We start from the raw sequence: 138390 nt of genomic DNA, 5'->3' as shown, positions 1-138390 counted from the left end.
TGTCCCACACCAGGAGGACCCAGGGGTGGGCAGGGAGAGGCGTAACGGGGGTCCCGAGGGGTCTGGGGAGGGGGTGTTTGCAGGACATCAAGATGGGTGGGGCTGGCCCTGCTGCGGGTCCCAGCACCCCCGCAGGGCCCCCTGAGCACCGCCCGCTGCGCCCCAGAGTGATGGGCAGAGCCAGAGGCGGGGCGGGGGCAAAGGTGAAACAGCGGAGAGCCAAGTATTGACGAGTGAGGGGCCTGCCGCGGGGAGGAGATAAGGACGGCTCAGGGGACCCCCGGCAGGCCGAAGGCAAGGGCTCAGCCCGAGGTGTCCGTGCGGATGCTTAAGAAGATCGGCCAGAGTGAAAACGACTCCAGAGAAAATCCGATCACTTGAGAGAGGGGCCTTGGATGTGGCTCAGTGGTTACAGCCATGCTTGCCGCGGGTGGGGCTCTGGGCCGAGTGCTCCGTCCTTATTCTTCTCTGAGCACTCCTCCCACAATGCTCACCCTGAGAATGGTAGCAGATGTTCACCTGGGGAGAAAGTGACCTTTCGGGACCCGCCAAGAGCATCATGCCTTGTTAAGGCGATACACTGAGGTGAATCCTTTGACTGACGCTTCAGGCTTAACTCGCATGCGGCCAGCCCGAGTTTGTGCCCCAGCACCACCTACAATGCCCTGAGCACAGAGCGAGGAGTAAATCCTGGGCGCCACTGGGTGTAGCCCAAGCCAAGCAAATAAAAATTGAGAGATCCTGGGGCTGGAGCGATAGCACAGCGGGGAGGGCGTTTGCCTTGCATCCCATGTTCGATTCCCAGCATCCCATATGGTCCCCTGAGCACTGCCAGGAGTCATTCCTGAGTGCAGAGCCAGGAATAACCCCTGTGCATCGCCTGGTGTGACCCAAAAAGAAGAAAAAATCAAAAATAAAGCAAAAAAAGCTGAGATGTTCATGAATTCCTGAAACCAAGGCTGCTGGGCCGTGTGGATGACTCCGGTGTGTTTGCATTTAACTTGTATTTTACTTAGAATTTTCATCTGTGTCTTCATGAGGTGTGTCAATCATCTTATTTGGAGGTTAACTCCGGTGGATTACTTCGGGTCACAGGATTATTTTTAACATACAGGACTCTGGGGAGCTCCGAGAGTTTCCTACCTGCTCATGGAGTTGTCTCTCCCGTTTCTGAGTGAGTTGCCTGTGAGATCAGCCAGCCCGTGAGCTTCTTCTGAAAAGATTGAAACAGAACTTTCTTTTTTGTTTATTTTTTTGTCTGTTTGGGGGCCACCGCCCGCGGTGCTCAGGGCTCAGTCCTGGCTCTGTGCTCAGGGATCACTCCCGATGGTGCTGGGGGGTTGTGCGGAGTCCCAGAGACTGCACCTGGGTCAGCTGTGTGGGAGCCGTGCCGCTGTCCCGTCGCTCCAGTCCGTGTTTGCAGAACTCCCGATGTGTTTGGTGGTGACGGGAATTGGTGACACCGTCTGAAACTACTTAGTAGTCTGGGGCGGAGTCGCTTGCCTTGATGCAGCTGCAGGGGGTGGATCCTGGTTCAAATCCTGGCACCGTGATTGGTCCCTGAGCACCACCCAAAGCGAGTGCTGAGCTGGCAGCGCCTGTGAACAGCCCCCCCCCCCCCGTGGGACTCAACGAATCCCCCCAAAAAAGACTCTCAGACACTTGTCTGTTTCCATCAAGATTTTCAAAGCGGAAAACATCTGTGCGACCCTGGATGGGATTGCTTATAAACTGTGGTACGTCTACAAACTGGAATACTACACAACTGTTAGGAAATCTGAAGCCGTGAAGCGTGCTTACACACGGATGGACGTGGAGAGCGGCACGCTGAGTGACGTGCGTCAGAGGGAGAGGGACACGTACAGAGCAACTGCATTCATTTGTGGGATGTTTCAAAGAACACAGCGTGAGATTAATATCCAAGGACAGTAGAAACAAGGGCCAGGATCGTGGGTCCATTGGTCCGTACCTGCCTCGGGCGCTGGGGAGAGGCCAGGTGGGAGAGAGAGGGGACCACTGTGCAATGATGGATGGAAATGGTCCCTCTGGACAGGAGCTGAGTGCTGAGAGGAGGTGAAGGAACAAGCATGATGACCTCTCAGTGTTGCAAACCATAATGCCCAAAAGGGGAGAGACAGAGACAGAGAGACAGAGACAGAGAGACAGATTAAGAGAAAGAAGCAAGGTGTCTGCCATAGAGGCAGACTGGGGAGAGGGGGTGGGGACAGGGGGTAGTGGACGTTGGTGATGGGGAACGTACACGGGTGAAGGGACAGTGTTGGAACATTGTATGACCGAACTCCAATTGCGAACAACTTTATCTCTCGATGATCCAATAAAAGTAAATAAAATACAACAGAGCGGGTCTGTGTGCCGCCTTGTCTCTGCCAGGCTACCCGAACGCTTTCTCTTTCTCAGCTGGAATCACCGAGGGAGGGTTTTGTTCCCCCTGGCCCTGTTTCCCGGCTCGGCTTTTCCCTGGTCTGGGTTTGGGTTCATTCTTATCTCCCAGCATCCCCCACCCCCACTCAGGGTGGCTACATTTTCCTCCTCTCCTAACTTCCTAAGGTGAGAACTTCGGTTTCACCCGTTAGCAGCCCCCCTTGATAGATAGTGCACGCAGGGGCCGGGGAAGATCACAGGCCTCGTCCATAGGGTCATGAGTTCAAACCCCCAGCATCCCACATGGGATCCCCGGTGCCACGAGAGGTATCGGGCCACACCCCAGCCAGGTGTGTGTGAGTTCAAAGGGTGCGACCCCCATGAGGCACCCCGCGAAAAAGACGTGTGCGATACCTGGAGGCCATAGCTGCAAGCACTAAGCCCAGGACTCAGTAAGCACTATGCAAGCTCAAGTCAATGAGCGCAAACCTGTGACTGTGTGTGTGCGCGCACATGCTTGTGTATGTGTGTGTGAGCGTGCCCTGCCTGGTCATCACTGTCACTGTATCACTGTCATCCCGTCGTTCGTCAATTTACTCGAGCGGGCACCAGTAACGTCTCTATTACATTCAGCCCTGAGGTTTTAGCAGCTTCTCTTTACTCGTCTTTCCAACGACTGGAGGCTCTTTCAGGGTCAGGGGAATGAGACCTATTGTTACTGGTTTCGGCATATCGAATACGCCACGGGGAGCTTGCCAGGCTCTGCCATGTGGGCGGGATACTCTCGGTAGCTTGCCGGGCTCTCCGAGAGGTGTGTGTGTATATATATATATATGTATGTATATGCATATATATAATGTGTATATCACTCTCTATGACTTGTTGCCTACTGCCTGAACTCCATCAAACATGGTGTGGTAATTATGGAAAACGGGTAGGAAGTGTCTTATAATGTGTCGTGCGGTCTGGAAAGCGGCCTGGAGCATGGCGGTTGGTTGGGTAGTGGAGGTCGGCTGCCAGGCAGGGCTGGGTCCCTTGGGGCGGGGAGGGCTCTTACCCGCCCCCCTCTGGGGCGCCCCGAGAGAAAACAGCCTGGCACGGAGTCCCAGCCCTGGTCATAACAGGGACAAAATCAACAGCATCGACAAGAACAACTTCGGAAAGGGTGAGGGGGTCTGGGACGGGGTAAAGGAGAGGAACTCCAACAAGTCAGCGCCAAACTGAATTTCCCACCTTTAAATCTGTGGGGTCTTGGGGCTGGAGATATAGCACAGCGGGTAGGGCGTTTGCCTTGCACGCGGTCGACCCAGGTTCGATTCCCAGCATCCCATATGGTCCCCTGAGCACCGCCAGGAGTGATTCCTGAGTGCAGAGCCAGGAGTAACCTTGAGCATCGCCGGGTGTGACCCAAAAACCAAAATAAATAAATAAATAAATCTGTGGGGTCTGCTTGGACAACCCCCGGTTCCCTTGGGCGAGGGGAGGGTTCCGCCGCCCGTCCCAGGATGCTGTGAATGCTGCTGTTCCCTCCTTCCTGCGGGACTGAGACCTTCGCAAGTGAAAGCCGCTGGGCCGGAGAGACAGGACCGCGGCAGGGCGCTGGCCCGGGTTTGGTCTTCAGCAGCCCACATGGTCCCCCGAGCACAGAGCCAGGAGTCAGCCCTGAGCACGCTGGGAGTCCTGCTGCCCAGAAACAAGATGAAAGTGACTGGGGTGGGTTTATTTCCAGCAGGAAAAGCGAGCTGTCCTTTCTACGGCTGGGAACAGGGGGACGCACAGGCCCGGCCTGGCCCTGGTCCACTCCAGGGGCGCCCGGGAGCAAGGGGACCGCGCGTGGGCAGACCCTCCACTGTTCTTGCGCTCTGCCCTCCCTCCGACCCGCCTCTGACCCTCCCTCTGACCCTCCCCCCACCCTACCTCCAACCCTCCCCCCACCCTCCCTTCAGCCCTCCCTCCAACCCTCCCTCCAACCCTCCCTCCGACCCTCCCTCTGACGCTCCCTCCAACCCTCCTTCCAACCCTCCCTCTGACCCTCCCTCCGACCCGCCCCCTGACCCTCCCCCCACCCTCCCTCCAACCCTCCTTCCAACCCTCCCTCCAACCCTCCCCCCACTCTCCCTCAAACCCTCCCTCCGACCCTCCCTCTGACCCTCCCTCCAACCCTCCCCCCACTCTCCCTCAAACCCTCCCTCCGACCCTCCCTCTGACCCTCCCTCCAACCCTCCCCCCACTCTCCCTCAAACCCTCCCTCCGACCCTCCCTCTGACCCTCCCTCCAACCCTCCCTCCGACCCTCCCTCTGACCCTCCCTCCAACCCTCCCCCCACTCTCCCTCAGACCCTCCCTCCGACCTCCCTCTGACCCTCCCTCTGACCCTCCCTCCGACCCTCCCTTTGACCCTCCCTCCAACCCGCCCCCCACCCTCCCTCCAACCCTCCCCCCACCCTCCCTCTGACCCTCCCTCCAACCCTCCCTCCGACCCGCCCCCTGACCCTCCCTCCAATCCTCCCCCCACCCTCCCTCCAGCTTTCCCTCCAACCCTCCCCCAACCCTCCCTCCAGCCCTCCCTCCAACCCTCCCCCCACTCTCCCTCAAACCCTCCCTCCGACCCTCCCTCTGACCCTCCCTCCAACCCTCCCTCCGACCCGCCCCCTGACCCTCCCTCCAATCCTCCCCCAACCCTCCCTCCAGCCCTCCCTCCAACCCTCCCCCCACTCTCCCTCAAACCCTCCCTCCAACCCGCCCCCTGACCCTCCCTCCAACCCTCCCTCCTGCCCTTCCTCTGACCCTCCCTCCGACCGGCCCCCTGACCCTCCCTCCAACCCTCCCCCCCACCCTCCCTCCGACCCTCCCTCCTGCTCTTCCTCTGACCCTCCCTCCGACCGGCCCCCTGACCCTCCCTCCAACCCTCCCCCCACCGTCCCTCCAGCCCTCCCTCCGACCCTCCCCCCCACCCTCCCTCTGTCCTCGCTCTGGCTCTTGCTCTTCCCCAGGGTGGGGGACAAGGGGGACCAGCGGGGTGCTCAGGGCTGGGTTTGCCCACAGTGCTGAGGGCGGGGGTGGGCGCTGCTCCCTTGGCGACTCCCGGGCTGACAGGTGCCAGCCCTCCCTGGCGGCAGCGCCCTGGTGCTGTGACAGATTTCCAGCTCTGTTGGTCCCGGCCTTGGAGACGCCAGATGCTCCTTCAAGCCTCCGTGTCTGGATTTGCCAAAGTCAGAATCTAGAACTGAGCCTTGCTAATGTCCTCTCACCCGCCTCCTCCTCCTCCTCCTCCTCCTCCTCAACTTCCTCCCCCTCCTCCTCTTCCTCCTCAACTTCCTCCCCCTCCTCCTCCTCTTCCTCCTCAACTTCCTCCTCCCCCTCCTCCTCCCCTCCTCCTGCTCCTTGTTCTCGTCCTCAACTTCCTCCTCCTCCTCCTTCTCTCCTTCTCCCTGTCCTCTTCCATTTCTTATTCCTCCTCCTCTTCCTCCTCCTCCTTTATTTCCTCCTCCTCCTCTCCCTCTCGCTCTCTTCTCTCTCCCTCTCCCTCCCCTCTCCTTCTCCTCCTCCTCCTCCTTCTCCTCCTCCTCCTCCTTCTCCTCCTCCTCCTCCTTCTCCTCCTCCTCCTCCGTCTTCTTCTCCTTCTCCTTCTTCTTCTTGCTCTTCTTCTCCTTCTTCTTCCTCCTCCTCTTCTTCTTCCTCCCACTCTTCTCCCTCCTCTCCTCTATCTTCCATCTATTCCACTCTCCTCTTCCACCTCTTCCTGTCTTCCTCCTCTGTCCTCCTCCTTCAACCTCCTGCTGAATTTGCCAACGCCAAGAACAGCAAATAGGGACCAGAGCAGTAGCACAGCGGGTGGGGCCAGCCGGGTTCAACCCCCAGCACACCATTTAATCTCCAAAGCCCTGCCAGGAGTGATCCCTGAGCACCACTGGGTGTGGCCAAAAACAAACAAACATCCTTTTTAAACCCGCCTGCCCCGTGCCGAGAGAAGCACCCTCTCCCCAGCCAAGTCCAGCCAAGGCCCCGGGGTTGCCTTCCCCTTCTCTGACACACTCAGGCTGGGCCCAAAGGTCGTGTGGGAGCAGGAACTGTGCGATCAGAGTCGAGGTTAGGTTCCGCCCAACTTTCCCAGCTATTTCGGAAGGGAACTTGCAAGTGGAGCTATTTCTGGAGACAGCTTTTTATTAGCAAACCTCACTTTCTCCCTGAGCTCATAAAATTAAGCTTAGCGAATATTTTTAAAAATACAGGGGCCAGACCGATGGTACAGTGGGTTTGCCTTGCACGCGGCTGGCTTTGATCATGAGCATCGCATAGGGTCCCCTAAGCACCTCCAGGAGTGAGTCCCGAGTGCAGGGTCAGGGGTGAGCCCTGAGCACCATTGGGTGTGCCTTCCTGAAATAATATAATAGTAATGATAATGATGATGATGATGATGATGATGATGATGATGATGATGATGATGCCTAGGAGGGTCCCGGGAGATGCTCCGTGGCCGAGGTTTCTCCCATGTCCAGACCCCCCTATTGCCGTGTGTGAGGGGCTCGGGCCAGCCCTGCAGACGGGCGCTGTGGAGAGAAGCTTGGGAGACGGGTGGGGCCTCAGGCAGCACCGCCAGGGGCACGGGAGACCCGGGGCTGAGTCCCCAGTGCTGGGCCAGGGGGCCCTGGCCACGCCCTGACCACTCGCGGTCAGTCGGGGCTCCTTGCGTGGAGATCGCCCAGGGGGCCGGCACCCCTTGATGACGGGCCCTGTGGGGTCGACCCCTTCTCCCTCTCCACGGGCTCCACCGCCTGAGGCCAGGGTGCACCCCCCACCAGCCGCATCCCATCGGGGGTCCCGGGCCCTCCACCTCCTCTCCCTCCGGCCTTCCCTTGTCGAGGTCACCCTGTCTCGTCCGTTGGCCCCTCGCATGCCCCCAGACACCCCTCAGCTCCCACTGCTCCACCCAAAGCCCCTGGGTCTTAGCAGCCCATGGTTCCGGCCTCTTCCAGAACATTCTTACCTGGGCCGGAGTGACAGCACGGTGGGCCCGGCGTTTGCCTTGCACGTGGCTGACCAGAATGTTCTTGCCTTCCCCAGCCACCCCTCCTCTGTGGTGTCACCACTGCGTCCCCATTTACTGCCTCTGCCCCGGTCAGTCTTGTTCTACTCCCTGAGCAAAACTCGCCTCCTCCAAGAAGGCAGCTCTGACTACCTCTGAGGTCCCCCCACTGTTCCCGCCCGCCTCGGTGCCCTCTGAGGGTGACTTTAGGTGACCTCAGGGAGCTTTTTCCTTCCCAGTGTGTTCTCCGAACCCAGACTTGGTGTGTGCCATCTTTCTGGTAAACATCGCAGGATGAACCGAGAACTTTTCCAGTAATCTGGAGTTTTCTAGATTGTTCTTCCTCTGCTGGGAGAAATGGTACCAGAGAGCCAGGCAGAGTCTCTGCTGACCCGTCCACTCAGGCCCCCGCCCGGAGAACGGGGTGATGTGCTCCGCTCAGGGGTGGGGCAGGAGGGAGGCCGGCCGTGGGCTCACAGGGGGTGAAATGGGCTCCGAAGGAGGCAGAATCCGCTGGCACCCAAGGGACCCCGTGGTGCCCTGCCTGTCCCCGAGGGCCCCGCCACGGAAGACGCGGGACTCAGGGTGTCAGTGCCCCACCAGCCGTCTCGCCCTTTGTGGGAGCCAGATGGCACGAACAGACGGAGACTGTCGTCTCTTCCTTCAGCGAGGTACACAGGACCTCTGTGTGCCCAGGAAGGCGGCCTCCCCCTGACGCCGCCCCAGGGGACATGTGAGGCCCACGCCCGCCTGCAGGGCCCTCGCTCCTCAGAGTTCAGCCTGCTGGTCGAAGTCAGGGTGGTGTCCCGCCACCTGGGACCAAAACCCCAAACAGCCAGCACTCAGCCACGCAGAACGTGCATCTCTCTTCCACGGGAAATGAGCCCGGAAGTGGGCACTGTGGGGCTGCTGTTAGGGGGGGGCGGGGGGTCATTGAGCACCTGGCACTTTCAGCACATGGCTTCCCTGGGCAGGAAGGGGTGACCGTCACGGTCTCAAGGGGCTGCTAGACTCGGCACAGTAGCCAGACTCTGGAAACAACCCAAGTGCCCGAGAACAGACGACCCGGTAAAGAAACTATGGTACATCTACGCAGTGGAATACTACGCAGCCGTCAGGGAAAATGAAGTCATGAAAATTGCTCATACATGGATGGACGTGGGGAGTATCACGTGGAGTGAGATGAGTCGGAGGGAGAGGGACGGACAGAGAACGGTCACATTCATTTGTGGGGTAAAGAAAAAACAAAACATAGTACGAGACTAACACCCAGAGACAGTAGAAATGAGGGGGGCCAGGAGGACAGGTCCATGGCTGGAATCTTGTCACAAGGGCAGGGGGAGGGCAGTTAGGACGGAGAAGGGACCACTGTGACAGCGGTGGTTGAAAATGATCACTCTGGACAAGAGCTGGTGCTGAAAGGAGGTGAAGAGATACGCATGATATCCATGAAAACCTTTCGGTAACAGTGTTGCAAACTGTAATGCCTTAAAGGAGAGAGAGAGAGAGAGAGGGAGAGAGAGAGGGAGAGAGAGGGAGGGAGGGAGAGGGAGGGAGAGAGAGGGAGAGAGAGAGGGAGAGAGAGAGGGAGAGAGAGAGAGGGAGAGAGAGAGGAAGAGGGAGAGAGAGAGAGGGAGAGAGGAAGAGAGAGGGAGAGAGAGAGAGAGGGAGAGGGAGAGAGGGAGAGAGAGAGAGAGAAGAAAAGCGCCTGTCCTAGAGGCAGGCTGCAGAGGGGAGGCGGCAGTGGGCACTGGTGGTGGGAGACGTACCCTGGTGAAGGGAGAGTGTTGGGACACTGGACGACTGGAACCCAACCATGGGCAACTGTGTGACTGTATCTCACAGTGATACCAGTTTGTTGTTGTTGTTATTGTTTTCCAATTTCCACCTGAAAATAAAGTGGCTGCTAGAGCTCCAGCCATCACATCTGTGTTCCGGGCGGCAGGACAGAGAGGAGGATGAAAGAGGGGCTCTCCCTAATGTTGGAGGAGGGGCGCTTGCAGTGCTACCGGACACATCTACCTGGACCTCACTGGCCGTAAGCGACTGATTGGTTCTGATACGAAAGAACATAGAAACAGTCTTTGGCGTGAGCATCAACCTTGGCGCCAACTCTCAGGTGTGAGACGGCCCCGGCTCTCATCACGGGAGGCTCCAGGGAGCACTGGAAGGGGAAGCATGGGGAGGAGCAGATCTTGCCAGGCGCCCCCGGGTTTCTGCAGGTGGGTTAGGGGCTGCTCAGGGGTCACTGATCCAGACCCTGAGTCTGTGCCTCTATAAAGGCTCTGGCCTCCAGGGGGCGCATCTGAGTCTCTCCGGTGGCAACAGGGGCCCCAAGTCCCTGGTCTGTAACCAGAGCTGCCTTTCGGCAGGGTCAAAGGAAAAGGCCCCCCCCCCCCCCCGCCGCCCCCATCCTCATGGCAGGAGCAGGAAGGTGGGCGGGGCCCACACGTGCACACGCCACGGGCACAGCTCCATCCTGCAAACCAGGTCAGAGGCATGACCTGGCATACAAGCACACACATGTGGGCACACAGGGTCTGTACATGTGTGCACTCCAGCGCATGTGCATGTGCGTGTGTGTGTGTGTGTGTGTGTGTGCACCGCCACATGTGCAGAAGCAGGCCCACACCGGCACACCTGCGTGCACACACTGGCACATGCATGACGCACAAGCACACATGCGTGCACACGGGCACGCACGTCCCTGCTCACACAGACACGCACAGCTCATGGGAACGCCTTGTGCACACACGGGTACACACAGCCTTCCTTTACCAGGCGGAGACCCAAGACAGCCCCACGGTGAGCGAGAGCTTCAACTGCAGCCCCGGAGAGCGGAGGCTGGTGGAACCTTCCAGAACACACAGAGACCAGCCCAGGGGGGGGCCCCAGCAGAAACCCCCTGGGGACCGCCATCCGGGCGGCTCGGGCCTGAGCCCAGCTCCCCGGGAGAAGCAAACCAGCCCCCGGCCGGACACAGGACCCTGGGCCCAGAGGCGCTGACCTGTGGGGCCCGAGGCAGAGCTGGACTCTCGGAGTGCGGTCAGGGTGGGCCCGGGAAGTGGGTCGCGCGCCCCCGGGGCTCTGGGCTCTGGGATGAGGGCCGGCCCCCCGCTGATGCCAAAGTGCTCAGGGCTCTGAGGACGGAGGCTGGGGGGGAGGGCCGGGCCCCCCGTGTGCCTCCCTCCGACCTGAGTCTCCGGGAAGGGCCTCCCAGCGTCTCCTGCAGGAGGGGGCAGGAGCGCGGTGGGCGCCGAGCATTCTGCAGTGCCAACTGCCGGCGCGCCCAGGTGGGCAGCTCTATTTTTAGTTAATTGGAGAATCCGGGGCTGCAGCTGGGGCCTGGGGGGCGGCGGGGGGGCTTCCCGAGGAAGCGCCCGCTGGTGCTCCCAGCTGGTGCTCCCGGCTGGCAGGGCCGGTGCCCGAGGCCGGCGTGGCTGTCCCTGGAGCCAGGCCGTGGGCCAGCCAGGCGGGTGTCCGGAAAGAGGGTCCGGGAGGCCCAGGACAGAGCCCATGGCTGAGCCCCTGGAGTCAGCAGAGGGAAGGCTGCTCGGGCAAAGGCAAGGGAGCGGGCAGGCCCTGCTGGCCGCGGGCACGGGGGGGCACAGGGGGCATGTGGAGACCCCCGCAGCTGCAGGCCCGGCCCCAGGACGCCCTCGGGAGCTCCTGGAGAGGAGAGAGGGGCCTGTGGGCTGGGAGGCCACTGAGGGCCTCCAGGGCCTGGGGAGGACCACGGTCTCCTCCCTGCCTCCCTGCCTCCCTGCCTCCCCGCCTCCCCCCCTGCCTTCCTCCCTCCCTCCCTGCCCCCTCCCTGCCTCCCTCCCTCCCTCCCTCCCTCTGTCCCTCCCTACCTCCCTCCCTCCCTCACTCCCTCCCTCCCTGCCTCACTCCCTCACTCGATTCCTCCCTCCCTCCCTGCCCCCTCCCTGCCCCCTGCCTCCCTGCCTCCCTCCCTCCTTGCCCCCTCCCTGCCCCCTCCCTCCCTCCCTGCCTCCCTGCCTCCCTGCCTCCCTCACTGCCTCCCTCCCTTCCTCCCTCCCTCCCTCCCTTCCTCCCTCCCTCCCTCCCTGCCTGCCTCCCTGCCTCCCTGCCTCCCTCCCTTCCTCCCTCCCTGCCTCCCTCCCTTCCTCCCTCCCTCCCTCCCTCCCTCCCTCTCTCCCTCCCTCTCTCTCTCCCTCCCTTCCTCCCTCCCTCCCTGCCTCCCTCCCTGCCTCCCATCCTTCCTTCCTCTCTTTCTCTTTATTTCTATCTTCCTCTTTCTCTTGTCTCTTTCTCATCCTTTCTCTCATTCTTTCTTTTTCTTTCTTTCTCTTTTTTCTTTTCTCTGCTCTTTTTATTTCTTTCTCTCTTCCTCTTTCTCTCTTCCTCTTCCTCTTTCTCTTTCTTCCTGTTTTCTTTCTCTCGTTTTTCTTTCTTTCTCATTCTTTCTTTTTATTTCTCTCATTTTCTTTTTCTCTTTCTCATTTTCTTTCTATCTCTTTCTCTCCCTTCTCTTCTTCTCTCTCTCTTTTCCTTTGCTTTTCTATCACTCTCTTTTCCTTTATTTCTTTCTATTCCTTTTTAATTCCCTCTCATTCTTGGACTTTGGGGTTACACACAGCAGTGTTTGGGGGACGGGGCTCCCAAAACCAAAGCACACACCCCCAAAATAGCACATGCACGTGTGCATGTGTGTATGTGTGTGTGCACGTGTGCATGTGTGTGTGTGCACGTGTGCATGTGTGTATGTATGTGCATGTGTGTATGTGTGTGCATGTGTGGGTATGTGTGTGCATACGTGTATGTGTGTATGTGTGCATGCACGTGTGCATGTGTGTGTGCCTGCATGTGTATGTGGCTGTGCATGTATGCATACGTGTGTGCATGCACACACACTAGAGATCAAGCCTGTGTCCAGCTGCTGACCTGCTGACCCCCGGGGCTGAGGGGCGGGGAGGCAGCCTCCCCAGGCACCTACAGGAAGAGGCTTCTCGGTCATTCTCCGGGTGCTGCCAGGCTCGGGGGGCTGCAGGCTGGGGGGGGTGCCCTGAGAGATCGGGAGGCCGGGAGAGGTGGGTCTGGGCACAGTGGGGGTGTCTGGGGACATTCTGAGTTGCCAGTGCAGGGGGCAGGAGGGGGAGGGGATGCATCTCCCGGGGCTGGGCCCAGAGACCCCGAAACCCTTTCCCGGCCGCTGTCTGGGGGCGAGGTCACGTCCCAGCTGGCAGTGGCGAACCCTGACTTCCAGCAGGTGGACCCCGGGAGCCGCCTTGACCCGTCTCCAGGGCTGGGGACTCAGCAAGATGCCGCCCTGCCATGACGCCACAGGGGCACCCGTGAGGCCGCCCTGGCGGGGCAGGATGTGGCCTCTGTCGCCAACCCGTGTCCAGTGCAGACTGTCTCAGGCCCCTAGAGGCCTGCCTGGATCCAGAGGGCCCCAAACTGGGCCTGGGTGGCCCGGACACTCCACACACCCCTTCTTTGGACACCCACGGCCGGAGAAGCCAGTGGCGGGGCCGATGGGCCCTCTGGGGACCCCCCTCTGCGGGGCAGGCCCGGGCCAGCAGGCTCAGGGCCTGTGGGGAGGGGCCGGGCTCTGCGAGGACAGCCCTGCCCAGCCTGGCCCGGCCCACACGATGGCTGATAGGACTGTGGGGACAGGGGAGGGGAACAGGCTCTTTCTCTATAGTGCTCAGGGCGCCTGGAGCGACAGCACAGCAGGGAGGGCGTTTGCCTTGCACACAGCCAACCCGGGTTCAATCCCCACATCCCATATGGTCCCCTGAGCACTGCCAGGAGTAAGTCCTGAGTGCAGAGCCCGGAGTGACCCCTGAGCATCGCTGTGTGTGACCAATAAAGCAAATAAATAAAATAAAGTGCTCAAGGACTGGAGCGATAGCACAGGGGTAGGGCATTTGCCTTGCATGTGACCGACCCGGGTTCAATTCCTCCATCCCTCTCGGAGAGCCCGACGTTGAGAGTATCCCACCCCGCACGGCAGAGCCTGGCAAGCCCCCCGTGGCATATTCGATATGCCAAAAACAGAAACAACAAGTCTCACCATGGAGACATTACTGGCGCCCGCTCAAGCAAATCGATGAACAATGGGACAAGAGTGCTCCAGGGCTACAGACAGTGCTAAAGTGCTCAAGGGGGTTGGAGTCACAGCAATCCCAGAGGCGGGAGGCCCAGAGAGACACTCCAGTGGGGGGGAGGCACTTGCTTTACACCCCCAGGTCTGGTCCCCTAAGTCTCGCCAGGAGAAACTCCTGAGCACAGAGCCGGGAGTGAGCCTTGAGCACTGCTGGATGTGCTCCCCCAATAGCAAAATTGATTAAAATAAACAAACCCAGGGGCTGGAGTGATAGCACAGCGGGTAGGGCGTTTGCCTTGCACGCGGCTGACCCAGGTTCGAATCCCAGCATCCCATATGGTCCCCTGAGCACCGCCAGGGGTAATTCCTGAGTGCATGAGCCAGGAATGACCCCTGTGCATTGCCGGGTGTGACCCAAAAAGCAAAAAAAAAAAAAAAAAATAAAATAAAATAAAATAAACAAACCCAGCTGGGAGCCCCAGGAGAGAGCCCGGGGGCTGCGGCACGGGCCTGGCACACATGACCCCCAGCCCCAGCCCCAGTCTCACCCCTGGCACTGCCCGCCCCACTCCGTGCTCTCTCTGCCTGCTGCGGCCTGACCTGCAGCGACGCTGCCCTTGCAGGCGGCCACCTCAGCCGGGCGGCCGAGGGTCACTGGGCCGGGGGCCCGGGTCCCCTGGGCATTGGCGAGGACCCGCCCCCACCCCAGGGAACAGCTCCCAGACTCGCGCCCAGGGCCGGGCGGGCGCGCGTCGCTCTGACGCACACAGCGCAGGTCGGCACTTCCTGCGGAGGGTGACGGGGACGAGCGTCCGTCCCTGTGAAGTCAGGAGCGCCCCACAGGTGGGGCCTGGTCCAGACAGGACGCTCAGGACGGCTCAGAACGCACGACGACGGATTCCGGAGGGCGGCAGCGGCCCCAGACCGGGCAGCGTCTCGGCCGCACACGGAGGCTCGGACACTGGGGCGCTTACGGGCCGCTCGCCTGGTCAGGGCATGTTCCGACACACGCGTGTTCCGACCACAGAGCACACTCTGGGATGGAAGACTAACACCCGGCAGCACCCGAGAGGGGGGAGAGGCACCCGACAAACCCAGCGCTCCCCCGGGACAAACCCTCAGCCCAGCGGGCGTGCAGGCGCCCGGCCCGCGGAACAGGGGCTGCCCGGCCAGGACAGGCCAAGACCGGGGAGCCAGAGGGACACCCGGAGCTCAGCGAGTGCCTCCCGCCCCCTTCCCCACGCACCGTGGCACCGGGAGCCTCCTGCGGGCACGGCACGGAGGCGTCCCAGGGAGCAGGGACCACGCGCTGCTGCAGGTGACCCCAGGCCCAGACGCCGGCCAGCTCTGTCGTGGGAGACGCTCGAGCGCCCGGAGCACCGGCTTCTCTGCTTCTCTGGGCTAACACGGAAGCATCTGGAAGGGCCATGAGGAGGGTCCCGATCCCCAAAGCCTCTCCGGCCGCTAGATCCCTGGCTCGGCGTGAGGGGCGCCCTGGAGGCAGACTAAAGAGATGGAACGTCCTCCCCGTCCCGCCCACGGCTCCTCCGGCCTCTGCGCGGCCGTGATCCCAGAGGCACACGAGCCAGTCTCGGAGCCCAGCGGCTCTGGCAGAAACCCCTCCAGGCTTAGTTACTGAAATATCAGAAATCCAAACCTGCGCGGCCGCAAATGCAGCCACGCGACGTCACGGACTCTTCATAACCAGCAACAGAAAACAAGTGACCTAACGACGCCTTTTCGGCAGGTCTGATTGTTGGGGAAACTCCAAATAATAATGGTGGGTCTCGTCGAAATAGTGAATGTGATCAAAGTAAAGAGAGAGTAAAGTGGAAATCACCTGCCACGCTGGCAGGGCGGGGGCGGGAGGGGGGTGTGCTGGGGTTCTTGGTGGAGGAACATGTGCACTGGTCAGGGGACGGGTGTTGGATCGGTTTAAGACCAAGACAAACTGGAAGGCTTTGTGACTGCTCTCACGGTGAGTCAATAAATAAAAAATAAAAAAGAGAGGGAAAAAAAGAGAGATGGCATAGCGGACAGGAGTGCGTGTCCGGGTCCGAGGACAGTCTTGTCAGCGGGCCACCCCAGGCCGCTGCCGCCTGGCCACTCGGCCTGCTCCTGCTCCTGCTCCTGTCTGTGGCTGTCGTTGCTGGGGTGCGGGTCACCCGGGTGGTGCTCAGGGCTTACTCCTGGCTCTGTGCTCCAGGGTCACTCCCGGTGCTGCCTGAACCCGGGTCGGCCTGTGCAAGGCTCTTGCCCTACCCCCGTCTCCCCCGCCCCCAAACAGCTCTCGAGAAAGCTCTCGATGCTGGGGCCCACCCGGCCCGCCTGAGTGGCAGGGAAGCCGTGTGTTCTGGGGGACAGTCTCGGGAGCCAGCGACACAGACACGTCGGGGGTCCCACGCGCCCCCATAGCAATAGCCTGGGAGAGGGACGGGCGGACTGTATCCATGGGGCGGAAGGCTCTTGAGGGGAGTGGCCTGCTGGGGCAGGAGCACTTAGGGCACAGGCAGGAAGGAGCACTGGGGCAGGAGAACTGGGTATGAACCATTCTCCTGTTCATACTCCTGTTCACTAGGGCACAGGCAGGAGGAGCACTGGGCAGGAGCAGTAGGGTGCAGGCGGGAGGAGCACTGGAGCAGGAGCACTAGGGCACAAATGGAAAGGAGAACTGGGGCAGGAGCACTAGGGCACAGGCAGGAAGGAGCACTGGGCAGGAGCAGTAGGGCACAGGCGGGAAGAAGCACTGGGCAGGAGCACTAGGGCGCAGGCAGGAGGAGCACTGGGGCAGGAGCACTAGGCCACAGGCAGGAAGGAGTCCATACCACGCTGCCCCTGACTCCTCGGGCCCTCAGAGGAGCAGCCCTCCCTGGGCCCCTTGGCCTCAGCTCCCTGGCTGGGGTCCTGTTCTGGCCCGTTCCTGAGTCCCCGGCCAGGCTGGGCCACTGCAGGCTGGCACAGGGGTGCGGGCGGCGTGTGACCTTTACAGACAGGGGCGGGAGGGGCGGGGGAGGGGCTCCCCGAGTGAGGAGCCGCCAGCAGGCACCCGTGGGCGCGCTCCGGGCCGGGCCCCACTTGCTCACTCTGGGGCTCGGAGCCTCACGTGGACCCTGCCTGGGGGCGGGGCTGAGGGTCTTTTGTGGTGGGGGGGCTGTGGGGGTTTCCAAGCCCAGGGGTCCCAGCTCCACTGCAGGGACGACTCCCCACCCCGTGCTCAGGACGCACCAGCCCTCGGGCTCCCCGCCGGCCTGCGCCCCCACAGGCCCCGCTCTCAGCCCAGGGAGGAGGGGGGGGCGCGCAGACAGCCCACGTGCTGCCCTCGGGGGCTCAGCTGTGCCGCCCGGCCGGGAGAAGGTTCTAGAGGTTCTCTGTTTGTTTGTGGGGGAGTGTTGGGTCACACCCAGTGACGCTCAGGGGTCCTCCTGGCGCTGCAGGAGCAACTACACCTGGCGGCTGGGGGACCCTGCGGGTGCCGGGGATTGAGCCTGGGCTGGCAAACGCCCTCCCCGCTGCACTGTCGCTCCCAGACCCTAGAGGCAGGGATGAGCACTGTCCCAGGGATTCGGAGCAGGCCTGTCCCCACCACTGTCTTTTGTGGCCTCCAGGACGTCCCCACGTGGGCAAAGAGCCGTTGGCTGGAGCCTGCGAGCAAGAGGGATGACAGTGCCACCTTCCTCACCAAGCCCTGAGCACCGGGTGAGTGAGCAGGCGAGTGAATGAATGAATGAATGAATGAGCAGGTGAGTGATTAATGAATGAGCAGGTGAGTGAATTAGAGGATGAATGTGTAAATGACTTAACAAAGGAACAAGTGAATGAATAAATGAATGAAGAATGAGTGAATGGGTGAATGACAAAATGGTGAATGAATGAGTGGATGAACAAGTGAATAAATGGGTGAGTGAATGAGTGAACAGACAATCAGTGAGTGAATGAGTGAGTGAGTGGGTGAATGAGTGAATGTCTGAGTGACTGACTGACTGAGTGAATGAGTGAATGAATGAGTGAGTGAATGAATGAGTGAGTGGACAATGAGTGAGTGAATGAGTAAGTGAGTGACTGAGTGAGTGAGTGAGTGAATGAGTGAGTGAGTGAATGAGTGAGTGAAGGAGTGAATGAGTGAGTGAATGAGTGAGTGAGTGAGTGAATGAGTGAGTGAGTGGGTGGCTGAGTGAATGAATGAATGAGTGAGTGAATGAATGAATGAGTGAGTGAGTGAATGAGTGAGTGACTAACTGAGTGAGTGGATGAATGAGTGAGTGAATGAATGAGTGAGTGGACAATGAGTGAGTGAATGAATGAGTGAGTGAGTGAATGAGTGAGTGAGTGAGTGAATGAGTGAGTGAGTGAATGAGTGAATGAGTGAGTGAATGAGTGAGTGAGTGAGTGAATGAGTGAATGAGTGAGTGAGTGAGTGAGTGAGTGAGTGAAGGAGTGAGTGAGTGAAGGAGTGAGTGAGTGAAGGAGTGAATGAGTGAGTGAATGAGTGAGTGAGTGAGTGAGTGAGTGAATGAGTGAGTGAGTGAATGAGTGAATGAGTGAGTGAATAAGTGAGTGAGTGAAGGAGTGAGTGAGTGAAGGAGTGAGTGAGTGAAGGAGTGAGTGAGTGAAGGAGTGAATGAGTGAGTGAATGAGTGAGTGAGTGAGTGAATGAGTGAGTGGACGATGAGCGAGCGAATGGGTGCATGTGTGAGTGGGTGGAGGTGAATGGTGGAGGGTTCGAGGCAGGACTGGATTTGGGCAATGCAGCCCCTGGTGCCTGAGCCGCTTGGGACTCAGTTTCCCCTCTGGCCGCCCGCAGGAGCAGGAGGGTCTCCCAGGAGGGTTCGAGCAGCCCGAGGCGCCTGTCTCCCTGGCGGGCGGGGGCGCGTGGCCCCGCCGGGACAGACCAGCCCCGGCCGGGCGGGGGCGGCGGCCACGTGCCCCGGCGGCCACAGGCAGCCCACGTGACCGGGCGGCGGGCTGATGAAATTAAGCACAGATGGCTACTTTGTTGTTGTTCTTTGAACTGACAGCTGCTGGTATAAAAATAAATTAAATTAAATTTCACATAAGTCAGACTTTTGGTGATTTTTTCAAACGATCTAAGTTTTGTGTGTGTGTGTGTGTGTGTGTGTGTGTGTGTGTGTTGTTGTCGTTAAATTGTTTTCTTTCTTTTTAACATACGGAGGCAGAGAAAACTCCAGGCAGAGGAATCAAGAATGACAAGGCGGCCCGAGGCCCCGGGAGTGGGGAGAGGACCCCGGCCCAGGCTGGCCCCTTTGACTCGCGAGCACTGGGCGGGCGGGTGCCAGGGCTGGCCCTCGGCCTCTCTGGTCTCGCACCCGGCAGGCTGGGCCTGGTCGCAGCTGCCCTCACCCGGACAGACGATGCTCAGGGTGGAGCCCGGGGCCATGGGAGAATCCCGGCGCCCCTCCCACTGGCAGGTTCCCAACCCCTGGGCCCTGGGTGGCCGTGGGGAAGGGGCGTGGGGAGGGGGGGCTGCCTCGGGCAGGGCCATATCCAGGCCCCGCCCCCGTGGCCACTGTCCTGATGCCGCCTCCTGCCACAGCTGACGGGGTCAGGGTGAGAGTCTGGGCCAAGCCCATAGAGCCTGTCCTGGAGAGACAGACAGAGACAGAGAGGGGAGAAGGAGAGAGGGAGGGAGGGAGAGACACACAGACAGAGAGAGAGGGAGGGAGAGAGGGGAAGAGAGGGAGGGAGGGAGGGAGGGAGGGAGGGAGGGAGGGAGGGAGGGAGGGAGGGGGAGAGAGGGAGGGAGGGAGAGAGAGGGAGGGGGAGAGAGGGAGGGAGGCTGCGGGCACCGGCAAAGGTGGTCAGTGAGAGGACGCGGCCCTGGCAGAGAGCCCGGAGCCCTTCAGCCCTGCAGTCCAGGCCCCTTGCACCCGCGCACCTCTCCACACGTGTGCTGTGCCCGTCCCCCAGCTGGCTCAGACAGGAGCAGCTTTCGTCTGTGTTGTTGTCCCTCAGTGGAGTGGTGGGGGCCTCCCCCCCCCCCCGCACCCCCTCCCCCCAGGTCGGAAGAGCCTCCGTGGTGGGCTGCACTGAGGGAAAGGCTGATCTCAGCAGGAGGGCTTCCTGTAGGAGGTGGCACTACAGCAGGCCCGAGGAACAGGATGGGCTGGATTGGCTGGGGGGAAGGAGCAGAGCACCCAGGCGGGTCACGGAGGGCTGGAGGGAGCAGGGTCGGCCCACACCCCTGCCCATGGGAAGCCTGTCCAGACACAGAGGGGCCACAGGCCACACACCCACACCACACAGCTCAGCCACACTCCGTACCACACACACTCACAGACTGCCCACCAACACAGCACACAGATACCACACACACCCCAACACAGCCACACAGCGTAACACACACACACTAATGCAGCCACAGACCATGCACACATCTACAACACACATCAATACAGCCACATGCCACACACACACACACACACACATACACCAGACAGGACTCGGGCTCCGGGGGTGGAAGCTTTGGAGCTGGGCCCTGGGCACGGTCAATGCATCCTCGGCCTCTCCCCGCCCAGCACTGAAGCCCGGTTACACCCAGGGTGCTGGCAACCTGGTGCGCACAGTTGTCCTGCCCAGAGCGGGCCACGGCAGGGCATGGGGCACAGCCTCCAGCCTGGGTGCCGCTGCCCGGGAGCCCACAAGCCACTCCTGGCCGTCTGCGCTGGGGCGGGGAGGAGCAGGCGGGAGCAGGGGCGCGGGCTGGGGGATCGGCAGCTAGGGGACGATCGTCTCGAGGAAAGGAGCCTCAGTGGGCAGACACGGGCCACCCGGCTTCCGGGAGCAAGCTGGGACCTCGCGGCTGCCTCCCCCACGTCCCCGCGGCCCGGCCGACTCGGGGAAGTGTCTCCCAGACACCCAGAGAGGGAGAGCTCAGGGGCCCTCCCTGCTGTCCTGGGGACCCCTCCCCGCTCTGGGCTCCCCCAGCCCAGCCGCAGTCCCCGGGGCCGCCCGTCCTCTCCACAGCCGGCGGCCTGGGCGGCCAGAGGTCCTCGGGGAGGCCAGGGGCCACACGGGCAGCTGCCACACGAGGAACCACTCACACCCCCCCGACTCCCGTGTTCTCTCACCAGGGCTGACAGGGCTGACGGTCACTCTCCTTGTCCCAGACGAGGGGACAGCGGCGAGGGAGGCCAGGGCTGGTGGCCACCTTGTTTTCTGGATCCATCCGGCCCGGGTCACTGTCCACGTCTAAGGGAGTCCAGCTCCCTGGATTGTCAGCCAACACTGGTGGTGGGAGGCATGCTGGCTGGGACCCCCACGGGCGAGGGACGGAGACAGACAAACGAGCTCGGTGACTTGGCAGAGAAGCCGCCTCTGGAGCTGAAGAGGGAGACGGAGGGGCGGGGAACAACGGGCGGGCGCGACCTTGCTCGAACCCAGGCTCGATCCCCGACATCGCCTAGGTCCCCAGCTCCTGGCGGGAGGAAGTCCTGAACGCAGAGCCGGGAGTCAGCCCTGCGCACCCGCCGAGTGTAGCCGCACCCCAAAGGAAGGAGGAGGAGGACGGGGAGACAGCGGCAGGGAGCGGCCACGCGGGGACAGCGGCCAGGCAGGCCTCAGAGCGGCTCTGGTAGAGCGGCTCTGGTCTGGGGCCCGGCTGCCCTCCAGGTCCTTCCTCCCGTGAGGCCGAGATCCCGGCAGGTCTCTGCTGCCCCCTGGCCTGTCCCCCCGCAGGTCACCCCACAGCCTCCCTCCCCGGAGGGGCTCAGAGAGGGTTTCCATGAAGTGTCCGGCGGTGCCCAGGGGCCAGCCACCTGGTGGAGGGCTCCGGTCACAGGCCTGCTATCCTGCCCGGGGGACCCCGAGTTTGGGCTTCTGAGCCCTCTCGCCCCCCACTGGCCCTGGCCCCGGGCGTGGACGAGTGACCGGAAGGTCCTGCAGACAGGCAGGACGGAAGCAGCCGCCTCAGGTACAGACCCTGACGCTGACCAACACATCCAAGAAGTGGACACTGGAACTGACCAGCAGGGACATGAGCAAAGCCCGGTGACCCCAAGGAGGCCTCGTCCCCACCCCCCGGCTCCCGATTGCCTCCACCACGCAGGCCCAGCCGGACCCCAGGCCCTGCCTCGGTGACGGCGGCCCTGGGCTGCTCTGTCCTGCTGCAGGGGGCCCCGGGTAAGGGCCACTGGTCTACGGGGCCAGCAGGGGCCCGAGACAAGCCAGCGGAGAGGAAGGGGCACCGAGGGAGGGGGGGTGCATGGGCAGGGGCTTCCCAAGGCCTCCCACCGTCCCAGGGTCTCCCCCCTTCTCGTCTGTCCCCTCGGATCCTCGAGGCTGCCCCGGGCAGGGCTGCGGATCGGCCGTGGTGGCGGGAAGCTCAGCCCAGCCTGTCGGGGTCAGCGCGTCCACTCGGCCAGCAGAGGACGGGCCGTGGGCACCCTCTCATGGCCTTCTGCCCTGATGCCCGGAGCGCACGTGCTCATCCCTGTCCACCCCCAGAGGACTCTGGGCTCCCGTGGCCGGGATCCTGGTCCCTGTGGGGTCAGCTCTTCACAGAGCAGAGGCAGCGGCCTGGCCCAGGACACAGTCTCCTAAGCCGGGGGGCGCCTGTGCCCTGGGGCCCACAGAGACAGCGTCACTTGGCACCCTAACGTCACCCTAATGTCACCCTAACAACACCCTAATGTCACCCTAACAACACCCTAACGTCACCCTAACATCACCCTAACATCACCCCATCACCGTACCATCACCCTAACGTCACTCTAATGTCACCCTAACATCACCCTAACATCACCCCATCACCCTAACATCACCCTAACATCACCCCATCACCCTAACATCACCCTAACATCACCCGTCACCCTACTATCACCCCGTCACCCTAACATCACCCCGTCACCCTAACATCACCCTAACGCCACCCTGACATCACCCCATCACCCTAACATCACGCTGTCACCCTAACATCACTCTAACATCACCCTGTCACCCTAACATCACCCTAACATCACCCTAATGCCACCCTAATGCCACCCTATCGTCACAGTGCCATGTGGCCCCTGAAATGAGGGTGACTGTTATTTCCCGGGGTCTCTGGGGCAGCTTCCGCCTGCAGAGGGCCATGCCCGGAGAGGGGCCGAGTATGTGCCCCCTTGGCCCGGCTCCTTCCCTGCTGAGGGGTCCAGGAGCGGGCGGGGTGCAGGAAACACCAGGAGGGCATCAGATACCCCCCCAGACAAGGTGATCCCTGCACAGGGGGCTCCCGGCGGGCCAGGGCCCCCAGGGAAGGCCTTCAGAGGCGTGTACGGCCCCCGGGGTAGGACGGGGGGCTCCCCTCAACCCTCGTGGGTGGCTGGACCTCTCGGCCATCGCGGGAAGAAGGTGCCAGTGTCCCTTCCCTAGCCCTGCCCGGCCTCAGGCTCTAGAAGGACAGGCCAGCAGAGGACAGGTCTGTGCCAGGAGCTGCCCACTCTGAGGCCCAGGCCCGGAACTGCCCGTCAGGCTCTGGGGTCCCTGCTCCGGGTCTCCAGAACAGCCCACCAAGGCACTGAGGCTCTCCAGAGTGCCGAGGGGCCGAAGGGCAGCTGGGCACTGGACACTGGGGCTCAGGCCTGGCCATCTGGCCTTGGGAGCCACGTCTGGGGACCCCCTCCCGCCTGCTCGCACTGTCGGGGGAACCACATTCTGGGTCAGACTCAGGCTGGCTCTCTGCCAGGACCCCCGGGGTCCGTCCCAGCCCGGCGCTCCCCAGAAGGGGTTGGGGCCCCCAGCAGAGCACAGCCGAGCCATTCTGTCCTGGTGGCCCTGTGTCCACACCCCACCCCCAAATGAGAATGCCCGTCAGGTGACACAGGCGCTCCCGCCTCTGGCCCGGCACGAGCCCAGACCCTCCCGAAGCCCCCCGGGACGTCAGGCCCACAAGGGCCCCCGCAGAGAAGGAGTCTGAGCCGGGCCCTGCAGGCCAGCGCCTCTGCCCAGGGGACGGCCCAGGGCCTTGGCGAGGGCAGCCCCGGCCTGCGGGGGCCACAGGGCCCGCGTGTCCACAAGGGGGCGCTCTGCGCCTGAGGCTCTCGCACCGGGAGGGGTGCGGCCTTGCAGCGGGCAGGAAGAGCTGTGCGCAGGTGACTGGCCCGCACCCAGCCCAGCAGCCGGGGGTCCCCGTGCTGACCTGGCTGAGCTGGAGACGTGGCCCCGGGGCCAGGCAGGGACAGCAGGAGAGAGTCCCTGACTCTCCCCCTGCAGTGCTCATGGACGTGGCTCAGTCACGTGCCCAAGACCCCGGCACACCCAGGGTCTCTGGTTTCTTCTGCTGAAAAGACGTGCTGATCACAATAATTCATTCAAACAGTAAAAGCTTGTCTGAAATCTCCGCTGCCTCCCACCCATGAGGCAATCACCAATGCCCTGTGTGTGTCCTGTGTGTTCTGTGTGTGTCCTGTGTGTGTCCTGTGTGTTCTGTGTGTGTCCTATGTGTGTTCTGTGTGTGTCCTGTGTGTTCTCTGTGTGTCCTGTGTGTGTCCTGTGTGTTCTGTGTGTGTCCTGTGTGTTCTGTGTGTCCTGTGTGTGTCCTGTGTGTGTCCTGTGTGTTCTGTGTGTGTCCTGTGTGTTCTGTGTGTTCTGTGTGTGTCCTGTGTGTGTCCTGTGTGTTCTGTGTGTGTCCTGTGTGTGTCCTATGTGTTCTGTGTGTGTCCTGTGTGTTCTGTGTGTTCTGTGTGTGTCCTGTGTGTCCTGTGTGTGTCCTGTGTGTTCTGTGTGTGTCCTGTGTGTGTCCTGTGTGTTCTGTGTGTGTCCTGTGTGTGTTCTGTGTGTTCTGTGTGTGCCCTGTGTGTGTTCTGTGTGTCCTGTGTGTGTCCTGTGTGTTCTGTGTGTGTCCTGTGTGTTCTCTGTGTGTCCTGTGTGTGTTCTATGTGTTCTGTGTGTGCCCTGTGTGTGTTCTGTGTGTCCTGTGTGTTTGCGTGTTTGCTCTGAACGTGCAGGAATGAGCTTTTAGGGGCCAGGGAGAGAGCTCAGGGGTCAAGGCGCTTGCCTTGTACGTGGCCAAGCCCAGTCCGGTCCCTGTCACCCCTGAGCATCCCTGGGTACTGTCTTGGGAACCACCCAAGTAGTTCTGGGGGTCTCCCCAGGGACCTCCCGCACCCCAGGGTCCAAACAGCAGGACATCCTTCGCCTTAAACGCCCCGCCTGACTGGCGATCACCAGGGGTGACCCTGGTCTCTCTGAGCACCCTTTGGGAACCCTCCCCTAAATGGGGGAACCCCAAATGACCTTCTATTCCGGGGGGCTGTTTGGAAGGGGGGCCCGTGGGTGGTGCTCAGGACCTGCTCCTGGCCTGCGTGCAGGGCTCACTCCTGGCAGGGCCTGGAGACCACTCGGGGTGCCAAGGACCAGAGCTGGGTCGCCGCGCCAAGGCAGAGGCCCTCCCCACTGCCCTCCCCGCTGCCCTCCCCACTGCCCTCCCCACTGCCCTCCCCGCTGCCCTCCCCACTGCCCTCCCAGCCCCAAGCATTTCTCCTCCTTCCAGGGTTGCTCTGTGCCTGTTTACTCAAACGAGCCCCACCAGTCACATGGTACAAACCACAGAATTCGTTGCTCTGGGGTCTGGGAGGGCCGGACGCCCCCCGAAGGGCCCTGCAGGGCTACTTCCAGCCTCTGCTAACTGGCGATGGTTGTGTGTGTGTGTGTGTGTCTGTGTCTGTGTGTCTGTGTCTGTGTGTGGGGGTGTGGGTGTGGGTGTGGGTGTGTCCAAATTTCCCCTCCCTCTCAGGAGCCAGTGACTGCGTTTAGGTGCCCGCCCTGCTTCACTGGCACCTCACAGTCATTTTGGGCTTCGTCCCCTCAGAAGGACCCCCCACGGGGAGTTCCTCCTGCCACCCGCCCCCGCCCGCCTTCCCTTATCTCACACCACACTCACACACCCTGCGTCTACTTCGCAGAATATGTATCTCCCCACTCCAGGCGCTGCACAGAGATGGAACGAAACAGTAAGTGGCAGGGCCGGAGCGATAGCACAGCGGGGAGGGCGTTTGCCTTGCATGCAGCCAACCCGGGTTCGATTCCCAGCATCCCATAGGGTCCCCTGAGTACCACCAGGAGTAATTACTGAGTGCAGAGCCAGGAGTGACCCCTGTGCATCAATGGGTGTGACCCAAAAAGAAAAAAAAAAAACAACAGTGAGTGGCTTGGTGCCAGGCAGAGCACAGCACGGAGGGCACTTGTCTTGTAAGCAGCTGACCAGGATTTAATCCCTGGCACCCCCCCCTCGGGTGCCCCTGCCCCACCGCTGAGCCCTGAGCAGCCCCCAGTGTGAGCCCAAAACAAAAGAAAGCAGGAAGTGGCTCTCTTGGCTGCCACCTTTCACTTGATTGTTCAGATTCCCCCACGTGGCGGCCCGGGGGTGGGGTGGGGGGACGTGTCCTCCTCGGCGGGCTGGGCGCTGTCCCTGCGGACAGACCACGGTTGTCACCGTCCACGTGTCAGCACAGACACTTGAGCCTCTCCACCCTTGGGCCGTTCTGTGCAATGATGTGACAACATGGTATAAGTAAACACTTGCGCCAAAGTGTTTGTGTTTGATGAGAACAACTGCTCTCATTCCTCTTGGGCACTGCCCTAGAGCAGGGTCGGGGGGACCAGCAGCTCTGTGTTTGTCTGCAGACGGGGGGCCTGGGCCTGGGGGTGTCCGCACCAGCCCGTGGGGCCGGTTCCCGTTTCTCTGTCTTCTCACCGTCACTTGGGTTTCCTCCCTGACTTGATGGAAACCCGATGGCTTACAGAGCTGCCCACTGGCACCGTTTTGGGGACACTCCCTGCCCCAGCACCACCCCACCACCCGTGGGACCTGCCCTCCACTACGGCCTCCCGTTTCCCGCCGTGGCAAGCATGAACCAATTTGTTCCCTTTGCTTTGTTATGACAAAATGGTGAGAGGAAGGATGGGAAAAGGAAATGCAGTGCAAGGAGCTTCGCGAGAACTGTCCCGTGGCTCAGGGGATCAGTCGTACCCGACACTCCAGGGCGTCTCCGCTTCCTTCCCACCCAAGTCGCTGTGTGCCTGCCCGGCTGTCACCGCTGTGGGATTCGGAGGTGTCCGCAGCCAGAGCCGAGAGCCGGGAGGAACCGCGGGCTTGTGGCCTCTGCGCCTAGCCGTGGAGGGGGGAGGCTGGCGTGTCCCTGCAGGACGCCGCGGGGCGTGGGCTTGGCCGCCGGGCTCCTGGCCGTGCAGCAGGGGCGGGGGGCTGCGGCCCCCACTCTGAGAGGGTCCCAGAGCTTCGGCCGGAAGGCCCTGGGAGCGCACTGGCGTCTCTGTGGAGATTAGCTGTGGAACTGTGAGGCTGGGACGTTTGCACGCCGGAGGTCGAGGGTGGGGGGTGCAGCTTTGGGGGTGTCAGCAGGCCGGGGGGCTCACCCCCACCCCACTCCCGCCAAGGAGGCCCCAGAGTTTTCAGCCCAAAGACGGGTGTACCCAGGAGTTTCGCGGGTCTGGCGTCTCTTCCGAGATTCCCTCAGCTGACTCGATGGGGTCCTTTGCACGCCCCCCCAACCCCAACATTTTAATCTGGCCGTCGAGGGGGGTGGGGTAGCTTCGCGTGGTAATTTGATAAGGCCGTGATGTCTCCTCAGCTGATTATCGTCACTTGTGTGTTATTTTTTGGTTTCCTTGGGGGCTACGCCCGGCGGTGCTTAGGGCTTACTCCTGGCTCTGCACTCAGGAATCACTCCTGACTGGGGCCCCTGACATGGGGTGCCGGGGATCGAACCCAGGCTGGCCACGTGCAAGGCAAGTGTCCTCCCTGCTGTGCTACCTCCTACCCCCGGTTCATACACCTTCCTCAGAGACGTGTCTATTCGAGTCCTCGCTTCCTTTCGAGCCTTGCCCGGTTGTGTTATCACTGAATTATATAAATCCTTTATTCTTGCCCTAAGTCCCATCTCCGCTTTATGATTCACAAATATTTTCTTCCATTCTGTGGATTGTCTTTTTTTTTATTTTATTGAAAGTATCCCCCCCTTGGGGCGGGAGCGATAGCATAGCGGGGAGGGCATTTGCCTTGCACACAGCCGACCTGGGTTCGATTCCCAGAATCCCATATGGTCCCCTGAGCACCACCAGGGGTAATTCCTGAGTGCAGCGCCAGGAGTAACCCCTGTGTATCGCCGGGTGTGACCCAAAAACCAAAAAAAAAAAAAAAAAAAAGAGAGAGAAAGAAAGTATCCCCCCCCCTTTTTTTTTTTTTTTGCTTTTTGGGTCACACCTGGTGATGCACAGGGGTTACTCCTGGCTCTGCACTCAGGAATTACCCCTGGTGGTGCTCAGGGGACCATATGGGATGCTGGGATTCGAACCCGGGTCGACCGTGTGCAAGGCAAACGCCCTCCCCGCTGTGCTATGGCTCCAGCCCCGAAAGTATCCCCCCCTTGATGGTTCGCCGCCTCAGAGTGGCGAGGGGGTGGCAGCAGTGCCAACCGACGTGAGCGAACCAACGGGTGCTGCCCAGAGACGCGGGCAGGGGCAGGGCTGGACTCCTGGCATCGACTGTGTCGATCTGGCCAGCACTTTCTGTACGTGAGCAGCACGTCCATGCACAAGGTTTGTGACATGTTTGTTAGCGTGCAGATCATTACAACATGCCACCCACACGGCAGAGCCTGGCAAGCTACCCGTGGCATATTCGATATGCCAAAAACAGTAACAAAAATGAGCCTCATTCCCCTGACCCTGGAAGAGCCCCCAATACAGCAGCATTGAGAAGGATGAGCAGAGAGAGGCTGATAAAATCTCAGGGCTGCCGAAACGAAGAAGGACTGAAATGACTGTCTGCACTATTAATGCACGTATGCTGGCATCGGAAGCATCCATCAAGGACCTGATGGTGCAAGCGCAGAAGATCAAGTACAATGTCATTGGATTGACCGAGACGAGAAGGCATCGATCACATCACGCCGTTTTCGACACTGGAGAAGAACTGTTCCTCGGAACATGTGACAGTAGAGGTATCAGTGGTGTCAGTGTCCTTGTCAACTTGGCATGAGCATTGATTCGTTCGAATGCCTAACACCCGAATCAAACGCTTACATTTGAATAGATGTGGCTCCTTACTGGCAGTTCCTTTTTTTTCTTTTTAATTTTTTATTGAATCACTATGTGAAGAGTTACAAAGCTTTCAGGCGTAAGTCTCAGTCATACAATGATCAAACACCCGTCCCTTCACCAGTGCACACGTTCCAGCACCAAGAACCCAGCATAGGCACTGGTGGAGGGATGGGTTCTCAAACTTTGCATGGGGGAAACATGAGCACAAAAATGTATAAATCTGTAACTGTACCCTCACGTTGACTCTCTAATTAAAAACAAACTAATAAAATAAATTTAAAAAATTTAAAAAAGAACCCCAGTATACCTCCCCTCCCACCCCCACTCCCCGCCTGTGTGGCAGATGATTTTCACTTTACTTTCTCTTTACTTTGATTACATTCAATATTTCAACAGGAAACTCACTATTATTATTTGGAATTTCCCCAACAATCAGTCCTGCCGGAAAGGCGTCATTTGATAATTTGTTTTCCATTGCTGAGAATGAAGAGCATATAAGGTTTTGGATTTTTGGTATTTTAGTAATTAAGTCCAGAGAAATTTCTGCCAGAAATCACATCGTTGCAAGCTCATACCTCTGTTTAGTGGGCCTTATAAGATGGCGGCTGCCACACCACCACCAGGGAAAGGAAAGGCCTAGAGAGAGAAACCTTCCCCCTCCCCGGGCAGCATGGGGCCGTAGCTTAGTTCATAGTCTAGAGGCATTTCTGCAAGAAGCCGCTGGGTGCCGAAAGTAGTTAGTTGGCCTCCAGGATCATGGGCGTTCAGGAACAGAGGGGCCACTCGTGTGCCGCTGCTCAGGATCACATCTGGGCAGAGAGCAGCTACCGGCAGTTTCTATCTTCATCGTCTACACACCAACATCCAACTACGACGAAGAAGAAATTGAGAAGTTCTACATGGAGCGGGAGCAGTTCTATAAAGAAGACCTCACCTTCTACAAGGTCATTGTCGGTGACTTTAACACAGATAAGACCGAGCAGGTCTCCCAAAGAACTCCACATCGGGACCCATAGCTTAGAATGGAACGAAAAGGGTGAGGGACTGTCTGAGTTCGTCATGTCAACCAAGACCATCCATGGTAACTCACATTTCCAGAAGGCCGAATCTAAATGTTGGACATGGGAGTCTCCCGGTGGACAGTTCCACAACAAAATTGACCACATCATATTCAATCGACGGTTTTGCCTGACCAATGTCACTGTCGTCCCAAAATTCCAAATGGGATCAGACCACCGTCTCCTTCATGCGAAATTCTACTTCACTGAGCAGGGAGAAAGCGTTGCAAAGTTTAAGAAGAGAACTCCCAGGATGACCACCAACTGGGAGCTCTTTGGCACTATTACAGCAATGTGGGAAGATGCCGTCATTGACAACATCGATGAGGAATACGATCAACTTGTTCAGCACCTCCATGACTGTGCGAGGAACACCAAGAGAGAAAGCCACAAAAAGACACCTGTCTTCGGAAACTCTCAAGCTCATTCACCAACACGGTTTGGCGCAAGCCTACGGCAATCACAAGCTAATATCCAAACTCGAAAAGCTGTGCAGAGAAGTGATAAAGGAAGACCTCAAAGAGAGAAGAGTTGGCCGATGCGACAGAAGCCGGGAAAAGTATTCACAATGCCCACCTGTCCTTCGCCAACTGTAAGACCAAGACGACTGCCCTCCGACGTCCTGATGGATCTATCACATCTTCCAGAAGGGCAATGGAAAAGGTTATCCATGACTTCTACTCTGATCTCTTAGATAGCCACGTCCACCTGCCCACATACCAAATTCCGAAGGACGGATATGTCGTTCCCAGCATTCTCTCTTCCGAAATCCGACACGCCATTTTGTCGATAAAGAAGCGTATAGCACCTGGTCCAGACAAGGTCAGACCCGAACACCTGAAGAATCTGCCGCCAGTACTCATCAATACAGTGGCTCGGCTCTTCACACACTACCTGTCTGAATGCAAGGTTCTGTCCCAATGGAAAACCAGCAGAACCGTTCTATTGTACAAGAAGGGAGACATCTATGACATCGGCAACTACCGACCAATCTACCTGTTGTCCGTCGTCTACAAGTTACTCACTCGAATCATCCTGAATAGGATTGGCAGAACACTAGATGAAGGATAACCATGCGAGCAAGCCAAGTTCTGAAAAGGATTCAGCACAATCAACCATATCCACACAGTGACCAAGCTCATTGAGGTTTTGCGAGAGTTCAAGATGCCGCTCTGTCTAACGTTCATCTATTTAAAAAAGGCCTTTGATTCCGTTGAGACTGAAGCCGTCATCGAAGCCCTAGCCAAACAGGGTGTTCAAACCCATTACATCAGGATCCTCCATGAGCTGTTTTATGGATTCACCACCAGGATCTCACCATTCTACAAGGAAGTGATCATTGATGTAAAACAGGGGTTCAGCAGGATGATACCATTTCACCGAAACTCTTCAGTGCCACCCTCCAGAACGTCATGTGATGGAATGGGAAGGAATGGGAGTGAAGATAGATGGTCGGCAATTACACCACCTCTGATTCGCTGATGACATCATTCAAATAACACCAAACATTAGCCAAGCTGCACGAATGCTGGCCAATTTCAACCGTGAGTGTGGAAAGGTCGGACTGCAGCTGAATCTCACAAAGACGATGTTTATGAGAAACGGACTAGTTTCTGACATTCCATTTGCTCTCAACCAAACAAACACCTCCAAATGCAGCAGCTATGTGTACCTAGGTTGAGAACTCAGCATGACGAACGACCTGGCACCTGAGCTGCGCAGGAGGAAGAGAGCAGTGTGGATCGGTTTCAAGAGCATCAAAGAAGTTGTTAAGAGGACAAAGAACCTCCAGCTCCAGGCACATCTTTTCAACTCCACCTTTCTTCCTGCACTAACATACGCCTCAAAGATCTGGGCCCTACGAAAACAGGATGAGAATGCTATTCAGGTCTCCCAAAGAGGAATCGAAAGCTATGCTTGGAGTATCACGTTTCACTCAAGTGAGAGAAGGAATGTGGAGTTCCGACCTTTGTCGATGAGAATTAGGGATGCTGTCTTGTTTGCAGAGGCATCGAAATTCAGATGGGCCGAACACATAATACATTTGGAGATGACCACTGGACTAGAGCTGTTACCAACTGGATTCCACAGGACGTCAAAAGAACGCGTGGCCGCCCACCTATGAGATGGTCAGACTTCTTCGTCAAGACCCTAAAGGAATGGTTTGAGGCTCTTCGTGTTCCTGGAGTGAGCAAACGCCATTGGGCTACACTAGCACAAGGCAGGGACAAGTGGAGACATTACTGGTGCCCGCTCAAGCAAATTGATGAGCAACGAGATGACAAGTGATACAAGTGATTGAAAGTATCTTGTGAAGCCCAAAAGATTTTCATATTTTTCATTGTGATGAAACCCATTTTATTTCCTACTTTTCTGTTTTCATTTTTGGTTTCACACCCAGCTGGGCTCAGGGATCACTTCTGGGGGTGATGCCAGGGGTCCCAGCAGACCAGCTGAAAGCAAGGCAGAAGCCCTCACCCCGGACCACCTCTCCAGCCCCAAGTCGGATTCATTTATTCTCTCTGGTTGTTCCTGCCTCGGTTGTCATCTCTAAGAATTCATCGCCGGAGTCATGAAGATTTTGCCTCGTGTTTACTCCTAAGTTGAGGATCTTTGCTCTGTTCTTTGATCCACTTTGAGTTAATTCAGTATCTGGGTTGGGATCAGGTGCACTGCACGTACTACCCAGCTGTTAAAGCCCATTTAGTGCAAAGACCTTCCTACCCCGCCACTGAGTGGTCTTGGCACTCGGTCAAACATCAGTTCCCCGGGGCCAGAGTGAGAGCACAGCGGGGAGGGCGTTTGCCTTGCATGAGGCTCACCTGGGTTCGATCCCCAGCATCCCATATGGTCCCTGAGCACTGCCAAGAGTCATTCCTGAGTTCAGACCAGGAGTAACCCCTGAGCATCACTGGGTGTGACCCAAAAAAAAAAAAGAAAAAAAATAGTTCCCCTTTGTCTGGAGGGTTTGTTCCTGGATTCTCTGCTCCATGGGACCGTCTGCCAACCCTGTCACCCAGGCTACAGTCTTTACTTCCACTTCTGGTTTTGTTTTGGTCCTGGGAATGGAACTCAGGCCCTCACATATGCAAGGCACGTGCTCAAACCTAGGGCCACATACAATTTTATTTTTTTTGGGGGGGGGTTGTTGCCACACTCGGCGATGCTCAGGGGTTACGCCTGGCTCTGCGCTCAGGAATCACTCCTGGTGGTGCTCAGGGGACCATATGGGATGCCGGGGATCGAACCCGGGTCAGCTGAGAACACGGCAAATGTCCTACCCACTGTGCTATCTCTCTGGCCCCCACATCCCTTTCTTAAAATAACTTTGGGAACCATGAACGTGTGTCCCCCTACTTGGCTCCCCTTTCTCGAGGTTGTTTCAGCCATCCTGAAACATAACTTTGTATGAATTTTGGAATCATCTTGGTAATTTCTCTGCCATCGCTTGGGATTCTGATGAAAACTATATAGACTACAGAAAATTTAGGGAGCATTGCCATTTTAGTAGCATAAAGTTTTACTACCTAGGGGCGTGGGGTACTGTACTATTATGTAGATCTTCTTGACATTCGTGCTTTTGTTAAATTTGAACTTCAGCATTTCCTTCTTTACAATAATGCTATTGTAAATTGAGCGTTTCCCTTGGCGTAATTTTTTTAATGTTCTAAATCTGCACAGTATTAACTCCAAATCCTACTGGAGATCCTTTACAAGGGACTCGCTGCTTTCAAATTGTCACTATTCTTCTTGGTTTTTAAGCGTTTTTGCCAGGATCTGCCTGTGACCTACTTTTTAATCTCTCGACCTGGAGTTGGTCAACGCCTGGACTTGTCAATCAGGTAAATTCTGGGAGTCCCAGTCCTACTTTTTTTGAACGTCGCTTGTGCTCTTTGTGTTAAGGTTGGTCCTTCCCGGCCCCCACGGCCAGGACCCCTGGAGGTGGGGACACGGAATCATGCCTCCCCTGATCCTGAGACTCAGTTCACTTCTCGGCAAGAACTTTCCCTGTCCTTGAATCTCTCCGTCTCTCGCAATCTGTCTCTTCCAACTCTGCCTCCCCAGATTTCTCTTCCGGTCACAGTCAACTGTTCAAGTCCTCCCATGAAATTTTTGTTTCTGTTATTTTGCTTTTCAACTCCCGAATCGATTTTTTTCCCCCTTTCTTTGCATAGTGTGTCCACTATCTATACCTGGTGTCACCCTTGGCTACGATTGATCTTAGGCTTTTGACCATCTGATGAGTCACTATGGGAACTCATGAAAGTGGTACAGCATCTGATTCCCGGGGGGCTCCCTCACCCGGCTGGAGTTCCTGGGACACATCTTCTCTTTGTCAGCTCATGTTTGGGCGGGGGAGGGGCTGTCAGCTGACTGAGGACCCGGGAACCACTTCTGGTGCGTCTCATACTCAGCCCTGCAGTTCAAGCCTTCTGGTCCAGCGCTGGGGCCCTGCCAGTGGTTCCATCCAGACCCAACAGTGCTGGGGGCTCTGAGGGCCACTCTCGCCGTGTTCAGGGGCCCCAGACCCACACTCAGCAGGGCCCAGACAGGGGGTTGGGAGTTGGCACATGGCTCCAGTTATTTTTTAAATTTTCCTTTCAGGCCAGAGTACTAGACCAGTGAGGCTCTTCCCTTGCTTGTGGTCATCTCTGGTTTAATGTTCAGTCCCCGCTATGGTCCCCTAAACACCAGGACTGACCCCTGAGCACTGAGTCCTGAGCTCCGCCAAGGGCCGCTCCCCTCCCCCACCAAGACAAATAAAAAATGAATTGTCCATTCTCATTTTGGAGATGTCCCTATGGTGACGTTTTCTTCCTCTTTTGGCAAATATCTTCAAACTATTTTCTCTTGTCTAGCCTCGTGTTCTGAGTCTACGTGTGGGGTTCCTTGTCCCGACCTGCTTCTCAGGCAGATGAGAGTGTGGGTCATCCTTTAGATTCTGCTTCCGGCCTTGCTTCCTGGACCCCCTCCGGAACGCACTGACCCCTCTGGGCCACTGCCGGAAGGGTCAGCCTTAACTCGGATTACCACTGAGTGGAAACAGGGTTTTATAGGAGAGAAGGTAAAGATCTGCATTCTTCTGGCCAACAATCAACTGTGTTCGGTCACTGTCCCTGACATCCCGTTGCTCATCGATTTGCTCGAGCGGGCACCAGTAACGTCTCTCATTGAGAGACTCATAGTTACTGTTTTTGGCATATCCAATACGCACGGGGAGCTTGCCAGGTTCTGCCGTGCGGGCTCGATACTCTCGGTAGCTTGCCGGGCTCTCCGAGAGGGGCGGAGGAATCGAACATGGGTCGGCTGCGTGAAAGGCGAACGCCCAACCGCTGTGCTATTGCTCCAACCCACTGTGTTCAGTACTATGGGTTAAATGGCCTGTTCTTTCTCCTCTGATGAAAATTCCATTTTCATCAGTGCTGGGAGCCTATTTCTGAGTAATGTCACCCTGTGATCTGAGGGTCAGTATCGCCCCAGGGATCCACTCCCTGCTGGATCCACATTGGCCAGCACCTCGGTGGTCACCCTGCTGGCCAGCGCCGTGGTGGTCACCTGTTGGCCCACCCTGTTGGCCAGTACCTCGCCGGTCACCCTGTTGGCCAGCACCTCGGCCAGCGCCATCATTTCTGTGAGTAGCACAGACTTAGCATCACCCGGCACTTTCCAGAACTTTCCTCCCCTGGCCCCGTGCCTGGCGTGATCCTGGCAAGTCTGCGTGCAGGAGAAGGCCGTTGGCCCTGCGGCACGCAGGGTTCCCGCCAGGTCCCCACCCTGGGGACACGCCTGAGTCCTCCTCCCTCCAGCCCCCACCGCCTTCCACCTCTCAGCCGCCCCCCAGGCTCGCCCAATGTGCCCCCTGCTCGCAACGCTGCCCCGTCCAGCCCACCCGACCTAGGGGGCCTCACCTCAGCTCAGCTCCCACACAGACCACCCCCCCAGTTCCTGGGAAACCTGGCCCCCCTGCAGGGCTGCCCCCTCCGGAGACCCCAGCCCACCTCTTCAGCAGGCGCTCCGTGCCCCCCGACCCCCAGCGGGGGCTCAGGGAGAGTTTGATGAGGGCAGCGGGAGGACTCCAGCACCCCCGGGGACCCTGCCTGACCGGAACCCCCTAAAGCCGGGCCGTCTCCCTACCCAGGGCAAGGTCGAGTGGGCGCCCTCCAAACGCTGGGAATTAATATTTTGGTCCAGTTGCATCCCCCAATAAATCTATAAATTCAACACAATCCCAATCAAAACTGGATCAAGAGTTTAATGGGATTTGACAAGCTGATTGTAATCCTCAGACGGACGGGGAGCTGTTCGGAGTAGCCAAGACAGCTTGAAAAAGGAAAAACAAAGAGAGGAATTCTGCCCGACAAGATGTCAAAGCATATTATAAAGTAATTTTAATAAATATAATGTGATATTAGCACATGAATAGATAAATAGATCCTGGGGGGGGTGCGGGGGAAATAGAAGATCCCTAAAACGCAGAATGGTGGCTAGACTGGGAGTCTCTGAACCAAAGCGGGGAGGGGGGCAAGGCGGAGCTGCAATGAACACGGAAACTGTTTGCTACCCAGGAAAAATCTAAACTCTCGCTTCATCCCACCAGCCAGAATGAAGAAAATAGAGGCACATACGGCTTTTTAAACAAAGAATAATGAAATAGACGATATACATCTATGTATGTATGTATATACATGGAGCTGGAGCGATAGCACAGTGGGTAGGGCGTTTGCCTTGCACATGACCAACCCGGGTTCGATTCCTCCGTCCCTCTAGGAGAGCCCAGCAAGCTACCGAGAGTATCCTGCCTGCATGGCAGAGCCTGGCAAGCTATCCATGGCGTATTTGATATGCCAAAAACAGTAACAAGTCTCACAATAAAGACGTTACTGGTGCCCGCTCAAGCAAATCTATGAGCAACGGGATGACAGTGATACAGTGATGTATATGTGTGTGTGTGTGCATATATATGTATTTATGTTGCTGTTGTTTTGGGCCACACCCACTAGTGCTCAGGGCTTACTCCTGGCTCTGCGCTCAGGGGTCACTCCTGGCAGTGCTTGAGGGACCCTAAGGGGTGCCGGGGACCAAACTCGAGTCAGTTATGTGCAAGGGAAGTGCCCTCCGCACTCTTCTCTCACTCCTAGTCCCCAAATAAGGCTGTTCTTATGAACTCAGTGACCATCACTAAGATTAGAGGCAAAGGCCAGTCCAAAGACTGGGGGAACGGAGCAATGCCCACCGACTCTCCGACCCCCAGGGACTGTCCCCGATGTGTAAAGAACTCCTCCCGTCAGAAGACGAAGGGCACAGGCAGAAGGAAGCCCGTGCCCTTCTTGGGTGACCCCCTGTGAGAATGTGCCCGCTTAGTCGAGGGAAGAGCAGATTCACGGCACGAGCTTTCCCCGCCCGGTTGGCAGGACTGCAACGTGCCAGTCCCTGTATCTGGAGCTGGAAGGGCCCGGGGGGAGGATGCCGGCGCCCCCTTCTTACCAATGAGTCTGAGGGGGCGGGTGCCCCCACTAAGGGTGGCATCCCTCGCCACCAAGAGTCCCAAACAGTGGGCCTGAAAGGTGCCTCAGGGTCGATGTGGAGGTGAGGTGAGAGGACTCTAAGGCTCACAGTCTGCAGGAAGAGGCAGGTCCCAGCTGGGGAAACTGAGGCAGCCAGTGCTGAAGGGTGGGAAGTGGTGAGAGAAGGTGGGTGGGCCCGTGTGCTTGGCTCTGACGAGCCTGGGAGACCCCAAGAGAAAAGGGGCCATGGTCCAGGTATGAGGGTTCATACTCTGAACCCCCTTGGGTGGACTCGGGGCTCCTGGACAGACGCTGCCCGCAGAGCGGTGACAGAGATGCACAGAGACTGGGGCCTGGCCTGGGATGGGCAAGGAGGGGTAAATGAGCCACACGGGGGAGCAGGTGAGACCCGGTCATGTAGGGAGCCCCCAACATACATGGTCAGGCACCCCAACACATGAAGTCAGGCATCCCAACACACGTGGTCAGTCACCCCCACCCAACTACACAGTAGGGAGCTCCTAACGCCCACCCCCCATGACATATACAATGAAGGCACCCCGCCCGCCCGCCCCACACACAGTGGGGACACCCCCCCTCCACCCCCCCCCCCCGCCCGCACACACAGCGTAAGGGCACCAGCGGGGAGATGCAGCCTGCGCCGCCTGGAGGGCAAGGAGGGTATTGCAGCCCACTCCCTACAGGTGCCAGTAGGGGGCGCAAGCACAGCCGTGAGCCCCAAGTCACAAAGCCTGGGACAGGCCTTCAGTGGAAGGTGCCCAAGCAAGGCAGGGCAAACGGGGAGAGGGGCCACCTCCCTTGGGTGACATCCCCAGCCGCTCCTGGGCCCTGGGGTTACGGGCGACGGACGCCCCTTCCCTGCCTTTGCACGTGTGCAGGGAGCTGAGGTGACAGAGGGAATGTTCCAGCGTGGGGACACCCCACTCCGGCGGGCCCCAGGGCTGGCAGGAAGCTGGCGCCACGCGCTGGCCCGCGCCCACGCCCGCCACCCGGAGACCCTCACCAGGACGGAGCCGGCACGCGCGCGCAGAGGCACCTGCGGCCCGGCCAAAGGAACTGGACGGCTGGTCCGTCACCGCGGTGGGGAGGGACCCCCAGCCCCCTTCTGTCCGGGGACACCCCCCCGCCCCCAGGACCCCCGGAGCCCACCGTCCTGCTGGACAAGGGCAGCTGCAGACGGTGCTGCCTTGGGGGAGGGGCTGGTCCCACCAGTCACAGGAAACGGGGCCCACAGAGGAGGGCCCACAGAGGACAGAGGGGTCAGCCCTGGGGGCCCAGGAGTGGACGGCAAGGAGCGAGGGGTTGTCCCTGCTGTCGGCTGGTGCACCAGCCGCGGGGCCAGGGTGGGCTGGACGAGCCGCCCCCACCCGGAGCGGGAGCACCGGGCGCCCGTGAGCCCGTGCTGGCTCACATGCAGCCCCTGCCCCTCTCGTCTGTGCTTTCACTTCTGTTCGGGGGGCACAGCTGGCTGTGCTCGGGGGTCGCTCCCGGTGGGGCTCCCGGGACCCGCGGAAAAAGCAAGCACCTGACCCCTTGGATTATTTCTCTGGCCCGTCCCGAGCCTGTGTCGGGGGGCAGGTGGGGGAGTTGAGGCACAGGAGCCAAACTCAGCAGCGGGCAGCTCTGGCGGGAGTGTCTCTGCTGTCCCCTGGCTCCGGACGGGTGACGAGCAGGGCGGCGGGGGGGGGGGGGGCCGCGTGCCCGTTCCCCAGGGCGGGGCCGCTCTATTAAAGCCCGTTTTATTAAGGAATGTCACAGCGAGCGCGAGGTGCTGCCAGGCAGGCGCCGTCGGATCTTAATTAGCGCCGGAGATGACAGGCCGGGGAGGCACCGTCTCCCGACACGCGGCCCTGTAGGGCGGGTGTGCCCGGAGCCCCTTCACTGGGCAGGGCCGAGGCCTGGGGACCCTCACCGCCCCAGGGCAGGGCTCCGGGAAGCAGCAGGCCCCGCCCCCCGTGTCCCACACTCCCCTCATGTCCCACGGTCCCCTCGGCCCCACTCCCACCGCTCCGGGGCCCAGAAGACCCCAGGTGAGGGGCTGGGGGGACAGTCCAGCAGGGCGGACTCTAGCATCCCATCTGGTCCCAGGCCCACCAGGAGTGATGGCTGAACACAGCCGGGCGTGACCCCCAAGCCCCTCTGTCCAGCTCTTCGCTCCCCCCCAGGGCGCCCACCTGAGCCGGCCTCACACTCGCCCCCCGGGGAGCAGCGGAGCAGGGGGCGGTGTCTGCAGTGGGGGGCCAGCCAGGGCGCCTCGTGCCAGGGTGCTCCAGGCAGGACCCCCGTCCCTCTGTTTCCCGACAGGTCCCCTCTCACTGTCCCTGTCCAACGCCCCTCCCCAACACTGTTCTCAGATGACCACCCCCTGGGCCACCCGAGGCTGAACCCAGGAGCCTCTGGCCGCCCTGGGCACGCGCCTCATCCGCGCCCAGAGAGGCACAGCCCAGGCCTGGGGCCCCCGGGGAAGGTCTCTTCTGGGAGCTGTGGGACGATGGGTGAGGAGTTTGTATACCTGGGGCCTCCGCCGGGCCAGTAAGAGCCCAGGGAAATGCAGCTGGAAGCTTCTGGAAGCTTCCGGAAGCTTCAGGCTGACACTCACCACTCAGCCCGGGATGGACAGGCTGCCCTTGGGCCCTGGATGTTGACAGCCCCCCCCCCCCCCAATTTCCACTCAGCTCCCCTTGCCGGTTACCACCCTGCCGGTGCTCTTCTCTCCTAGTGGGCCGGTGAAGGGGGTGCCGAGGGGTGGCGGCACCCCGGGTGTGAGGCCCCAACCGGGCACGCTTGTCCGGAGCTCTTGGGCATAGCTGCGAGGCCCCTCCTGACTTGCTGAGGGCTGGCGGGAAGGAAGAGGAGCAGGGGGCAGGGAGGGAGGGAGGGCGGGAGGGCAGGCGGGATGGTGGATGGAGGGAGGGAGGATGGGTGGATGGAGGGAGGGAAGGTGGGCTGACCGACGGGTGGTGGACGGTGGTTAGATGGATGGTAGGCGGATAGGGATGAGTGATGGACGGGTGTGTTGGTAGGTAGATGGATGAATGGACGATGGACGGATATAGGTACATTGAGAGGTGAAAGGATGGATGGGTGGGGTCATGGGTGGGTGCAGGGGTGAGGGCGGGGGTGGTGGGATGGGCGGGGGCAGGGGTGGGGGCATGTATCCAGATGGACGGTGGAGAGAGGGCGGGACCCTGTAAGGAAGGGTGGTCTCTCTCCCACTAGGGTCGGCCTGCGTGGGAGCGGACCCCCGGGTCCCGGAGGACCCTGCCAGGCGGGCCAGCACCAGCTCTGCCCTCGGGGGCCGTGTGCCCTGAGGCCAGGGGTCCCCTCTGTGTTTGGGTCCCACGTTCTCGCCCCAGTTCCCAGTCCTCTGATTTCTGCTTGGGGGTCTTGCAGCTGTACTTGTGCCTGACGTGGGGGCTCCCCTGACGGTGCCCAGGGGTCACGCCTGGCAGTGCTGAGGGGATCTGAGCGGGGCAGCGGGGGCAGGGCAAGCAGCTCCCCTGTGGCGCTCCCTCCCGAGCCCCCCCCCAGCACCCCCCCCCCGCCTGTTCCGCTGCCGTGGGCGTATTCATCGGGGTCTTCCTGCCCCCCCTCCTCTGTCGCTGCTGCTCTGCCGTCTCCGGGGGCCGCCCGCTTGATGTGGGCCCGGGGGTGGCACGTGTGCGCGCGGGTACGCAGGGGCCTGGGGCGGGGCCGGGCTCCAAGTCACGTGTCAGGCCCGCCGGGAGATGCCCCAGCCCTGCCGCCCCCCTTCAGGAAGACGCTGGTTTCAGTGGGGGTCTCTCGTGCCCTCGGACGGAGGGCGGGTAGGCGGGACTCGGCCCCCACGCCGGGAAAGGCGGGAGCTGAGCGGGAGCAGCAGGGGTGCGGGGGGGAGCAGGGGACCGCCTGGTGCCCCATGGGGGGGGCACTCGGCCCAAAGGGAGGCTCTGCACCCCCAACCCCCACCAAGGGCCAGCCCCTGGGAAGGCCGCCGGGCCCAGCTCCCCCCACCGCCTTGGGGAGCCCCGGGGTCCCGTCATTCGGGCTCCAGAGCTGCAGAACCCTAGACTGGGCAGGTGGCCGGCACAGAGGCGGAGGTGAGGGGGGCGGAGCCAGGAGGGCGCAGGGCTGCGGCGGGAGGGAGGGGCCGGCAGGCCAGGGGACTTTCTGGAACCTTCTCTCATCTTCCAGCTAAGTGGCAGCCCAGGGCCACAGGATGACCGACCCCCGGCAGAGTTCCTGTGCCTCCGGAGCCAGGGTCACGGCCCCGAGCAAGGGCCCAGGGGCCCCCAGGTCTGCAGCCACGGGGTTTCGGTTTTGTTTTGTTTGGGGGCCACACCTGGCGATGCTCAGGGGTAGCTCCTGGCTCAGTGCTCAGGGATCTCCTGGGGGTGCGCGGGGCACCGGCCGGGGTGCTGAGGATGGAATCCAGCCAGCCCTCCCCACGGGGTTTCTGGGAGGCGAGGCGCGTTCTCACCTCCCGTCTGGAAGGGGCCCAGTGGGGCCGCTTCGGGGAGCATCTGCGCTCCCGCCCCCCCGGCCCCTCCCCTGCACCTGGGCGGGGCGCTCCGGGCACCTGTGGGGGACCCAGGCTGCAGCTCCCCGACAATTCCCAGCTCGGCACCTCCCGACCCACAGCCCTGTCCGGGGGTCCCACTGCGCTGGGCGCGGCCGTGGGCCCGGGGCAGGGCTGGGCGGGATGCCGGGCCAGCTGTGTAGGTGGGGGGTCCTCAGCACTGGGCCGGGCTGTGCTCAGCAGCTGGTGCTCATAAAGCCCGGCCGCGGCCAGACGCCCAAACACCAGTGCAGACACAGACCCCTTCTCCCCCCAGGTCTGCCGGGGGCGGGGACAGGTCTGGGGGCGGAGTCATGCCGGGTGGGCGGGGCCAGTGCTGTGGGCGGGGCCGCGTCTGAGCGAGGGCAGGACGGGGGCGGGGCTCGGTGGGTCCCGCCCTCTCCCTGCCCGCTGACCCCGCCCTCTTCCTCAACCGTGGTCCTGCCTGGGGGGCCGTGGTGCCCTTCAGTTCCGCCCGGGCTGCTGGGGGTCTCCGGTCCCTGCGCGGTGGCGGTGCCCGCGGCCCACCCTCCCCGCCCTGCAGGGCCCTGGGCCGTCCGCTCCTCCGGGGTGGCCGCCCGCGACCACCGTGACAGCCCAGCTGCGTCCCGGCTCGCTTAATAGCTATTTATCATCCTCCATCTCCCCGTTTTCAAAAAGGAAGAAGTTAAGTGCTCCAGAAATTGGAAAAAATTGAAATTTGACCTTTATTAACTGGGTTAATTGTCAAAATCTCTGCTTGTAAAAAAAAAATTAATGACCAAAAAAGTAGAACTTTCAGAGTTTCGGAGATTAGGTTAATGTCCAAGGAAGTATAAACTTTGACCTTCTTGACACATGTCAGAAGTAACATCCAGCTTAATAAATTGCGCCTGAGAGCAATTATAATATTTCTCCGTTTCCAATCATGCCACTTAATTGCTGCTGGAATCCCAGCTAGAGAACATGGCCGGGGGAGCTCAGGGCCTGCGGCTGCAGGAAGTCGACAGGGTTTCTGGGCTCCGCCATTCCTGGCCGAGGAAACAGTGCCCGGGCCGGGGCACCCTCGCTCAGGTCCATTTCAGTCTGAAGCTGGACACGTCCCCGTTCCTGGGGTGAATGGACATGTCTTTGGAGACCTTTTGGGCCATGTGACGCCAGCACCCTCGCATGTGGGGTCCGCTCTCCGCTGTTGCTCAGGGGCTCGCCCCAAAACGTGCATCTCAGCAGCCGACTCCGGGACAGCTGGCTCGTGGCCCGTCCCCCCAAACTGTCCCCCACTCATGGCTCAGTGGAAGGGAGGGCTGAGCGGCCCCGCAGCCTTTCAGTCCCGACTGGAGCCAGAGGAAGGCCCTGAGGATGATCCTTTCCATTTTAGGGGGGCAGGGGGGCGGATGTTGGGCCACACCCGGCAGTCCTCAGGGGTCACTCCTGACAGGGCTCAGGGACCCTGTGGTGTGCCAGGGTGGGACCAAGCACCCTGCCCACGTCCTCTCTGGCCCCAGGAGAGATGCTTTTACCTCACCCCGCCCGAGCATGCCAGCAGCGATTCCAGAGCTGGGTTCTGGTGCCCCTGATCCCGGCTGAGTCTGCTGACCGCAGGCCCCTCCCCTGGGAGCCTCGTCGGCATGGAGGGGGAGACGCCGGCCCATGGGCAGTGTGTGGACACCGGCAGCGTCCTGACCACTTGTACACAAGACAGAGTCCTGCTGGCACAGCCCAAGAAGTAAACTGGGGAAGGGTTCAAGAGCATTTAGGACGGACGGCCACGAGCTGCTTCTGTCGGATTCCATCACTTCTCCCTTCGAAAAAGCTCAGGTTTGGGGAGGTCCGAGTCCATGTCCTGTGGTCATGAGGACACAATGCGAGAACAGGGAGATCCGACCCGTGAGGACACAGGGACAGTCCGACATGTGAGAACACAGGGACAGTCCGACATGTGAGAACACAGGGACAGTCCGACATGTGAGAACACAGGGACAGTCCAACCCATGAGAACACAGGACAATCTGACATGTGAGAACACGGGACAGTCCGACCCGTGAAAACACAGGGACAGTCCGACCCGTGAGAACACGGGACAGTCCAACATATGAGGACAGGGACAGTCCGACCTGTGAGAACACAAGGACAGTGCAGCCCGTGAGAACACGGGACAGTCCGACATGTGAGGACAGGGACAGTCCAACCCATGAGAACACGGGACAGTCCGACCCGTGAGAACACGGGACAGTCCGACCCGTGAGAACAAGAGACAGTCCGACCCGTGAGGACAGGGACAGTCCGACATGTGAGAACACAGGACAGTCCGGCCCGTGAGAACACAGGACAGTCTGACATGTGAGAACACGGGACAGTCCGACCCGTGAGGACACAGGGACAGTCCGACATGTGAGGACAGGGACAGTCCGGCCTGTGAGGACAGGGACAGTCCGACCCGTGAGGACAGGGACAGTCTGTAACACTGAGTGACCCCAACAGATGCAGGAACGGTCAGGCCTTAAAAAGAGCCATGGGACCAAGTGCAGGGCGCAAGGGGTTGGGGGGAAATGAGGGACCGGGCACCACAGGAGGGGACGAGGAGCCCAGTGTCACGGGAGGGGAGGAGGGACACAGTACCATGGGGGGTGGGGGGAGGGACCCGGCCACAGGGAGCGGAGCAGGACCATCCATCAGCCCCTAAACTGCAGCTTCCTGGCCCCCCCTCCCCAAGCCTTTCCAGGCCTCCTAACACCGTGATGTCTCCTGGGGCCCCGGGCCGGTCCCTGTCCTGAGTCCCAGTCACCCTAGGGCGGCAATTCTGCCTGTGCGGCTGGTGACCTGGTTTCACAGGAGCTCCATCCAAAGGGCCGCGGAAGGGCCTGGCCCGCTGCGGAGCAAAGGAACAGACAGACGCGTTGGTCACGTTTTCCTTTTAATAAAGCTTTTTCCTCAAAAGTGTAGCTTTGAAAAGGTCTAGCTTGTGAAAACCAGGAAAGCTGGGGGCCCCCTTGCCGTGAGCTCAGCCACAGGGCGGGGGCAGGGCACACGGGGGCCGCCGGGGGGGTAGAGGGCGCCGCCTGTCCCCTACCCCGCCGGAACCAACGGCCTCACCTTGCCGTCAGGGCCAGCACCGGGGGGTGCTCGGCCCACTCGGACTCCGGGGGAAGGGAGAGTTCTTAATACAGTGGAACAGAACGCAAAAGCTAAACAGGTCTTTAGAAATCGCGAGAGAAGCGAGTGCTCAGAGTCTGGGGTGTCAACGTTGAAACTAGGAACCATAAGGCCGCCCGCCACCTTACCTTCTTTGGGTACTGGGGTGAGTTTCTTGTTTTTTTGGCGGTGGGGCGCTGGGGGGGGATTTTGACAGACTCCCGCATCCGGCCTCACGCAGGCCTGCCGGGTGCCCCCTCCGGCCCCGCCCGGCCCGCGGCCCCGTGGCTGGGGGCTGGGGGGAGTGGCTGGCAGTGGTGGGCACGGGGGAACCGCGCCCGCCCGCCCGCCTCCCGCGCCAGCTCCCCGGCGCGAGATGGCAATCTCAATCAGAAAGGGAAGCCAGGTATCTTAAATAACTTAAAAAAAATCATTTCGTAGAAAGCAGCAAAAAACGTATTTTCCTCTCTGCAGAAAGCAGCCGGCACGTGCCCGGACGCCCGCCAGCCGCGCCGCCCGAGCTACCCCCGGAGCCCGCCGGCGCCGTCGGAAGCGCCTTCTCTGGCGCCCGCGGGGGAGTCCTCCTGGTCGGGCCGGGTCCCGTTGGGGATGGCACTGTCCCCGTTGACGAGCCGGTGCGTCAGGGCCTCCTGCCCCCCCGCCGCCCCGTCCAGGTTCCGCAGGCCCGAGGGCAGCCGTGAGTCAGCCCCGCCGGCCTCCAGCAGCCCCAGGCCGCTCTCCTCGTACTTGGGCAGCGGGGCCGCCGCCTCCATCTGCCTGCGGAAGTGCTCCCGGCTGGCGGCCGCGCTCCTCACGGCCTTCTCCAGGATCTCCTTCTCGCCCAGGCGCAGCTTCACGGCCATGGCGGCGCGCGGGGACAGCCCGGGGCTCTGCAGAAAGGCCTTGTCCTCCTGGGGCAGAGAGAGCAGACGCGGGGCTGCGGGCGCCGCCACCCGCAACACCGGCACGGCAGGGACGGGGGGGGGGGGCGGGGGTGCGGACACAGAAGGCTCTAGAACCTGACCGTGAGGGCGGCTGCGTGACCGTACACACTGACATCTGAAACACAACACTTGGGGGCCGCTTTACCCTCTATGAGTCACACCAAACACAAAAACCAGAACCAAAAAAAAAAAAAAAGTCAACTGAGAAGACCCTCGAGCCAACAGTGCTCGCTCGAAAGCCACCCTGGGGCGGGGGTGGTGACGGGCTCAACAGGAACAATAGAAAAATCCTTCCTAGAGCTCGGGAAGGAGTGCGCGGTTCCGACAAAGATACCACAGAAGCAAGCGGAACCTGTCAAACACAACACTGCTAAACCCTTAGGAGAAACGTACCCAAAATGTCGCTTAAAGGAGAAACCGGGGCCCGGGGAGCTCAGAGCGGGGGAGGCGCACGCCGGGCGCGGCCGGGAGTGACCCCCGAGCACAGGGCCAGGCCGGCCCCTCGGGGCGAGGGAGCTCGGGTCCCGGGGAGCCCCTGGCCTCACCTCGATGGTGGTCTTGTAGGTCTTGAGGAGCAGCGAGGCGCGGTCCTCCAGGAAGGTCCAGAGCCGGACCTCGTTGTCCCAGCTGACGGGGTACTCGGAGTTGCCCAGCGTGAAGATCCTGTCGATGGCGTTCTCGCCCAGCAGGTGCTCCCGCAGCTCCTCTGCAACACACACGCGTGCGGCGGCCGTGAGGGGTCCGACTGGACACGGCCTGGGCTTTGCGGGGTCACTCAGTCCCACGCGCTGCGCGGAGAACCCCGCCGTGTGCGGCCACACCCGCCACCCGCACACCCGCGCGGACACGGCTCCCGGGCAGCGGGCGTACCACAGCACCCGGCTCCCCTTGGCACACGGGGCCGAGGCAGCAGGGCCGATCAGGACGGTGGGCGCCGCGGCCTCTGCCCGACAGGCTCAGGAGGAAGGAGACGCACACGCGCGCGTCGACCCTTCACACGGGCGCTGGGTGAGGAAGCTCAGCAACGCGCAAGCTCCGGGGTCCCCGGCGGGCCCCACACTGGCCAACGCTGCCCTGAGAGCTGCCCCCCCACCCCCACCCCCCGTGCCCTCTCGGTACCCGGGAGCTGCCACCAAAGCAGCCCCTGCCGGCAGCCAAAGCCCCGACAGCGCCGGGAGAGCCGAGGCGCCGTGGGGGTCCCGGCAGGACTGAGGAGGAGCACGTCGGGCCCCGAGGACCCCACTTCGGTGGGGTTTTATTTTTTGAAAAGAAAATAGAAGCTAGTCTTGTTTCCCTTCTTATGTATTAATAAACACTCACAATACGCCTCAGAAAACCAAGCTTTTAGCTTTCGACCTTTTTTAAATTTCGACAGGTCTGAAGCGTAGCGGGGCGGTGAGGGGCCCTGGCAGTGCTGGGGACGCTCCCCCCAGAGCCCAGCGCCGAGGAGCCCGGGGCAGGAACCACGCACCGAGTACAAAGTGGAGGGGCCCAGGCCAGCTGTGGACAGAGTCAAAGGCCCAGGAGGCCGCCCCGGGCTCACGGGAGGGGGCGCAGGCCGGTGCTCGGACCCCAGGAGGCGCGTCTGCCCTGCAGTCCAGTGTGTGCCCGCGCGGGCCTGGGCAGTACTGCTCCACGGACCCGGGTTCCTGCCGTTTGGCGCTGGAGAGCGCACTGCGGAGCAGCTGCTGGCAGGCCAGGAGGGGGCAGCGGCCCCTGCGTGCCGACTCGATGCCCACAGCCATCCTGGGGCGCGGCTCCCTCCCACCCAACAACTCACACGCGCTTTCTCAGGCCATGCTGCTGGGCTCGTGTGCATGGACACATGTGGACACACAGCCCCGGGGACAGTGGGTCGGAGCAGCACAGGACAGAACAGCACACACGTATGGGTACAAACATGCTCTGACACATGCACCTGTGCACACAGGGCCCCGGGGCCCATGGGTCGGGAAGAGCAGAGGGTAGCAATGAACAGACACACACACGTACACACTTGCACACACACACACACATAGGTACACATGCATGCATACATAGATATGTGCACACGCACTCACATGCACACTCACACATCTACACACTCACACATGCATACACATACTCACACATGCACACTCACACATACGTACACACACGCACTCACACAAGTACACCCAGAACCCAGGTGTCTGCCGGCCGGGACGAGCACAGGCTGCCTTGCCCAGGAGCAGGCCCGACGGTGCTGTGCCAGCGTCACAGGAGACCTGGGGCCACACCGGGGAACTGCTCCTGACGCGCCAAGGGGAGGGGCCTCGGGCCCGAGCCCAACTCTGGCCTGAGCAAAGGGCAGGTGGCCGGGCACTGTGAGGCTCGGGGAGGGAAATCCGTGGGCGGGGTGTCCCTGGGGGTGCCGTGCCTCTGCTCCGGCCCAGGGCACCGGGCACTCGAAAGCCGTCCACGGAGCCGCCCCGCCTCCCTCTCGGCAGGCAAAGCCAACGGGGGCTCCCCTGCCCCGGAAGCAATTACCTTCGGTCATGCAGAAGACGCGGAGGAAGGCCAGCAGCTGGGCAGAGATGGGCAGCTCAGTGACGTGCAGGGCGAAGACGCTGGAGCTGCCAGGGAGGAGGAGGGTGAGCGGGCAGGGCCCTCGCGGCTCCCCAGGCCCCCGGGGCAGGGCCCTCGTGGCTCCAACAGGGGCTGGGACGGGGCGGGGGCTCTCGGGGGCGCAGACCAGCCCTGGGCTACAAGGCCCGCTGGAGCGCGGGACAAGAGTCCACTCCGGCTGCACCAGGAGCGCCCGCAGGACGAAGCCGGTCACTACAACAGCCCCGGCCACTGAGAACGGTCGGATCCATGACCGGGTCCCCTTCTAATCATTCATCAAATATTGACACGTTCAATTAAAAAAGGTCGGGATAATCCATTATCATTAAGAATGGTTCCTCCACTCCCCGGGGAGCTAATAAATCATCATTCGCTGTTAATTCGCTGTTTATCATTCTGCACCCAAACGCAGCCAAATCTCGGAGAATTCAGCCCAAAATCCCTGGACTCCCTGCGGAGGAGGCACCATCCGAGACTGAGGCGGGAGGGACGGGGCAGGGGGTCACGCTGGGGGCCCGCTGTGGCGCCCCCTACTCACGTGGGGATGCCGGCGCGGGCCAGGACCTCGGCCTTCATGGCGTACAGCCGGTCACTCTTGCTCACGCCGAGTTTGATTTTCACTCTGTCGTGTGAATTATTGTCAAAGAAAAAGCCACTGTGGACCACAAACTCTGCGTTTGACCGAGTGCCATAGAAAATGTAAATCTGAGATGCAGCAAAGGGGAGATAAAGGGACAGGAGAGACACTTAACATCCGTTCTCAGGAGCCCGCCGGGCAGCCCACCTCGCGGGTACACCCCCCCCAGCGCCACACCCCTCCCCCGAGGCCGCCTCGGGGCCACCCACAGCCTGCGACTGAGCCGGACGCAGACGGTCTGTCCCCGACACGGTCCCTGCCCACGCACGCTGACACAGAGCTCATGGTCACCCGACGTCCACGTCCCCCGGGGCCTCCTGCTGACCCACCCTCGGCTGGGCCTCCCCCCGTCCAGTCTCAGAAACTGAAGCAGTCCGCGGGCACTGCCTGCCGCCCCCGCAACACGGCCGGGCCCACACACAGGGAAACAAACTGCCGAGTCCCGGCCCCGACTTCCCCGCCCGGCCCCACTCACCGCACGCGGACCCCCACCTGCTCTCCGGCCCGGAAGTCCTGCAGCGCCACGCACTCGCAGCGGTCATCCTCCAGGTTGTAGCCGGTGGTGATCTGGGGAGGGGGCGGCAGCTGGAGCCCGAGGAGGCGGCAGCCCCCGAGGGGGACAGTGGCCAGAGGGACCCAAGGATGCCACTGTGCACCCCAGAAAGTGCCAGGGAGACCCTACATCTGACCGGAAGAGCTTCCTCTGCACACACACAGATATGTACACACATGGACACATGCATGGCCACACTTGTGAACATGCACACGAATGGACACATGCATGGACATACACGTATGGTCACAGAAACACATGGATACATGTATGGATATGCACAGACACACATGGCACATGCAAGGACACACACGGACACATGTATGGACATGTATACAGACACAAGCATGGGTGCATATATGGACATGCACACAAATGCACACATGGGCACACATGCATGAATACACACATGAACAGACACGTGTGGACACGCACACACGAACACAAGCCTGAGTACACACATGGACACATGCATGGATCCGTGCCCCATGGGAGCAGGGTCTCTGGAGGACCATCACCCTCCACTGGATCCGTGGGCCACAAACACGCGTGTGCGCACACGGTGCAGACCCAGAGCAGGGGCCCCGGAGGACCTGCATCATTTACTCTCTGGCCACCGGGAAACTGAGGCTCTGGGAAAGGCTGTTTCTGAACCCGACACTTGACCCTGGCGCTGAGGCCACCCCCTGCCCCTGTCCTCCAGCCGGGCCCACAGGGCAAGGCCCACTGTCGGCTCCTGTCTCCACGCTGGGGCAGGGGTGAGGCCGGGTGCCCACACTGGACGAGGGCTCCACTCGGGCACGGGCTGCTCAGCACCGCCTCGGGGTGGGCCGGCCACCTGCTGGAACCTCTCGGAAACCCTGGCCAGCCCCGCGGGAGGAGGGACGCAGGCCGGCCCATGGGTGGGGGTCACGGGGCAGTCCCCCAGCACCCCAGGGCAACAGCACCATCAGCTGCAGGGGTGGCCCGAGCCTCGTCCTGGGCAGAGGAGAGCGGGCAGGTCTGGGCTGCACGGGGCCGTCTGCCTCAGCAGAGAAAGTGCTTCTGACTGCACAAACGTGAAACAAGCTCCAGGGCCAGTCTGGGGACCAAGGACCCACCCCTGAAGGGGAAACATTTCAAACTGCTCTCAGGCTTGGCCAGCACCAGGCTAAAATAGCGCTGAGAGGGTGAAAGAAACAACGCACAATCTGATTGCTAAGGAAATCCCGGCCACCTCCGCCCTGAGGGCTGCGAGGACGGCAGGTCGGCCCCCCTGCCCGGCCCCCACTCGGCATCACGCCTGGGGCTTCGTGGGACCCAAGCACAAGCCCACTCCCAGCCCTCCAGGCCAGCCACAAAGCGTCAGCGGGAGCAGAGAGAGCCTGTGCGGAGGGGGACGGGGAAGGAACCCCGAGGCAGACCGGGACGGCACTGGGCCCCGGCCCCTCCACTCACCCAGCTGCTCCTCCTCCTCGGCCCCCACCCGTCCCTCCCCCCACGCCAGGGACCCAGGCTGCTGACCCCCGGGGACACGGGACGGGAAAGCACAGGGACACGTGGCAGCTGCAGGGAAGGGGAGGGCAGGGGTGGGGTGTGGCGGTGTCCAGTGCTCCTCCAGCGGGGGCCGAGTCCTCACCAGGCCGTTGGTGTGGTTGCACATGTCCCACAGCGGGATGAGCGCCAGGGTCACCCGCGAGCCGTCCTCCGTGGGGATCTGGTTCTGCCGGGTCATGACGGACGAGACGGCCCACCTGGGAGGGGGAGCAGAGGCGGGTGACGGGGCCAGTCGCCGGGACCTGCCCACCGCAGCCTCCTACTCACAGGTGCCGCCAGCGTTTCCCGAGCACCAGGGAAGGGGGTGGGGGAGGCAGGGAGAGCAGATCGCGAGGGGTGGGGGGGCTCACTCCCCTCCCCGGGGACCCCCCCCAGCCCGCTCTCCAGCAAGCTGAAGGCTCCGTGAAGAGCAACGCCCCCCACCCATCTGACGGGAGCCCGGGGAAGACTTAAGAATGAGGGCTGCTATTTTTAACGAGCGAGCAGGGGAACTGCAGCTCTTTGTTCCGGAATGTCCCCACTTGACACTGATATCACCTACTGGCGAGGGAGGTGGCCCTGCACAGCGGCCTCACGCGCCCGAGCCCGGGCATCACCGCAGAGCGTGGACACGCGTCCCCTGACCCTCCGTCTGTTCCGGAGCTCTAAACTGTCCCACGGAAAGTCAAAGTCCCAGGGATGGACACCACTTGCCCACTTCCAAGACTGCAGACCCACTGGACCCCCCCCTCCCAACACACATGCACACACACGTACACACGCACACATGCACCAACACACGTGTACCCACACACAGCGCACGCTCACACGTGTGCACGCACACACATGCACCCACGCCCACATGGGTCCACCCCACACCAACCAACCTGTAGTCCTCGTATGTGAAGGACTCCTTCAGGGGCAGCTTGTTGGCGTGAGGGTGGGTCTGGGCGTCGGAGGGTCCGGAGAGCACGGTGAGGAGAGGAACCGAGAACAGGGATCAGTCAGCACAATTTCATCACGGGCCGCCGAGGCGAGCCAGCGAGGGCCCGAGGAAGCGGGCGCGGCGGGGACGGCATCGCGAGGACGCGCCCATACATCACTGTCAACTTAATTTGTTGTGCCCAGCAGCCGCCATAAATCTGCTGCTTCCTATTTCAGTGCAAGAACCCGGACGCCGCCCCAACATTGCAATTTAAGGTGGGCCCGTCCCCCTGAGATGCTCCCGGCCAGGAGCGGAGATCGCACAGCCCAGATGCAGAGCAGCACGTTTAACCGGTGCTTTCTTTCTGTTTTTTATCTCCCGGACACCCCCTCCCCATTCCCCGCCCCACCCCGCTGCGTGGTGGGGGTCGGGGAGGTGGAAACTCTTGGTAGAAATATCAAAAAACTTCAGGCTCCGGAGAAAACTGTTGGTGGCTCAGCGTCTCTCCAAGACTCGCCCCGCCCCCACCCCGGCCTTCCCGGCGCTGAGAAACTTCTGGGGACGGCAGGAATCTGTGCCCGCGGTGCAGGCCGCCCGCCCGCCCGTCTGCCGGACAGATTTCTGCGGAGGGAGCAAAGACCCGAGGTGGGCTCAAGGCGCCCACGGGCCTCTGCTGTCCAGCGCGGGCTGACTGATAGCCAGGCACCGGGGTCTGGACGGGAGGAGGGAGAAGTGGAGGCGCAAACCGCAGATCAATTAGGAAACAAAAGCTCGGGCTGGGGAGCGCAGGATTTTAGGCAAATTCTACACCACAAAGGGCTGGAGCGGCTAGGCCCTTCCTAAGCCTTAGCCTGGTTTTAACCCTTCGGAAGGAAAAAAAAAATTCAAAACTATGAAAACAGGCGATTTTTAAATGTCATGCTAATCACAGTGAAATGAAAGATGATATATTTTAAGTCAATATGTAAAATAACACAGTGCCCCGGGGCATTCTCAAGCTGCTACAGGAAATGCAGAAAATCCTGTGTTGGGGGGAAAATAATAATAACAATATCGGAGGAGTGGGTGAAACTCAGCTCCCGGGCCTGGAGCCACTCACCCTTGCAGCCCTCCGCAAAGGCCAGCAAGCGGGTGGCTCGGGACGTCTCGGGAAAGTAAGAACGGACACGCCCACGGTCCCCGGCCAGAGGGAACTGGGCAGGACAGGAGACCAGGGCGGCCAGAGCCTTTGGAGAGCAAAGCCAAGGAAGCACTGGCGTGCTCAAGTGCATTTTCTTTCTCTCCTGATAAATGAACTTGTCACCGCAGGGGTCTCTGGGGGCAGGGGGGGGCCTTTCCATGGCTGGCTCTGTTACTTCACACTGGCATCGTCACTCTGCAGAAGGCCCCGGAAGCTGAAGTCCCAGGCTAAATCCTGCCACTGCCACAAACCAGCCCCACCGGGCTGGACCCCCTGAGTCGGGAGGGGAAAGGGGCACCTGTCAAAACTGGTCCGGGAGATCCAGAAGCACTTCTAAACTCAGAGATCCTGGACCCACCGCGTAGCGAGGCAGCTCCGCGGCCGGGGGCCGGGAAGCCAGCGCCAGCCCGCAGCCCCCCGAGTCCGTCTAATCTCTCACCGGAGGCCCCGGCGTCCAGCCCCGGCGAAGCCCCAGGGAGAGCTGGGGAATGAAAATGTGCAAACGCTTTCCCCCCATTAACGGGAGATTGTTTTAGCTACTGGGTTATGTAATATTTTCAAGAGTCTGTTAGAAATCGTTGTTCTTATCTGCCTGAAAAAAAAAAATAGGGTGTGCCGACTGCACATAATTCTGGTATAAAAAGCTGTTCTGCGGAAGACACAGGCACTTAGCGTCGACACCGAAGCGGGCTCTGACAGCCGGAGCGCGGGGGCCACTTCCTCCGCCAGGCCTCGCCGCCGTGGCACTACCGCCACCTACTGGCCGTGGCCGGACACGCTCCGTCTCCCCAGGGCTCTCGGCTGCAGCCACCGGGCCGAGGACCCCACGGGGACCGGACGGAGGACGGCCGCCGTTGGAGCTTCTCCCGTGCGACGCGTGGCCTCTGGGAAAACAAGCCCCCACCTCTTAGGAGCCCCTCGGGGCACTGCACAAGGACCTGGAAACTGCGTGTGTCGAAAATGATTTGCACGTGGGCCTCGACTTCCGAAATATTTCCACAAATCCTGGGGAAATGGACAAGAACCCCGACACCTCGCCTGCATTCCGGGCCGCTCAGGGGGACTCAGGGTGGACACAGCTGGGGACGGACAGCACAGGTGGCACCTCGCAGGCACACAGGCCCAGGAGGAGCCGCCCCGGGCCTCCCCGCCTCTGGCCGCCCCCCAAGAAGACAAGACCGGAGACTCCCCAAAAGGCTCCGCCGATTTTTCAGGGCTGCCCTTTTGAGTGGATCATAAACGCCTGAGGGCAGAGGAAGGAGCTTTGCAAAGAGGATTCTTGTTTTCTTAAGGCGAGCGGGCGGGCAGCCCGGCCCGCCCCGCCCCTCCCTGAAGGCGGTCTTCAGAAGGAGACTCAGTAATATCGTACCTGGTACAAAATAATCACTCTGTTTGGGGAAGATTAATATCTAAAATCATTTGTTTGGCTTCAATAAAAAGAAGTAATATTGTTAAATATGTAAGTATGACATTTTGAAGAATTTACCATATTGCATGGGCCTGGGAGCTCTGCTTAAGGAAATTAAAAACCACGACAGTCAGTATACTTGATCCTTATTAAAGTTCTATCACTCAAATAAAACAAAAATAAACCGAGGAGAAATTTAAATAAAACCTATGGATTACAAGCATTTGAAGAGGAGAAAAATGAACAGTATTCTGGCTTTAAAAAATTGATTTAGCATGCAGCTTCTCTTTATAGTCCCTTGATAAAAGTGAAATCTCCCTAACAAACACTTAATAAAACCTGTCAATATCTCGGGAAAGAAAAATGACACAAATGCATTAAGTATTAAATACCCTTGGAAAAAGTCACATATTCCATGAATTTTTGATGTACTATCTTGACATTAATGTAAAACCTTGATATTTATAATTGACAGATATTTAATAAAGTATAAAAGGTGGCGGCGGCTACGGCAGAGCATGCAAATGTGCTCGGTGGATCAGAACGGGGGTACAGGCGTGCCCGCGCGTGCCGAGGGGACCACACACCTCGAGCCTGCAGCCGGTCCACGACCAGAGCGGGCCGGACTCATGTCACGTGAGTCCTGCTGTGGAGACATTTGCTTGGGGAGAGGGGTAGGGGGGGAGAGAGATCTTTGAGGCAAGGCATGTTATTTTTTCCCCCTTCTTTTTGCTTTTTTTTTTTTTTTTTTACAAAATCACATTAAAAAAAATAATCAGCATTTGAAAAATCAAGACAGACAGCAATAAACACTTCCATAAACAGAAGACGAGAAATTCCCTGAACTGATTCTCAAAAGAAGCACATCTGACACAAAGGAAAATCAAGACCCCCTGAGGGAACAGGAAGGAGGAAGCGGAGCACGGGGGCTGGGCCTGATCTCCCCAGGTCCGGGGAGGCAGCTGAGGGGGGCAGCACCCACGAGGGCCTGCAGGAATGTGAGCGCCAACACTGCACCACAGGTTCGACCACTGCCCCAGGGCAGAAGCGACCGTCCCTCCAGACACACGCGCCCAGGGCTGCAAGTGCTGGCCCCTCGAACCCTGATTCACAGGCTCCTCCTGGTCTGCGCCCGTCAAACCCACAGCTCTGTGGGCTAAACTTCTTCTCCCAAATAAACCCGGTTGCATCTTACCCGCCTGCCTGAGCTGGCTCTCGAGGGGCAGTGGGGTGAAGGCGAGGCCCCTCGAGAAAGCCCCGAGGGCTTCAGGACCACCTTCCCGCACGATGCAAGCGGAAACGTGGGAGCCGGGAGCCCAGCTCAGCATGGAGCAGCCCGGACACGTCCTAGCCAGGCCAGGGCTGGGCAGCCCCCTCCACCCCGCCCCCGGGAAGCCCTCGGCCAACTGCAGAGAAAGCAGACGGGGAGCTCTGCGCGGCCGCGCTGAAGGCTGACCCCCAACCCTGCACCCAGCCCAGGGGCTGCAAGGGGCGGGAAGAAGCGAGCCAGTAGGAAGCGGGGGTCCTCAGGGTCGGGAGGAGGAAAGGGGGGCAGAGGGGACACTCCCGCGGGTCCTGCAGGGCCCTGTCCTGGGAACAGCGGCTCTCACAGGCTGCTGGGCCCCTGCACGACGCGGACAGGCTCCCCGGGACCTGGCCCACCGCCCTCTTCTCAGATGAAAACAAGGGGGTGCGGGGCTGGAGCGATAGCACAGCAGGGAGGGCGTTTGCCTTGCACATGGTTGACCTGGGTTCGACTCCCAGCATCCCATATGGTCCCCCAAGCACCACCAGGAGTAAATCCTGAGTGCAGAGTCAGGAGTAACCCCTGAGCATCGCCGGGTGTGACCCAAACAGAAAAAAAAGGGGAGGGGATAGAGGGCGGAGCTACAGACCTTGAGATTGGCCTTACAAACATTCGACCCAGGTTGGACCAGGGTTCAGTCCCCAGCATCCCATATGATCTTCCGCGCCTCCAGGAGTGACTCCTGTGTGCAGAGCCAGGGGTGAGCCCTGAGCATCGCTGGGTGAGGCCCCTCACCTCACTCTGAGGCTGGAGAGCCAGGACCGGGCACGGCCCTTCCGATTTACAGGGAACAGAAAGTGCCCCCCCTGCCTGCACCCAGGCCACCCACAGCGCCCCGTCAGTTCCGGGCTCCGCCCCCAGGGGGCGCTACCATCCACCCTGGGAAACTGTTCTAGATGCAAAACAGTTACTAAACCCAGAATTCCACTCTGATGAACATGAACCGGAATCAAGCATGGTTCGTGTCTTTGGCTCTTAGAGGGAAGACTTCAATATTTAAGACTGGCCTATTTAACTCTATTAATTTGGGACTGGAGCGATAGCACAACAGAACAGGTAGGACGTTTGCCTTGCACACGGCCGACCTGGATTCGATTCCTCCATCCTTCTCAGAGAGCCCGGCAAGCTACAGAGAGTATCCCACCCACATGGCAGAGCTGGCAAGCTCCCCCTGGCGTATTCGATAAACCAAAAACAGTAACAAGAAGTCTCACAATGGAGACGTTACTGATGCCCACTCAAGCAAATCGATGAACAACGGGATGACGGTGACAGTGCTACATGCTACAATTTGGGGGGTCAGGTTTGGACCACGGGGTGCTGGGCAGTGCACTCAGACCTTCATGTGTGCAGCTGCACCCCCATCCTTCCGACCATCTCTCCAGCCAAGATTTTAGTTTTGTTTTATTTTGGGGCCACACTTGGTGATGCTTAGGGGTGGGACCCATTGCGGTCGGCCCTGTGCAAAGCAAGCATCCCACATGCTGTCCTACCACTCCGGACCCCCAACCCTTTATTTTTAAACACAGATTACATTCGCCCTTCACTGAATTCTTCATCATAGAAGGTCTTTGAATTCACTCAACATAATCCATCAATACACATTAAATCTAGATTGTTTTCATCTATACATGTTTAATTTCCTAACAAAATGTATATTACTACGTAATACACATTTTAATCAAGGAAACAAGATTAGTGGGGGATTCGCACTGCTGTTCAGTAAATTTACAAAGTCACTCCAAGGTGAAGTAATGGCGGGGGCCGGGGGGGCGCTTAAGGGCTGGAGCCCTGGGTTCAGCCCTGGCATCCCCCGTGTCCCACTGGGAGCGACCCCTGGGTACTGCTGGGTGTGACCCCCACGCAAAACCAAGATGAAATGTTTCACGGGAGACGCTGAAATCCGTACGCCCAGGTTTACGCTGACTTGAAAGCTGCTGAGACGCAGAGAAGACGCAGGTCTGACGCAGTCTCTAACGGGCGGCCTCGGGCCGGGCCATGGTCGCTCGCTGAGCCCTTCGTGGCTCTGCTGTCCTGCGCCTGGTGCCACCACCAGGACAGGCCCGTGGCCCCACGCTACGCCCACGCGTGCGCCCAGTGTGCAGGCCACGCCGCACGTGAACAACCCCCATCACCCAGCACAGGGCAGGGAAGGAGGGGCAGGGAGAAATCAACAAACTTCATTTTTAGATTTTAAAATTGACTGAGGGGCTGGAGCGATAGCGCGGCAGGTAGGGCGTTTGCCTTGCACGCGGCCGACCCGGGTTCGATTCCCAGCATCCCATATGGTCCCCTGAGCACCGCCCGGGGTAATTCCTGCAAAGCCAGGAGTGACCTCTGAGCACTGCTGGGTGTGACCCAAAAGAGAAAAAAAAAATTGACTGAGGTACCACGATTCACAACAGTGTTTAAGGGTCCTGTCATGTCATGGCCACCGGGAAAAACGAAGTCATGAAATGTGTTGACACATGGATGGCCACGGCAGGTGAAATGAGAGTGAAATGAGTCAGAGGGAGAGGGACAGGCCCAGAATGACTGGACGAGTTTGTGGAAGACAGAAACACAGAGTATGGGACGAACGGCCAAGGCCAGTAGGAGCAAGGCCGGGAGGGCTGGGCCACAGCTGGCAGCCTGCCTGCAGGGACGGCGGGGGACCACGAGGACAAAGAAAGATGGAAACGGTCACCCCGGACAAGAACTGCGTGCAGAAAGCAGGACAAGGGACTGACAGGGTAACCTTTCAGTGCCGGGACGCAACTCATAATGCCCAAAAGGGGGTGGGGGAGAGAGAGAGAGAGAGGGAGGGCGAGAGAAGCGTCTGCCAGAGGCAGGAAGGGGACGGCGGGAGGGACACTGGGGACACTGGTGCTGGGAGATCACCAAGGGACGAGTGTCGGACACTGCATGGCCGAAACCCCATCGCGACCAACTCTGTGACTGTGTATCTCGGGCGGTCCAATAAAGAGGGGGAAAGGGTCTGTTACACCCCCGGCCACAGTGCCCCTCCCATTCAACCCCACCGCACACTCGCACACCCCCCTCCCCACTGGGACACACACCCTCCAGTGAGCACCACTGGGCCACGTGAGGAACACCCTGGGAACGTCGGTCACAGGCCACCAGCCCGCAGGGCAAGCACCAGCTCCTCGACAAGCTTCGCGGCCTGAACACAGTCTCCCATTTTGCTCGCTCCACAGTGCTGACTGCTTGGGGTCCAGGAGGGGCCAGAGGAGGGGCCAGGGAGGACAGCAGGAAGGACGCTTGCCCCGCACGAGGCCGACCGGGTTCTACCCCTGACAGCCCACATGGTCCAGCAGTGATTTCTGAGCACAGAGCCAGGAGTCAGCCTCAGTGCCCCTGGGTGTGGCCCAAAGCCCAGGGAAAGAAAAGAAAAACCAGGAAGGGCCGGAGGAGAAGCGGCGCAGCGGCCGTGGGAGGTGACTCTAAACACGGCAGGGAGCAGCGTGTTTCCTCCCCTGCTCCCCCGGGACGGGGGCTGCTTTCCCAGCGTGACCAAGCATAGGTGCACACGCGTGCATCCTGTGTGCGCACACGTGGGAGTCAAAATCCACCCGCGAGCAAGATACAGTAGAACTGAAGTGCAAACACGGAAACTGGGGAGAGACGGAAGCAGGAGTGCCGGCCCAGAGACCGAGACTCGGCCACGCAGAGCCGGGAGGGAGCCGGCCCGCGGCACGGAAGCAGGGAGTGCCGGCCCGGAGGCCGAGACGCGGCCACGCAGAGCCGGGAGGGAGCTGGCCCGCAGCACAGCTGCCCGCTGGGGCCACGCAGGAGGCCGGGAGCTGCCCTGCCCCCCGCGGGAATCCCGCTCCTTTCTCCGAGGGGAAGGAGCCCGGGCGCGGGCTGTGGCAGGGGGGGAGCGACAGGGTCCCAGCCCCACATTTGCTGGCAGCTTCCCGACACGCCCCTTCTGTTCGGGGCATCCTAAGGTCTATCTCTAAGTTCCAAACTGAACAGTTAGGGGCCAGGGCGACAGCACAGCGGGGAGGGCGTCTGCCTTGCACACGGCCAACCCGGGTTCGATCCCCGGTATCCCATCGGGTCCCCAAAGCATCGCTGGGAGTGAGCCCTGGGTGCAGAGCCAGGAGCCAGCCCTGGGCAATGCTGCTGTGGCCCAAAAAGCAAAAGTACAGACTAAGTAACTAAGTAGACAGGTGAGTCCGGCTGTCGGGCCCGCACCCTACCGCGGCCTGCGCCCTCCCCCGGGCAGGCGGGGCAGCTGCCCCAGCCTCTCAGCACAGCACTGGGCCCGCCTGAGGGCCGCGTCCCAATTCTTCTCTCACTGAATTCTGGGCTATCCCCCGATGCTGGCCAGCGTCTGCCTGCTCCCAGAGGCCGGCTCCTGGGCGCCCACTGCAAAGTCAGCCGCTGGGGCAGAGGCCGGAAGCACCCAGGGACAGCCAGGGCCTCGCATCCCCACAACTTCCTCCACCCTCTGAGGGCGGCCCCAGGACCTTTGCTTTCACCTCTGCACTGCTTTTTCAAACGCTCCTGAGCTGAGGTTTCAGCTGGCATCTCGGCCCCTCGAGCCAGCCGTGTCCTGCTCCTGGGCCCGCCCTGAGCGCTCTCGTCCCGTCTGTCCGCACGGCTGCACACGCCGGGACTCCAGGCCGTGCTCCTGTGCCGCGGAGCTGCAGGGCACGCGGCGTCCAGAGCAGCTCAGGGCCGGGCCCGGGCTGGCGACTGCTGCCCGCGCCTGCCTGTGGCCCCTGGGACGGGCACTGCAGGTCTCTGAGGGTCTCTGGGGGTCTCTGCGGGTCTCTGTGGGGTCTCTGCAGGTCTCTGAGGGTCTCTGAGGGTCTCTGCGGGTCTCTGAGGGTCTCTGGGGGTCTCTGCGGGTCTCTGTGGGGTCTCTGCAGGTCTCTGAGGGTCTCTGAGGGTCTCTGTGGGTCTCTGCGGGTCTCTGCGGGTCTCTGAGGGTCTCTGCGGGTCTCTGCGGGTCTCTGAGGGTCTCTGCGGGTCTCTGTGGGTCTCTACGGGGTCTCTGCGGGGTCTCTGAGGGTCTCTGAGGGTCTCTGCGGGTCTCTGTGGGTCTCTGCGGGTCTCTGCGAGTCTCTGCGGGTCTCTGCGGGGGTCTCTGTGGGTCTTTGTGGGTCTCTGCGGGTCTCTGCGGGTCTCTGCAAGTCTCTGCGGGGTCTCTGAGGGTCTCTGCGGGTCTCTGAGGGTCTCTGCGGGTCTCTGTGGGTCTTTGTGGGTCTCTGCGGGTCTCTGCGGGTCTCTGCAAGTCTCTGCGGGGTCTCTGAGGGTCTCTGCGGGGTCTCTGCGGGGTCTCTGCGGGTCTCTATGGGTCTCTGCGGGGTCTCTGCGGGGTCTCTGCGGGTCTCTGCGGGGTCTCTGCGAGTCTCTGCGGGTCTCTATGGGTCTCTGCGGGTCTCTGCAGGGTCTCTGCGGGTCTCTATGGGTCTCTGCGGGGTCTCTGCAGGGTCTCTGCAGGGTCTCTGCGGGTCTCTGCGGATCTCTGCGGGTCTCTGCGGGGTCTCTGAGGGTCTCTGCGGGTCTCTGTGGGTCTCTGCGGGGTCTCTGCGGGGTCTCTGAGGGTCTCTGAGGGTCTCTGCGGGTCTCTGTGGGTCTCTGCGGGTCTCTGCGAGTCTCTGCGGGTCTCTGCGGGGGTCTCTGTGGGTCTTTGTGGGTCTCTGCGGGTCTCTGCAAGTCTCTGCGGGGTCTCTGAGGGTCTCTGCGGGGTCTCTGCGGGGTCTCTGCGGGTCTCTATGGGTCTCTGCGGGTCTCTGCGGGTCTCTATGGGTCTCTGCGGGGTCTCTGCGGGGTCTCTGCGGGTCTCTGCGGGGTCTCTGCGGGGTCTCTGCGGGTCTCTGCGGGTCTCTGTGGGTCTCTGCGGGTCTCTGCAGGGTCTCTGAGGGTCTCTGAGGGTCCCTGCGGGTCTCTGAGGGTCTCTGCAGGGTCTCTGAGGGTCTCTGCAGGGTCTCTGCAGGGTCTCTGTGGGTCTCTGCAGGGTCTCTGCAGGGTCTCTGTGGGTCTCTGAGGGTCTCTGCGGGTCTCTGCAGGGTCTCTGAGGGTCTCTGCAGGGTCTCTGCAGGGTCTCTGCGGGTCTCTGCGGGTCTCTGCGGGTCTCTGTGGGTCTCTGCGGCTGGAGGAAGCTCTGAGCCCCCCTCAGCCGTGTCTCCTGATCCCCGAGTCTGGTCGTGCCCGGGGCCAGACGTGGTGCTGGCGATCCAAGTCGGGCCAGCTGCTGGCCAGGCCAGCGCCCGACCTGCTGCTGAGTCACCCGGCCCGCCGGGCTCCGTCTACCTGGGCGTTCCTGTGCATCGCTGCTGCGTAACTCAATCAGGCTTCAGAACACCCAGTTCGGGTGGAAAGACACACAGAATCAGTCTCCTAACTCAGGGACTTCGATGCCAGGGTCTCAGAACTGACCTATCTGAAGAGCCCCCCGAGGGGCCGGAAACTCCCGGGACTCGCGGCCGTGGAGCACCGTCCTGCAGTCTGACACCTGGACACTGTCCTCTCTTTGTTGTGCAGAAACACTGAGCTTAGGAATGACTGCACTCAACATCGCTAAGGTCAGACACTCGCAAGTGGGTCACAGACACCGCTGTGGAAACGGAAAGAGCGAGGCCAGAGACACGGCACAGGAGGGAAGGGTCTGCCATGTACTCCGTCCCCGGCACCACACAGGGTCCGTCAAGCACTGCCAGGAGTGACACGCGCCCCCACCACGCACAGAGCCAGGAGAAAACCAGCGCATGCCTGGGTGTGGCTCCAAACACAGAAAGAAAGGGAAGGAGGGAGGGAGGGAGGGAGGGGAGGGGGGAGGAGAAAAGAAGGGAGGGAGGGAGGGTCATGCCTTTCATTTCAGAAGCACAATGTGATGACCATGTCGCCGGACCCCGTACCACACTGTTTCACTCTGGGCACCCCGAGCAGGGGGTGGGAGCCCACCCCGCCCCAAGGGACCCAGTCCCGGCAGCTGGAACCTCCCAGAACTCAGCGGCTGCCACGCTCACGGCCACTCTCCACACTCGGGCCGAGCCTCACCCACCAGTGAACCTATCACTGGGCCGCGCGGCTACATTTGCAGCCACGTGACTCCCTGCCACACACGCTACCCACACTCCAGGAGCAGCACCACATCTGGTGGAGCTCAGGGTAGGAGGCAACCGGTCATGGAGGGAGAATTCTTTTACAGATGCATAAAAGCACACAAGGCCCGACGTCTAACAACATGTCCGAGATCTCTTACAGAAGGGCTTAGTGGCCCCTGGTGGAATACAGCAATCCTCACCCTCTTTCCTCTAAGGAGACTTTTTTGTAGCATTTTCAGCGGTTTTTCAGAACAAACGATATAAAATATATTCCTTCGGTTCTGCTTTGGGGCAGGGGTCGGGGTCGGTATGGAAACACCCGAAATATGGTGGTGGGAAGGTGTCGTGGTGCTGGGATTGGTGTTCGAATAGTAAATGTAACCAAATGAACTACTTTATAAAAGAAAAAAAAAATCACGAAAAATAAACCAATCAATCAAAGCCCGGCGCCAGCGTGCACGCGGCTCACCTGGATGACCCTGTAGAAGTAGGCGTACTGCCGGGCCGTGTTCTTGTACTGGCTGAGGACGTCGTGCAGGGCCTGGGTGCACTGCAGGTAGCGGACTTCCTCTTCCTCAAAGTAGAGCGGGGTGTCGTACTCGCTGGGGAGGGTCTGGATGTAGGGCTGCCAGAAAGAGTTGGGGTTGGCGCGCTCACACAGCAGGTGGAAGGCCAGGGCAATGTTCCCCATGGCCTGAAGGATCCGGTCTTGCGAATACAAGGGCCCTGGGGAACGCAGAAGGGAGACGGTGAGTCCCGCACGCGCCGCGAGAGGCATCCGCGCAGCCGAGAAAAGCAAGTTCCGGACGTCACAAAGATGACGCGGAAAATCTAAAGTCACAGGCACAAAGGTCTGGCGACCCTCGACCACGTCCGACCCCAAGCACGGAAAGCAAGGGCCGGCTGGAAGGACGTTTCCCTCGTGAAGGAAAACGACCGACCCGCGCCACCAACGGGAATTTACAAAGTGCCGCCATCTGAGCTTTGCCTTCGACAAAGAGCCAGAAATTATTCTCACCCAACACTGAATTTTTAGCAGATTCAACAGTCATTAGCAATTTTCGTGGAACCCATAAAAATAATTCTTCTGCCTGGAGGAGGGGGGGGGTAGAAATAAGAAAATATTAGAATCATCAAAACAATTTACAATCTTCAAGTACATCTGTGGCCAGATACCCAATATACATTAAAAAAATTCTCAAGGCTGCATCTTACACACTTTGTTTCTAATTTTCAACGTATTTCAAATATAAGCACGCGTGCTCTCGCCAGGAGCAGGAACCTAGCTTAAAGTCTCGTTACAATAGAAATACTGGGTATGTTAACTGAGAAAACAGAGTCAATATAAAAATTTGAGGGGGCCGAGCATGACAGTACAGCGGCCAACCCAGGTTAGGTCCCTGGCGCCCCACCGGGCCCCCTGAGCCCCGCCAGGAGTGATCCCCAAGAGCAGAGCCTGGAGTAAGCCCCGAGCACCACTAACTGGGGCCCCAAACCAACGAAATAAATTTAAAAAAAATAAAATTTGAGATAGGGGCCAGAGCAATAGACGGGGGGAAGGGTTTGCCTTGCATGTGGCTGACCCAGGTTCAGCCCCCAGCATCCCATGCGGCCCCCCGAGCTCTGCCAGGAGTGATCCCTGAGCACAGAGCCAGGAGTAAACCCTGCACACTGCCGGGTACTGACCAAAAAAAAAAAACCTCCAGAAAAACAAAAAACCCAATCTTCTGGGGTAGCGCACTAAGCTGCCTGTCTGCCTGCCTAGACTTCTGTATTTTTAGGTTCTAGAACACAAAACGGAACCCAGACTCCCAGCACGAGTCCCCTCTGCCGGGGTGCGCTGCCCCGGGACTGGCCTCTCACGCTTTACAAACCATCAGAGCCTGGAGCGCGCGGGGCCACCAGACGCTCTGCGGGCGCTCCGGGTCCCAGACTACCACCAGGGCCACAAGCTCACGGGAGCACTTCGGGCACTGCCAGGCAGCCGTGCTGGGGAAGGGCCCCGTGGGGACAGAGCACAGCGGGGAGGGCACCGGCAGTGACCCCCGGGCCAGCCTCCTCTGGGAACTCCCTCCCAGCCCAGCCGCCGGCGGTGGGACAGCCGCCAACATCCCTCCCCCCAACAGCTGCCCCGACGTGACCCAAACCAGGAGGGGCTACATGCCAACTGACAGGAACACACTGCGAGAGACGCCCCCAAGACAGCCGTCCACACACGCGTGGGCTGCCCACGCAGGGAGGCGCTGGGCTCGCGGCTCCCTTCAGGAACGGCGGCCCATTTCCTCCACCCGCTGGAGGGAAGGGCACGCGGGGAGCTGCCGCCCTCAGCCCCCTCAGCAGCCCTCAGAGGTGCCGCCCTCAGTCTCTCTCAGCCGTGCTCAGCCACCCTAGCTGCCCTCAGCCACCCTCAACCACCCTCAGTCACCCTCAGTCACCCTCGACCACCCTCAGAGGCCCTCAGCCACCCTCAGAGGTTCCACCCTCCGTCTCTCTCAGCCGTCCACAGCCACCCGAAGCCACCCTCAGAGGCCCTCAGCCACCCTCAGCCACCCTCAGCCACCCTCAGCCACCCTCAGAGGCCCTCAGCCACCCTCAGAGGCCCTCAGCCACCCTCAGTCACCCTCAGCCGCCCTCAGCCACCCTCAGAGGCCCTCAGCCACCCTCAGCCACCCTCAGCTACCCTCAGTCACCCTCAGTCACCCTCAGCCACCCTCAGCTACCCTCAGTCACCCTCAGTCACCCTCAGTCACCCTCAGAGGCCCTCAGCCACCCTCAGAGGTTCCACTTCCGTCTCTCTCAGCCGTCCACAGCCACCCTCAGCCGCCCTCAGCCACCCTCAGCCACCCACAGTGACTCTCAGTCACCCTCAGCCACCCTCAGAGGCCCTCAGCCACCCTCAATCACCCTCAGCCACCCTAGCCACCCTCAGCCACCCTCAGCTATCCTCAGAGGCCACCAGCCACCCTCAGCCACCCTCAGTCAGCCTCAGTCACCCTCAGAGGTTCCACCTTCTGTCTCTCTCAGCCGTCCACAGCCACCCGCAGCCACTCTCAGCCACCCTCAGAGGCCACCAGCCACCCTCAGCCACCCTCAGCCACCAACAGTCGCCCTCAGCCACCCTCAGAGGCCCTCAGCCACCCTCAGTCACCCTCAGAGGCCCTCAGCCACCCTCAGTCACCCTCAGCCACCCTCAGCCACCCTCAGCCGCCCTCAACCACCCTCACCACCCTCAGAGGCCCTCAGTCACCCTCAGCCACCCTCAGAGGCCCTCAGTCACCCTCAGCTACCCTCAGAGGCCCTCAGTCACCCTCAGCCACCCTCAGAGGCCCTCAGTCACCCTCAGCCACCCTCAGTCACCCTCAGTCACCCTCAGCCGCCCTCAGCCACCCTCAGAGGCCCTCAGCCACCCTCAGCCACCCTCAGAGGCCCTCAGCCACCCTCAGCCACCCTCAGAGGCCCTCAGCCACCCTCAGAGGCCCTCAGTCACCCTCAGCCACCCTCAGAGGCCCTCAGTCACCCTCAGTCGCCCTCAGTCGCCCTCAGCCACCCTCAGAGGCCCTCAGTCACCCTCAGTCGCCCTCAGTCGCCCTCAGTCACCCTCAGTCACCCTCAGTCACCCTCAGTCGCCCTCAGCCACCCTCAGCCACCCTCAGTCACCCTCAGCCACCCTCAGTCACCCTCAGCCACCCTCAGTCACCCTCAGCCACCCTCAGTCACCCTCAGCCACCCTCAGCCACCCTCACCGCCCTCACCGCCCTCAGCCACCCTCAGCTACCCTTGGCGGCCCCGGCCGCCCTCTGCCCATCATGTCTGTGCCCACCACGGCAGCCCGGCGCGGCCGCTTCTCCTCCCACTGACAGCCCTGCCTGTCAGGGCCGCAGCTCACCTTGATGTCCCGCGTGGCTCGCAGGCCGAAGCCCTCCTCTTTGAAGTTGCCCATCTCAAAGCCCTCCACGGAGGCCCCGTTGTCGGAGGCCCATTTCAGGAGCTCGGGGAAGTAATCTTCTCTCTTCCCCTCGTAGGTGACCGACAGGCCTGCCGGGGCCGCGGGAGACGGTTACTCGGGCGCGCGACGAGAGAACGCGGGGCAGCCGGGCCCCGAGGGTTCCTGGGGTACTCCAGGTGCCCCTGCTCCCACAGCCCCCAGAGCCAGGCTCAGCACCCCACGGCCTGGCCCCAGAGCCAAGGCCTGTGACCCGGGCTGACACCGTCGCCACAGGGGACAGCCTCCAACCCCCCACGGGCAGCAGCTCTCTGCAGAAGCTCTGATTTCTGAAAGGAACACAGGGATGAAGGGCACAGTGCTGTGACGGGGAGCCCAGGGGAGGGAGGGAGCAGGGGACGGAGCCACCAGACTGGCCGCGGGCACGCGGGGCTCTCAGCAAGGGTCTGAAACGGTCAGGAGAACACACACAGACACACAGAGACGCACAGACACACACACACACCGATGCACAGGCACATAAACACACACAGACACACAGAGACACACAGACACACACACACACAGACACAGATGCACATGCACATAAACACACACAGACACACACACACACACAGACACAGATGCACATGCACATAAACACACACAGAGACACACACAGACACACACAGATGCACACAGACACACACAGATGCACACAGACACACAGCACATGCACCCAAACACAGACACACACTCTGTGGCTTGCAGGATTCTTAGCAAGAGCCTGAAAGGGTCGGTAGCATGAGAACAGGCACACACATGCACATAAACACACATGCGCACAGACACACAAACACAGATGCACACAGGCAGACATAGACACACAAGGAACACAGACACACACACAACACAGATACACACACACAGACACACACCCTGTGGCCCGCAGGGTTCTCAGCGCGCGCCTGAAACGGTGAGATGCTGAGGGTCCTCCCGCCCCTCCTCTCCCCTGCGGGACACGGCACGTGGTCGCCGTGGGAAGCCAAGCAGGTGCGCCTGGCCCAGAGGCGGCACCCTTGTCCCCAGCAAGTAGTAAGGGCCCGAGAGGCAGGGGACTCGCAGGGACTGGGGAGACAGCCCAGAAACGCTGTCACACACGGCCTGACCGCGGGGCGGGGGCGCGCGGGGCAGTTACCAGCCCCTCGACAGCAAGGCTGCGAAGGGGTGGCGAGGGCAGGCCCTGCACACCCCGCCTCACCCCTGTGCTCCCGGGACAGGCGGCCTCGGTGCCCACCCTCTCCCCGCGCGGCTGACCCTGCCCCGTCTCCGGGGCCCCCGTGCCCGGGCGCGCAGGGCGGGCACTGACCTTTCTGCTTCTTCCGGATCTTCTCCACCAGGGCGCGGATCTGCACGTACTCCTCCCACTCCTTGCCGGGGCCCGGCGCGGGGCTGCTGCACTCTGCAACGCAAAGCAGGCCGTGTCCAGGGGCGCGGGGGCGCGGGGAGGGCGCGGGGGGGGCGCAGGGAGGGCCGAGGGAGACTCACTCTGCAGGAGCTCCGTGGTCAGGCTCAGGGTCTCCTTCGGCGACACGCTCGCTGCAGCGCCGGTGCCCGATTTCTGCGTTTTCACGCGACTCTTCTTACCCATTTTCTGACTAGGGAAGGGGAGGCAGAGGGCGGGCGTCACCTTTCCCCGGCGCAGCCTCGAGGACGGGGCCCAGAGGAAACACAAGTGCCCCGCTCTGGCGCTCGGAGACCCTCGGGGAAGAACCCCCGGCACTGTGTAGTGACCGGCTCACCGTCCACACGAGAGGCCGCGCAGCTGCCGGCCCTGAGCAGCCCCCGGGACAGGGTCCGCAGGCGTGAGGCCGGCTCATCCCGGGCACCACGGCACCAGCCTGCCCCTGCCCAGACCCTCTGGAAGCCACAAGGACTCGCTGGGGCCAAATGGGGAGGCTGGGGTGGGGCCCCCTCCGCACCCCTGCCCCGCACCCCCAGGGGACTAAACCTGACCCTTGCCACCCCTGCAGGGAGAGCCTCTGAGCCGCGCGGGGCGTGGCCAGGCGAGACCCCCTTCTCAGGGAGGGGCCCTGCTTCCCACCCGCCCTCACCTCCAGGCACCCGAGACCTCCCAAGACCCCCAATCTGCAGGGTCCCCGGGCCAGAAGCTGCTGCTCCCAGATCAGAGGGGGCAGCGGCCCCAAGCCTGCAGGTGGCTCTGTGGGACCCCCGAAGGGGAGCCGCACCTCGGGGAGAGAGAAGGTCGACACTGGACTCCACGCCCCGTGCTCAGCCCCATCCGCTGACCCGGCCAAGGCGTCAGAAACACCCAGGCCAGCCTGGCCCACAGCCCACAGGGCGGCTGCCGCCGGGCCTCAGGGCCTCGCCCCCCGAACCTCAGAAACCCACCTCGCCGGGACACACAGCCAGGCCCCCACTCCGGCCCTAGAACTCATGCTCCAGCCCCAAAGCCCCCTACACACACACACACACACACACACACACACACACACACTCTACTCACACACACTCATACACACACACGCCACTCACTCATGCACACTCCACTCACACACACATTCCACTCACACACACATATACACTCTACTCACTCCACTCACACACCTGCTCACACATGCACACATACACTCACACACACTCCACTCATAAACTCCACTCATTCACACACTCTCCACTTACAAACACATCCTCACACATCCAAACTCACACACTCATTCACACATACACTCTCACACACGCACACGCACTCTCTCTCTCTCTCTCTCTTTCTCTACACATGCCCTAAGCCAGCTCCAAGGGTTCTCTAGATCTTATAGATCTTATTTCCATTTTGGGGGCCCCCCTCTGCCACTCCAGATCTCAGCGCACAGCCAGGCCCCTCGCAGGTGGCCTGAGCTGGCTGGGACCTCAGGGGATCATGTGACGCTTTTCCTGAAGCCTCTGCTCAAGGACCCACGTTCCCGTCCAGACAAGCACAGTGGGAAGATCCTGCCCCGGACAGCCGGGAGCAGAGCGCGCCAGGACCCAGGAGCCATTCCTTCCCGAGCCAGACTCACTGTCACCCTTTGTCCCCAAGCCAGGAAACAGCTGGCTTTTAGACCCGAGACACAGTGCAGAGGTCTCAGGGGCCGGCCCCCCCCAGACAGCAGAGAGCGCCTGCGCCCCGCCTGCGTGGTCTGTTTCGAGGCGTCCAGCGGCCACCAGCACAAAGGGGCGAGGAACGGTCCCAAGCGGCCCCTGCTTTCCCAAGCAGCCTGGCGCGCAGGGTCAGCTCCCTGGACAAGGCCCCCAGTTCGTGGACAGTGGGGCAGGGACAGGAGCCCACGGGGCCACGCCCATAGGGCTGTGAGCACAGAAGCCATGTGACAGCATCCCACAGGGCCTCGCCCACAGAGGGGCAGTGGCCACAGCACCCGGCCATGCGCCTCCAGCCTGGAACCCTGGGCCAGGCCCTGCGCTCGGGCTGGCTCTGCGCATCTTGGGCAGGGAGCCTGCCCAGTGCCCGGGACAACGCTGGGCACTGCTCGAGACAGGAAGGTCGAGACGGGAGAAGCCTCTCGAGGCGCAGCGCGGGGACGACGCTCACACCCCAGGAGCAGCAGCTGCAGAGGCGGCGGAGGGCAGCGGGACGGGAGGGGCCACAGCTCCGGCCCCGGGGACCAGCAGGAGCAGCCCCTGACTCAGCCCGGCAGCGAGACAAGATTCCCCAACGTCACGGGTTTGCAGTGGCTCCCTGCACTTCCCAGCTCCGGCTCAGAAATCTGTTATACACAAGCGATTAATTTTTAATGTGATTTCACCGAAAGTCTCGGCCTCAGTCCAAGTTTCAACAACTCTGTTTTTATTTTTATTATTATTTTTTTCCTTTTTGGGTCATACCTGGCGATGCACAGGGGTTAATCCTGGCTCTGCACTCAGGAATTACTCCTGGCGGTGCTCAGGGGACCATATGGGATGCTGGGAATCGAACCCGGGTCAGCCGAGTGCAAGGCAAACGCCCTCCCCGCTGTGCTATCGCTCCAGCCCCAAGTTTCAACAACTCTAATAGTCAAATAAGTACCCTGAAAATTCTTACTGCTCAGAAGGGTTTCGTGAAAAGTGTCAAGTTCCCACAGAGAACAAATATTTATACTTATTTTTTACATTTAATTTATATTAGAAAATGATAAAGATGTATTCATTAAACATATCTGTATATACATTCGGAATTAAGCCTGAAGTCACTTACGGCTGACAGATATTTACTGAATTACATTAGGGGAAATAAAGGCACTGAGGGGGAGGGCTAGCTAATGCTTAAGAGAGAATTTTCTTTTCTTTTCTTTTCTATTTTTTTCAATTGAGTCACCATGAGATAGAGCATTACACAATTGTTCATGACTGCGTTTCAGTCATACCATGTGCCAACACGCATCCCTCCACAAGTGTCATTTCCCGGCCCCAGTGTCCCCAGGTTCCCTCCCACCCCTTCAGGCCACCCCCTGCCCCGGCCTGCCTCTATGGCGGGCACCTCTCTTCTCTCGCTCTTTCTCATTGAGGCACTGTGCTTTGTGACACGGATGCCGAGAGGTTACCACCTATATCCCTCGGCCTGCTCTCGCCTCCGTTCTTGTCCAGAGTGATCATTTCCAACTAACATAGTCACAATGGGCCCTCCTGTGTCTTAACTACCCTCCACCTCCCCCACCGTTGACCGACCACTGACCAGTCCTCCTGGCCCATTTTCCCGGCCTTGGGTCTTAGTTTCATACTGTTTTCGTTTTGTCTTTTATGGCCCACAGATAAATGCAGTCACCCTGCACCTGTCCCTTTCCTTCGGACTCATTTCACTCAGCATGACCCTTTCCAAGTCTTAAGAGAGGATTTTCAATGGGGAAAATGACGTGGGATTGACCCACAAATGATCCCACAGGCAGAGGCTGCAGCCACGAGGAAGGGGGACCTGGGGTCTGCAGGACCAGGGGCGGCGGCTAACCCACACCCCCTCCGCGCCCCGCTGCCCTACAACCCACACGGCGCTCAAGCCGGGGCTCGGCAAATGCGCCCCGGAATGGCCAGGTCCCTGAGCGGCCCCCTCGGGAAAGGCACCGTCGCCAAGGCCCCTGTCACCCAGGGCACTGCAAAGGCATGTCACCTGTTGGGGCTGACAACTCCAAACGTTTTTGGCCAACTGAGCCCTTTACTGGAACCAAAAAAAAAGACTCCGCACGCCCCTGGAAATTTAGCTTTTGGTTTGGCCTTGTGGATCGTGTGGTGCCAGGGTCGGACTTAGGTCTCATGCATGTGTTTTAGCAATCGCCGGCCCCCAAATCTGCCACCTTTGGGTAAACACAAGGCATCTCCCTGCCCCCACCACTGTGAGAGGCCACCCCTGCCCCCCAGCTCCCACGATCCCCCTTGGGGACATCACCCACCGTGGGAGATACTGGGGAGGAGAAGGGGGGTGGGGGGAGCGGGGCAGGCGCGGGACAGGGCAGCCCTGCCTGGCTCACTCCACAGGGCAGCGAGGGCCGCAGCCGCAGGGGTATTCGTCCTTTTCCAAAATTCCAATGGAAAGGAGGCGCATTCTTCTTGCCTGACTTACTTGTTCAACTAAATACAACCAGAATCAACATTTTTGCTCACACGTTTGACAACGGATTCCGAGAGCTCAGGCCCAGCGTGTCTGTAGCTCCCAACACCGCCCCCCGCTCCTACCCCCATCCTGGCAGGAGGGTCCCCAGGGCTTCCTCCTGCTGCTACACCAGCTGGGGTGCACTGGTCGGCAGAGCTCGGTGTCCCCCCAACACCGTGCCGGCGGGGCCAGGGCCAGGACAGTGAGGAGTGGGGCTACACCCACAAACCAGGGCGCCCAGAGCATGTTTCTCCTTGGCGAGAATCTCACACTCACACCCCGCCAGTGTCAGTGGCTGATCCGCAAGGCCCGCCCCGACGCTGCCACCTTGAATGGCAGGAGGTGCCCGTGTGCCAAGAAGCCAGGGCAGGTGGGCAAGGAATGTGGACTTTGGGGGCACGAGTGATACAAGCAGGAAGGGCGTCTGCCTTGCACGCGCTGGCTGGTTCTAACCCCGCAGAGCTCACTCAGGCCCGCAAGGATGATCCCGAATGCAGAGCCAGGGCAGCCCTGAGCACTGTGTGGGTCTGACCCCGCCCCCCCCCCAAAAAAAGAGAATTTCACTGTAGCTCAGAAGCTGCCCAAGTACCAAGCTGAATGCATGTAAGATCATTCCAATCTTCACACACAACTGGGGCCAAAACATATGTGCATGTACTCACACATGTAGCACACATATGACATTATATAGATGCATACACTTGATATTTTAAAAGATACGGCTATTTCTTACTTTCTACCATGTTTTCTTTGCTATTTTCCCACAAATTTACACAACAAATTCTGAGATGCTTCAAGCATTTCTGATTGACTCTTCAAACGCGTAATAGTTTTAGTCATAAACTGCTCCTCAATTACATTGTAAATACACGCAAATTAAAATGAAGCTCCTATTTAAAGAAAGTTGAGGAGGGGGGAACTTTCCAAGGCAAAGCATTGTTCGGTATCATGAATAATCATTTCCTATTATATCTTTCCAAAAGAGAAATGTGGCGTGTGAAGGAACAGCTGTAACCTGTCAAGAAAAGACCTTCAAAGCCCGCACATTCCTCACTCAAGATCCTACAAACGCCTGGGGCGTGGGGCAGTGGGCCCGAAGACCCTTTGGGGCTATCTGCGGTCACCCTCCATGCGGCTGGGCGGGCCGAGCCTCCAGCAGGCAGCGGCAGAAGCAGCTGGGTTCTGGGGTGGCACCTGGGCAGCAGGCCTCTCGTCCACTGCCTGCGCCACCCGTGGGAAAATCCTCTCTCCCGCCCAGCCCGGCCCACTCTGCCTTGGACTGACCAGCCCCCACAGTTCCGGAGGCAGATCAGCGTCACTCCACGCCGCCCCCAAACCTTCTCCCCGCACCACGAGCCCCTTGGGACTTCTCGGAGTAAACAGAATAAACTTCACTTTACAAGCCTGCTCGTAGGCCAGCGGAAATCCTTCCCCTGTGCTCCAGGAAGGGGACTCCTGCCTTCCGGTTTTTTTGGTTTTGTTTTTGGGGCCACACCCAGCAATGCTCAGGAGTAACTCCCGGCTCTGAGCTCAGGGATCACTCCTGGTGGGCCATAGGGGATGCCGGGGAGGGAACCCAGGTGGGCCTCGAGCAAGGCAGGCGCGCTCCCTGCCATGCTAGCTCTCCGGCCCGGGGTTCCGCCTTCCTGGCCTCAGCTCAAGGAGACCTTAAGACGACACAGGAGGGGCCTGAGTGACTTAGCACAGCAGGGAGGGCGTTTGCCTTGCACGCGGCCAAACCGAGTTCAATCCCCGGCATCCCATACGGTCCCCCAAGCACCGCCAGGAGTAACCCCAGAACATCGCTGGGTGTGACCCAAAAGGCACAGGAGCACGGGAGTGTGGGGGACCGTCCTTCAGCAGAGCGTTCCGGGACAGCAGCGCGACACGTGCCCCACAGGCTTCAGGGTCCCCTGGACACACAGACGCCTCTGTGCTACTGGAAGCCCAACACAGGCGTTTCCCGCTAAAACCTGCCTCAACGGCTCCAACGGCACGACTGGCTCCCACCTGCGGTCCTCTGGCCCACCCCCAACACTCTCGTCTTCCCGCTGCTCGGATATTTACCCTCCCTGAAACTCAGCTAAGCCTTTCACACCGCGGGTGCGGGTTCGGAGTCTATTATGCCCACGGGCCAATGAAGCTTCGAGAAAGGTCAGAGAGGTGAGTTTGTGCACGATAACAGACTCACTGGGGGCCCATTAGCCCCCAGCACCGAGTCAGTAGCTAATTGTACTCGCACTCCGTAGGATATCTTGGATTCCGCTCAAAACCCACAGTTAGAAAAGTTCCCAAGGGGGTCCCTGTTATCTCTGATGTTCAACATACCAGTAGTCACTTACAGGAGCGAAAACACAGTGTGAAGAACTGAAATTATAGAACGACTTTCCTGGCCCTACAAATACAAAGAAGTGGCCTAGAGATTGTGCCCCGGATCAAAGGCCTATGCAAGTCACTTAGGTGACAAGTAGCAATGCTGAAGCATCCATCCTAGTTAGCCGGTGACGATCGTCCAGTCCTCAGCAATGTGCCATGGCAGGAGCAATTTTAATGATCCTTCAACACTAATCTCTACTCTCTCAACTGTGCTCTGCGGAAAACCAGGGACACTGAAGCCGCGAGCCCGCCCTGAGGCCTTCCGGCCAGTTAGCCAGAAGGCGTGCTCAGAGTTCTTCTGATACATTCTAAATCCTGTCCTGTAAAAAAAAATTAAAAAGTGGAGGGCACTGCGGAGGCCAGGCTGGTAGGTGGCCAAGAAGCCTGAGTATCAATGCTCTCTTGATAATTTTCCGTCCACTGAAGGGGCAAAGAAAGCGCTTCTCCCCGCCCCGTTCCTCTGCCCTCTCCTTCATCACGAGGGAGAACGACGACTAATCAAATCCCTCAGACCCTTTCAAAACCTACACCTCAGAGTCAAGACTTGATTTCTGCTGTTAGGCAAGAATGTCTGGACTTACCTTGATTATTAATTAACTTCTATCTGGAAATGATTCTGAGTTGTCTTTCCTTTGGTATTTAAATGTTAGAGTCATTTTAGGATTTTTTTTTTTTTTGGCCTGTTCAAATTTTATTCTGGCTGAGAATTATCAATACCAGTGGCTGGGCCACTAGTTTTATGTTGTTTATTTCCCAGACCTTGGAGTCTGCACAGTTAATTTCTGGCTTGAGTTACTGGGTGAATTTAACAACAAAAACCACACCTCCCAATCGTGCCAAATCAGGTCATTACATTTTGTTTCAACAAGACTACTAAGTGACTTTATACAAAAGTTTCAACCCCGCAGTAAAAATATTTATTGATGTTATTAGAAATTTATTTTCACTTTGAGATAAACATTACAAAATTAATACTTGCAGATCAAAATATTTAACATCACCAATGTTACAAATGCCTAAATGAAATAATACAAGAAAATCCAGGGGGCCGGAGCGATAGCACAGCGGGTAGGGCGTTTGCCTTGCACGCGGCCGACCCGGGTTCGATCCCCGGCATCCCATATGGTCCCCCAAGCACTGCCAGGAGTAATTCCTGAGTGCAAAGCCAGGAGTAACCCCTGAGCATCGCTGGGTGTGACCCAAAAAGCCAAAAAAAAAAAAAAAAAGAAAATCCAAAGTACAGAAGCTAATCTTTGCCAAATAAAGTGTACCTGTAAATGCAACAAGTGAAGACTAGGAAAAGAATTAAAAGCAAGAAACCCTTAGTTAATCCTTCACTGGTTAACTATGACTCTGGGTGAACTAATACCCAGTATAGACACTTATAAGTCACTGAGAGAAAAAGGGTGCAGAATAAATCAGAATATTCTTCACTGATAGGATAAAGGACCTGAACACAACGTGAACTCAGAGAGGGGGAATGAATAAAAGTGCCACTAAGCACTGGTGCCTAAGTAGAAGGAAGAATAAAGAAAAACAGGTGTTAAGAACTATTTCATGCCGAAGGACTAAAAAGTATCTGATGTAAGTGGGCCCAAGGAACAACCCCTGGCTTTGGGGCCAGAACTCGGGCACAAGAAGTAGTGAGACTGTCCTCCCTCCGCCATCAGACCTGGCTGCGAACAGCCAGGGACAAGCAGCCAACATCCTGAGACACGCCCTCCCAGTGAGAGACGTACCCATCGACGCAGGAGCTGAGAAAGGCTCAGAAACACCAGTTACTTTGCAAAAGCGACTCCAGATTAGCAAGAAGGAAAAAGGGAAATTGTAAATCGGCTGTAACACTTAGGTCTCGGAGCCCACCGGAGGAGAGTGGCAGGCAGGTGTCTGCAATGCCCATTCGCCGACACCACACTCCTCAGCAGCTCTGCACCTGCGTGCAATAATTATGCGCCACATATTTACTATGAGCCTCCACTCTATTGCTCTTCCCTCTAGCTGTCACCTTCCTCTTCCTCATCCTTCTCCCCAGCCATACACACGTTTCACTCAGGCTGTGGTCACCGGGGCTCGGGGCTTCCACAAAGTTTTCCAGTGCTTGAACTTTTTGTATTTGAGTACAAGCTCTCTGTCATCTCATTTCCCAGGGGCTCCTAAAGCGAGGGCTTGTCCGTCTTTCAGACTCGGCTGCTTTCCTCAGCACAGCAGAGATACCCAATGAGCCTTCCTTTCCTAGCCACCGCCTCACACGCGTTGCTCCAACTCGACAGAAACTTTCGTCTCTAGGGCACATGTGCAGAAAAGGGTTCTGAATCCTCCAGCTAACAACCCTGGGGGGTGGGGGGAAGCACGGGGAGCGACGTGCGCATAATGGGAAGGAGAAGCGAAGCCACAGGCGGCTCAAAGGTCCGGCCTAGAGTTACGTTTTGGACACTGGCGCACGATCCCGAATGCGGAAAGGAGGGCAGGCCTGAAAGGGAAGGAGCCGGGGCGGCCCGGGCTGTCTGGGGTTCCGATGAAAGGTTGTTCTGAAGCCGTCTGAGAGCCTGGCTTGGCAACCTACTTTCTCGAGCCAGAGAAAGGAGGTACCTTCGACTGCTGGACCGCCCCCAAAACATCCCTCCAGCAGCCCCCGGGAGGAACTGGGGCAGGCGGGCGGGGAGGGGCAGAGTCCCAAGGTTCAACCAAGACTCGCCAAACTTGGTGGCGAAGGTGGGAACAGCGCCCGATCGCGGGTCAACGGCACCCCCCGACCCACGGCACCCCCCCCCCCACCCACAGCGAGACAAATGGGTAGGGCAAACTGCGCTCCCCACCAGCAGCCGGAAGACCCCCTGCGAGACCCCCCAGGGCACAGCCGGGCTTTGAAACCCGGCGCGGTCACTCCCGGGGGAGGGTGCGGCCCGGTGCGCAGCGAGGCGGGGCGCCGGCCACGCGCCGCAGGGGCTCGGACCCGCGCACGTGGCCGCGCGGCCGCGCCGTCGCCCACGGGGCAGGCCCTCGGGGGGCTTCTTCCACGCACGGCCAGCCTCCCTCCCTCCCTCCCCGCGGCCCTGGGCCGCGCTCCGGTGTCGGAGGCATCGCCGCCCCCGCCGGCAGCAGCAAAGCCACAGCCTGCGCGTGTCGGCGCGCCGCGGGGGTGCGCCCCCCGCCCCCTGCAGCCAACGGCGGCCGCCGCGGAGCCGCGCCGGGGACCCCCGGGGCAGCGCGGGTCCCCGCGGAGGGAGAGTTTCCTGCCCGCACCACCAACTCCAAAGCTCCGGCTGCCTCTCCCCAGCAGGGCACGGCGCGGGTGGAAGGTGGCCAGGGCGCGTGGGAAGAAAGATGACCTATTTCCAACGACTGTTTTTATCCCGGGAAAGTGGGGGGGGGGGGCGGCAGGGGCTGGCTGGAGGGGAAGCCGAGCCCCGCCGGGGCCGGGGCCCGCGAGGGAGGAAGGAAGGAAGCGGGCCGGGGCCGGCCGCACGCACAGCCGGGGCGCGGGCGCGGGGCGCGGGGCGCGGGGCGCGGGCCGGCCTCGCCCGGGGGCGCCGCGGGCTCGGGCGCCGCCTGCACCTGCCGCCACCCCGGGGGCGGGCGCCGCGCGCGGGCGCCGGGCAGGGCCCCGGGGCAGAGGCCAAGCGGCGCCCCGGCCCCGGCCCGCACCCGCCCTCCCGGCGCAGGCCCCGGGCCGCAGCCCGGCCCGCCGCGAACCCCGCCCCGCCTCGGCTCGGGCCCGGGGCTCGGCCGGGGGGCGCCGGGCGAGGCGGGGGCGGCCGGCCAGCGCTCGGGGGCCGGGCACGAGTGCGCCCCGAGGGCTGCGGGCGGCGCGCGCGCTCGGGCCGCCGCCGGCACTCACCTGCCCGCTAGCACCTTCGCGCTGCGGCGGCGGCGGCGCCACACTCCGGCCCGGACCCCACCGTCCGCCTCAACCAAGCCCAGGCGCCGGCGGCGGCGGCGGCGGCGGCGGCGGCTGCCGGACGGGAGGGGCTGGACGGCGGCCTGAGACGGCCCCGCCGCCGCGGCCCAACCCCGCGCCGCCCGCCCCCGGGCCCCGCCCCCCTGCCGCCGCCGCCGCCGCCCATTGGCCCGCGGCTCGGGCGCAGGGCCGCGGCCACGCCCCTCCGCCAGCCGCCGTTCCGCTCGGCTTCCTCCCCGCTGATTGGGCCGGCGGGCCCGGAGCGGCCGGCTCGGCCCCCGCCAGCTTGAGGACTCTGATTGGCGGAGCGGCGCCCAGGCCCGAGTTTGGATTGGAGAACGGAAGCCACCCCGCTCCCGCCCCGCGCCCCGCCTCCCGCGGCCCTATTCCGTTAGCAGGTTCGGTTGCTTCCGAATTCCTTCTCGCCCCGGGGAGGGTGGGGCGCCTGGCCGGCCCCGCCTCCCGCGCGCGGCGGCCGCTGATCGCGAGGCGGGGCTCTGAGGAGACGGGCCGCCCCTTCCGCTGTTGCGGGCTCTACTTTCTTCTGATTGGTCAAGACGCGCCCCCTACCGCCGTCGCTCATTTCCGTCACCGACGCAGCTTGATGACGTAAGCCCCCGACATTCCACGTCCAAGATGGCCGCAGTAGGCAAGGAGCGACGTCGCTAAGAGGCTTACCTGAGAGGAAGGGTGAGTGTCTGACTGACCGTGGGCTGTGCTGCCTCTCTCCTGCGCTCCTGGAGGCCGGGGTAGGGTGCGGGCCTCGGGCTGCAGGCCGGCGGGGTCTCTTCCGGTCTTCCGCCTCGCGCTGGCCCGCCCCCCGCCCCCCCGCGGTCTAGGTGGAAGTTAGCGGCAGTGGCGGGATGCGCGGCGGGCGCGGCGCCTGACTGGGTCCGTGAGGCCGTTTTCGCGGGAGCGGGACAGGCGGGGGCGCAGCGGCGTAGGACGGAGACGCGGTGCGGGGCCCTCGGGAACGGTGGTCGGTGTCTGAGGGCACTTGGGGGCCGGTGGTCGGTGTCTGAGGGCACTTGGGGGCCGGTGGTCGGTGTCTGAGGGCACTTGGGGGCCGGTGGTCGGTGTCTGAGGGCACTTGGGGGCCGGTGGTCGGTGTCTGAGGGCACTTGGGGGCCGGTGGTCGGTGTCTGAGGGCATTTGGGGGCCGGTGGTCGGTGCCTGGGGGCATTTGGGGCCGGTGGTCGGTGCCTGGGGGCATTTGGGACCGGTGGTCGGTGTCTGGGGGCATTTGGGGTCGGTTTCTGAGGACACTTGGGGTCGGTGGTCGGTGCCTGAGGGCATTTGGGGGGGACGATGGTCGGTGTCTGAGGGCATTGGGGGGGCGGCGGGCGGTGTCTGAGGGCATTGGGGGGGCGGCGGGCGGTGTCTGAGGGCAATTGGGGGGGCGGCGGGTGGTGTCTGAGGGCATTGGGGGGGCGGCGGGCGGTACCTGAGGGCATTTGGGGGGGACGATGGTCGGTGTCTGAGGGCATTGGGGGGGCGGCGGGCGGTGTCTGAGGGCAATTGGGGGGGCGGCGGGCGGTGTCTGAGGGCATTGGGGGGCGGCGGGCGGTGTCTGAGGGCATTGGGGGGGCGGCGGGCGGTGTCTGAGGGCAATTGGGGGGGCGGCGGGCGGTGTCTGAGGGCATTGGGGGGGCGGCGGGCGGTACCTGAGGGCATTTGGGGGGGACGATGGTCGGTGTCTGAGGGCATTGGGGGGGCAGCGGGCGGTACCTGAGGGCATTGGGGGGGCGGTGTCTGAGGGCATTTGGGGGCCATGGTCGGTGCCTGAGGGCATTTGGGGGGGACGATGGTCGGTGTCTGAGGGCATTTGGGGGGGCGGCGGGCGGTGTCTGAGGGCATTTGGGAGGCGGTGGTCGGTGCCTGAGGGCATTTGGGGGGCCGGTGGTCGGTGTCTGGGGGCATTTGAGGCCAGTGGTCGGTGTCTGAGGGCATTGGGGGGGCGGCGGGCGGTACCTGAGGTCAGGCATGGGGGGGCGGCGGGTGGTGTCTGAGGGCATTGGGGGGGCTGCGGGCGGTGTCTGAAGGCATTGGGGGGGCTGCGGGCGGTACCTGAGGGCATTGGGGGGGCGGCGGGCGGTGTCTGAGGGCATTGGGGGGGCTGCGGGCGGTACCTGAGGGCATTTGGGGGGGCGGCGGGCGGTGTCTGAGGGCATTGGGGGGGCTGCGGGCGGTACCTGAGGGCATTGGGGGGCGGCGGGCGGTACCTGAGGGCATTTGGGGGGGCGGCGGGCGGTGTCTGAGGGCATTGGGGGGGCTGCGGGCGGTACCTGAGGGCATTGGGGGGCGGCGGGCGGTACCTGAGGGCATTTGGGGGGGGCGGCGGGCGGTGTCTGAGGGCATTGGGGGGGCTGCGGGCGGTACCTGAGGGCATGGGGGGGCGGGCGGTGTCTGAGGGCATTTGGGGGGGCTGCGGGCGGTGCCTGAGGGCACTGCGGGGCCGTGGTCTTGCCTGAGGACATTTGGGGGCCGTGGTCGGTGTCTGGGGGTATTTGTCCCGTTCACGGTGTGAGCAGCACCCGGTGTAGCTCAGGGTCACTCCACACTCGGCACTCAGGGGTCATCCGGTGGATCCGTCCTTCCTTCCTCTCCTCCTCCTCCCTCCTCCCCCCTCCCTCCTTCCTTCCCTTCTCCCTTCCCACTTCCTTCCCTTCCTCCTTCCCTCCTTCCCTCCTTCCCTCCTTCCCTCGTGGCTTGGGCATCTTGCCGGCGCCTGGGACCGGATCCCAGTCAGCCGCGTCTGTAAGGCAAGCACCCTGCCCGCTGTGCTGTCCCTCCAGACCCCCTGTTTCTCAGTTAGTCTTGCCCCTAAGTGTCAGAATTACCCAGGTTTGTTCCACACCTTTGTTGTTGTTGTTGTTGTTGTTGTTGTTGTTACTGCCACAGGTGTTCAATGTCAGGGTTTTCCTCAGTCTCATTTTTTATTATACCGATATAATATGTTAGGTGGCTTGTAATCCCAAAGTGGATGTGTGTAAAGCGTGTTCCATGTTAAAAATATAATTTGAGGGCCAGAGCGATAGCACAGCGGGTAGGGCGTTTGCCTTGCACGCGGCCGACCCGGGTTCGATCCCCGGCATCCCATATGGTCCCCCAAGCACTGCCAGGAGTAATTCCTGAGTGCAAAGCCAGGAGTTACCCCTGAGCATCGCTGGGTGTGACCCAAAAAGCAAAATAATAATAATAATAATAATAATAATAATTTGAATCAATAATAGGCAGTGAAGCAATTTTATCCTACTAGACTCTAAAACTTAGAAATAATAGCCTCCATTTTAAAGGCCATTTCTAGGGGCTGGAGCAATAGCACAGTGGGTAGGGCATTTGCCACGCACGAGGCCGACCTGAGTTAGATCCCCAGCATCCCATATGGTCACCCGAGCACTGCCAGGAGTAACCTCTGTGCATCGCCCGGTGTGACCCCAAAAGCAAAGAGTTAATAAATAATAAAGGCCATTTCTAAAGTTCAGTGTCATAAAGGGGAAAATGGCTCATAATTTTGGCCTGCAAAGTGAACTGGCTTATTTCAGTCACTGAGTGTCTAGGAAGAAGAAAATACTTTTTGTGTTTTCTTTAAGGCTGGGGAAGGACAAAATCAGGATGAGACAGAGTCTTTTAAAAAAAAAAAGTCACATTCAATTAAATCTAATTAACATTTTATACCAAGAAATTATATACAACAACATTGGCAGGTAAGAGTAAGAGTGCAGAATCATTCATAGCTTTTGAGAAATGTCTCCTGACATTTCTGACAGGCATCTGGAAAGTTCTTTCTTGGCCGTGAGTTGACTCCTAGATGCCATACCTGTTAGTGATCTATTTTAGGATCTTGTTGGCAGGAGAGAGTTTGTGACTGACTCTCAGACCAGCCAAGCATCGTTTTTTGAACCGTTAGGTGAGTGGCTAGAGAGATCAGACAGCCAGTAGGATGCTTGCCTTGCGTGTTGCCAGCCTGAGTCTGATTCCCCGTACCCATCTGGTTCCTCTGAGCCCAGCCAGAAGTGATCCATGAGCTCAGAGCCAGGAGTAAGCCCTGAGCACTGCAGATACAAACTCCCCACTGCCCCCCCCGGCCAAAAATGAAAAGATTATTGTATTGCTGTATAGAGATACTGAATGAGAAGAAATTAAGATGATAGTTCCATTTGCAATTTGGTTCAAATTAAATACCTAGGAATTAGTAAAGGAGATGAGGGGGCTAGAAAGATAGTGCAGTGGGTAAGGCATCCCCAGTATCCCATACAGCCCCTCAAGTACTGTCAGGAGTAATTCCTGAGAATTACTGGGAGCAGAGCTGGGCGTAACCCCTGAGCACTGCCAAGGTGGCTCAAAAACCAAAAAAAAATTAAAAGATTAAAGACCTATGTAGTAGAAACTATAAGATATGGTTAAAAGACATTGATAAGACACTAGGAGACATTCCATGTCCATGAAATGGAAAATCTTATATAGTCAAAAATGTCTATTTTACCAAAAGCATTATGTTTAATAAAATCCCAAGCAAAGGTCCAACGATATTTTATAAGGAATTGGGGGGGAGGGGGTTAAGCTGAGATTTCTATGGGAAAGACCTTAAATAACTTTGTCAATCCTGAGTAAGAAAAAGAAAGATGGAGACATCATATTACCTGACTTCAAACTGAATTATAAACTGACAATACTTAAAACTGTGGTGTGGAACTAAAAATAAACACAACAATCTAGAATCGAAAATAAAAGGCTCAAAAATAGAACCACACATTATGTTTCATTTACACAGTGAAATTTTGTTCTGTCATCCCATTGCTCATCAGTTTGTTCAAGCGGGCACCAGTAATGTCTCTTATCATGAGACTTAATTGTTACTGTTTTTGGCATACCGAATACGCCACAGGTAGCTTGCCAGGCTCTGCTGTGCGGGTGCGATATGTTGGTAGCTTGCCGGGCTCTCCGAGAGGGGCAGAGGAATCGAACACAGGCCACAAAATTTTGTTCAGTCATAAAAAATGAAATTTTCCAATTCACAGCAAATTGGAGCTTGATAGGGTTATATGACGCAAAATAAGATGGAGAATTGTAACTATTGGGTGATTTTTACCCATGTGTACAATGTAAGGATACAAAAATTGATGAAGAAACAAATTTTTAAAAAAATAGTGGATGTTGACAATAAAACTGTTACCTGAGGGAGAGGTATAAAAAAGAAATCACTATATCACTGTCATCCGGTTGATCATGATTTGTACAAGCAGGCACCAGTAACGTCCCCATTCGTCCTAGCCCTGAAATTTTAGCAGCCTCTCTTTACTCGTTCTTCCCAGCGGTGCCGCATTGAAGGCTTTTTCAGGGTAAGGGGAATGAGATCCATCGTTGTTAATGTATTTGGCATATCAAATATGCCACAGAGAGCTTGCCAGCCCTGCTGTGCGGGCAGGAGGCTCTCGGTACCTTGCCAGGTTCTCCGAGAGGGAGAACTAGGCTATAAGAGGTCATGTGGCCGATTTCGAGAGCTTTGTCTTATGGTCTCTGGATCTTGGCTGTTGATGGAATTACACACCACCAGAGGCAGTTTGTGGGTGTGGCTGCCAAGCTACTGGAAAACTGGGTGGAGGAGGTCCAGTCCGCATCTGAGCAGGCTTGGAGATCTCAGCCCCGGGTCCCACACACCTGGCTTCCATTTTTTTTAAATCTCAGTATTGTGTTTCTTTTTACAAAGCAGGTACACAGAGTACATTTTGTTTCAGTTCTTAGATTGGTTGTGCTGGGGGTAGGAGGCTTTGGACTTGAGCTTGCATAGACTTCTTAGGACACCTGAATAGTATCTATCCTAAAACACAAGAGAAGACTTGGGATGTGGTCCACCTGGATAGATTTAGATCCACTCACATTACGAAACCAAAATGTTGTTTCGGTGTATGGGGACAGCCTGAAGTCAATACAGAGACCTGGACAGTAGTTTGTTCATATCCACTGTAAATATGCAGAGGTATGTTTCTCAGAGAATAAAACACTCAGAGCCACAAGACGTACAAAACAACTGAAGGAAGAGGCCAGAACTAACAAGATGTCGGTTTGCTGGGAAACAGTAAATTTACCAAAACTTAGCTGTTAGTCTTTAAGATGAAGATACATGACTTGATGAAAATGATTCTGGGGTGTAATGTTGTGTTTCTGAAACTGAAGTGGCGGCCAAGGGAGGAAAGACAGCAAGTGTGGAGTTTAAAGACAAGCGTGACTGTCATTTTCTTGGTTTGTGAATAGAGCAAGTTAGTGCACCTCTTGGACTCCATTTTCTTTGTGAAGATCCGTGAGGATCAAAAACCAGAACATGTAGGCGTGAAACATACCGGTATGAACGTGTAGGTGTGGAACATACTGGTGTGGCCAACTTGGAGCTGAACATAGCACCCTCGGTGCTCCCGCGTGCTTGCTGCACACCTTGGGAAGATGATTTTCCAAGAGGATTGCTAAGATGCAGCGGGTACTGCAACACAACAGATGTGTTGGGGAAATGGGGATGTTTCTCTGTTCTGAAGGAGCATGTAAAACTTCCTTCAGATGATTGAAAGGCAGTCAGTGGCTAAGAGAAGGGTATTTTCCGGAGCAATTATGGGTGATAGGTGCAATTATTGGATGATAGATTCATTCATCCATCATTCTGTACCAGATCTCAGAGACGGGCAGAACAAATAAGAATCAGTTCTTGTCATAATACAGGACTTAGGTGAGCTCAACAATGCTAGTCTACTTTGTAAGTTACTCGGGTTCCATAGTCCTTAAATGTGACCAAATGAAAGCAAGTTAGTAAGCAAATATTAATGTCTTTCACAGAAATTTCTGTACTGAGGGAGAGAACTGAGTGATAACTTGCTCTGATTTCCAACTTGTGAGTATCCGTGAGTATCCATACTTGACCTTCTGAAAAACAGTCTTCTGTCATGTACGGTGATGTATGTGAAGCACATTCCCGAAATGTTGCTAACATGCCTTGACAGGTTGCTTGTTTGTGGGGAGATTTTTGTTTTGTGGAGCTCATGAACTCCTGGCTATTTGCAGTAATCAGAAGCTACTAATGGGGAAAAATCTAACTTTAGGATATTGTGGGGAAAAAATAAAGAGGAGTATGAAAGGGTAACTGAAGTAAACTTTCAAGGAGAGGAATGATTGAGAGAGAAAGTGTGTCTCAACCTTTTACGGACTGTGACGCTCTCCCCTCACTCGTTTCCTTCTTTGTGTCCAGGTCCCGTGCCCTGGCTACTTCTTGGCTCTCTAGTTTCCAGTCGGATTTAAATGAATTTCACCTGGGGCCCCCTTGTACTGTCCTAGGGGCACACTGGAGGCCATATTATGGCCCCCGTTGAGAAATACTGGATTAAAGGATGTTGTTATATTTACATATACGGGGACGTTTTTTGTTCTTTCTGCTCTGAATTATGCTAGGTAATCTTGGGATCAGCCAGATAAACATGCATTTGTGATTTATCCTCTGGAGCTAGAGCCTTTTCCCTTTTTATTTTGTGAGTTTTTCCTCTTTTCTGCCCCTTTCCTGGCAACTGGCCTGTCATTATACTTTCAGAGAACACCGAAACTGTCTTTTAGGATCCAGCTCTTTTTCCTTCACTCAAACTTGCCTTTCCCTTCTACCTTAGATGAAGGATTTACTTAATTAGCCTCGGTTGATTTAACCCCTTGTTCAGCCTACTCTAGTGACTCCTTCCACCTAGCATAGACATCCTTCACTCAACTCTCCTTTCTCCTGGGGGAAAAATGAGTGATTGTCTCGTAGCCTTTTCATGCTTGAACACCCCTATAAGCTTTTCAGTAAAATCTTCTGCTTACATCTATGTGTGTGTCTGCTTATTTGAGACACAATTCCTATACCAAACCAATATCTCAAAGTGGACAAGTCTAGTCTAGTATTCAAACTGGTGTGTGCATTAAGTGTGTCATAACCAATTCTAGTAGCTTTCCTCAATCCTGCCTGTGTTCACATTTCGAAAGCATCTGTCACTTGGTCTACACTCTGGCTTAAAACTGCCATTCTCCTCAGTTTGGAGGTGAGAGAGGACCCCCACCCAGCAGTACTCAGGGGCTGCTCCTAGCTTGGTACTACAAAGTCACTCCCAGTGGTTCCTGGCTACCATGCGGTGGCAGAACCCTGATTTCTTATGCAGTTCCAGGCTTCTGGTTTCGTATTTTCTTGACACTCTGCTCCTTTCCATTCTGGCTTCCGCATGTTCTTCACACTGTGCGAGGCCTGTGCTTGTCTCATGTTTAGCCGTCTATTCCCAACCCCAAGCTCTTGTCAGTTCTGTATAGGGCCAGATTTCATCTGCGGTGAAAACTTCTGGGGCATTGGATGTGTCGTGCTTCACAAGTGGCAGGCTCACCTGATGAAAATTCATAAGCCATAGATTTTAAATTGAGCATTTGGCTTTCCGCGTGCTGTTAGGTATTAGAGATGGTTTTGCTTTTGACAGGTACACCCACAAAGAAACAAGTAGGCCTGGTGCTGAGAGATTCCAATCTAGAAGGACTGCAGTGCTTCTGGCTTGCTAGGTAGTCAAGTCTGATTTCTTTCCCCAACTTATTTGGGGGGTGCATTTAGGCCATGCTTAGGGGACCCTGCAGTACTGGAGATGGAACCTTTCTACTAAAGAAAGAAATTTGAAAACCACCACTGGTTAAAATACTTCAGTGATGAATGTTGCATGCCAGGTCCTCGGGTGAAGGCTCAAATCCCAGGGCTAGACCTTAAGGAGAAACCGGTGTTGCAGTGTCGGAGTCACTGCCAGTACCTGCCCTCCTCCGCTATTGCTGTTGTTTAACAAAAGTTCTTTCTAAACAGTCCTGGACCCTACATGGCGCTTTTCTATGCTAAGACTCATTTCTATGCTAAGAGGGAACGGTAAAGGAAAAAAGTAGTAACTTAGAGCAAGAAACTGGCCAAGGGGCTAGAAAGATAGGAGGTACAGCAGAGAGGGCGCTTTGGTTTGTACACCGCCTAGTCCTGCCAGCAGTGACCCCTGAACACAAAACTAGGAGCAAACCCCTAGCACTGCTGAGTATCACCCCAAAAGCGTGAAAAAGGAAGGATGGAATCGGCCCATCCCAGCTTGGCCAGTGTAAACAGAGAAGCCTGGTCACTCCCCCAGAGCAGGGGCCCTGTGCATGACGACACCTGACCTCTCGTTCCCCAAACTCCAGCCTGTTCAGCCCAACTCTAGAGGCGCTGTCATCTTCCTGGGACCCTTCACAGTTGGCAAGATCTTGAAAAACAAGGGAATCTGGTGCACCTTAGAAGGTGCTAAGGACTATAGTGCCTAATACTGTGCAGTGTCTGGATTAGATCCTGGAGTGAAAGGGACTGAGAGAAAAGCTCAGAATCCAGGTCAAGGCTGTAATTTACTCAGCAGTGTGCCAGAATTCATCTCTTGGCTTTGGTAGCTGTACAACAGTTCCAGGAGTTTAACATCAGGTTTGCTGAATGAATGATGTGCAGAAATTCTTTACACCACCATCCCCACACTATTTAGAGAGCTACAGTTATTTTATTTTTTGTTGGTTGTTTGTTTGGGGGCCAGACCTGGTGGTGCTCAGAGCTTGCTCCTGGCTCTCCACTCAGGAGTCACTCCCAGATAGCTCAGGGAGCCATGTGGGGTGCTGGGGATCCAACCTGCATCATCTGTATGCAAGGCAAGAGCCCTGCCCTCTGTGCTGTCTCACCAGCCCCTGCTACGGTTATTTTAAAGTGAAAGTGTGGGGCCAGGGCAGTTTCTCAAAGGACTGAAGCGCATGTTTTATGGGAGGCCTTGGTTTGTCCCTGGCCCTGGACACTACCACTGGGGGCGAATTCTAGTATTCTGGAGCCCTGAGCTAGGAGGAGGCCCCAAATACCTATTTGATTTGTAGGTATGACCCCAGAATCGAAAGTGAGAATAATGAGTCAAATGAAAGATATTCTGATCTGTATAAAAGGTGCCCTTATAGAAGTCATTTTCCTGTACAGATGGAGCCTTTCCATCCTGTTCTTCCCCACTTCCCTATAGGTAACTATTTTCCCTTAGTTGGGTTGGGGGTGGAGTCCTGCAGAGGGAGAAATTATTAACTACTTGCATTTAATGTGGCGTCCATGAACTGGTCAGCCGTTGCCCAGTCATTCTGAAGCGTAGATGCATTCAGGAAGGCTCCTTTTCTCTGGGTGCTTCGTTCTTCTGGGGCAGGAAATGAGATTCCCTTTCTCGCGCTCAGCGCTGCTGCACATAACCTCCCAGCAGAGGTGAAGTGGCCCCCCTGAAAGGCTAGACGACCTGGGGTGGCCTTGGCGCCAGAGCCTGGGCGGCAGACAGCAACTTGTTCGCTACAGAGAGACTAATCTTGGTGCCACCACCCCTGCAACCTTACTGCTGCCCTGTTTGGAAATCCTGCTCTCGTCTCAGCCCCGAGTTGAGGTGTTCTGGCGGCCTCCCATTCAGAGGCCTTCTGTTTCCTCTTTCCTCAGTGGAGCGTCTTTTGGAGCCTCTCCTTACACTGAAGGGGAGGATGAGGAGACAAGCAGCTGAAAGGACTCTAGCCTCCGCAGCTCCCCCCAGATCATTACACCTGTCCTCATTTCTGTTACTCACATCTGTGACTTGCGCTGATGTGGCTTTATCCAGTCTGGTCCCTTTTTTTTGTGGGGGGCGGGAGGGAGGGATTGTTTTAGGGCCACACCTGGTGGTGCTTGGATTACTCCTGGCTCTGCACTTGAAAATTATTCCTGGCAGGGCTCAGCGGGCCATATGGAATGCCTGGGATCAAACCCAGGTCGGCCACATGCAAGGCAAGACCTTACCCACTGTACTTTCCCTCGGGTCCCCATCTGGTGCCTTATTGTAAGAGGAAGTGTCTACGTGGAATTAAGAAAACTAGAAAGTGGAACATAAGCTTTTTCAGAGGGGGAGGGACGAGCCTGGGATTTCCAGAAGAACAAGAGTCCAGACCAGCACAAGGGAACTGAGCCCAGGGAAGAAAGAAAGAAAGGAACAGGGGCTAGAGCGATAGCACAGCAGGTAGGACGTTTGCCTTGCACACAGCCAACCCGGGTTCTATTCCCAGCATCCCATCTGGTCCTCTGAGCACTGCCAGGGGTGATTCCTGAGTGCAGAACCAGGAGTAATCCCTGTGCGTTGCCAGTTGTGACCCAAAAAGCAAAAAAAAAAAAAAAGAAACGAAAGAAAAGAACGTCAAACTTCTTGTTTAATTTCTCAAAACTGTGCTAACGCTTCAGACTCCTGAGAGGGCGGAAATACTTTTCCTTTTCAAACTATCCAGGAAAGTGGGCTCAAAGAACTGCGAGTCAAGTCTGGGTTTAGTTGCCTTGCGGGTGAGCCCAGGCCCTCACTGCCGCCCAGTCTTCTTTCCAGGGCAAGGTTTGGTTCCAAATCAGTGATGCTGCAATCACAGCTCGTCTGTGCTGGTCATATTTGCTTACTGTGGGGTGCCCCTTCCTCTAACGCCACTGTTGCCTCTCTTTCTCCTAGGAGTTTAAGAGTTTCTGAGCATCTTTTGGAAAGAACAAAACTACTTCAATAAATGAAGGAGAATAAGGAAAATTCAAGCCCTTCAGTGACTTCAGCAAACCTGGACCACACAAAACCATGTTGGTACTGGGATAAGAAAGACTTGGCTCACACACCCTCGCAACTAGAAGGACTCGATCCGGCCACCGAGGCCCGGTACCGCCGAGAGGGGGCGCGCTTCATCTTCGATGTGGGCACACGTCTGGGACTGTATCCTGCCTCGAGTAGGGTCCCCACCCTGGGGCCGTCAGCTCGCTCTGTGCAGCAGCAGCTGTCCTCACGTGGCTCGGACTGGCTCTGTCGGTTAGGCTTGGCCGGCCATTTCTTGGGTTTTCTTTTTCCTGATTGACATTTAATTCTGTCGACTTAGGGATATCACACAGGTGGTGGAGGCCCCGGGGTCTAAACTCAGCACTGTGCACCTCCACCACCAACACAGCCAACATCCCGTGCCTTTAAGGCTGTAAATAAAAGAACGGGTGAGTGTAAAGGCATAGCGTTGAGGGGATGGCCGTGCAGAGGAAAGAGCAGGGGTTGGTCGCAGGCGAAGGCCACAGAGGGGGCAGCCCTGGCCTGCTCAGAGCCTTGGGAGCCGAGGCCTTTCTGGGTTCCTGGCCAGATTCTCTCACCACAGCTTCCCAGCCACCTGCCCCGTGGCCCGCAGTGCTCACTGAGCCTGCTTCTGCCTTTATGTCTGTCATTCTTACTGTTTCACCATGAACAAAAGTCCTTAACCAGAACAACAGACACTATGATACTTTGGCAACTGGAATAATTTATTTTCACCGCTTCTATATGTTCCATTCCTTCAAGCAGTTCCCGCGATATGTGAGTATCAGAATTGGACTGAAATTCCCTGCCGCATTGTTAGTTCCGTACAGTTCCATATACCGGTGGACTCTTTTCTTTAACTCTCTTGTTTTTTGGAAAGTATTTACTTTTTTATGGTATATATTTTATATAACCAGAATCAAGTCTAAGGGGTATTTTTTCCCCAGTAGCTCTTCGTGAGGGAGGAAGTCAGCTGGGGCCCCTGCCACTCACGGGAGAGAAGCGCGTGTGGGCAGCGGCGTGGGGGGACGTCCTCTGCACTGTGGGCACGTTCTTCCTGTTTAGAGATTCGTCAGCTTTAAGCTTGCACTGTGAAAAGAATTCTTTTTCTGACTCTCATCCTCCCTGACATCTGCTTTGCTCATATGCCATCTTCTCCAGAAACTTCAGTTGCAGGCACTTGGTGGCGCCTGAGTGGAGGGCTCTGTGCCTGTGAAATCACCCTCGGGCTTTCGCAAACCCGTTCCTGGCGACGGCCAGACTCCGGGCCTCTCTCTGGGTGAGCCTGCTGACCATGTCGGGAACATTGTGTCTCCTTTCCAGGTGACAGGAGCGTGTTGTCTCTTTCTGGCTGGCAAAGTTGAAGAAACGCCAAAAAAATGTAAAGATATCATCAAAACAGCTCGCAGTCTATTAAATGATGTGCAGTTTGGCCAGTTTGGAGATGACCCGAAGGTAAGAGTCATAACTTCGGTTTAGGGGTCTCGTGGTTTTGTTTTCTTTGTTGACCCACATCCAGTGGTGCTGGGCGACCATGTGGTGCTGGGTTCAGACCCACAGCTTCTCCCTGCACAGCCTGTGCCCAGCCTTCAAGCCATCTGTCAGCAAGTCGTCTTCCTGCCAGCCCCTGACCCCCTGAATGGCCTCCGAGAGGAGAGGGATGGGGTGCAGCCTGCTCTCAGCCCCTGCCTTGGGCCGAGCACTCAGGGATGATGATGGAACTTGGCGGGGCTGCAGGCCTGTCCGAGTGGACCACCACTCTGGGCCCGCTGTGTGTCTGAACCTGATATTTCATCTACTCTCAGACACTCAGAAATCGATGTTACAGGGCCGGAGCGATACTACAGCAGGGAAGGCATTTGCTTTGCACGAGGCCGACCCGGGTTCAATCTCTGACATCCCATATGGTCTCCCGAGCACCGCCAGGAGTAATTCCTGAGTGCAGAGACAGGAGTAACCCCTGAGCATCACTGGGTGTGACCCAAGAAGCAAAAGAAAGTGTTGTTACGACAGAAAGACAAGAACAGGTTGGGGGAAAACTGTCCTCAGGTCCCTAAAAGGAGTGTTCTGAGGATATAATAGAAGCATCAAACAGTTCTTTTAACCCCCTTCCTGATTCTGGTGGTACAGTTAGGAAGGGACAAATGGTGTGCCACCCATTTCTGAGTGTCTGAAAGCGGCTGAAGAATCGTGAAGCCACAGTCATGTCCTTTTGCCCTAGCGTCCTTTCGAAAGTACTTGTTGACTCCAGACAAACTCACTCGGGGGGGAACCTGGCTTCAGTCGACGCAGCGCCCGGCGGGTCTGGCTGCTTTTCCCTAACTAGCTGCTGTTTCCTCCTCTGCTGCCCTCGCCCACCAAGACCCATCTGTGTTCCCCATGCTCCAGGGAGCTCCCAAACACCCAGACGTTTGCGTTTGCTGGTGCTGTGATCAATACTAATAGTCTGGACATTGCCGCAGTGTGAGCTCTCTCTCCTGGACTTGACCCCTCCCAGGAGTGGGATGTTCCTGTTGGCAGGTGACTGCTTAGTTCTGGAAGTGCTTACAAATGTAATTACCATCATAGCAGTCCCAGGTCCTAAAGAAGGCTGATGGGGGAGTTTCTAAATCCATTCACCTGCATGTATTAATGTGGAAATTATCAGAATCCAAAAGGCCAGGTCACGTATTGCTTCACAGTGGCGTGCCTGCAGCTTGGCATGTGGCGCCGCGTGGAGGCCGGTGACCATGCCGAGCTGCTGTTCTGCTAAGAGCACATCGGGGTTGGGACCATTTGGGCCGATTTTGGCCCTGCGATCCAGGCAACGATCCAAGTTGGAGCCCAATCCTCTTAGCTCTGGTCTCCCTGTGAGGGACTGACCACGTGAGCTGGTCCTGATCCCTCAGAGTAGGGAGACAGTCATGGAAGAGGGTCACGCTGCAGCCATTCTTAGTCACAGGCAACAACGGACCTTGTGACCCATTTGCTGGAGGCCCCTGTTGTTGGGGGGGGGGCATGCGTTCCTTTCGGGTACCTTTAGAGAAGTGCCCCCCTTGCCTTTCTGCACTGTCCTTTTACAGCAGGACCCCCCCCCCCAGGCATGGCACAGGCCTTGGCTGGCCCTGGGCAGAGCTTGCACCCTGGCCTGCCTCGCTCTTTTGTGTGTCTCTTCGGGCACAATCTGGGCAATAGACGCTGGTCTCGGCACAGAGCAGGGGCTGATATCTGAAGAGGCTGTAGGGGTAGCTTGGAAATAGAAGCTCGGGATCACCAAATCATTCCCCCATGTGTGCTAGGCTCAGACCCTCTTCACCCCCTTTGAGTACTCTCACGGCATCAGCTCTTCGCTCTGGTCACTGCGTGTGGCCCAGTGCTGAAGCGGGTGCCCTGACTGGCATGCCTGCAGCTCCAGGGGTCAGAGCATTCAGCCTGGGAACAGAGCGGCAGGGCCGAGGGGAGCCAGGAGAGAGGTGCCCCAGACCTATAATTATCCCCGGCAGGGAGTATTGTCACAGGCCCCGAGAAGGCAGCCTTGGGCTGTCTCGTAACTGGATCCCGGCTCCAGCCTGGATTGTTTCAAGTTAAAGTTTCTGGGAAACAGGTGGTGACAAAAGCAGGAGGGAGGGAATGCTCGCAGGATACTGACTTAAGCTTTGTCAAAGTCTTCAACGCATTTCTGAAAGAACATGTGGGAAAAAACTAGGATGAAAAAGTGTTTGTCTTCCTGTGCTGCGTGGAGTAGTCTCTGTGTGCTCTTTCAGAGTATCAGAACGTGGTGCTCTGAAAACCGGCTCCTTCCATGTCTTCCTCCCCAGAGCCGCGGGGCTAATGACCCACTGGTGGTCTGTTCCCATTCTCTGCAACACCCTTTCTCCATTGCAGACAGGTGACTCTCTCACTGAGTCTTCCTGTGAGATTCCACAGAGTCTTTAAAGCATTTCCTATCTTGCTGCTCACAATGGTCTGGATAGAGGTTGAATTCAAGAACATGTGTACGGGCACTAACTGGGTACAAAGATTGCCATTTGCTGTGGCAAATTTCCAGGAATAAAGCCTACAAGAAATGTTTAGAAACCTTGTTGGGATGTGTGGTGGAGAGGAGAGGAAGTTAAAATTCTTCCAGAGTGAAAGATTTGAGTAACTAGTTGGGTGTTTCGGAGCAGTGGTGGTTTGGGCTCTTGACTACAGTTCCATGGCAGAGGTCACACAGCTCTGGAAGCACTGAAGGGTGTGGGGGGACAGCCTTTAGAGAAGCACCCCCACCACCCCCCTCTTCCTTTCCCCACTGTCCTTTACAGCAGGACCCCCAGGCACAGTGCGGGCGGGTGGGAGTTCCCAGCCCTGTCCTAGAAGATAGGGCCGGTGGGCGGCCATGCCAGAGGCTTTATCCGCAGCCAAAAGAATTCACAGTAGGGAAGTTTAGCCTGTAAGGGTTCAGAGTCTTTAAAGCATTTCCTATCGACAGTTCTATAAATCCAGTGATTTCCCAGTTAGAACACCAGTAACTTTAATTCTTTCTAGAATGAAAGAAAAAAAAATGACAGGAATGTACTGAAACAAACTTTTAACAAAAAAAAAAGTAATTATTAACTCTCCCTGGTTTAGGAGAGGAATAAACAGAAAATACTTGGTCTGCACATTGGTTCTGCATAGTTTGTATAAATGGTCAGGTTAGGGAAGAGACTTGGATTCATCTGTAAATGACATTGGGGATACTTACTCCAACTTGAGGGGCCCCAGCAAGTGGGTCTTTTTCACATAGCACTCTAGCACTGTCGTCTTGCTGTTCATCTATTTGCTCGAGCAGGCACTAGTAACGTCTTCATTGTGAGTCTTGTTACTGTTTTTGGCATATCAAATACGCCACGGGGAGCTTGCCAGGCTGTGCCGTGCGGGCGGGATACTTTTGGTAGCTTGCCAGGCTCTCTGAGAGGGATGGAGGAATCGAACCCAGGTCGGCCACGTACAAGGCAAACGCCCACTCCCGATCTCGTCTTTTTCACGTACGTGGTATGAATGTCTATCCATGTGGCACTGGGGACTGTTCATGGACTGACAGCCATTCTTATCCTCTCGCTAGACCTTTAAGTTTTCCATGAAAATTCCCAAAGAGTCTCTCTGTGTTTTCAAAAACTAGAGCTTGGTTCAATTATAACAGGATAGTGTGTTGTATTAAAAGGGATCGCACTGAAGGGAATGAGCTTCCAAGAATGCTTATTTTGTTTCCAGTTTAAGAATCACCACTGACTGGGTCTCTAGTCTGAGTTCTTCCTGGAAGTGAGGGCTTTTCCCTTCCTCTGAGCAGGCTGGAATTCCGAGGGCAGAGAAGAACACGGGGCCAACGAGAGCTGCTGGCTGGGTAGACGTCAGACCCTGCCTTGCTGTGGCCACCCCATCACATGGTTTCTGTTTTCAGGAGGAAGTAATGGTCCTGGAGAGGATACTGCTGCAGACCATCAAGTTTGATCTACAGGTAGAGCATCCATACCAGTTCCTGCTCAAGTATGCAAAGCAACTCAAAGGTAAGAAAACGTTTATTAAAAGAACCGTTTGCTGTGATACCAAGTCTTCAGAGTGATGTGCCTGTAATGTGTCTCTGTAAGAAGGCCAACAGTCCGAGTTTGCAGTGTCTGGGCCACTGCTTGCCCGGAAGCTGTCCATTGGAGGGCTTTATACTCCTCCCTCTACGGAATCCGGTGTCCAAGTGACAGGACAGGGAATGCGTCAGGGTTTTTTTTAATACCCCGATAAAATGCACCTGAGCCGGGCCTGCCAGAAGTGGTGGATCCACAGGGTCATGTGGAAGGAGAAGGTGCGGTGGGCCGGGCTGCTACCCTCCTTCCTCAGCAGAGCTCTGCAGGAGGCCTGGCATGGTGCTGCGCGGCCTGGGTCCACTGGAGGGACACTTGGCGCTTCTTGGGCCCCTTTTTCTTTGTCATTGCTAACCTGCCTCCCCCTCCCCTTCAATTCTAGGTGATAAAAACAAAATTCAGAAGTTGGTTCAAATGGCGTGGACTTTTGTGAACGACAGGTGCGCTGGTTAGAATGTCGGTTTCGTGGGGGGAATTCAGCTGGGTGGGCCCTCTGGTCCACACCCTAGTCTGTGTGGACTCCAAGTCGGTAACTGGAGCAGAATGGCCACCTGGGTGTCCTTAGGCCTCCCATGGTGCTGTGGGAGACTGACGGCTCCTCCCCAGTGACAGAAACTCAAAGCAGGACGCATGGGGTGTAGCCCTTTTGCTTCTGGGGAGAGTGTGCGAGGGCTGGAACACAAGCTCTCGTGGGAGCCAGGGCCACTCGACAGCACCCTTTGGGCCCTCGAGCCCGCCCCCCAAATCAAAGCGTCTGAATTGCAACCTGAAATAGAATCTTTTTTTTTTTTTTTTTTTTTTGCTTTTTGGGTCACACCTGGCGATGCACAGGGGTTACTCCTGGCTCTGCACTCAGGAATTACCCCTGGCCGTGCTCAGGGGACCATATGGGATGCTGGGATTTGAACCCGGGTCAGCCGCGTGCAAGGCAAACGCCCTACCCGCTGTGCTATCTCTCCAGCCCCTAGAATCTTTTTAAATCCTCCCTGTAACCCTGGTGGCTCTCGGGGACAGCAGGGTGCCTTGTCGCTGCCCCCATCAGCGGGACAGCGCAAGGCTGTGAGGGGCCGTCTGAAGAACACGGGCGTTCCCATTGGTCCCTGCCGGGGTTCCTGGACTCCAGGGGCAGGCAGAGAAGTGGCGAGGCTGACGCGACACACCTGAACACTCGCCTCCTGTGGGGGTGCTTTTTTGGAGTCCGCCCACTGCCCCTTCGATCCCACCGGCCTTCCCGCCAGCGGTGTTGGCGCAGCCATGTCATGTCCCTGTCTCCCGTGGGTGCAGTCTCTGCACGACGCTGTCGCTGCAGTGGGAGCCCGAGATCATCGCCGTGGCCGTGATGTACCTTGCGGGGCGTCTGTGCAAGTTCGAGATTCAGGAGTGGACCTCCAAGCCCATGTACCGCCGGTGGTGGGAGCAGTTTGTGCAGGACGTCCCTGTCGACGTTCTGGAAGGTACCCGCCCTGCTCTGCTCATTCTTCCCAGGGAGTGGCTGTGTGGACCCCATAACTTTCCCCCACCCCCGTGTCTGCCCACGCAGCGGGGCGGGTCCGCAGAGGGGGGACGGTGGTGTTCCCAAGGAAGTGTCCCTGGAAGAGCGTCGGACTCAGTGTGTCGCTGTTTCGCACAGACATCTGCCACCAGATCCTGGACCTGTACTCCCAGGGCAAGCAGCAGATGCCCCATCACACCCCGCATCAGCTGCAGCAGCCCCCGTCTCTCCAGGCCACACCGCAAGTGCCGCCGGTGTCCCAGCCCCAGCCCTCGCAGGGCACCGAGCCGCCCCAGCCCCCACCGAAGGACCCGCAGCCTGCGGCCCCGCCACAGCCGCCGCCGCCACCACCAGCTCAGCCGCCTAAGAAACCATCCCCGCAGCCAAGCCCACCCCGGCAGGCCAAGCGGGCTGTGGTGAGTATGGGGGGGCAGGGGGCACCGCACCCGCTTTTGAGGGATCCATGGCACCACGACAGGGCTGGCCCACCTGGCCTCACTCACCCTGTGATGCATGTCCCGGGGATCCCCAGACTAGCATGGTCAGGAGCGGGGCCCTGTCCTGCAAGACCACTGCTCGGGCACCGGGGTGTCCTTCTCTGGCACGTTGGGTGTTTGTGTCTTGTGAGTAACAGGGGTTGAACTCGGGTTCTAGCACACGCACACATGCACCCCGAACTCGGAGCTATCCCCGCCCTGCCCTGCTCTTGGCTGGGGTTGGTTTCTTGGTCTCCCATATAGTGGAATCACAGGGTGTTGGCATGTGCGCAACTGGCTGTGTCACTCGTGGGCTTCCCCTCAGCTTTGTCCCCCTCGGTCTGCGCCACAGTGTCCAGCTCTCTGCTGTCGCCAGTGGTGCAGGGGCCCGTGTGGAGCGGGTCTCTGAGTACCAGAAGGGGCCAGGTGGGGAGGCTGGGCCCTGGGGCCTCTGCGTGTGCTCACAGCCCAGCGACAGCCTCCAGGTTTCCTCCCCTCTCACGCACGCCTGTTTGTCTTGGTTTCTCGGTCTTTTTGTGTGAGGGGCCAGCTCAGCACGTCGCAGTTCACTGCAAGAGACCCTGGGTGTCCGGTGCTTCAGGGGAAGCTTCACACAGAGCGTGGGGCAGACACAGCACGGGGCTGGGGCACTGTGTGTGCGGGTTCCAGCAGGTCCCCAGTGCACGTTCAGGGGATGCCTGGGCCATCGTTTTCCCTTCGACCCAGGGGCCGGGATGACTCTGTGTTCTCTTTTGTGACAGGTGGTCTCGCCCAAAGAAGAGAGCAAAGCTGCAGGTACTTTCTGCCCGGGTCTGGCTCTCTACAGCCGCCTTCTCTCCAGCGGGGTCGGTGGGACACGCAGCTGCTGCCCAGCTGGCCACGACTACTCTGTCCTTTGACTCAGTTCCACGGCCTCTGACCAAAGCGGGCATCCAGACAGTGCAGCTGGGAACTGCTGTGCGGGCGCAGTGGGGTGCGGTGCACGTCCTGGGCACCCCTGTCCTCCACGCCACACCCGAGAGTGTCACTCAACGTCCCCGACCTTTCCCTTCTCCCCATCTCCGTCTCTCTGGGGCCCCCTAGACTCTCTGGGCTCATGGGAACCTGTACAGCCCCTGGTTAAGAACTGCTGATATGGACAGTCTGAGCCTAAGGGGGTGCTGGGAGCCCCAGCAGGGACAGAGCCAGTTCCCGGGGCAGGAAGGGGGGCAGCGGAGAGATCCCAGTCCATAGAGGTGGCCAGGGTATGTGGCCTCCGGGAGCGGAAGGGCGGGGCCCTGGGCTCGGCCACACTGGAGACCCAGAGCTGAAGGCTGTCGCCAGCATGCTGAAGTAGACAGGTGAGCCCCAAGTGCGAGACGGTAGGGACAGGGAGCGGCCTGTGTCTGCCCAGAGCCCCACTGCCGTGCTTGCTGTCAGCGTGGGGCCAGGTGTGCGAGCCGAGCTGAGGTGGAGGCTGCTTGTTTCCCAGAGGCCACACCTCTGGCCCGGCCCCGGCTCCGTGGTGGTGTGAGGGAACTGGGGTCAGCGCGAAGGAGGCCGTGGGGGCGTGAGCTTGCCTGCGCTGCTTCCTTTCAGGACAGGTGACATGGCTTGGCCACTCAGGACAGCAGACGCTGTCCCCAGCAGCCTGTCCCTGCGTCACCGCTTCACGGGGCAGGTGACGTTTCATTCTCTTGCTCCTTTCAGAACCGCCACCACCTAAGATCCCCAAACTGGAGCCCACTCACCCGCCGCTGCCCCCGGCCCACCCACCGCCAGGTAAGTGCAGGCAGCTGGGAGGGGCAACTTGCTTGCGCCTTTGGGGGGTCGTTTGCACTGCTCGGGGCTAGTCTGTGGAAGGGCAGTTCTGATGCCAAAGGTTAGTCGAGGCACTTATGAACCTTTTGTCTCTCCTCCCTTCCCCGTCTCCAGACCGGAAGGCCCCGCTGGCCGCTGCCTTGGGTGAGGCTGAGCCGCCTGGCCCCGTGGATGCCGGGGAGCTGCCCAAGGTCCAGATCCCTCCCCCGGCCCACCCCGCGCCCGTGCACCAGCCCCCGCCGCTGCCGCACCGGCCCCCGCCGCCGCCGCCATCCAGCTACATCACAGGGATGTCCACCACCAGCTCGTACATGTCGGGGGAGGGCTACCAGAACCTGCAGTCCATGATGAAGCCCGAGGCCCCCTCCTACGGGGCGCTGCCCCCCACCTACCTCCCCTACCACCCCCATGTGTACCCCCCAAACCCGCCCCCGCCGCCTGTGCCCCCGCCACCCACTTCCTTCCCCCCGCCCACCATCCCCCCTCCTACTCCTGGCTATCCCCCGCCGCCCCCCACCTATAACCCCAACTTCCCACCCCCGCCCCCGCGCCTGCCCCCCACGCACACGGTGCCCCCACACCCTCCTCCAGGCCTGGGCCTGCCGCCTGCTAGCTACCCGCCTCCGGCCGTGCCCCCAGGAGGACAGCCCCCCGTGCCGCCCCCCATCCCTCCCCCTGGCATGCCGCCAGTGGGGGGCCTTGGGCGGGCCGCGTGGATGAGGTAACCAGCGCCTTTTGCTTTGTTTCCTATCGACTTGAAGAGTGGTTGTGGGGGGCAGCTGGGAACCCGGGAACCAGGCCCACGGGGTCATCCCTTCAGGGAGGAGGGGCCGCTGTGACCAGTGGCCTCCTGTGTCCCACACTGGGTCACTTCACTTGTGACACTTAACTAGCCACATTGGCTCAGCGAACAGCTTCCAGAAGGAGTGCGTCTCCCTCCAGTCCGTGCCTAGCTCTCCTGGAAACTCGTTTCTGAATGCCCCAGTCTGTCTGAAGTCTGCTGCCACGGCTTCCGTCGCGGCCAGCGTTCTCCCCGTGCACCCTGAGGCCAGAGGGACCTCACTTTTGGTTTAGGTATTTGCATCCCTTGTCCTGCATTATTTGAGGGGGAAATTGTACTCGGGAAATAGTCTGTTTACATCGATTTGCAGATCCCTGTACGCAGAGATATATTTTTTAAGTGTGAATGTAACAACATACTGTGAATTCCATCTTGGTTACAAACGAGACCCCTTCGGTTATCCAATAAAAGTCTGTTCGAAAAGTCGGTCCTGAGTGTTGGCGGGAGAGGGACCTCCCAGGCCAGGCGTCAAGGCCCGAAGTTCCCCTCCCGGTGCTCCCTGCCAGGGGCCCACAAGCAGACCAGCCTCAGTAGCAGCTCAAGATGCCCACTGAGCCCCCGGCTGCCAAGGGCCCACCCTCTGCCCAGCAACCACACCCTGAGAAAGACAAGCAGTGGGCACTGGCCAGCCAGCAGGCTTGCGAAGAGCCTTTATTTATCTAGCACAAAGTAGACGCTATCACAGTCTCTGACTCCTTACTAAAATAGTTCAGATCAATGCTTTTACCACACTATCAAAAAGTTCTATTTCTTTTTTTCTCTCCCCAAATCAAAGTGGTTCAACAGAAGGTAGAAATGGGCCCGGGGCTACCCAGCTCCTGGTGCTGCCCAGAGCCGGGCAGGGGCTGCTCTGGCCCTGGTCACAGTCAACAGAAACGAGTGCAGGCTGCGGCCCGGGCAGGAACCAGCCGTTCCGCCCCTCAGAGCAGCACGTGCACCCGCACCCCGGCCGAGTCAGCTCTCGGCTTCCTGCCTTAGCTCGGTCCTCGGGAAACAAAAACTCAGTAGTATTTCATTGCGCTCAAGTTTGCAAGGAAAAAAAGAATGAAAGGTCACTTTCTCCTCTTTCAACACTGATGTGTAGCTCGAAGTTTTGGATGAAAAGGTTGGAAACGGTTGAGCCGCTTCCAAGGCCCGTGGGGGACGCTGTCACAGTGGGAGTGAAGACGGGCCGGGGAAGGGACGGGCTGGGGAAGGGGCGTCCAGCCCTGCCGGCCATCGGAGTAGGGCCAGGCAAAGGGACTGCGGCAGCTGGAGGGCCCGTCCCGCCCGGCTCCCAGGCAGCCCTGCTGGGGAGGGCGGGGGGGGGGGGGCTGCAGGGGTCCATGGGGCGCCCTCCGAGCTGAGGCGGGAGGCCAGGGAGCCCTTATTGCTTGCCTCTGGGCGGCCACACCGCAGCCTCCACCAGCCGGGAGGGGAGGGGAGGGGACGCCCTTTCCTGCAGGGGTGCCCGCTGGGCTCTCTGGGGAGGCAGCAGCCCCTGAGGGCAGTGGCCAGGGCGCTCGGAAGGGAGATGCTGAGCGCCTGGGGGGCCAGGGCACGGAGTGGGGCGCCCCGCTGGGCCTGGGCCTCACGCACCGATGGACACACGGCCGTCCTATACTGCAGGCCTCTGCCCTGAATGGAGGCCTCCCAGGGGCGAGAGGCAGGACTCGGGCTGGGCCTCGGCCCAGGGTCCCACCCCGTGAGCACGGCTGAGCGCGGAAAAGCCCAGAGTGGCCAAGTGCAGGCTGGAGGTCACACAGCACGGGAATGGCAGAGCCGGGCGGGATCCTCAGAGGAAGCGGACCCGTCACCCCGCCACAAGGCTCTGTCCACAGTGATGGCAGGGCAGGTCACCCTCCAGGGAACAGACGCCCCAGCACTGGGCAGCAGGTCAAGGGGACCCCGGAGGTGCAGGTGGGGCCAATGGGCAGACTGGACTGCTCACCCCGGCTGCCGAGACCCGGGCCCGTCCGTCTTCTGTACAGGTCACGGGAGAGGGCCGCGCCCCGGGCCCCGGGCCTGGCGGGCGCCAAGGGGCTACAAGGGGCCCTTGAACTGGTTCCCAGACAGGTGCTGCCGGATGGACGGCTTGGAACTGGCGGCGTCCCCCAGCTTCCTCCAGACCACCTGCGGGGGGAGGGGGGAAGGGGACCGTGAGGGCAGGCCCCGTGCCCACCCCCCGCCCACCAGACTATGGGGGGGACGGTGAGGGCGGGCCCCGTGCACACACCCCCCGCCCACCAGACTATGGGGGGGACGGTGAGGGCGGGCCCCATGCACACACCCCCGCCCACCAGACTTATGGGGGGGACAGTGAGGGCGGGCCCCGTGCCCACCCCCCGCCCACCAGACTATGGGGGGACGGTGAGGGCGGGCCCCGTGCACACACCCCCCGCCCCCAGCCCCGGCGCGGGCTCACGTTGCACATCTCGCGCACGATGGCCTTCTCCTTCTCGCTCAGGTCCTCCTCACACGGGCGCAGCTGCCGGTCCAGGTTCTCGTGCACCTCCAGCACCTGCGGCGGGGGCTGCTCAGAGGGGGGACCCACCCGCCCTGGCACCCACCCGCCCTGGCGCCCACCCGCCCTGGCGCCCCGGGACGGTGGGGCAACAGGCTCCAGCCCAGGGCCGCCGCCACCCGGAACAGGCTGGGTGGGAGGAGCGGAGAGGAGGCGGCTGCATGTGGGCCGGGGGTGCCCGGGGCGGGCCGTGGGGGCATCTGAGGGTTAGCCCCCTCTCCTGGGCTGCCCTGGACGGGCGCTTGGTGCCGGGCAGGTGCACTGCCCCGGAGACCGTGTCCAGTCCAGCCCAGCCTGTGCCCAGCCCCGTGCGGGAAGACCTGTGCCTTCCCCTGTGGGTGCTCGGCAGGTGAAGCCGTTCCCACGGGTCACCCCAAGGGACGGACGGGGCCCGGGGGGCGGCAGTGGAGTCCAAGGGGGCTAGAGGGGGCAGGGTGGGCTGGGGGTGGGGGCGCTCACCTTCATGGCGTTCACGACAGCCTCGGGTTTCCGGCCCACTGAGCTGTGGCTGGCAGAAGGGGGCGACGGCAGCTCGGGAGCCCCATAGGCTGGGCCCTGGAGAGGGGCCTCAGGTCAGAGGGGCCCTGGGAAGGGGCAGCCCCTCACCCCTCCCCACAGGGGTGCCCAGGGCGTCTGCAGGGCCCCAACTTCTCCCTCTGGGGCAGGGGTGGGGTGGGGCTCGGCTTCTGCCCAGAGGAAGGTGAGGGGGACCCCGGGAGGTTTCTGTGGCGTTCGTGGGGCCAGGGCAGATACCCTGCAAGCCCCCGTCCCGGGCTCCCCTTCAGACTCAACCCCAATCCCGTGGGCCTCTGGGCAGCTGAGGGACCCTGAGGCCATCACCGGAGCTCCAGGACCCAAGCCCAGCCTGGCCCTATGCAGACCCCACAGCCTCGGGCAGTTGTGTTGTCGCCCACCCGGCCCCAGAGCCCTGGGGAAGCTGTGGAACAGTGTCAAGTGGGGCAGCCACTCCCGGAGCAAGGGGTCTGGGGCGAAGGCAGCACCCCAGACAGGCTGCACTGCCCTCGGGGACCAGCAGGGGGCGAGAGCTGCCCGAGGCTGGCCCTGGGAGGCTGGCCGGGCACCGGGCCTGCTGCGGGGTGAGGGGCCACTCCACGAGGGCTGAGACCTGGGCAGTGGCCAGGCAGGTCCCTGTCTGTGCAGCCCGCACACCCTGAAACAGGGGAGGTGGGGCGGGGGCGGGCCTGCTTCCTGCCTGCCCCCGTGAGCCCCCGCCCCTGGACACTGAGAACAAGGGCTGACCGTGACCGAGACTCGGGCTCCAGCCCTGTGCCCGCCCGCGGTTCTGCACACAGACACGGGTGCCCAGAGTGCTGGGGCGCTCCCCAACCATGTCCATGCGAGGCAGAGCCACGGAACCGCCAGGGACGGGGCGAGACCACACTGGGGCACCCCACACCCAGAAGAGGGCCCGGAAGGTGCCAAGGGCCACATGAGCCACAGGAATGCCCACGTGACCCCCCGAGAAAGGACACCGGTGGGGCGTGGCTCCTGTTGGCCGAGCCAGCCCAGAAGTCCGCGCTGTGTGGGCACCCCATGCACACAGCAGGTCACTCCCGAAGGGGCTCGGGGGGCCATGCAGAGTGGGGAATGGGACCCAAACACACTGCAGCCCCAGGAAACTTCTAGAAGAGCATCCAGGCACGTTGGGGCTCCAGAGGGCCCTCCTGCCCACCACAGGCTTCCCTGGGCACAGCGCCCCAGAGACACCCACAGCGCCTGCCCGTGGCCCCCGGCCCAGCCCCCCACACGCCTGTACAGGGTGAGCTGGAGGCAGCCCCCTTCCCGAACAGCCCCCTCGCCCCCTGCCCGCCTCGGGGGCCAGCTGCCGCAGCTCATGTGCAGGGCCAGCCCCTGCTGCGCTGCAGGAGTGGACGCTCCACAGAGCAGGTGGACACAGGCACCCCCACCTCCTGCCTCGCCTGCCGCCCTCCCTGGCCCTGGCAGCAGTGGGCAGTGAGCTGGACCTGGGCCCCCGGGAGGGGCGGGGCACTCACGTTCTGCAGGGGGTCGGCGTAGGGCTGCTGCAGGGCGGCGAGCTGGGACTCCGAGTGGTACAGGGAGAAGCCTTTCCGCAGCGTGCGGTACTCTCCGGGGCCGGCCTGCTGCGGGGGGCGGGGTCAGCACCAACACCCAACAGTCCCCCCACACCTGTCTCCCCGAGCCCGGGCCCAGGGCGCATCACGGCAGCTGTGTGAGGGGCCCACGTCACAGGGGGAGGCCCGTGGGCCGCACCTCTCGGGACACGCTGCTCCGCTCGTGGCAGGGAGCCCCCAGCGCAGGACCCGGGACACGGGCACCTGTCATGGCCCCAGGTCAGCCCCGGCTCCATTCCAAGACCCCAGATCATCCCCATGTCTTTGTGCAGCTACAAAACCTTCCCTGGAGGGGCAGGGTTGAGCCCCGCGTCAGCACAGACACCCCGGCAGGCCCTGCTGCATCCCCCACGGACACGGGCACACAGTATACCCCAGTGCACATGGACATGAACACAGGGCGCACAGTTGCACACATGCGCTGAGCATGTACATGCACTCACAGAGGCAGTGCACATATGTGCATGCACACAGGCATACACACGCAGTGCATACATGCTCACAGTCACAAGCATGCTCACATGCAGTCATACATGTCATAAATGTTCGTATTCACGCGCAGACAGGCATGCACATGCAGTGCACATGTGCTAACATGCACTCACACACACACATGCTCACATGCACACACGCTTGCACTGCACATGTGCTCACACATACACAGGCATGCAGACACGTGCTCACATGCAGTCATGCACAGTTACACACAGTGCAAATGGACTCACACAGGCATGTGTGTGCGCGCACACACACACATACATGTGTGCACACACACTGGTATCGGCTTGCCCAGAGGGAGGCAGAGTCTCTGCTCCCGGCCCGAGGCCACCCTGGCATGACCTGTCTACACTCTGGCTAAGGGAGGTGTCCTCACCAGCAGCGAGTCCCAGCAACAGCCCAGAGCGGGAGGACGAGGGGATGGGGGTGCGGGTGAAGGGGGGAGGCGGGGGGATGGGGGGGTGGAAGAAGGGAGGGGCCAGGGGGATGGGGGTGCAGGTGAAGGAGGGGCAGGGGATGGGGACAGATGAAGGGAGGGGGCAGGGGATGGGGTGAAGGGAGGGGCGGGGGATGGGGCAGGGTGAAGGGAGAGGCGGGAGGGGGGATGGGGGCGGGTGAAGGGGGAGGGTGCAGGGAGGGGGCAGGGGGATGGGGGGCAGGTGAAGTGGGGAGGCAGGGGGATGGGGGGTGGGAGAAAGGAGGGGGCAGGGGGATGGGGGTGAAGGGAGGGGCGGGGGGATGGGGCAGGGTGAAGGGAGGGGACAGGGGATGGGGGAGGGTGCAGGGAGGGGGCGCGGAGGGGATGGGGGCGGGTGAAGGGAGGGGGTGGGGGGGTGGGGGACGGGGACACAGCGGCTCACCGGGGCTGTGCTGATGCCGCCCAGATGCCCTAATTGCACTTACACCCAAACCAGACCTCCTGCCTCTGCCCAGGCGGAGGGTCCTCCCAGGGGGCCGCGGGGGGCATGCAGGAGACAGGGACCAGAGCTCGGGGCTCCCTACTGTTGCCGCAGGACCCAGCATGTGCGAACGCCCTGGAGACCCCACCCACTCTGCCCGCCCAGGCCCCCTCCCGAGCTCGTTCGAGGCCACTCCCCGTCCCCCTGCACCCCCAGGGCGGTGGGCTGAGTCGCCTGCAGAGGGGCGTTCTTGGGGCACTGGGGAGCAGCCCCGCCCGGTCGGGTGGGACCCCTGAACCAGCCAGCAACTGTGACCCCCCGCCAGATTCGAGTCGGGGCTCGAGAAGGGGACTCCGCTGACGGCGCTCGAAGCAGCCCCTGAGGCTGAGGCCAGAGCCCGCCTGGGACAGCCACCCCTCACCCCTGCTGACAGGGCTGCTCCTGCCCTGCCCGGCAGCCCCCGCACCTGCTGGGGGGCATGGCCGGCCCCCTGAGGACCCCAAGAGCTGCCCCGCCAATTCTGGGCTCGCTTCCTCCCAGGGCGCCAAAACCACCACCAAGTCAGGCCCAGGGTCACCCAGAACCCCGCCCTCCCCTCAGCTCCCCCGCCCCACCCCGCCGTAGACTCACGCCCCTCATGACTGGCCTTGGGGGGAACAGGGACCCCAGTGAGAACCCATGCCGAGCTGTGGGGACTGCCCCGGCACACAGGGGTGAGGTAGGGGTGACTGTGTAGCCCTGCGGGGTAAGGAGTGGGTGACTGTGTGCACATGCAGGGGTGACCGGGCGTGTGTGGGTCCATGTGCCCATGCGGGGGTGAGGTGTAGGTAACCAGGTGCCTATGCAGGAGTGAGATACGCATGTGCAGGGGTGAGGTGTGGATGACTATATGGCATGCAGGGGTGAGGTATGTCTGTGCAGGAGTGAGTGTGGGTGACCATCTGACACGCAGGGGTGAGGTGTGTCTGTGCAGGGGTGAGGTGTGGCTGACCATGTGCAGAGTTCTGGGCAGGGATGGGGGGGAGTCCTAGGGAAGCCGGGGTGGAGCCAGGGAGGGGGCTGACTAGCCCTGGGGTGCGCCCGCCCCACCCGGCCCTGCCCCACCTACCCAGCACTTACCTGTGGGAGGAGCTTGTCACCCTCGAGCACCTTCCCTTTGGGCTCCAGCGGCCGCGCGTAGGAGGACGAAGGTTCTGGAAGGAGACGGAATTGTGAGAGTCATGCCCATTCTCGGGGGGAAACTGAGGCTCTGGCCCCCAGCAGCAGCAGCGTGGGGCACCGCCCACCGTTTCTCCCCCCAGACCTCCCCACAGCACCACGCCTGGCGTGCACGGGACCCGATCACAGAGACCCCCACCTCTGAGGGCCCGGCCAGGAGGGGGATCAGAGCTGGGAACCCCCAGGCACCCGCCAGACCTGCCCCACCCTCCGGGGCAGCTTGCCCAGGGCCCACGGCGGGGGGCAGAGAGGGGGCGGGGAGGGAGCCCCCAGGGCCCTCACAGCAGCCGCATGGCGCGGTCTGGCAGGAAGGCCTCGGGGCTCCGGGGGCAGCAGCTGGGGTGCGGGCTGAGGCCCTGCCTGGGCGCGGTGCTGGAGGGGCCACCGGCAGGGCACTGCGTGTGCGTGGACGCTGGGCGGGGGTTGGGCCGGCCCAGCTCACTGCCCGCAGCCTGGGGCAGCAGGACGGTCCCAGGAGGCCCAGACACTCCTCTGAGGGCAGGCGGGGGGTCCCCTCCCCCCGTCCGGGCCGTGCCCGAGCCCTGGCCAAACCCCCGACGATCGCTGCCCGGGGGAGACCGAGACCCCGCCGGCCCCTCGGTCTGAACCTCCCCAGCCCCATGCAGGGGTGCAGGCAGCGCTGGGAGGTCGCCCTGGTCCCTCCCACCACCCTGAAGGCAGCAGGAGAGCCCCACAGCAACTCGAGAACTGCCCAAGGGGCACCTGCGTGTCTCGCGATCCAGGCCCGGACCCCCTCTCCTCACCCCAGCCACTGGGTCAGGGGTCTCCTCAACACAAGCCCCCAGGGCTGGAGCCACCTTAGAGCGGGGAGGGCGTTTGCCTCGAACACCGCTGACCCGGGTGCCACCCCCGCACCCCTCTCGGTCCCCTGCACCGCCGGGAGAAACTCCTGAGTGCTGGGCCCGGAGTCACCCCTGGGCCCCCAACTCCCTCCAAAAAGGGGCCCCCAAGACACAAGCCCCCGTGCTCTGGGGCACCCACATTCCAGTCTCAGATGCAGGCACTCGAACCCGCGCAGTGCCTGGCGCGCTCGCAGGACCGCCAGGCCCATCAGCTGTCGCCCCAAGAGCCCCCAGGCCCCCTGAGCACCTTCCGGAGAGTCCCCTTCTGCCCTCAGGTGTGGGAGCAGGGAAGCTGCCGGTGTTCACACCAAGGCTCGCCCCCGTCTCTCCTGCTGGGACCGGGGGTCCCGCCTTCATAGCAGACACCCCGGGAGGGCCCGGAAGTGCGGCCCCCCAGCGCAGGGCAGGGACTCACCCCTCCCCAGCGGCCTTCCCGCGGGACTCACGGGCCGGAGGCGCCTCACGTGCTGACCCACATCCCGCTCCCCTGATGGTCGGCCCGTGGCGGAGGCTCCAGGGACCCGCGTCCTTCCGGCGCCCGCAGCCCAGACAAGGGTAATTAAATGAATTCCCGCCCCAGTGGCGGGCCCGTGCCAAGGGCCGCGGGGATCGAGGCCTCATTTCCCAGCAGCTGGGGCGGGGGGGGGGGGGTGTGGGGACCGCACCAGGGCCTGGCCGGCCCTCCTCTCCCCCATCGGGGGTGGGGGCTCCTGCCATCAGCCCTCGCTGCCCCCTCCCTGCAGACCCCCACCCTGGGAGCCGGGACCCGGATGGGCAAGATCTCGGGGGGCCCGCGGGGCTCAAAGACCTGCCCCCGCTGGGCACTGCCCGGGGTACCCTGCCCCCCAGAGGGCGGGTCTGGGGGGGCCCCTAGGCCACACACACCACCCCAGGGCAGGGGGGCCATGGGGAGTGGGGGGCGAGGCTCAATTTGCCAACCGCTGCCCTCTGGGCCTCGAGGCTGCAGGGCACTGGAGAGGCCCGGGGTCAGCTGCCAGCGCCCCTGCCCAGCCAGGCCAGCCCGTTTCCCGACTCCCCAGCCTCCGGGGCCCTCCCTCCCCGGCTCAAGAACCAGGCTGTGGGGCTCCCCCACCCACCCACTCCTGCCCGCCGGCCCGCAGGACTGTGGGGGCCACAGGCAGCCCAGGGCTGGACACGGGCCACTGGCAGCCAGCAGGAACCTGGGGGACCCCACTCGGGGAGAGCAGGGGCTCATGGGGCGGGCACGGAGCGGGCACAGGGCAGGCACGGGGCGCGCTGCTGGGGGACCCTCTGGACAGTGGGCCGCGGGGGGCACAGAGGGCATGGGCGGGCGCGGGCTCTCCCCGGCTGCCGTCTTTAAGGAAGCGGCCGCGGGAGCAGCACGGGCGGCGGTGCCGGGTGAGGTCAGTGTTTGGTCGCCAGGGCACAAACAGGCGGGCCGGGTGTGGCCACCGGGGGGAGGTAGGCAGGGCGGGCGCTGGGAGCCTCCCACAGGTGACAGGGCGTGAGCGGGCCAGCGGGCCGGAACTCCCCAGAGCCTGTCTGGGGGCTTGGCAGAGGCCGGCCCGGGGCGGGGCGGGGGCGGGGACACGCCGAGTCAGAGCTGCCCAGGGAGGCGGGGTCTACAGCACCCACCGCTGCCCCTAGGGCCGGTCTGGCCGCCAGGGCTGCACGGCACTGCGGGGGCGGGCAGGGACGGAGTCAGCCAAGGGACAACATTGGTCTCGGGGCTGGAGCGTGCATGAGCCAGGACTAACCCCTGTGCATCACCAGGTGTGAGGCCGGGAGCCTCTCTGGGAGCACGGGCACCCCGACACGGCACCAGGGACACGGGCACCCCGACACGGCACCAGGGACACGGGCACCACAACATGGAACCTGGGACACGGGCACCCTGACATAGAACCAGGAACACGGACACCACAACACGGCACCAGGGACACGGGCACCCCGACACGGAACCAGGAACACGGACACCCCAACACGGCACCAGGGACACGGGCACCCCGACACGGAACCAGGAACACGGACACCCCAACACGGCACCAGGAACACAGGCCCCGACATAGACGAGGAACACGGGCACCCCGACACAGCCGAGAGTACGGGACTGGCCAGGAAGCCCCCACCCCTCAGCCCGACACAACAGGACCACAGGACCGCTGCACGGTTCCTGGCGGCACTAGCGAAGGGAGGCAGGGTGGACCCAAGGTGTGCACGGCGGGCTGTGCACGCAGCCGACCCGGGCTCCATCGCCCCATCATGCCCCCAAGGCCTGACCCAGGCGTGAGCCCCGAGTGCCGCCAGGTGTGGCCCACAGACAAGAAATGGACAGCATCTGCGTGTCCCCTGAGTGCCCACCCACGGGCAAGAGCCAGGGTCGCCCCCACACGCGTAGGGCACTCAGAGCCTGGGGCTGACCAAGGCGACAGGGCAGGCCGGGGTCTGCTGGGACGTCCACGAGGACTCCAGGGCCCCGATTCCCCAGCGTGAGATGGCGGTGACCACAGGGTGCCCCCACCCCCATGGCAAGGTCACCTTGAATCATGGGCACCTCGGGGTTACTCGGGGTCCTCGCCATGCCCACGGTTGGGCCAGTGTGCCCCAGTCACCCCCAGACTCGGGGCGGCTGGCAGAGCCAGGTTATGGAGCGGGCGGATGGCCCGGGACCCAGGGTCACTGCAGGGGACTGTCCAGGGGGGGAAAGCGTCCCTGGGGCCCAGAGGGAGCTCAGCTAGTTGAAGCATGCCTGAGTCCCATGGCTGGGAAAGGTCACACAGGAGCTGAGAGCACCGCCTGCGGCCACCGCCACCCCACACCACACCGCCCACCACACGCCCGGCCCTACAGGGCTGGGGCTTAACACTGCGGGGGCGGGGCTTGGACCTGCAGGGGCGGGGCCTACAGGGGAGGGACTTAGACCTATAGGGGCGGGGCTTGGACATGCAGGGGCGGGGCCTACAGGGGAGGGACTTAGACCTATAGGGGCGGGGCTTGGACATGCAGGGGCGGGGCCTACAGGGGAGGGACTTAGACCTGCAGGGACGGGGCTGATACCTACAGGGGCGGGGCGGGGTCTAAAGGGGAGGGACTTAGACCTGTGGGGGCGGGGCTTGGCCATACAGGGGCGGGGTGGACCCTGCCCCAGTTGAGGCCTCCAGGCAAGCACCAAGCCTCCATCCAGCCCCAGGTCGTGACCTTCCCCCACCCTTAGCCCACCTGCCGCAGCCCCGGGGGTCTCCTGACCCTGTAGCCGAGCTAGAGAGCTGACCGCTGACCTCCAGGGGCCCAGGACCAGCAGCTGCGTGCCGCTAGAGGGCATTGCGGGGCCACAGCAGGGTCCCCTCACGTCTTGTCTGTGGGCTGGGCCCTGAGCTCTGCAGTACACATGGACAAAGCAGGACAAGGAGGCGGCCTGGGGCGCACGGCCTGGACCCCGGGGCCCCTGCCTCCCCCCAGGCCTGACCCATGCGCCAGCCCCTCACCGGCCCTGACTGTGCCCAAGAGGCACCCCGTGGGCCCCCTGATGCCATGCCCTGCCAGCAACTCCACGGGGAGGCCCATTCCACTCAGGGGCTGGGCACCGTCACCACGCTTGGGTGGGGGTCTCCAGGAGACCCCCTGGCCCACTCTCCTCCCCATGGTACTGAGACCACGGCAAGCGTGTGGGACCCCACAGACTGGCCTCTGGCCAACAGCTCACCCCGAACCCTGCCTGCCTGACCCCCACAGCTCTGGGAAGGGCCCAGGCAGCCTCGGCCCTGGGGGGTGGGGGTGGGTCGGAGGAAGAGGGGATGAGGGGACCCCAGCCTCGGAGATCCAAGGAGCCCGACAGACCAGCGGCCCCACACCCCAGCCTCCCGGACCCCGGGCGGGGTTCGAGGGCCTGCAGGGCCCGTGTCCAGGAGAGGGTACCCACAGGCAGCACCAGGGAGCTGTGTCCATCCCAGGCACCCTGAGCTTGCCCCAGCGGCCACCGCGGGGACAGGCAGCCAAGCTGCATCTGTGCCCGGCTGGTCACGCGGGCGGCCAAGGCACACCACCTGGCAGAGCGGGCTGGCCCGCAGGCCCCCGAGCCCCTCTCTCTGAGCGGGCAGGCCAGCCTCGGCCTCCCCGTAGGGCCGAGTGGGGTCCGAGCGCCCACGATTCCCAGGAACTGCCCGACCAGCTGTCCCCACAGGGACGAGGAGGAGGGGGGTCCCACAGGCGTGAGCAGCACCCGAGGGGGCAGGCTCTCGGCCTCGCCTGAGCCCAGCCCGCCCATCCTCCCCCACCGGCCACTCTCACGGGCCACAGATGGGGCCAGAAGCGGCCGGGGCAAAGAGGGCACCGAGGGTCGGTGGCACCAGCCCTGCCCAGGGACAGGCCGGGCCCAGGCTCCAAGTGGGGTCACGGGGCAGGAGACGGCAGTGAGTTGGGGAGAGAACCCGAGGCCCTGGCAGCAGGAGGCTGGAGGCTGCGGGCAGGGGCGAAGGGTACCCATGAGGCTGGGGTGGGCCCTCTCCTGAGCCGCCACTTCCTGCGGGGCCCCGGTGAGCCCCAATTAGCTTCACTTTCCCTCGAGTTATCTGGGGAGAGGCAAGGCACTCGGGGCCCAGGACCCCCCGCCCTCACAGGCCTGCATCCTGCCTGTGCGCTGAGAGACCCAGGGAACCCCACCTCTGGCGCCAGCCCAGGGCCCTCGGCACCCCCAGTCCCTGGAGGGGTCACCTTCCACAGGGCCCACCGGCATCTGGGTCAAGAAGGCCTGGAGTGAGGCTGGAGCAATAGCACAGCGGGAAGGGCATTTGCCTTGGACACGGCCGACCCGGGTTCGAATCCCAGCATCCTATGTGGTCCTCGGAGCACCGCCAGGAGTAATTCCTGAGTGCAGAGCCAGGAGGAACCCCTGTGCATCGCCGGGTGTGACCCAAAAAGCAAAAATTAAAAAAAAATAGAAGGTGGCCTGGAGCAGCAGGCTGACCCACTGCCCTGGGTGGCCCCGGGCCTTGGCCATGCGCTGGGCACCCCTCTCCCCACAGGCCCGCACCGACACGGAGCAGGGCCCGGTGCCTCTCCGTCACGTGAGTGCGGGTGCCCCACGGAACAGGCCCTCTGGCCTCGCCGGACTGCGGCCGAAACCCTGGCCACACCGGGACAGGCCCCAGCCCACCGGGGTCTGGGCGCAGGAGGGCAGGGCCTGCACCCGCCACGCGCACCCGCAGACGCTCCAGGAAGGAGCTAGAGGGATGGGGGGGTTCCGGGTCCGTCTGCCCCCCACCTCCACTCGCACACGAGCATGCCCACACACGTGAACACACATCACACCCTGTGCACACCCTTCCCACGGGAACACACGCCCGACTGTGCACTCGAGTGCACAAGCTCACCTGGGGACACGCACCTTCACGTGTGTCTGTGCCCATTTCCCCCATGTGGGCACAGGCAAACACGTGCATGCATGCCGGGGTATACACGCCTGGACAGTCCACCTTCCCTGCTGGGCACACACGGACACACGCGCCCTGACATGCACTGTGAAGCAGACACGCACGTGTCCTCCTCCACATCTGTGTGGACCCGGGCACACAGCACGCAAACATTCACACCATGCACACACACGGGCCCACACACAGCCGCATGCAGCACACGCACTCTCTGTACGCACACTGCACATGGTCACACACCACACACCCGTCACACGTCACACACAGGTCACACGCCGCACACGGGTCACACACTGCACACAGGTCATACACCACACACCAGGTCACACACCACACACTAGGTTACACACCACACACCGGGTCACACACTACACACCGGGTCACACACTACACATCGGGTCACACACTGTACACTGGGTTTACACACCGCACACAGGTCACACACCACACACGGGCCACACACTGCACGTGGGCATACCGAGTCACACACCACAAACCGGGCCACACACCACACACTGGGCCACACACACCCCGCACACCTGCGCACACCGCACACACTCGCAGGCCCCACCCCGGGAAATCAGGTTGCACCGGGCCGAGTCAGGTTGTTGTTCTCATCACTGAAGCAGCACCACTTAGTCTCCAGCGTCCCCAACGCCACTGCGTCACCTCGGCCCTCGGGCCGCCCGCCAGCCCGGGCAGGCAGCGCCGAGACTCGCCCCAGGGGCGTGCGAGAGCTCCACGAGCTCGCCCGGGGCCAGCCCCCTCGGCCGCGGCCCCCTCTGGCCGCACCGTCCCCTTTGTGTGGCCACAAACGTGCCAGCAGCCGCCGGGCCCAGCGGGCAGCACACCAGGAACTGTCCGAGCTGCCTCCAGCCCGCACTGCCCGGCCTGGCACGCGGCTGGGCCTGGCTGGGACGTCGGGAGCACCAGGGACAAACGCTGCCCCGGGCACTGGGCGCCGCAGGGCCCTGAGCCAGAGCGGGTGCGGGGAGCCGGGCGCTGCCGGCAGCTCTGTGGGCAGGGGCGCTGGCACACGCCGGGGAGACGCCGCTGGCCCTCGACTGTCAGACGTGCCCCCAGCACCCGCCGGGCTGCCGGCACGGGCGCCCGTGTACCTGGCGGGACCCGCCACTGTCCGAGGGCCAGGCGAGCACCCGCCGCCCACCGTGGACCAGAGACGCGTCCAGATGCTGCAGCGCGGGAGGTGCCGCCCACTGAGGCCGCGGGACTGGCTGGGCGGGAGGGGCCCGGGGCTCAGCAGAACCAGCAGGAGCTTTTCTGAGGTTGCCTCCTCCATGCAGCCCTCGGGGACAGCCCCCCTGGAGACACCCCCGGGGGGGGGGAGGACGGGGGAAGGACGGGGGAAGGGCACCGTCCAAGCACGCGACCATGCGGCCACAACACGTGGGCACGGGTCACTGGCTGCACGGCTGCCCGGGGCCGAGCCAAGGTGCCCGCTCAGGGATGCAAAGCCACTTCGGGTGGGACTGTGGGCCCCTGCGGCCCCCGCTCGGCTCCCCGTGCCCTCGGTGGAAGGCGAGGGGCCGCGAGAGGGAGCTGGGGTCCTGGGCTCCCCTCCCCGCTGCCCGCCCCGCACTGCGAGGGCCCTTCAGGGAGTCCCCGCGCCCCCGAGGCTCCGTGGCTCCCCCGGGCTCGGAGCAGCAGACACGGAGCTCACGTCCCAGCCCGCAGACACACTGGGGGTCCGAGAGACCCCGGCCGGCCACGGCCCCCACAAAGGCACCAGAACCGGCACCCACAGACGCTCCGGCTGGCACGGAGCAGCTCCCTGCCGAGTGAGGCCCGCGGGTGCAAAGGGGGCTCGGGTGGGCATGAACACAAGCCGGGGGGACCCCACAGAAGCCAGCGCCAGCCGCGCTCCAGCAGGCAGAGGGCCGGGGGCGGCTCCGAGCCCTCCGCATTCCTGGGGCCTCCGCAGGCCGGCGGGAAGGGCCGTGCCTGGCACCGGGGACCACCCCGCGCCTGGGGAGAGGCCGGTACACAGCAGACAGCTCTGCGCCCCTCTCGGGGCCCCTCCCCTTCCTCCTGGGGGGCGTGGGGGCTGACCTCCCCGCTGGGCCATGGCCCCAGGCCACAGAGTACGCGCAGGAGACGAGGACTGGGGGTGGGGGACTCCCGGCCTGGCACCTTCCCAGCACCCCATCCCCACCGGGGGGGGGGGGAGGGGCCTGTGGGGGGCGTGCCAGTCTCCCCTGCACCTCTCAGAGACCCCTGACCGCGGGGCAGAGGAGCTAGCACAGGGCGGGCCCGGGTTCGGTCCCCAGCACCACCAGGAGGGACTCCTGAGGTCACCAAGTGTGACCCCAAAACAAAGAAGCCCAACAGAGCTGCCGGGAAGGGAGGCGGCCCCCGAACCTCTGGGGGCCCAGAGATGTGCCCCGTGAGGCCCCCGACCAGGGGAGGCGCAGGGTGGGGTGCCCAGGGGGACAGGTAAGCCGTGGGCCCAGGGGATGCAGTGACCCCCGCCCTGCTGCCCCTCGCTGTGACCCCGACAGAACAACCCCCACAGGACTGCCGGCACCAGGCGCCCAGGGTGGGCGTGTTCCTGCGCGTCAGCGTGCTCTGTGTGCGAGTCCATGTGTGTGCATACGTGCCTGCACGTGTGTGCCTGCTCAGCCCCGCCACTGCCCGGTCTCCGTGTCACCTCCCACACGCCCATCCTCGAGGAGACCAGCCGTCTCAGAAGCCAGAGGGGCCCCTGGCACCAGCCTGAATCACACAGGGGGAAACTGAGGCTGGGGGAGGCTGACCCTTCGCCCACACAGCGGGTTCAGGGCTGACCTCCCCTCACCCTCGGGAGAGTGAGCAGTGTGGCCCCACTGCCCACGGAGGCCAGCGCCCTCCCCTGTCCCGGGCGGCGGGCAGAGCCCAGAACGCTCAGCAGGCCCCGCCCCTTCCAAAGGCCCAGCACGGCCTGCGTGTGCGCCTGCGTGCACATGTGTGTGTGTGTGCATGTGCGTGCATGTCTATGCTTGCCTGTGTCTGTGTCTTTGTGTGTGCGTGTGCCTCTGTGTGTATGACGTCCACGTGAGTCTGTGTGTGTGTGTGTCTGTATGTGTCTGTGTGTGTCTGCGTGTGTCTCTGTGTGTGTCTCTGTGTGTCTGTCTCTGTGTCTATGTGTGTCTCTGTGTGTGTGTGTGTGTGTGTGTGTGTGTGACCACCCTGGGGCCCACACAGTCCCTCTGACAGCCGCTCCCGGCGTGGCTGAGGAGAGAAGCGGGAGGCTGGGCCCTGTGCCAGCGGGGGGTGCGGGCAGGAGCCAGGGGGCAGCCCCCCGGGTGGGTGGGATTCCCCAGTCTCCATTCCCGTGTGCAGGGGAGGGCAGGGGAGGGGCTCCCCAAACAAAGTCAGGCGCAGGAGCAGGGCCCAGAAACCCAGCAGGGGTGGGGGGGCAGGTTTCCAGGAATCCGGGGTCAGGCGGCTGCAGGAAGGTGCAGGGGCTAAGAGAGGCCCACAGGCACCCAGCACCCCTCCTCTGGAAAGGGAGTCAGGGCCTCCCCCCGGCTGGCACCCTGGGCACTGACGGGCCCCACACTGCCGCATGGAGAGCAGCAGGGGGGCGGCTGGGGGGGCCCTTCCCACCCGGCCCCCGGCTCACCTGCCCCCGGCAAACCACCCACCACACGGCCCCATCCCAGAGGCCTCTGCGCGGACCAGAGCCGAGGTGCAGGGGAGGGTCCCGGCCCCTTTTGGAGCTACCACACCAGAATCCCACCCTCCCGGGCGTCTCCCCAACACCGCCCACCCGGACCCTGCGTCAGGCGGCACCCGGGCCCCTCTTACAGCCAACTCTGCAGGGATGGACGGGCCCAGGTGGCCACACTGCCCGCCCGAGACACACAGGGCAGCCCTGGGTGTCCGCCGCGGCCTCAAGGGAGGGAGACGGGACCCGGGACGTGGGGTCCCTGGTGGGCGGCCAGCGCCAGGCCTAGTGGACACACAGCTCTGGCCATGGGGACAGGGTCAAGCCTCTGGGGCTGCGTCCAGGGGCTCCGGGCCAGCCCTTCCATGTCCACCCTCCTGCCTCACCTGTGCCCCTGTGCCCGTGTCCGGGGACCCCCCGGCTGCAGCCCGACCCAGCCCTGGAAGCCTCTCACAGTCTCTAGAAGCCTCTGGAAGTCGATGGGAACAGAGGGGGCCCTGGAGAAGGGGAAGGGGAGCTCCTGCACCCATGTCCACGTGGGGGGCGGGGACAGGCCACAGCCCTGCCTGGGAATTCCACCAAGACGGGGGAGGGACGGCCACACCCCTTCAAAAATGAATTGTTTTATCCAGAAATAACACTCAAGTCCCAAGGCTGAAGCGCGTGATGTCCAGCCCCCGACCCCCGCAAAGCCCTTCCTACGGGGACCCCAGAGTGAGGGTGACATCTGCCCAGCAGGCCGGAGCGATGACAGCGGCCACCGTGGCCTCCTTGCCCCCCCAGGCCGGGGCACCCACAGCCCACTAGAGTGGGGCCAGGCGCCGTGGCTGCCCGCCCAGAGGCCCAGAGGCCCGAGGCCAGCTCTCCCCCCAGCCTGTCTGGGTGCCTGCTGGGGGCAGGGCACGGAGTCACCCCGGCCGCTGCGGCAGGGGGGGCCGCACCACCTGGGGAGCCCCCGAGGGTCCCCCGAGCCGCCTTCTAGGACCCGGCCCAGGCCTGACCCAGGGAAGCGGGGGCTCGAGCCAGCCCAGACCCTCGCAGAAGAACATTCTGTCGGGGGCTGCGGGCGGGAAGGAAGGAGTGTGTCAGACAGGGCTTGACAACAAGCAGACCCCCCAGTGAGGGGAGGGAGGGAGAAGCAGTGACTGGGGACGGCGGGACGCGGGAGCGAGGGGACAGGCGTGGCGCGGCGGGGCGCGGGCTGTCTGCACAGCATCTGGCAGTGAAGTCAGACCGTGAAGCTTCTGGAATGTGCGAGCTGCAGGCAGAAAGGAGTCGGTCTGACCAGCAGACACCTCCAGCCTGGCCCCAGGACCTTGAGCTTCGAGCTGCGGAGCTCTGCAGGGACAGGGGCAGGGGCAGGGCAGGGAGAATGTTCTGGAAGGGCAGAGTTCGAGATGGAGGCAGTGGCCCTGCAGGTAGGGAGGAGAAGGGTCCCAGGAGCAGGGACAGAGGGTGGACATGGCAGGGGACAGAGGTAAAAACCCAGCACGGGCTCTGGAACGCCTGAGGTCAGCCTCACGCCCACTCTGGCCCGGACACAGCCGCAGGGCGCAGGCAGAGGCCTGCAAGCCACCCGCACGCCCCGCACTCACCAGTGCTCACGAGCACTCACTAGCACTCAGGGTACTCACTGGCACTCACTGGCACTCACTGGCACTCACGAGCACTCACCAGCACTCACCAGCACTCACCGGCACTCACGGGTACTCACTGGCACTCACCAGCAATCACGAGCACTCATGGGTACTCAACTGACACTCACGAGCACTCACCAGCACTCACGGGTACTCACTGGCACTCACGAGCACTCACCAGCACTCATGAGCACTCACGAGCACTCACCAGCACTCAGGGGTACTCACTGGCACTCACGAGCACTCACCAGCACTCACGGTTACTCACGGGTACTCACTGGCACTCACCAGCACTCATGAGCACTCACGAGCACTCACCAGCACTCAGGGGTACTCACTGGCACTCATCAGCACTCAGGAGCACTCAGCAGAACTCACCAGCACTCACCGGCGCTCACCAGAATTCACTGGTACTCACCGGCACTCACCAGCACTGCCGGGCACTCCGCCAGCCACTCTGGCAACTGCTGCAGCCTCACCAAGGACACCGGCACCCACTCCCGCAATATTCCAACACTCCCGCGACACGCGACCTCGCCGTGACACGACCGCCGCCACCAAGGACCCACCAAGCCACCCAACACGCCACAGCAGCTCCAACCGCGGCCCGCCCCCAGCCCCCACTGCCAGCTCGACCCTCCTGCGGCCGGCCAACGGCCCGGCACGACACCCACTCTCTACCCACCGCCCCCCAGCTCGGCCTGGCGACCCCACACACCGCGCCCCGGGGGCCCCTGAAACTAAATTCCAGCTCAGAGCTTGGGGAGGGGGAGCAGCGGCTGGAGTCCGGCTCTGTCCCTCCTCACAGCCCGCCTGGCCGCCCCCCCGCCGCCCCCCCACGGGCAGACGTCCAGTGACCCCCACTGAGCCGCCGACAACGGGCCTTTGTTCCCGCCATTGTCTCCGATTCTCTCGCCCGGCTGGCAAGCGATCCCGCCCGGCTGGCAAGCGATCCCGCGGCTTTTCCTGAGGGGCCCAGAAGGTCCAGCGCCGGCGTGGGGCTGCCTCGGGGCCAGCGCGGCCCTTTGGACCCGCCCCAGGCCGGGGGCTTTTCTGGGGAACCCTGCGGGGGGCAGGCGGGCCGGTCAGTAAAGGCAGGTCAGCGGCCAACAGCGAAGTGCTGGCCTTTGTGGGGCTGGCCGGGCCCCTGCACGGGCTGCCAAGTGGCCAGGGCCAGGCAGCGCGCGGCCCCGCCCTCCCACCACGCCCCCCGCCCCCACACTCCCGCTGGGCCTCCTGTGAAGCTGCTCCCCTCCCGCACAGGGGTCTCCTGCCACCCGCCGGCCTGCAGACCACCCCCTTGAGAGCTGCACGACCCTAGAGCCCGGGGGCTCAGGACAGAACCAGCCAAGGTGCAGGCAGGCAGGCAGGCGCCCTGCGGAAGGCGGGGGGGGGGGGGGGGGGGGGGAGCCAGGGGGCACCACATGGCCAGAGGTGATTTTAGTTGCCTGGTTTGTTTGGGGGCCACACACGGCTCAGGGCTGACTCCTGGCAGGATTCCGGGGACCCAGAATCTCAGAGTCCATGCATGCGGCCCCGGGGTCTGCAGCGTCACTGCAGCACACCCGTGTCACAGCCATGCGCACACCCAGCACCGCACGTGCACCCGTGTCACTGCATGCACACCCACTGCATACACGCCCACTGCATGCGTGCCCACATCACTGCCCGCACACACCTGTCACTGCACACCCACTGCGCACCCACACCACTGCTTACATGCCCACGTCACAGGCGTGCATGCTCACGGCACCGCAGGCATGCCCATGTCACAGGCGTGCACGCCCACGTCACTGCACACACGCCCGCCCGCGTGGCTGCGCTGCGTTGACCACATGCCCAGGCGTGGGCCAGGGGCCGTGGCGGCAGCTTCCCTGCGTCCCTCGTCCCCCTCAAGCTGAACAGCGGGTGCGCACGAGTCCAAGCCCGAGTCCAGGCCGGCCCCGCGGGGCTGGCGGCCGCTGCATCCGTCCGGCGTCCTCCGGCCTCCCCAGGGAGCCGCTGCTCTGCGCGGGGCGGGCGGGGACAGCGGTGGGCCAGAATGGACCTGGCGGTGTGGCCGGAAGGGCTGCGGGCGGCCTGTCCCCGCTGAAGGCCAGGGAGGGTGTCCGTGAGGAGTGTGGCTGCGCCCGGGGCCCCCCCTGCCCCACCCCAGCTCCCGCCAGGGGCCCCGGGATGAGTGAGGGGGTGGCGGAGGGAGAGACCGGCGCAGCACGTGGGGACCCAGAGCACCGAACCCTAGAACGTGGGCCACGGGGACAGGGGGTCCCTCCTGGCACGGAGGGAGGCAGAGCGCCCTGGGGGCTCAGCGCACTCTGACCTTCCTGCAGCCCCTCACACTGCCACAGTCCCCTCCCTTCCGGCACCTTCATCCCCGCCCCCACACTCCCCCAAGGCCAGGGCCCAAAGCAGGACACAGGGATAAGGCGCTGGCCGTGCCGCCAACTGAGTCCAACCCCCGGCATCCCACAGGGCCCCTGAGCACCCAGGAGAGAGTCCGGAGAGCAGAGCCAGGGGAAAGCCCTGCGCACCGCCGGCCGGCTGTGGTCTAAGAAGATAGATAAGAAAAAAGCTGCTTCGGTCAGGACCCCGAGCCACTCATGGCTCCCCGTCCTTGCAGTGAGCTGGCCCCGGCCCCTGGGCTCCCCGCACAGTGCTCCCGGAGCCTTCAGACGCGGAGCACCCCGAGAGCCCGGCCCAGGGCTCCTCCCATGTCCCTCTACACGGCCTCCCTGCGGCCAGGCCAATTCCCTCTGTCCTTCTCGTGGTTTCCAGCTGCCAACCAACAACCCACAGGGGGTGGGGGGCGCACAGGCCCTTCCCCACCCGCCCCGCTGCGCTGGCCTCAGGAGCCCGGGAACCCCAGCTCCCGACACCATCACTCGCTGGGGGGGCACCCCGGGCAGGGCGGGGGCACCCGGCCGCGACAGCGGGGCCCGTGGGAGCAGGGGGAGCGCCAGAGTTCCAAGGAAGAAGCTGAGAAGGATTCCAGGCTCGTGACCGTCCAGCGGGGAGGGCGCCGGCCCGGCACGAGGCTGGCGGAAATGGTGCCCGAGTGCAGAGCCAGGAGTAAGTCTGAGCACCGGGTGTGAGTGAACCCCACCCCCGGCCCCGCAAAACAAAAAAAAACTCCAGTTTTCCTTCTGCTCCTGCTTCAGGGGGCACCGGGGGCCCAAAGGGGCTGCTCGGGGTCCGCCAAGCCCCGTCCGAGCAGCAGAGGACGGAGGGGGCTGGGCAAGGCGCCAGGGCCGGCGGAGATCAAGGCCCTGGGCATCTGGAACTTTCCCCTGTCCCTCCAGGGCCTCCTCCCCCAGGCGGGTAAACTGAGACTGGGAAGAGCGAAGGGAGGAAACAGGCAGGAAGGAAACCATAAAAGGGAGAAGTCCACGGAGGCCGGGGCAAAGACGTCAGCGCCGAGCGTCCTCCACGGGACAAACGCCTTCGGGAAAGAGGCTCCTGAGCAACATGAGGGGGGGAGGGGGGCTGTCCCAGGGTGCCCTCGTCACTGGAGGGGGGATGAGCACTCTCCCGGAGAGTCAGGAGAAGGACGCTGACCCATGAAGGGCACCCCAGGAGGAAGGCGGGAACCGTCTCCTGCGGCCTGCCGTGGCCCTCGGGGAGGAGCCCCCCAATCCCAGAAGGGGGTCAGCCATGGAGCAAGGCAGGGCGCGCCCGGGAGACCCCCGTCTGGCCAGGACTGCAAACAGCCCCAGGCCAGGAAGTCCCACAGTTGGGGTCACCCGGAAATCAGGGCCTCCCTCAGGCCATGCCCACCCAACCCCACCCAACCCCACCCCATCAGGAAGCCCGGACACACCAGGAACCAGGTGCACACGTGTGTGTGTGCATGTGTGTGCGTGTGTGTTTGTGTGCGCGAGTGTGTGCGTGTGTGTGTGCGTGCGCGTGCATGTGCGTGTGTGTGCGTGTGTGTGTGTGTGTGTGTGTGTGTGTGTGTGTGTGTGTGTGTGCCCGGACTCCACAGGAGAGGAAGGAGGCGGCAGGCTGGGACACCGGCCAGCGGGAGCCCTGGGGGGCTGACCTGTGGTCTGCACACCAGCAGGGGCGCGGGGGTGTGGCAAATTCCTGGACATCCGGCACAAAACTGGACCCACCACACGGCCCCGCCCCACGCGCCATGCGCACGGCAGATCCCGCCCAAGCTCACAACCGTCATTTCAGGGCCTGGGTCCAGCAGGCTGGACTCTCCCGGGCTCTGTCCCTTAGCTGAGGGCCGCAGGTGGGCGTGGGGGAGGGGCGGCCCCGGGCACTGCACCGTAAGGCGGGTGGCGCCACTCCCAGGCTCATGCCAGGGAGGCAGGGGGGTGAGGGGCGCGCTGGCACGTCAGGGCTTGACATCAGAGACCCCGTCTCCCACCGCATCAGCCTGTGGTGCTGGGTTCGGGGCAGGGAGCTGCTTCCTGCTCTGGGGGCTCAGGGGTCCCCCCTGCCTGAGCTTCAGGGCCCGGGGGTGGGTCCAGTCCCGGGGAGGTCTGGGGGCACCATGCCCTGCCATTACCCACCCTGCACTCCGGAGCGGCTCGCAGGAGCCTGAGCCCAGCCAGGTGGACGCAGGGTAGACCGGGACAGTCCCACCTGCCGGCCGTACTGTCCCCCGCCAGCCCTGCCCCTTTAAACATCGTTTTCTTCCACACTTTTTTCTTTCAAGAGAAACATTTCACAGGGCTGGAGTGATAGCACAGCGGGGAGGGCGTTTGCCTTGCACGCGGCCGACCCGAGTTCGATTCCCGGCATCCCATATGGTCCCCTGAGCATGGCCAGGAGTAATTCCTGAGTGCAGAGCCAGGAGTGACCCCTGAGCATTGCCGGGTGTGACCCAAAAGGCAAAAGAAAAAAAAAAAAGAGAGAGAGAAACATTTCATTTTGTTCTGCTTTGGGGGCCACTCGCAGGGGTGCTCAGGGCTCACTCCCTGTGGGGTGCCGTGCGAGGGCGCGCCCTGCCTGCTACCTCTCCCGCCCTCGGCGCCCTCGGGGGCCAGTGGCTGGCGCCCTCGGGGGCCAGTGGCTGGACAGTGGGACAGTAGCCGGCAGCGTGTAGAGCCCTGGGCACCGCAGCCCTCCGCGTTCCCTGCACGCACCTGCACCCACACGCGCCTGTGCAGGAGGATGTCTGCAGCCCCCCGGGGCGGGCGAACCCCACCCAGAGGGTAACTCTAGGAGAGCCAAACCGCTGAAGGCAGGGGAGCGGGGTGAGACAGGCAGGTGGGGCCTGGGGAGGGACACCCCCCCAATGCTCCCGGGAAACCCGGGCTCCCTCTCTGCGTCACGGGGAGGGCTGGACCCCGCACCCGCTGGCCCAGGGCACTCACAGCACTGAAGCACAGGGGAGCCAAGAAGCTGGAATTGGGGGTCACTGTGCAGGCCGGGAGGAGCAGGGAGGCGGCAGGCGTGGGGGTGCAGGCACCCGACAGCGTCAGAGGCTCAGGGAGAGACTGGGGACCCCCTTGGCTCTGCCCGGTGGCACAAGCCCCAGCAGGACGCACAGGGGAGAAGAGCCCCCAACCCCGGCCCCGGAGAGCCCCGGGCGGGCGGGCGGGCGGGCGGTGGGCTCCAGCCCTGGGGGGAGGGAGGGGAGCCCGGGCCAGGCCCAGACCCTGCTCTGGACGGGGTCACCTGAGCCCGTCTGCAGAGGCAGCGCCAGGAGCCCTGAAAAGAATGGAAGGAGACCGTGGTGGAGGGTCCCGCAGGAGCGAGGCACCGGCTTCCCGCCTCTGCTCGGTGGCCTGGGGACCCCGCGAGCCGCGGGCACGGGGCCGTCGGGGAGCCGGAACTGCCACAAAGGGCCACTCCCAGGCGGCCTCATTAGGGCCGGGACAGGCGGGCACATTCAGGGCGCTCACAATCGGGCCCTTGTGGGGGGCGGGGGGCTCCCGGGGCCTCTGGTCGCCAGACAAGCGCGGCCGCCTTCTTGCCTTACAGCCCGGAGCGGAGCCGCAGATGGAGAAGCAGATTCGGGGAGACAAAGGCCGCGGCCCCAGCAGCGCACGGGCTATTTCGGGAAATGGGTCAACTCTCCTCGGGGCCTCCAGGCCGGAGCCACTGGCCCGCCCGGCCTGCCCGCGCCCCCCGGAGCAGCAGGGACAGACCCCCAGCCTGCCCGCAGCCACGCCCACACCCACCCCAAGGTCTGACGGCTCCCACGGAGGGAAGCAGGGGTGAGTCCAGCCCAGGGCCTCCAGGGCTGGGCTCAGCAGCCTCCCACTGCTCCCGGCCACCCCCAAAGCCACCTCCCTGCACAGCCGCAGGACACGGGCTGACGGGAGACCCCTCTCCCTCCCCCCCTCCTTCCCTCCATCCCGAGGGCCGCCAGGTCAGGGTGTCCAATGGGGAGCTCAGCCTCACCCCCACAGCTGACGGACGTCTCCAGCAGGGATGGGGGTGGGGGAGTGCGGAACCCCCTGGGAGCCTCTGGGACCCACTGGGCCATCTGTGCCGGCAGAGGCCCAGGCCCTGGCACTGATGCGCGGGTGGCAGCCACGAGCCTCCTGGGCAGAAATCACTAAGAAATGCCAGCGCGTCTTCCGCCGTGACTGCTGGGGGGACACAGGGCAGGGGCGGGCGAGTCAGCGGGAGGCTGCTGGGGGGAGCCGCCAGGGCCATTTGGTGCCAAATGGAGCAAAAGAAAACAGAAAGGCAAGTGGCCAGCAGGCCCTGACCAAGGGCGGGCGGGGGCGCAGGGGCGCGCATGGCTGGCACGCATAAGGCCTGCAGAGCCATCCCCGGTTCTGGCACGGCCAACCCAGCGCCACGGGGAGGGGCCCTGGCGGTCCCCGGCCCCGCTGAGGCTGAAATAAAGACAGGGCCACCTCTTCCGAGCTGCCCAGCTCCACCGTCTGCAGACCCGCATTTACTGAGCATCTACTACATGCTGGGAAGGCGGGGCCCAGCCCAGAGCAGGTCGGGAACTGGGGGCTCACAGAGCGGGCAGGTCTGTCGCAGTCAGCAGAGCTCTGTGCCAACGCGGTCCCGGCTGGGGATCGGGTGACGGCGGGGCAGTAATTCCACCAGGCTCTGCTGCTGGCAGGGCACAGGCTGGGGCCAGGCCCAGCCCGACACCTGCCCCCAGCTTAACAGCCCCCACTGGGATGGAGGGGCTTCAGGAAGAGAGAACGGGGTCCGGGCAGGATTGGGCAGACAGGGCTAGACTCAGTAGGGGGACCCCAGAAGCCGGCCCTCTAAGCCCCAGGCCCCGCCCATCTTCCCTACACTGGCCAATCAGTGGTACGGAGGGGCGTGGCAAACTGGGCGTGTCCAGCATGGCCCAACCCCCCAGAGCAGCCCTGGGCAGGTTGCAGGGCTCCAACCCCAAGGGTGGGGTAGATCTGCCCCAGCCATCTGGACTGGGGGCCCCGCTCGAGGACTGGAACACGGGTGCTACACCCGAGACCCCCGTCCCCTGCAAGCCTGTGGCCACTCTCCTCCAACAGACGGGCTGTCCCCTTTGAGGCTCAGCCCAGCACCCCACTTCAACGCCCCCATAAACCTGAGAGGTCAAACCAGGGCATGGGGGTGTGGGGACGTGATGGACATCGCCCTGGCCCCTAGGAGGGCCCGCGGGGACAGCGGGGACAGGCGCCATGCCATGGGTCTGCTCCCCTGACCCCTATTGCCTTTTCCTCCCCTGGAACGGGGCTCTCCGGGGACGACTCCCACCGTGGGACCCTCCTGTGGGTCCAAGCAAAGGCCAGCTGAGACCTGCCCCCAGTGCCCCCAGGCTGGGCAGCCCAGAGCTGGACGAGAGAGAGAGCGAGGGGGGCCCAGGGGGAGGGGGAGAGAGGGTCTGGGGGCTGACCTGGGCCGGGCTCCTTCCTCCTGATCCCTCGGGAGCCCGGGGCCTGTGACCTTCGCCCCAGCTTCCACTTTCCCAGGCCGGCGTTTCCTCCTTCCTGTACCCTGGCCACAGCTCCAGGATGCCCAGATGCCCAGAGCGGGTGCGGGTCGGCGGAGGTTAAAGGCGTGGCCCACACCGCGGGGAAGCGAGAAACCCACCAGGGCGCCGAGAGAACACGCAGAGCCGGTGGCTCGGGCCCCCGGGCTGGAGAAGGGGCGCAGGGGGACAGGAAGGAGCGGGAGGACGTCTCCCTTCACCCCTGCTCCCCAGCCCACCTCGGGGAACTGAGCATGGCCAAGAACACGCAGAGCAGCTGATGCCTGCCACCCGCACCCACCCCCCTGCACGGCTGCAGCCTCAGGCGGGAGCACGATTCGCGGGGAGCATGGCCAGGAGACCACATACACACACACACGCACACACGCACACACACACACACTGCAGTGGCCCCGGGACAATCCCTCCACTTTGCAGAGCGGTCGCTTACCAGGGCAAGACTCAGTAGGGGGACCCCAGAGGCTGGCCCTCTAAGCCCCAGGCCCCGCCCATCTTCCCTACACTGGCCAATCAGCGGCATGGAGGGGCGGGGCAAGCTGTGGGCGTGTCCAGCATGGTCCAACCCCCCAGAGCCCCAGGGGCAGTGATGCTCTGGGGTCTAGCCTGGGGAGGTGGACCCCATACTTCCGGCCACACCTTTGGGCTCTGGAGGGACCCCCAACATCCCTACCAGCAACTCAGGAGCTGGGCACGGAACAGAGGGGGCCACACCCTCAGCCCCTGGACCCTGGGCTGCCAGGCCTGTGGTCAGGGGCCATGGGGAAGCAGAGAGAGGTGGGGCTCGGGCCCCAAAGCCCCTGACACAGCCCCAGTCCCAGCAGGAGCAGCTCCCCCCAGGCCAGCCCCCCTCCCCACCCAGCAAGCCCGGCTGTCAGGGGCCTCCGCCTGGGTCCAAACTACTTGTACCCCCAAGTTCCACCTGGACCCCTGTGTCTATGGTCCCTGGATTGGCTCTGTGGGGCCTGCACATGAGCATGCACGCACACACACATACACACATACAAACACAGGCTGACAGCTACATACACTCCACCCATCCAGTGACTGACAACTATACACACACATGCACACCCAGAAGTTGACAACTACATACATACACACGCACACCCAGAGGTTGACAGCTACACAAATACACACACACACACACACGCACACGCACACCCAGAGGCTAACAGCTACACAGGCTGACAGCTATACACACACATGCATGTACAGACACAGGCGCACATGCGCGTGCACTCATGGGCACAGACACACAAATGTGCACAGACACACAATCCCAGAGTCACCTGTCCCCAGGGCAGCCACACCCCCGGGGTGGGTGGGCACAGACGCAGTAGCGGGCCCTGGCGATCCCCACTACACACACAGCCACTAAATACACGGGGACGAGGTTCAGGCGCTGGGGACACTGCCCGCCCTTCCGGTCAGTGACTTGCCCAGGTCTAAGCCCTGAGGGAGACCTAGTGGGGCTCAGAAGACCCCCCACATCCGCCCCTCCGGCCCACAGGGCCCGACTTTCCCCGCAGCAGGACACCCCCGGGATGTCGCCTGGCAGCCCCACCCACAAACGTCTGCCCAAAGGTCACACAGGCGGTTGGGGCAGGGAGGAGGCCAGGGGTCTGGCCCACCGTGGGCGCTAGCTTTGCCCCCGCTCAGGAAGGCCTTACTAGCTAAGCCCACTCAGAGAGCGGCGCTGGGGGTCCCTCGAGGTGCACTGGGGCCAGCCTTAGCTCCCCAAGACCCACCCCACCCCGCCCCACCCCGCCCCCCTAACCAACAACAAACCAGCAAGAGCAGCAGAGGTCTCACCCCAAAGCCCCAGTCTGGTTTGGCTTGGGTGCGGGGGCCGCCCTGAAGACCACATACGGTGCCGCGTCAGCAGAGAGCCAGGCAAGTGCCTGCACCCCAGCTATCTCCCCAGCGCAAGACACGGGGCCCCTCAGAGGGGAGGGCAGGCCTGCGGGGCCCAGGCTTCTCTAGGTCAGCGAAGGGCAGTGGGCAGGTGGGAGGGGGCACCCGGACCACGGGTAAGCTGCTGCCTGCACACAGCCAACCTGGGTCAGTCCCAGCATCCCATATGATCCCTGAGCACAGAGCCAGGAGTAAGCCCTGAGCACTGCCAGGTGTGGGCACAACCCCAACCCCCTAAAAAAAAAAAAAATATATATATATATATATACATATATATTTAAAGTGCTGGCATTGGGAGATCAAAATTCCCAGGCTCAGTGGGCGCAAAACTGGCTTTTTGGCAACTTGGAGCCGGCCCCATGGGGCGGGGGCAAGAGGCCCCATGCAGACCCCAGAGTCATCCCGGCCCCCGGCATGTTTTCTGAGCTGCTGGCCCGGCGAGCCCAGCGCGGGGCCTTGTTTGGTACTGATGGACACCGCCCAGAGCACCGCGCGTGTGGCCCCGCCACCGCCCAGCTCCCTGGGGAGACCAGGGCGCCCCACTCCTCAGCAGGTGCTGCAGACAGCCGCTGGGGTGCCTGCCACCACTTCTGGGGTGCCCTGGTTCTCGCTGCCGGTCCCAGGAGGCACCTGGAGAACCTGGGCCCGCTGGGCAGAGGGGGCCCACCCCACCTGGGAGAGGCCCCTCCAAGGTGTAGGAAGTGGGGGTGCAGGCGGAGGGGAGGCGGCTGTGCCCTCCAGGGTGGGAGGTTATCAGCCATCTGCTCCTGGTGACCGATAAGGAAGTGACACTTCCCAGGAGAGGGGAAGGAGGGCAGAGCTGGGTCAGGAATCGAGTGTCTGCTGATTGTCAGCCTGGCCACAGTGACAACCCGCCAGAGGCCGCCCCGGGCCAGAGCCACGAGGGGGGTGAGTTCCTTTGCACCTCCACCTACTGGTCTGGAAAATGGGGAAAACCACCCCCACCCCAGACCCTCGAGGCACCAGCGGGCTCATTCCCAGCAGCCACTGCCCCCATCACAGCGTCTCGCTGTCCCTGGTCACAGCAAGTCAGAGCCGCACGCCCAGGCTCGGGAAAGCGAATCCGGGGGCCAGGACGCGCCCGGGTCCCCAGCGCCACTCCCGCTGCTGAGGGGACATCTCAAAGCCGGGCGCGCTCCCAGACAAAAACCAGTAACCATTCCGCCTGCCCACAGCCGACACTTGGGAGAAGGGGCCACATTTCTGCCCCACCCAGCCCCGGAGCAAGCTTTGTCACCTGTTCCCGTGTGCCGTGGGGCGGGAGGATGGGACTGCAGGAACTGTGACACCTCCACGCCCCCGCCCCCCCCACACACACCCCCGGTGGGTGGAAAACCTCAGGTCCAATCGGGGGCACCCTCCACTCCGCACGCCAGCCACTCCCAGAGCTCTCGCCCTGACTCAGGCAGGGCTGGGGGCCTCCGGGTCCCAAATGTGACAAAATGGCACCCCAAGAGTCTGCTGAAAACCAGGCCTCCCAGCTGGGACCCCCTCCCTCCTTATTGCACTAGGAAGAACTAGAGCCCCCCACCCCCACCCCTGCAGGTGACAAGGCCTCACCTCCCCCTGCCTTGGCCACCCGGCAGGTAGAGCCGCCAAACCTGGAGGAGAGGGTGGAGGGGAGTCTGGATACAGAGTTACAGTGCGAAACCCGAGTTGGGGCGCTAGATGGTAACAAAATATCCCTCCCCACCCGCTCACAGGTACTGGGCCCAGGGTGCTAACCCAGGTGGGGTGGGGAAGCAGCAAGCCCCGGGGGTCCAGCCGCCACCACAGCCAGCATGCAGCGGGCGGGCGCCCGGCCCTCCCCCGCTCTGTCCGCACCCAGGCTGGCCCGGGACGCGTCAGGGGAAGGCCCGGGAACATCTTCCCGGACGGGGCGAAGCCTATTAAGAGAACCAGAAAGGGTTGTTTAATCTCCACCTTCGGGCAAAATAGTTCAGCAACTGCCACCAGTGCCGGGGGCCGACAAAAATGTGGAAGAACAGGGAGGGACTCCGGCGGTGGCGCTGGGAACGGGAGGGCTGCCGAGGCCTTCGCGCCCCAGACACGCCCCCGCGCCCCCCCACCCCCACCCGGGGCCTGTCCTGGGTCCACGGGAGGACGAGGAAGACACTAGGCCGGCGCGTTCCCCCGGACCAAAGGTCTCCGCCCACAGCTGAGCCACCTCACACACTGGCACTTCCTGTAAGGCCACAGAATTCCTGGGCTTTATCTCCACCTCCAACCCAGGAGGTGGGGCCGGGATCACCCCCGCCATTCCCCAGATAAGATAAGAAACTGAGGCACCCACCGGAGCAAGGCCAGGATCCCCTGCAAACACTGCACCCCCCCCCCCACCGAAAGTCTCCTAGCATCTGGGAAGGGGGGCGCGGCACCCCAGGGCGGGCTCTGCGCCCGGCTGCGTCCTCTCCGTCCCGGCGCAGGCGGAATTCCAACACACACGTGCAGGCGCCTCGGCTCCGGGCCCCCAATTACTGGCTCCAGTAAGAGGCGAATCCGGCGCTCGGAGGGGGCTTCCTCGCCGCCCCTGCGAGCCCCGCCTCCAGGGACACCCCCGGGCCCCGTTCCCCCCACCCCCGCCGCCACTAACTCCAGCGGCAGGGAGCTTCGCTGGGGACCTGGGACAAGACTCCATCACCCCGGCGGAAAGCAACTCCCCGAAGCTCCCGGGAGAAGGTGCACGCGGGACAGCGACCCCGAGTCTCCGGGCCCGGGTGGGGTGCGGATTGGGAGGGGGAGCGTGGGGCAGGGAAGGAGAGTCGGAGGCGCGCGCGCCGCCCTTACCGTGGAGGCCGTTGGGGATGCTGCGATGGTGCGCGGGCGCCGACAGGTCGTCCAGGGACCGGCGGGTGGCCACGGGCTTGCCGTCGGGGGCCTTGTGCGGCCCGGGGGGCAGCAGCGGGGGCGGCACGTGGTGGTGGTGGTCCGGGCTGCCGCCGCTGCCCGCGCTCGACGTGCTGCTGCCGTCGCCCACGTCGCGGGCCCCCGCGCCCGGCGCGCCCCCCGCCAGCGGCCCGCTCAGGCTGGCCTGGCTGTCGATGGAGCTGCGCGAGCCCGCGCCGCCCGCGCCGCCCGCGCCCCCCGCGCCCCCGGCCAGCGCCGCGCGCTCCTCGTCCAGCAGCAGCACCAGCTCCTTGAGCTCCAGGTTCTCGCGCAGCAGGGCCTCCTGGCGCGCCTCGAGCTCGCGCAGCTTCTGCTGCGAGCGGGCCACCTCGTGCCACACGGCGCCCGCCGCGTGGCGCCCGAAGCGCTGCCACTCGCGCGCCAGCTTGCGCCCCTTCTGCCGGTCGTCGTCCAGGAAGCAGCAGAGCTCGCGCAGCTCCTGGTTGTCGTCCTGCAGCCGCTGGTTCACGTCCTTGAGGCCGCGGATCTCCAGCAGGTGCTGCTGCAGGCGCCGGTTCACGTCGCGCATCAGGCCGCCGTGCTCCAGCATGAGGCCCACCTTCTCGCCCTCGGCGCGCCGCAGCCGCCGCGCCAGCTCCTCCTTGCTCCAGCGCAGCAGCTCCTCGTCGGGCACCTGACTCAACTCCTCCGCCGCCGCCGCCGCCGCCGCCGCCGCCGCGCCCGGGGGCTTCTCCATGGCGGGCGGGTCAGCGCGGCGGCATCGCCCGCGCCGGGGGGCTGCGCGGCCCGGGGGCGGCCGGGGGGCGGCCCGGCGCGGGTGCGGCCTGCCCCGCGCCGCCTGGCACGCTCTCACGCAGCGCCCGCCCGCGCCGCCCGCGCCCCCGCGCGCTCCGGGGCCGCGCGAGCCCACACAGCTGCTGCGTCGGCGGCCGCCGTGCCGGGCGCTCGCGGGGCTGGGGCGCAGCAGGCGGAGGCCCGGCCCGGCCCAGCTCCCGAGCCCCGGCCGGCCCCGCCCACCCCGGGCGGGGAGGGGGCGGGGCGAGGAGGGGCCCCGCCTCCGCGCGCGGGGGGGGCGCCGGGGGCGGGGCCGGGCGCGCCCGCCGCCCCCGTTGGCCCCCCGCGCCGTGCGCCCGCCCGCCCGGCGGCCAGTCCGAGGCGCGCTCGCGCCCAGGTCCCGCCCCCGCGCGCCGCCGATTGGGCGTCCCCGGGGGTGTGCGGGAGGGGCGGGGCGCGGGCGGGGGGGGCGCCGCGCAGATGGTACCGTCCGCGCCCCCTCCGCTCCCGCTCCCCTCCCGGCGGTTCAAGTTTCTGCGCCCGGAGGACGCGGCCTGGGCCAATCCCCGGGCTACTGGGCGCTTTTAAAATGCAGGTAGGGCCGCGGGAGGGGGTGACGGTGCGAAAGGTAGGGCCGGGCTCCCCTTAAAGGAGACGCGCGGCGATGCGCGCCCAGCCCCTCCGGCCCGCGCCCCCGCCGCCCTTCCCGGCCCCCCGGACCCGGAGTCCGCATCCTCACGACCGCTCCCCTCCTCCCTCCCGGGCCACCGGCGTCCAGCCTCGGCTGGCAGCGGACGAACAATAGGACTCGGACACGGGGGCCGCTCTGCCCGCTCTTTGTCCCATAGCCTGCCCCGAGTTCCTCCGCCCCCCTCTGCGCCCCGGCCCCCCACCGCGGTCTCCACTGTGGTCCGCGGCTGTGGCCACCCCCCGGCCGCGCCCCGCCACTTTCCAGCCTGACCCGCAGGGGCGCGGGCCGACCGGCATGGGTCACTGGCCTCTGCCCACCCGGAGCCCAGAGCTGCGCCCCGATCCCCGCCCACCGTGTGTGCCTGGGGGACGGGCGGGTAAGGGGGCGAAAATCCGTGATCACAAGGTGGAGAGCACTGGGGAGGGAGGAACGGCCCCCCCAGAGGGCCTGGACGCCCCGCCGGACGCCAAGCCCTCTCCCGGCCCGCAGCCCCGGGTCTCCCCCGCGCCCGCGGGTCGGTCCCCGGAGCGCATTTACGGCGCGTCTGCAGCCAGCCGGGGCGAGGTGGGCGTCTCTCCCCCGGGACCCGCGGCGACAGGAAAGTCGCGCGCTCGGCCCGGAGCGGCGCCCCCGAGGTGCCCGGGAAGCGCGGCTGAGCCGTTCATTCCACCCCGGTGCGCCCCGCGCCCGCTCGGGGCCCCTCCCGCCCCGCCGGACCCGGCTGGGGGCCACGGGCGGGCCAGGACGCGCCCTCTGGGGGGGACTTTGCCCTCCGCGGGGAGCCGGGGAGAGAAGATAATAAGCCCAGGAGATAAACCCCGAGACTGGAAGGAGCTCCGGGCTCTAGGGACGAGGGGCCGGCGGGCATCCGCTCGGGGATCTCCAGTTCCTGGCGATCCCACGGTCAGGGAGGACCCCAGAAGAGGCGTCCAAACTGAAATCGGAGCGGCAGGACAAAGATAAGCGGGAGGGGGGGCTGGGATGAGGGGGAGGGTCTCCGGAGGGGGGAGGGGACGGTTGGGGCCCGGACCTGGGGACTGTCCGGCTGGTGGCCCGCTCCGGGAAGGCCAAGCAGGGAGGAGGAGGAAGAGCAGTGGGGGGTGAGATCAGGGGGGGCAGCTCCTCTCCCCCCTGTTCCGTGAGGCAGCCGGGGACGCTGTGGGGGGTTTAGCAGGAAGCAACCTGACCCAGTTTGCCTTCTCAGAGGCTCGGGTGGGAAGGAGGGGTGGGGGAGGGAGGTTGCCCGCGCCCTGGTCCAGATTCACCTGCAATTCACATTCCCGACCCACCAGGTAGACGTTGGGGGGTGGGGGCTGGAGGAGAGGGTGCACCCCACTAAGCCAGCTCCACTGGGCTTGAAGGAAGGGTACCGGGGGAGCCAGGAAGCAAGATTAAACAGCTCCTCGGAGGTTCCTCCAGAACAAAGCCAGTGCAGAGCTGCTCCGGGAGCATGAGGGGCGTCGGGAGGCTGCGGACTCCCTAGGGAAGCTCTGAGCCGATTAACGTCAGCTCCTCCGGGGCACCCCCTGACTTGGTGCATGCTCTCAGGGGCTCCCCGAGCCTGCCTCGGTGCCCTGATCAGCAGAACGCGGCTTCAGCCTAGCTTTGAAGTGGAAACGGAGGCATTCCTCTGGATGGGGCTGGTTGGCACCGGCCTGAATGACCAGAGCCCTCCTGGCCCTGACAAAGGCAGCTGATGCGGGGGTGGGGGGTGTGCTGGACAGGAGAGGCTGGTGGCCGAGAGGAGGGGCTCCCCAACCCTGCCCCCTTGACTCCGCATCCTGACTGCACAGACTTGGCAGAGAGGTGAGGGCAGCAGGAGAGAGAGAAGGAGGAACATCTGAGCTAGAGCCCCATCCCTAAGAACACACCCCCCCAGAACCCCCACCTAGTAGCCCGAGAGCCGGAACCTCAGAAAGGCCCAGGGTCCGCCTGGTCAGCTCCAGGTGGTGACCAGCTCTGTTTTGTCACAAAAGCAGCAAAAGTGCAAGCAGGGTCTCTAATACTCAGTGGTACCCAGAACAAGTAACGGGGTGTTGAAAATTAAAATGCAGGGACTGGAGAGCTGGCACGGTGGGGAAGGCACTCGCCTCATACGCAGCCAACCGAGGCTTGATCCCTGGCACCACCTGGGAGCCCCTGAGCCCCACCGGGAGTGATCCTTAAGTGCAGAGCCAAGAGTCAGCCCTGAGCACTGCCAAGTATATCCCTCCCCCCCAAAATAATAAAGACACAGAGGCCAGAGAGATAGTGCAGGCACTAAGACACCTGCCTGCATGCGGCCACCCCAGTTCTCGTCATCAGGGTCCTGCTTGCCCCACCCCTGCACCTCAGGTGACCCACGTGGTCCTTCTGTGTCAGACCCAGGACCCAAGCAGCGCCCCCCCCCATTCTCGGGGACTCCCATTGAAACACTGATCCAGTGGCAGAGGAGCACAAGAGGGTTCCCTGGGGCCGCCTGAACACTGCTCAGGAGACCCCAACGTGCACGTGAAGGAAGCAGCGCCACTCCACTCACCTTCCAGAATCTTCTGGAAAAGATCAGCTGGCGTGAGCGCCTGTGAGTTCACACGCCATGGACACACGTTTCCTAAACGTGGAGTCTGGGTTGCTGGGGGCACAGGACAGGGCGGGTGGGATGGCGAGCTGGCTGTCCCCGCTGCGGGAGGGGGTCTGAATCCCCTCTGTGGCCGGCCTGAGCACAGAGCCCCGAGAACACGCGCTGGTGGTGCAGGGGGGGCCCAAACTGGCACCAGGAGCGAGAGCCCGAGGGGAAGGGCTGGCCTAAGGCGCCTCCCCTGCTGGCTCCCTGCCCCCGAGCAGGTCAGGGCAGATAAGTGAACGCACGTGCCCTCACCTGATGGGGAGTTGGGGGGTAGAGGGGATGCAAGCGGTGAAGGTGAAGGAGGTGGAGGAGGAGAAGGGGAGGTGATGGGCAGAGGAGTCGGGGCGGTTGGGACTGTGCCTGGGGAGCAGGGAGAGAGGGCTGGAGCAGCAGCAGCCCTGCCCCCGAGGTACACTGCCAAGTGGGGACTGACACGCAGACTGGGCTCTAGCGAGGTCACCCGGGGGCTGGGCACCCAGGAGCCAGGCGGAAGCAGGGCCTGTGCTCTGATTGCCACGCCGGCCCTCCCGTTAGCCGCACCAGGCCGGGCCCGGGATTCTCACCGGGGCAGGGATTGCCCTGCGCTGGGCTGGTGGTCTCCGAAGTCCGAAACCCCAAGCACAAACTTTGGCATCTCTCTGCTGTGGTGGGGGTGGATCACTCGGGGTGCCCGGGACAGTCGCCTCCGGGGACCAAACCGGGGGCCTCACCTACGTGTTCTGAACCACATCCCCGGGCCCCGCGTATCAATTTGTATGCCATGCGCTGAGGCTTGGGGGGTGCCGGGACCCTGGTGGCCAGCAGGGTCTTGTGTGGGGGCCACCTTCCCACAGGTCAGCCAGGTGATGGTGTCCTCTCCACATCCTTTCCAGCCCCCCTCCTTCCTGGGGGACCCTGAGACAGGAGACATCAGTGCACTCGCCTCAAAGGCTAAAATTCCCAGCCGGGGGGCCAGAGAGATGGTGCAATGGGTAGCGCCTATGCCTTGTATACAGCCAACCCAGGTGTGATCCCCAGCACACTGCAGGGTCCCCTGAGCCCTGCCGGGAGAGATCCCCGAGTGTAGAGCCCGGAGTACGCCCTGAGCACCACCGGGTGTGGCCCAGCGGGGATCAGTGGGGTTTCTGTGCCTGGCTCTCAGGTGCAGCCCGGCAGCCAACCTGCCCATCCGACACCCTGCCCGGCCCAGGCCAGGCGGCGGCCCCTGCCAGCCCGCGCTCCTCTGTGCGCCCTCCCACCCCGCGCAGACCTCCCGGTGCGCCAGGACGCTCTCGCGGGCCCAGGGGAAGCGCGAGAAACAGGTTTGCCCAGTGGGACGTCTTCCCCATGTTTGTGTTGGTCAAATTGATGCTTGCACACCGGCCGCGTCCCGGTGGCGGGCGAGGGGGGGTAATGACGGGCTGGGCCCGGGGATCAGTCACGGGCTGGCACGCGGGCGCCGGGCCAGGCTGTGTGTGGCTGAGGCGGGTGGGCCGGGCCCAGAGCTCCCGCAGAGAGCGCCCGCCCCCAGCAGCGCCGCGGCCTCTGGTGCCCCTCTGGTGCCCCTCGTGCCAGGCCCCGGGTGGTGTCACCGGCAGCCATGCTGCAGAGACCTGAGCCCCGACTCCGCCGGCCCTGCATATTTCATGTGCTGGCGGGGCGGGGGCAGGAGTCGGCCTTAATTGTTAATGTGGCTTCGCCCCGCTCCGCCCCTGCCGTGTCAGGGACAGTCGCCCGCCTGGCCTGGCGTGACTCTCTGGGCAGGTAGGGCAGGGCGGGGGCTGGCCCGGCGGAGCCGCCTCTCGCCAAGAGAAGCTGGAAGGCCGGCACTGAACTCGGCCATCGGGTTTCCGTCCACTCCGAGGGGGGCCTTGAGCCTGGGGCTCGGGAGATGTTTGTTGAATGAATAATAAAACAGGGACTTGGGCTAAGTGGACAGTCCAGGCCCAGGGTCTGGGTTCTGGTCGGCTTCCATTCTTTGTGGGTGTGGGGGCCACACCCAGGCCTCTGTGCTCTGGGGGTCGCTCCCGGGGAGCTCAGGAGACCCTGTGGCTCTGGTGGTGGAACCCAGCTTCCACCTGCCTCAGGCAAACGTCTGCTCCGTCTGTTGAGCCCCGCCCCCGCCCCAGGCCTGTGCTCTGTGTGGTAGCTGTGAGCAGTCCTGAGTGAGTCTTTTTATTTTTTTAAATTTTTAGATTCACTGTCACTGTATCACTGGCATCCTGTTGCTCGTCGATTTGCTCGAGCGGGCACCAGTAACATCTCCATGGTGAGACTTGTTGTTACTGTTTTTGGCATATTGAATGCGCCACGGGGAGCTAGCCAGGCTCTGCTGTGCGG

The 138390-nt window shown here is 61.6% G+C and overlaps 4 protein-coding genes across 6 annotated transcripts; 1 reads left to right on the top strand and 3 right to left on the bottom strand.

The window, feature by feature from the left end:
* Positions 1–44538: 44538 nt before the first annotated feature.
* Positions 44539–78849, bottom strand: SETD3 (SET domain containing 3, actin histidine methyltransferase). The gene is made up of 13 exons (XM_055131126.1): positions 78659–78849; positions 68355–68464; positions 68176–68268; positions 66771–66919; positions 63903–63975; positions 63354–63610; positions 51892–51950; positions 51108–51222; positions 49429–49503; positions 48838–49004; positions 48222–48307; positions 46259–46419; positions 44539–45680 (listed from the first exon to the last, which is right to left on the bottom strand). Exons 2-13 carry the CDS (start codon positions 68455–68457, stop codon positions 45291–45293), a joined length of 1728 nt encoding a protein of 575 aa, XP_054987101.1. The 5' UTR covers positions 68458–68464; positions 78659–78849; the 3' UTR covers positions 44539–45290.
* Positions 78850–79002: 153 nt separating this feature from the next.
* CCNK (cyclin K) lies at positions 79003–100932 on the top strand. 2 transcript variants are annotated; one of them, XM_055131154.1, is made up of 11 exons: positions 79003–79408; positions 90235–90483; positions 91020–91101; positions 91648–91779; positions 95723–95828; positions 96280–96337; positions 97182–97351; positions 97528–97805; positions 98627–98660; positions 99555–99626; positions 99780–100932. In XM_055131154.1, exons 2-11 carry the CDS (start codon positions 90287–90289, stop codon positions 100388–100390), a joined length of 1740 nt encoding a protein of 579 aa, XP_054987129.1. In that variant the 5' UTR covers positions 79003–79408; positions 90235–90286; the 3' UTR covers positions 100391–100932. The 2 variants fall into 2 exon arrangements, with proteins under 2 accessions (XP_054987129.1, XP_054987130.1); XM_055131155.1 differs by lacking the exon at positions 79003–79408 and adding an exon at positions 85576–85598.
* LOC129403336 (uncharacterized) lies at positions 79554–81107 on the bottom strand. Its single transcript, XM_055130230.1, has 6 exons — positions 81004–81107; positions 80911–80940; positions 80690–80785; positions 80383–80446; positions 80163–80226; positions 79554–79921 (listed from the first exon to the last, which is right to left on the bottom strand). The coding sequence occupies exons 1-6, from the start codon at positions 81105–81107 to the stop codon at positions 79554–79556; spliced, it is 726 nt and encodes a 241-aa protein (XP_054986205.1).
* A 207-nt stretch (positions 100933–101139) lies between the features above and the next one.
* On the bottom strand, positions 101140–133003 carry CCDC85C (coiled-coil domain containing 85C). Of its 2 annotated transcripts, none has more exons than XM_055131156.1 (6): positions 131942–133003; positions 107640–107713; positions 105025–105129; positions 103469–103564; positions 102911–103006; positions 101140–102618 (listed from the first exon to the last, which is right to left on the bottom strand). In XM_055131156.1, exons 1-6 carry the CDS (start codon positions 132735–132737, stop codon positions 102529–102531), a joined length of 1257 nt encoding a protein of 418 aa, XP_054987131.1. In that variant the 5' UTR covers positions 132738–133003; the 3' UTR covers positions 101140–102528. The 2 variants fall into 2 exon arrangements, with proteins under 2 accessions (XP_054987131.1, XP_004603802.2); XM_004603745.2 differs by having other exon boundaries at positions 105025–105132; positions 131942–132801.
* Positions 133004–138390: the final 5387 nt, after the last annotated feature.

The sequence above is a fragment of the Sorex araneus genome, chromosome 3 (genome assembly GCF_027595985.1).
Source record: "Sorex araneus isolate mSorAra2 chromosome 3, mSorAra2.pri, whole genome shotgun sequence".
Taxonomy (NCBI): domain Eukaryota; kingdom Metazoa; phylum Chordata; class Mammalia; order Eulipotyphla; family Soricidae; genus Sorex; species Sorex araneus.
This window is presented reverse-complemented; position numbering and strand designations above follow the sequence as displayed.

Excerpts from the sequence above, each read along its gene's own strand:
- LOC129403336 (XM_055130230.1), bottom strand. The coding sequence starts at position 81,107 with ATGCCCTCAGGTACCGCCCGCAGCCCCCCCAATGCCCTCAGACACCGC. Across the intron at positions 80,447-80,689 it reads CCCCCCATGCCTGACCTCAG|GTACCGCCCGCTGCCCCCCC; the intron begins GTACCGCCCGCC and ends CAATGCCCTCAG. Across the intron at positions 79,922-80,162 it reads TCCCCCCCAAATGCCCTCAG|GCACCGACCACCGGCCCCAA; the intron begins GTACCGCCCGCC and ends AAATGCCCCCAG.
- CCNK (XM_055131154.1), top strand. The coding sequence starts at position 90,287 with ATGAAGGAGAATAAGGAAAATTCAAGCCCTTCAGTGACTTCAGCAAAC. Across the intron at positions 97,352-97,527 it reads CCCTGTCGACGTTCTGGAAG|ACATCTGCCACCAGATCCTG; the intron begins GTACCCGCCCTG and ends TGTTTCGCACAG. Across the intron at positions 99,627-99,779 it reads CCCGGCCCACCCACCGCCAG|ACCGGAAGGCCCCGCTGGCC; the intron begins GTAAGTGCAGGC and ends CCCCGTCTCCAG.
- SETD3 (XM_055131126.1), bottom strand. The coding sequence starts at position 68,457 with ATGGGTAAGAAGAGTCGCGTGAAAACGCAGAAATCGGGCACCGGCGCT. Across the intron at positions 51,951-63,353 it reads ACTTCTACAGGGTCATCCAG|ACCCACCCTCACGCCAACAA; the intron begins GTGAGCCGCGTG and ends TCCGACGCCCAG. Across the intron at positions 49,005-49,428 it reads ACTTCCGGGCCGGAGAGCAG|ATTTACATTTTCTATGGCAC; the intron begins GTGGGGGTCCGC and ends GCTGCATCTCAG.
- CCDC85C (XM_004603745.2), bottom strand. The coding sequence starts at position 132,737 with ATGGAGAAGCCCCCGGGCGCGGCGGCGGCGGCGGCGGCGGCGGCGGCG. Across the intron at positions 103,565-105,024 it reads ACGCCGACCCCCTGCAGAAC|GGCCCAGCCTATGGGGCTCC; the intron begins GTGAGTGCCCCG and ends GCCCCTCTCCAG. Across the intron at positions 103,007-103,468 it reads CTGTCGTGAACGCCATGAAG|GTGCTGGAGGTGCACGAGAA; the intron begins GTGAGCGCCCCC and ends CCCCCGCCGCAG.